The sequence below is a fragment of the Pelecanus crispus genome, chromosome 2, assembly GCF_030463565.1.
Source record: "Pelecanus crispus isolate bPelCri1 chromosome 2, bPelCri1.pri, whole genome shotgun sequence".
NCBI lineage: Eukaryota > Metazoa > Chordata > Aves > Pelecaniformes > Pelecanidae > Pelecanus > Pelecanus crispus.
Window position 1 is genome coordinate 62,917,335 of NC_134644.1, and position 144,179 is coordinate 63,061,513.

Here is a 144,179-nt window from a genome sequence, read left to right on the forward strand (position 1 = left end):
GGCTGAGTCCCCCTGAAATGCATTTCTGCAACTAGTAATCTCTGTGCAGCCTGTGGTGTTTAAGTTCATAAATATTTGCTTTGCATCAGCATTTAAACATAGAGGTAGTGAACAGATCCTGCTGCTATTTTCAGTATTAAAAGGCCTGTGATTTTAAATACCAGTTCCCCGCCTGTCTCTGTCCAGCTGGGAGCGTGCTACAGTTCAGGCGAGGAGACAATTGTGTGTTACTTCAACAGGTACTATTCTCTGCACTGCCTCCATATACCAGTACATCACTTGTTAATGAACGTAATACCTTTCTCCTCTGACTCACTGTATTTTTCTAAATGCTTTCAGTACTGAAGGTTTCCCTATTTTTTTTTTTTTTCCCAGAGCAAATCCTGTAGAGCTACTAAGGAAATGAGCAAGGAGGGAATCAGCGTGTGCAGGCTTTTGAAAAAGAATTTATCTATTTCCAATTGCAAATGGAAATTTTGGTAGTATTTTTAACAGCACGTCTGTATCTAACTTCTGTTTAAAGCAAGAGGGGCTATGAACCTCTGTGCTTTGGGAAATCTCCCTGTGTACTTGTCTTCATCTGTAATTATGAAAAATAGGATACTTAGACTTTCAGAGCCTCTTGCAGTTTCACTTACAAAAATAGTACATCCCTACAACATGGATGCACTGTGAAGAGAATTGCACAATATTATCATTGAAATGTTCTTAGATTCTCTCTTGTGAGGGTCTTATAAAATAAACCAAAATGTTAACATGCCTAGTTAGTTGTAACTGGTGTGGTGTTCGTGCTGTTGGTCTGTTTTGGTACGTTAGTAGCTTTGATCTGACCAGCTGATTGCTTTCTGTTAGACAACATTTTTGTAAAGACTTTTAATATTTTATACTTCACAGAAATCCAGACCACACCTGCCCCAGGCATTATGCGTTTGACTCCTTCATTGATCAATTTTTCGCTGGCACACGCCCCTAAGAGAAGTCAAGTCTTTTCAATCCATCATGAGCTGCTGTAAAAATGTGCTTCATAGAAGTCTGCACTTTCCACTAGCGACACTCAGAGCTGAAGAGAAAAGGCAACAGCTGTAAGGAGCACAATGCAGCCAAAGACTACACTTGTCATGAAGTCACGGAAGAATAATCTTACAAAGCTTCTGTGCTTTTTTTAAAAGGATCACATTTTCAAACTTGGAGCCATAAATATTAGGCACTTCAATAAAGCACCTTCAGTGCTGAATACCTACAGCATGCATGGAAACTCGTATTTTCTCAGCACCTCTAAAATTCAGTCTACCCATAATTTGGCTGCACAAATACGGAACAATACACCTAACCCAGCTCTGAAAAGTTGTTCTGTGCTATAGAATACATTTCCAGGTTAAAAGCAGGGCATTTCAAACCCTCCAGCTATACTGAAATAGAAGCTATGCTTGTTAAGATCCCATTACTGAAAGATTCCTTTCCTCTTCCTCACCCTCAACCAATCCATTGTCTTTGGAAGCACAGACGCAATCCGTTCTGGGCACCACTGACTACCAATGGAGCAACGTTGTTGCATTGATGACCACTTTGATGAAAATATCCTGAAAACCAGCTTATGGGAGCGATAGAGAGGGCAGGAGCCCCAGGTCTTCCCCATGCCCCCCCATGCACATGCATATCACTCACTGCTAATGGCACACGTGGGCTATGCTACCTGCTGCAGCCAGAGCTCAGCACCTACCCTCACATCCCAGCACTGCTGCATTCACAGCACAGCTTTCATTTAGCAAGAATTTAATGAGACTCATCACTGGTGCCCGGAATTTTGGAGGGCAGAAATGTCAAGGACAGCAAACAAAAAACAACAGCCACCACATGTCCTTGAAGAAGATCACACAAGCCTTCTGACCAGCCTCCCCAATGTGAAGCATGTGGGGCACTAGCTTCTCCAATTCAGTTCATTTGTAATGATTTGAAAAAACGGCTGTCCAAACTTAATAGGGGAAAATCTGCAGGGGTCTTTAACTCCTACTTCTAATTAAATTCTCAAAGTCTTAACAAAAAGGAATGAGGCTAAGAAGGGACAGTTACAGTAATAACAATTAGTTTCACAGAGCTCCTTAAATCCATAAAGATTGAAAGGTCATTACAGAATGGGAATCACTTGACTTTACATCACCTTTCTAAGGGAGGTGAGTATTGCTTTGAAAAAAAATTTAAAAACTGATATATGAATCACTCTGTTAGAGGCTAGGATATTTTTAGTGTTTATTTAATCAGAAGTAAACTGAAAACAGATCACAGATCTGAACCAATGCAGGCTTTAATGATGGTGATTGAGTCACTTAACAAATGAAAATTTCTGGCTTGTTAGAGATCAGTTTAACAAATATTAACTTCTAGTTCCTCCTCACAGTGTTAGTTTCTGACTAAAAATGGCTTCATTTTGAAACTCAGAGCCATACATAACTATATGTCAGAAAAAGAATATGTGAGAACATAGGTTCACAACCTAAAAATACCTCTATATGTACTTTCTTCATTTGGACAACAATAGCTTTTCTGGAAATTTGTGGAGTAGGGTCTACTCTACAGGTAAGCAAAGAATGGTAGTCTTCTGCTACTAAAAATAAATCTCTGTTGCATTTCCAATAGTAACTAATGGTACTCAGGATGTTTTAAATCAAATGGGAAGTTTTTCACATTTATGCCAAAAAGCAGCAGTATTTAGCATCCTGAGCACCAGCTGACCAGCTTGTGTACGTAGAACTTCTTTTGTGGTGGAGCTTGGCTACAGTGATGCATCAGTTGTTGTCAGACATTAACCAACAAGGTTGATGATAATTATGAGGCAAAACCAAGACTGTCCATGTGGAAAACTAAGTTGCACCCAGCATTTTATTCACTTACATGTTCTAAAGTGTGGTAAATCTTCCAGTTTAGACAATCCACTGGACATGGGCTTTCATCTGCTTTATTTCAAGTGCTTTCTTGAACATGGAAAGGTCAAAAAAAAAAGCCTGAGCAGTAAGTCCAGCACACATTTTCCAGGCCATCTTGGTAATCATTAGTCCCAGTTTTATCATGTCATCTTACACAGCACGGAAACAAAAGGAACAAACAACATCATATTTAGTGGTAAGAACAGATGAAAACTAAGATGTCTCCAGTCTAGCACCTGGTGTGTGTTCAGCCTACAACTTTACAGGTTGTGAATTAACCATTCACAGTGTGTACTGTGAGGGTGTACAGTGCATCTGTTTGATTTACTGACCTTAATGTCATTAGAATCCTTTTCAAATGTTTTCATATGTTGTTCCTTAGGGATTAGTTGCCTTGGGAATCACTTGTATTATTTAACATTATTTTCCCTACTGGCATAGCATGATCTTGACAGATAGCCTTAAATGGTGCAGAGGTAGGGGTAGTGTGCTTTTTGACCATCAGTCTGATACTCTGATTTAACAAAATTGCCATGATATTAAACATAAGTAATCCTTCCCAAGCATACAGCCAAGCCTGTGTCAAAGGATCAAAGTTTATGTTATTTTGTCTCTGCAGCAATAAAAATAAAGCTAGCAGGAACTAAAAACTGATCTGCATGGTGCCAAGGGGCGAGCAGAGTAGCATAGCATTTAATCTGGATGTGGCATCTGGGCCTGAACATTCCATGTAGCTCTTGACAAATCAATTAGTTTTGTTGTCTTACCATATTGTGTAACTGGAGTCCATATGGTTCATACAGATAGGTGTACTACTACTAATAATAATAGTTAAGTGGGAATACCTTGTTTCCAGAAATCAATATATGAAAACAGAGAAAAATGAACACATTTTCAGCTTTTGGGGGGTATTTTTGTGTGTTTATTTCTAAAGGGGGCAGATGTGGTTGGTAATGTCTTTAAGTAGATAGCATTCTAAACTGTCCCAGATTTTAATCAAGTTTAGTGCTATCACAATTTCTACGACAAATTTCAAGGACAGGAGGCATTGTTGCCTGTAATTATTGTTCAAGTACACTTATAATGGCTTTTTGGAGCACTAGGTTTTTCACATACTGATATTATAATTATTCATTTTATGCAGTCTTTTGTTTAGTGAAGAGATAAAAGTATTTGTTATCCAGTAAAGCAGGCTAATTTGCAATAATATGTGGGAGACCCACTGTAAATTGCTGAACAAAAAAAGCAAACCATAATAACAAATAACTAAAAGCATCAGTCACAAATAACTAAAAGCATCAGTCACAAATAACACAATGTACTTGGTTTATTTTAGCAACAGCAATTTTAATTCCTTCATAATTGACTTGTAAATTAGCTTCCTTTTTAAGAAAAAAATGTCCATCATCTGTTACTGTCTGGGTTTTGTACTTTGCTATGAAAAAACACCAAAGAATTAAGGTAAAACTGATTACTTGCTCTACTGAGCGTAAGTCTACCACTTTTTCCTTGCAATGGTGTGAAGGTAGTTGGTATTAGCCAACAGAATAGGTCTCCTAGCTATAAAAATTCATTAGGTTTTCTCAGACTTCTGGGATAGGAACATTAAGGCATTCTGGCAGCGCTCTCATTATGCAAATTACTAAAACCTATCTGATCTAGACAGAAATCACACAAACTATATTTTTTGACATTTTCTGACTATTCTTTACGCTACCTCAAAATAGCAAATTAACTCAAGGCTTTGGCTGTACTAGACCTTAAGAATCTAGAGACCAACTATCATAATTTAAAGTATAGTTCCAGCTATAACACTTTTCAACACTGAGTTTAACATCCTGGTTTCTGCTGATACCAACGCACTCTTGCTACCATATTGCTCATATACAGTTCAGACCATCACTGAAGTACTGCTTTGCCTGTCTCCACAATAGTCAAGAAACTAAGCAACGGCACAGAGAAGCTGTGAGTCGCTTCCCCTAGAAATGTCTGCCCCATGCCTGTCAGTGTTTAAGAAGCATTTGGACACTGTCCTTAATAATATGCCTTAACTTTTGGTCAGCCCTGAAGTGGTCAGGCAGTTGGACTCGATGATCATTGTAGGTCTCTTCCAACTCAACTCTTCTATCCTATCCTATCCTATCCTATCCTATCCTATCCTATCCTATCCTATCCTACCCTACCCTACCCTACCCTACCCTACCCTACCCTATCCTATCTTTCCCTGCACTCACTATGAGTCAAATAACAATGAGACTTATTTGCCTGAAACATGGGAGATTTTCAGCTCCAAAAACACTTTCAAGGACAAAAACCAAGAGGTTACAAGTGGAAACAGGATGTAATTTTATGTTATTTTTCCAAATCTGTTTCAGAGCCAATGCTCAGAAGCATTAACACAATGCGCATGTGTAGCCACGAGCAGGCTGATGCGGTCTTCAGTTTAGCTTGAAAAAAGATCCCTTGCAGTCTGGCAAAGGAAAGCCACAGAGCTGCAGAAAGCAGCGGCAGGAATACAGGCCAAGCTATGCCTGTTTTCTGAACAGTAAGAACTTCAAGAATGAGCATCGGTATTGACCACACACAAAAGTAGTAGAAGAAGAAGTGGTGTGTGGTACCATGTGGTATTTTCAAAAGTATGACACATGTCGATGACAAGCACACTTTTTGCCTTCCAAAAGTTGCTCCATCGCTGTGCTTCTTGGCCAGTGATGCATGAAAAGCGCTCTCTGCCTGCCCTGCGCTTGTATTGCATGCAGGGAGAGCTGAAAATTGGCAGCTGCGGGTGGTGCAGCAAGCCTGGAGCCCTTGCAAGGCCAGGCTGCTTTGCACAAGCAAGAACCCCTGGGGAAATGGAGCCAAGGGAAGAGCAGAGCTTGCTCCCGCTCCAAACTTGCAATGGGCAAGAGAGCCAGAGCGAGCCAGGGCACGAGTGGTGCCTTGGTGGTGCAAGAGCAGCAGGCAGGAACGGAGCCCAAAGGGCCCAGAGGAGTCCTGACAAGGGGCTGTGCTCAATGCTACAGAGGACAAGAAGCAACCCGGGGGGCCACCTTGGGGGCCCACCTGGGGAGTCTAGAAAGCTTCCTCCCCCCGGATGCGGGGCACGAGGGCCACCTTCGTGGAGCACGAGCAGCAGGCACCTAGCCAAAGTGGCCCAAAGGAGCCCTGGCAAGGGGCCGTGCGTGCTCAGTGCTGCAGAGGCAGGCAAAAACCCCCGGGGACGCTTGCTAGCCCACCGTGGGGGGAAAAAAGCCTTCCTCCCCCCAGCTGCAGGGCACGAGAGGCCATCTTCGTGGTGCATGAGCAGCAGGCAGTAACCTAGCCAAAAGGGACGAGAGGAGCCCTGGCAAGTGGTCATGCTCAATGCTGCAGAGGAAGGCAAAAAACCCCCGGGGACCAGGGCCAATCTGCCCCGGGGGAAAATTCCTTCCTGACCCCAGCGCTGGCGATCGGCTATTCCCTGAGCATGTGAGCAAGACCTGCCTCCTCGTCCCACAGGCTGGTCACGCCTCCCGGGAGATGCCCAAGCCCTACTCTCCCTCCACCTAGAGCCATCTCAGGGGCTTCCGAGAGTGGCAAAAGGCCCCCGACAAGGGCCTGATGGTCCTTGGGGGCCGGAATCCTTCCCACGCCTGGCAGGGCACCGGTGGGTGCTCCAAAGCACTGGGACCCCTGACAGCATCTGTGCTTCCCATTTCTTACGTCTGCTGCCCCTGGCTCTGCAGGGGATGAGGGTGGCAAGCTCTGCAGCACTCCTCAAGAAGGCATTCCCTTGCTCTGACCACTGCTATCCAGCTGGAAAGGATTTCTGTCCCTCAGATGAGCTTTGGAGGTGGTTCTGCCAGGAGCTGGCCTTGCAGCAGAGAACCTCCAGCAGCCTCGTCCAGCTTCCGGTCTTCCTCCCGCAGGCCCCTCCATGTAATTCCACTGGCTCCTCAAGGACTTGCTCTTGGATGTCTTCAGGCCTGTCCCCGGGCCATCTCTGGCAGCGGGGCACGGGAGACGCTGCCTTTTATCCTGCCCCGGGGCATTGTGACTGCTGCGTTGCCGGGTGGTGGCACTGTGACATGGGGGTGACGGGGCCCCCATGCGCAGCCCCGCCCACCGCCCCTCCGCCCAGCATCCTTTGGAGGAAGGCCTTTGGGGTGCTGGCCCCGAGGCAGTCCCCGTGCCCAGGAGGCCCAGGGGTCCGTCCCTGCCCTTGGTGGCCATGCACTGGGCACAGCTGCTGGGCGTCCCTGTAAAGTCATCTGTACGTTCAGACTATGTAAAGAAGGGCATTTATACCATACACATTCATTTGTTTGTGGTGATGCCAGAGGTGAAATAAAGGGGTTTGCTTCCCTCTGCATGAACTTTGGAGAGACATAGAGTGCGTGCAGGATTTCCTCACCATTCCTTACCAATTCACCAAGGGACATTTGCTACTATCATGCTTATGGACTTGGAAAGAAGTCCCGAGGTGTTTTGTGTTCTTGACTGTCTTTTTCCTTGCACTTCAGTAGCTCTTTTCCTCCTTTGGCCTTCACCCTTGATATCTTTCTTGAAAGTGATGGCAGCCCTCTCAGTCTTTGTCTTGCTCATGCTAGTCATCTTCTTCTGTAGGCTCCATGCCCCTAAGCAACTGCTCAGTCTTTGTTTTCCTTCACCCCAGATGCAATTTATCTTTCCTGAACTTGAGGAATGACACATGTCCCTAGTGATACAGGCGAGTTCTCATCAGGGCTTTGCACAATGCTTGCCTTTCCTATGGAAAGGCTTATAGCACTTCCGAAATCTCTTTTGCATTTGTTACAGAGGGTGTTTAGAAATTTGCTGGTGTTTAGTACTGTGTCTAGTTTTGGGGTTTACCTGTTGTATTATGACTTTTGATCTTGAATGCAACACTTCACTGATTGCTGCTTAATTTCATATTGTTGACAGATCAATAAAGCTCTTGGATCCCAATTTGCTTTAAGCTGCGTGGACTGAGCAGGTTTTCCCTGCAACGCTCAGGAAAAACAAGTAACTGACTCAGTTGTGTAGATCAGTTTAAAAAAACCTCAGCTAAATATCACTGAAGGAAAGGGTACTGTATAGAGGGTAGAGTGAGAGATTTGACAACAAATCACCCCAGCAAGTTTGTTCACATCCTTAAAATGCATAAGGACTGTTGGTCTCTCTCCCATAAGGCTTATTTCTTGAGTCCGTCTATCAGGGGAAAAGGGAAAGCCACCAAGTGTGTTATTGGAGATGTTGCTGTAGGCTGCAGAAGACAGGCCCAGCTGGGTTCCTATCTGAAATGAGGAAATGTTTGTGCCTGTCTGAACAAACTGTTCTTTTAGGCAAAACACCATTATTCACATTGAAAACAACAGCAGAAAATGCTACTGCCTCTGCCCACTCCTGGTACAAAACGAGCATAATCACCTCTTAGGAACAGCCAGAAAAAAATAATACACACACACACAGACACATCTATAGCTATATCTATGTCTATATCTACACCTATCTCCTGGATTAGTGCAAACAGACCCTCACATCACAGCAGTACTGGTAAGTCCAATGGAGGGCATGTGCTGAGGACACCAGCTAGAAACTGCAGAGCTGCAGTCAGGGCAAAGGCAGACAAGCTGGAGGGAACTGCAACAGCAATGCTCTTGCAAGAGCTGTTCATAAGCAAAGGCAGGAAAGAGGAGAAGCTGTGAAGGGATGGCTTGGTGCCAATTCACACGATGTCCTGAGTTGGTACTGAAGCGGAAGGGTGGGCTCTAAAAGTAAAGGATCAAGAAATAGTGACCCTAGCTGAGAGAAGAGCTGGGGCTGTGGGGGAAAGGAGGTGATGGATTGAAATCTCTTCTGTTAGAGAAACACATTATGTGCTCGGTAAAGGGCACTACTGACGAGTTTTCCTCTGCCAGGTGAAGGACTGGTGTCCTTTGGCACTGGCTGGCATGTCCATTCATGGGCCCCAATGTCAGCCCCGTACCAATGGTCTCTTTACAGAAAGAGCAGTCTTCACAGCCTGTAACACCCCAGGAGCTGCTAGAACTCCTGTCACTGTCATAGTTACTCACGGACTTAGACCACAAATACCAAAAGCAGAGAGTTGTAGAGGTTTCTGCATCATAGGTTACATATCAGAGTGTTTTTCAGGTATCATTTGTTTTCCTGCCCATGCAAACCACCTCTCTTCTTACATTCCTTCCAAGCTCTGTGTTATATTGATGCCATGCACTGATATATGCAGATAACACATTAAATTACTACAAATCATCCCCTTTTTTATTGTTATAATTCATTCTTTTCACCTGTCAAGCTGGTGAGATGCTGGGAAACAAGTATTTCCTCTGCCTATATTCTTCCACCAAAAAACTCTACAGCAAGACCTAAACCATAAGCTTTAAGCATATAAACTATGAAGTATCATGGCACTGGAAGGAAAATCACAAGCTTGTCAGCATTTAAATGTATTATTACCAATCTCTTGTGATGCTCACTAGAGACCTTTCCTGCTTGGAGGAATTCTGTGTACAGTGGCTAAACCAAATAATGATCAGAGAGAAACTGAAAATTCCCCTACAAGAGAATATGTCCTGTGAAGCATCTAAAAGGGATCAAAAAAAAGGAAAGTGAGCCTTGGAATGTCTGAAGTTTCAGCTTGAGTAAGCATCCAGAAAGGATAAACTCTTGTTTTGAATCTGCTGAATGTGAAAAGCTCAGCTGTGACTTGCAGAAGTGCGTTCCTGTGAGACTTCTCTTCCTTGTTCTCCTCCGTTCAGGTGGAAATATTGTGAGAAAAGATTTCACATGTTAAGCCTAAAAAGCCGTGTTCCAGTATGAAAAATGCTCATGCAGAACACGAATTTGCTTCAATATATGTCATGTCTGTGAACAGCTGCCTCTATATACACCATCACAAAATATCAAACCACTGCAGAAAACAACAACAAAAAAGGAATACATCTTTTACTAAGCATCAATGAAGCTTATAGTTCTGCTTCCTTAGAAGCAGGTTAGCTGATACTCAAAATAAAAATAAAAATAATGAGAAGCATAACCAAGGTTGTCTTTCAGTCTGTAAAAACTCCTACAAAGAAAGAGCTCTAACAAGTTAAACCAAGTTAAACCAATTCTGAGTCTTGGATCTCAACCTCAAGAAAAACCTTCAGCCTAATGAAGAAGATGATGGAAAAAGAAAAGGCAGTGGCTCAGTGCATGATTTGCCACAGTACACAGCAGAGGCATTAGCAGAAAGAGACCATTTCTGATTGAAAGCATTTAATCTAGAAATGATTGAGGAGGGAAAAAAAAAAAATTACCACCATCTTCTTTTCATTATGAATTCCCAGACCAGACATGTGCCTTCAGAGGTGCAAAGAAATATTCTCAGTTCTGGAATTTAAAATACCTTGAAGTTGGGAACAAGGTGGAGATTTGCTCATCTTCCATCCAAAGAGAAATAATTTGTCTTTGCTCTGGATGGGCAATGGTGCTCCACTTACAATCTGGTGATACTATGTCGCATAAAGTCTCCACATCCTGTCTTGAGATTAGAACTATTAGAAGTGGCCAGGCAGTTGGACTAGATGATCATTGTAGGTCCCTTCTAACTCTTCTCTTCTAATGCTGGAATTCCCTCTGCTGCAAACCTCTGAAGCAATCAGTCGTTCAGGTGACAGACACCTGGCAGAGAAGAGTGAAATCAACAGTTTTGAGGAGAGCTACTGTCCTCTGCCATTCTTGGTGATACAGCCAGCAAGAGTGCTTGACAGGACTAACATTGGCCTGTGGCTATAAAAGGAGCAGCAGGTTAACCAAAGGTTACTGTATTTGTGCAGCATTCTTAGACTGCCTGTTTATTCAATATATGGATCTGGCACTGCCTGTCTTCCACATGCAGAGGCTGGTCTTCTTTGTGAAGAACAATGTGATCTCTGCGGAATGTTTTTACCTTCTGGCAAACGTTCACAGCACAAGAAGCAGTAGACCACTGGAGTATCACCCACCACTGATAGATTCTTTCAGGCACCTTTGAATTTGGAAGCGTAGGTGATCTCTCTTCTCAGTTAGTTTATACTAACGTTCATGACAGACAGTGAGCCCGAGACTGATATACTAGCAATGATGGACAATCCCGAAACGCAAATTTTCCACTCAACGGAAAAGCTCTAGAAATTGGTAGCCTCTTTGCAGCATGTTCAAATACTGTACACAACCATATATCCCTTTCCCAAGCACTTTGTTTTATATTTCCTGTATCTTAGCTTGCAACTCCCCCACAAAGGAATGGTAAGGGCAAAACCATGCCTTCTGCCTCTCGCTAGTTCAAACAACAGAGGTTCTCAGAGCTAGGGAGCAAACTGTGCTCAGCTCAAAAGGAGGAACAAAGCCTTAAAATGGGGAACCATCACTTATGAGCTTAGCCAAACATTCTTGACCAAAACACTGAGGAAAATGGGTCTGCCAGAAAAAGCAAGAGATGTTGGGTGGTGAAACCCTGGAAATGGTTGCCCCAAGCAGTGGTAGATGCCCCATCCCTGGAAGCATTCAAGGTCAGGTTGGACAGGGCTCTGAGCAACCTGATCTAGTTGAAGATGTCCCTGCCCATGGCAGGGGGGTTGGACTAGATGACTTTTAAAGGTCCCTTCCAACCCAAACTATTCTATGATTCTATGTTCAATACAGCCATGCAACCTTTACCAAATACAAGTATTAATATTGCAATACAGTATCATACAGGCATTACTAGCAGTGGATTGTATTGCTTCCTTAAGTCTATGCTGTCAGTGACCAATAACTGGCAGATTTGATGCTACTCATTAAGACCAACAAACCAGCACAGAAGTAGCTGATACCACTCAAGCACTTAATCTCAGTTTTGCTTTGTTTTGAGACTCTCCATCTGACATTACGCATGGAAATTGAAAGACACAAGAGGAGGATATTTTGTGGCTCTGGAGAGGTAATGCATATGAATAAAAAGATTAGAGCCAGTGTGTATTCCTTATGTATTCATAACACTGCTTTCTCTTAGCACTCATGACAATCCTTGCTGGTTTTGGCAAATGTATTAGCTGAAAAAAAAAAGACAGCTGTAGCTTAGTAATCTCAAACTATTAACAAATTTGAGTGTATGGACAGGAGGTCCCATCTCCCAGCTGAACGGCATAATAGGCTCCCCACTCTTTTTCACTTCTGCAAAGCACAGTAAGGCTCATGCTAGTACACCAAAGCCTAGTACTACATGGGAAGAGCATTCTCCTGCTAAGTCAGGCCAATTTATAGATCCCTTTAAAGAAATAAAGAAATGATGACAATGCTCTCCCTCTGATAGAAAAGAAAACATAACTCAGTTTCTAGTACTCATAGACAAACTTTCAGGTCAAATGAAATGCTTTGTGTCACACAAACTTAAGATTTAGGAGGGGAAGGGGGACAGAAAAGGGAAGGAAAGGAGGACAGAGAGAGTTCTTTCAGCTGGAAAATAAACTGTGAAAATTTGCATCTGCCATGATCTGTAACAATTTCTGAAAACAATTATCCACACAGACCTTCTCCCGGAAAAGAAAATGACTAGTAAGAATTTCATCAAAAAGAGGTAATTCAAAGCATTCTGCTTTGAATTGGTTAATGCCAGATTCAAATACAAAACCCTTGGAGGGCCTAGAGAGAATAAGACTTCTGAGAAAGCAGTTTGGTTAGGTAATGGGCAAAACTTTGTCCTGTTTCACAGGGAAAAGAGAACAGTTTTCATTGGCTTCTAGTGGTAAGTTTGATGACACCAGATACAAAAGAAAGCTTAGAAATACCTTTTTAAGGACAAAACCAGTAGGAAAATGTTGTAAGCTGCTTCCTGAAGGTAGAAGAATATCACTGTGATAATCCAGTTTACAAGAATGTATGAGATGCACAGAAAATCTCTTCTGGTACATGCTCTTGATACACAAAAAGAGTGAAATTTGGCCTCTGAATCTCACAGATATTTGGAAACAGTATCTGCCATTGAGACTTGATGATGTAGGACTGAGTACCCAATACTCTGGCTATGAAGGAAGATGAAAAAACCCCATGTGTTAAGACATCCTTATCCACTGTGTGAATGCAGAGTATCCAGAAAACTCTGTGCCTCTTTACCAGGTTGCAAGATAAATTTAAAACATGTTGTTCTGACTTGCAGAAGGAAAAATCTTTACTCAAGCATGCACCTAACATACATCACACAACCTCCCTAGAAGTTTGACTGATGACCCTTTGCTGAACCTCATTATTTTCACTCAGGCATTCTCACTTACGCTTTGGGATAGATTTTTATGTGTGTGAGAGGCGCACAACATATATATGGTCACTTCAGTTCAAATCTATTGTATTCATGTACAGCTTGCTTCCCAATACAAAAAATTCCAGAGCTGAGGGCACCTCTTAGCTATAGCCATACCTTGTAAAAATATTACCTGTGAAATATTGGCTTTCAGGCTCCAAAAAATTGATTTGAGAGTAAGTCTAATAGCATTTGGCTCTATTAAATTTCTGAGGAGCCCTCATCAGTTCTCAAGGAAGAAGGACAGTGAAGAAAGTATGCTGTGCTCAGCACGACTGGTTGGAAACAAGTGCAAAACAGGCTTCCATACATCCACCCTTCCTCATGGCAGATTCAGGTGAGTGAGTCAGAGTTGTTGGTGCTGCCTGAGAACTAAAATTGCTTTTGGACTATGGGACTTCTTTACCTAGGGGTCTGAGTGTTTCAGTTACACCACTGACAGGGTCTCCCAGTCAGGCATGTGATAATCTCCACACTGGTGCAGTTCCTTTCCACCAAGAAGGAAAACATCGTAACACGCTGGCATCAAATCTGGTGAAAACCCATAGGCTTAAAAGCAGATGCTAGCAGGCCCACCTTCACATCATCACATCCCTAACTCTATCAGGCTATATCTATCCAACACGTTGTTGCGGAAAAACAGAACAAAACAAACCCACTAACTGAGTCTAGGAAACACGACTCAAACATTTTTGCATGTTTACTGGGAGATTTATCAGGCTAGGGAGGAAAGTTGCAGTCCCCTACCCACTAGCACTGCCAAGTGCAATGGGAATTCTCTGGTCACGCATCTCCAATTCACATGCACAGCAAAGTCTGTGCCATCAGCTTAGCGCTAAGTCTGTTCTCGAGTGACTTTTTCAGACTGGTAGCTTGCTAAATCTCCTTCCTCCCTTCTCCACCTAGCTTGTATATCCTGATAATCTCTTTCAAATTTAGCAGATCCCATTTAACAAATTCATTTTAGTTTCACAGGCCTTCCCTTCAGAGTACCATTTTCCCAGATCTTTCAAGGCGCAAGATTATTAAAGTTGTACATACATGGTGATTTTCTGTATCTAGATGTCTTTTGAAGGCCAGATTTTTGCAGCTTTATTATATTATTGCCCCAAGCAAATAATTTTAACATTTTCTTTGTCCCCACAGCATCTGAAGAATTTTCCTGGCAGTAAGTAAATAGCGGTCTCCCTTCATTACTTTCTCTGACTGGTTGCATACTTATAAGTAAGAAGCATTGGACGAAGTAACCTAGATGAAAATAATACTAGTTAATGTTCTCACACCTTTAAGAAAAGTCAGATCCGCAAATCAAAGTCTACTTCGTATATAAATTCATCAAACACATTGAGGACTGAAAACATTTGGTAGTTACATTTAATTACATTTTGCAATGTAACTTTAAAACTCTGCTATAATTCATCAAATAAATGTATTGGTTAGTAAAAAGCACATTGATCAGTGTAAGTGTAACTCCTGTACTTTAACAGAAGTTGTATTGAAAAATTTTGTTATCTAGAATAGTTTTGGAAGAGGTCTTTGAGTGAGACTTTCAGAAGTCACTCTCATTTTGTGAGCCCACTGAGCATAACTGAAGGAGTTCAAAATACTAAGTGCATTACCACTGATTAAAAAGCATGAATACACTTGGGAATCTCTTTGGCACAGTCTTTACACTAACTTTTAGGACAAATTCAAGTCTAGCAGTGACCTCTCTGCTGTTATCTGTCCTCTTATCATATATTCTTTATGAACAGTGGTAACAATCTTGGCATCTTGGAGAACTTTCCATCCAGGATAGCTACTGTCATACAGGAATTTTCTTTATCTAGTTCTTCAAAACTGTTATTTACAAGCTGGAGTCTAATACAGTGGTGGTTTTTTTTTTTTCTTTTGTGTCAGAATCATAATCAAAGAAATATTTGTTTATATTCAAGCTGGCTGTAGTTTATATAACACATCATCATGTGGTGTGTTTACTGCATTCACTACTGTTGCATATCTTACAGGGTCAGTAAATTCCAAAAAGCAGATTTGTCATGTTGTTTGGTTAAACACTTTTGCAATATTGCTTCTCTCTCCCTCTTTTTTTGTTTCACCAGCCTGAGTCACTGGTGCACTGGCAGCAAAGTGGAACTCATATTTGCTAAGAATGTGGCAAAAAATCTGGTTATCATCTACCCTTGGCCTCTCCTCCTGGCCATATTGAGGGGATGATACAATTACGGTTTTCAGACAATCACTGTAGATATAAGTAGCAGGGAAAGTATCCCTCCCCATCTGTCCAGCCTCCTGACAGTAGTAATAAACTAGCAGCCACTGCACCTTCGTGTCTTTGAATGACTCAGGCTTTTCCTCTTTGCCAATGGAGCTTCCTACTCGCATCAACAGCAAACATTGTCATGATAATTTTCTTGCTTGATGTGTGCTGATTCATTGCTGATGCAACAAGTGCGAAACCTGCAACTTACGTTCAAAACGGGCCCCTCTCAGCAGCACTGCAAACTCACTTCAGTAAAACCAGAGTGCATTTCTCTCATGAAGTCTGTCCTTGAAATTTTGGCTGCCTCAATCTCTGGGGGAAGCTTCTCTCCTTTCACGCGAAGTACATCAATTCCATTGGACAATTTAAAATGCATTAGCCATCCTGCTATGAGTAATTTGGTAATATTTATTTTGTCATTCAATTCCCTTTTCTCTCTGTGACCACTTATCCTGATACTGGAATTCTTTCAATGGATGTATGAATGAGCAGTGTTACGCATCATGTCTAAACCATCTAGTGAGGATTTTTTTCATGGCCTACCTTTTCAGAGTGCCAACTGAGCTACCACCATCATGAATAAAATCAGAGAACTGTACCTTGCCTTTTTTAAAGTGTATGCAAATCATAATTCAACCCTGGGGAAAAAAAAAAGAAACAAACCTTCAACATTCCAAACTGTCAGATCTCAAGCTTGTACTGCAGTTAATCGCAAAACAAAAAAATACCCAGTCTAGTGCAGGATGGTGCTAATTCAGACCTTCCTTCTCCCCATATTTTCTTCCCTTCCTGTCATTTCTCTTCCACTTTTCTTGCTTATCGATGGCTCTATTGTCCCCTTGTTTTAGGATTTTAAAATGATGGCTTTACCTCTGTGTAAATAAAACTGCTGTAAAATACAGCATTAAAACTTACTTTCCAAGACTGAAAAATCAGTCCTTATTTTTTAAGATCAGCCCACCCTCCTTTGGATTTGGTTCCTGTCTCCCACAGACTATTTTGTTTGCCCTCACTCTCCCCAGTCTTTAACACACCATGCAGAACTGGCCATGCTGATGCAGCATCCAGCATGACTAACACAAACTCTCCTCTAGTACAACTCACTTATGTTAGCAAGCCAGAAATTTAGTCATGCCTAGGAATGGTATGTGCAAAGTATGTCTACACAGGCAAAATTAATATAAGCGTTGTGATGCCACCCAGCTGACTGAGTCCCTGCTCCACATTAAACCAGTTCCTCAGACAGTGCTTCTCAGGTGCTTAGCCAGCACTGTTGCGTCAGTAACTTTGCTTGTGTCCACTTCAGTAGGCTGTGCTGTAGTAAGGCATTATTATACAGGGAAATAATTTTTCAAGTGCTTATGTGACTAAGGACCATTAGCTTTGAGAAGGCCAATTTTCAAAAATGGTGTACAGCTGGTGGAGCCAGGATGCAAGCAAAGCATTTTGCAGAGCAAAGAAATCTTCTATTTCTTTCTATTGCTTCCCCGTTTCTTCTTTCCTATGAAGCTACTACATTTTCTGGGTTGAACTCCTTATACTAATGTAAAGGATAAGAACTTTTTATGACTTCATTTGAGTCACTTTAAGTGTCTCCTGGTATAATTCAGACCAGAATCTGATCCACAGGGAAAATCCACATGGTTTGTGAGAGCACAGTGCAGAGAACCTTGGCACAGCAGAACACCAAGGATATGCAAACCCCATTCTTTCTCTTTGCGGCACAGCTCCAGCAATATAATTCCACAGTCCTCAGGAATAGATACAACAGGACTGACTCCAAAACATCACTTTTCTGAAACCTGTCTAAATTTCACTATGATTTCGCATCACCCATTTCATACTGTTAAAAATTAACTGCCCCACTTGCAATCCACATAAAGGTGGTGCAAATATGCTAGGAATTTTATACTTTATCATCATAAATTAAAGTTACCTACACTAGGTATTTTTGCTCAAATTTTTTCATAGATTGCAAACAGGTTCATGTAGCTAATTATCCCTAAATCAGTCAGACCAAATACCTTCACACATTCCAACCAGCTCACAGCTGAACAATAAAACTTCTTTTCTTTCAATTTCTACCCTGTTCTCTTTGCAGTGTTGTTTTCCAAGTTGTTTTCTTATTAATCTGAAATCCACAATTACAGAAAGATTTCTAACTACGTTGTTACGACAGCTGCACTTTAACCACCAGCAAAATTTTCAATGCAACGTTCACCTCGAGGTAATGACTCTTCACGTGAAGAATTCAGAGGAGAGCCTCGCAGGTTGGTTTAACACTTGCTCGATAAGGACAAGCTGTTTATGCACAGCTGTACTACCCACTCGGCTCCGAGACTGGGCACGGTGCAGCTCGGTCTGTCCAGGACACGCTAGGAACCCGCGTTTCTCATAAATACAATAAGCGGCTGCCAAGTTATGGATGGAGGAAAGTCTTATCGCGTCTAATGGTGTCATCCTGAAACACATCCGACAGCTCTTCTGGCACTGGACTAAGTTGGGGGGGGGGGGGGGGTCGCAGCGATGACCCCCCGGGCAGGGCAGGGCAGGGCAGGGGCCTGGCAGCCGAGGAGATGGCGGTCTGCCGGCCACCGCCCCGCCTGGCTCGCCCCGGCGGGCAGGCTCCGCCACGGGGCCGAACCCCCCAGCCTCCCCGGTAGCCCCAGCGCGGCTGCGCCGGGCCTCGACCTGCCCCAGCTCTTTTGGGGGGAGGAGGGAGGGAAGCCACGCCGAGCTCTGCCGAAGGTGCGGGCGGGGAGAGGCCCCACGACGCTGCCGCCCCGGCCCCTTCCCTCCGCAGGGCCCCTCGCCCGCCCCCAGGGGAGGGGAGGGAGCGGGCGGCGCCGGGCTGGGACCCCCCGGCCTCCCCGCGGGCCGCAGGGTCTCCCCGCGCCGTGGGCCGGGGCGGGGCGGGCGGCGAGGGGCGGCGCCTCCGCGCTCTCCGGGCCGCGCTGGGGGGAGGTGGCGGCGGCGGCAGATCCGGGCCTGGCGGAGGCGGAAGGGGCGGGCGGACGCGGCCTGACTCTGCGGGACGCGCGATGCTGGTGAGTGCGGGGAGGCCGCGGCGTTGTGTCGCAGCGAGGCCGGGCCCGGCCCGGGAGGAGGCGGCCCCGTCGGGCCGAGGCGGCGCGGGCCTGGCGGAGCCCGGCACTGAGTCACGCCGCGGGGTGCGGGAGCGGGGGAAGGGGAAGGGGAAGGGGAGGCCGGGCCCGGCCCGGCCCGCCCGCCCGCCTGCCTGCCTGCCTGCCTGCCTTTCTTCTGCTGGGCGCGCACCTGGCTCCGGAGCGAGGGAGGCGGCGGGAGCTGTTGTCCGGCCCGCTCGCAGGGCCGGCCCCAGCAGCCGCGGGCCGGGTCGGAGCGGGGAGGCCGCTAACTGCGCACTCGAAATGCATCGCCCCCGTTGGGGCGCGGGAGCCCGCCCCGCCGGCTGCCCGGCTGCCCCGGCCCCGCCGGCCGGCCTGCCCGCTCCCTCCTTCCGTGCCGGCCCGGCTCGGCCCTCCCTTCCGCCTCCCTGCCCTCCCCCGTGACCGCGGCCTCCGCATGGCCGGGGCCGCCTCGGTGGCTGCCCCTGCTTCTGCCTCCCGCTCCGCGGGCTCTTAGACCCCGGCCCCTTGGGCCCGTCCTCCGGCGCCCCCGCTCTGCCCCCCGGCCCCGGGACTGCCCACCCCAGCTATTCCAGGCCCTGCTCGTCCCAGGCCCCTGCTCTCTTGTCCCCATGAGCTTTTGTCCGTAACCTCCCTGGGCAGTGTTTTTGGGTGTTCACGTGCCTTCTCCCTGTCCTTCTCTGTGCTGCTTTCTTTCACCCTCTTGTATCCTCGCCATCCCCAGAGCCTTAGTGACACTCGGGTCTGTCTAGGAGCTGTTTGTTTGTACCTAGAGAAATTCCCTTGTGTCCCCAGTACCGTCGTGGCTGCTGGGGGATGTTTCCCACAGCTCCTCCTTGTCACCTTCTCCAGGTTTCTCTCACTGTCAAGGACTGTGCACCAGGCTTCCCCTTGTTGCCCCCTACTGTTGTGGCCTTACCAGAGAAGGTGCCCCCTGTAACCTTTTATCTGTCTGTTTGTGCATTTATTGTCTTCATCCAGATGACTAGTCCTGCAGTTTTTGGTCGTTGCAAATAATCACCTCACTTGTTTCCTAGTGACTTTGCCACTGAAAGCTAACTGTGGCCTTACTGGGATCCTTTTCCCATCCTTCTTATTTCCTCTTCAAGTTATCTTCCATCACCATCATTATCCCCCTATTACCTTTCCCCTTTCGGTTTTCTTCCTCTCAGTAACTATTTCCTTCACCGGGGTTTTTTTGCCCTTCTGATCTTATTTTCCTGTCATTAAAACCTTCCTTGTGATCTCACCTAATACTCTTTCCTTTCTACATACTTCTTTCCTTTGTAGACTCACATGCTGTCTCCCCCACTTTGTATTTAAATCCTCCAGCTCTGCCTTTGAGGAGACAGGAATTTAACCCTAGGTTATCTGTATACTTGTCAGTCAGCACTAAGAGGACACAGATTACTTACTTGTTTTACCTTATTTTGTTTTCATTTGTTTTGTTACTGACTTCCTCAACAACCTTTCTCCCAGTATATGTGTTCATATATAATCATATACCTAATACGCATACCCTGGGGAAAAACAGTCTGTCTTGGAAATCCTTTTGGCAGGACTAGGAGGAATGGTCCGTGGGGGCCAGAAATACCTAGTGGCCATGTTGCTTAAATTAGACCAAATATTGTCGGTAATACCATATTGTGAATTGGTACTTAATTGATATGGAGTGTGTTTGGGATGTGTCCTCTTTGGAGAAGTAGTAAGATACTTCATCAGTACCATGGTACATAGTTTTTACTCCAAAGATGCTCACAGTGAACTGCTGCTATGTTTGTGTTGCATTGACACTTTGTGTCTCCACTGGTGACTCTGCCAGAAAAAAGTCTTTTCCCCCTGCTTTGTGACTTCTCTTGTTTCTCAGTATTTGCTGTCCAACTTCTTACTTTACATCTTTCTTAGTTGCTTTGGTTCTTAAGATGGGTTGCATTTCATAATCATATCGTCACCATTTGAGGTGCAATTGAAACACTGGACGTAGTTGTCCCATGGAGGTGTGGGGAACACATTCGATCTCAGGAATAATTTATCCACCTAACTCTAGAATCCAGGTTGAATGGTTAGCATTAACAGCTTCTTATTTTCTCAGCTGAGTACACGCAGATACTAGTAACTCAACAACAGCTCAGAGCAACTGAACTAGGCTTCTGATCTGAATTACCCGTCTGGAGGAAACTTCTTCCATTGCCTATCCAGGGATCACGTAGAGAACAGTTTCTTAGTTTAGGCACCTAAATTACACATACGCACCCTGCTCCTCGGCTGACAAAACAGTTGTACTGGTTTAACTAAATGATTTTTCTTCCACCTTAGTCCTTTTTACACTGGTTTGAACTTGCCTTGTAACTTGGGCCTGTTCCTGTTGGCATGAGAAAATTGCATTGCTTTAATTTAAATAATTTAAATTAATTTAAGCTAAATTGATGCACACCCTTATTTGGATACTGATTTGGGGGTGGCTTTTTTGAATTTAGCTTATTCTTAGTGTTGGCGTAAGGTCTTACGTTCTGGCTGTATTGTTATGAAAACAATGCTGAGTCCTTGGAGAAAGTTATCTCATAGCTTAAAAAGTGTTTTCTTACAATTTATATGTTAACATCTCTGAGTACTGCTTTTCATCTGTTGTCTCTCAAGTAGTGCCTAGTTTTGTGTAGTCACAATTATTTCAGTAGGGCCCAGCTTAATGATGAGTCACATCCTGGGTGTCAGTGGTTGCATGAATTGGGTATACCTGGAGTCTTCTCTCTTGGCATTGAAATGCGTTTTTTTAAAAAAACTCCTAGTGGATGAAACAGCTTTAAAGATGTTCCACTTGCACCACTCTCAACATGAAAAATTTGTATCATGAATATGAAGTGAGGGGGTTGTCCTAGTAAGAGGTTGTCAGTGTGTTACAGGTGGATACCAATGTCATATGTACTACACTTTTCAACCAGAATTTTCTAACTTGCCAAGGGCAGAATCAGATTAAAGTGTAAGGTGGCTGGATCAGTGCTCCTGTTCAACAGCATGGCCATGCCTTTGTACTTCCCATGCTGTCCAACAGGGTCTGTCTGCGCACATCAGGAGGAAAACGGGGTAGGTGTCCCACTTGGATGGGCAGGTCAGGAGGATGTGCAGAGGTGGTCCTAGCAGCCTGCAGGGTGGTACAGTCTTCCTGCTGCACAGAGCTTGGAGGAAAGAAGAGTGTAAAGCCTGGTCTTGGAAGTTCTGCATATGCTTTAGGAATGCATGACCTTGCTTTAAACGGACTGCTTAGGTGCCAGCATTGGTTTTTGGCAAGAGTAAACTCATATAAACTTTGTAATTACTGTATTTTTCAAGATTCTCTTCATGTAAAGAAATGGTTGTTGGAACCAACATTTAGAGGCCTAGGTAAAAATTGTAACCTATATAGGGTGCAAACTTAACCTACTGGTGTTTTTAATTTGTTACGGAGACCATTAAGTTTCCCTTACTTGTTAAAGGAGAATTTTGAGTAAGGAAAAGGCAAGAAAATGTAATTGTTACAAAATTACAGAAAGCTGTTGAGCTTGTCTATGTAAGTAACTTGCTATTTTATTATAAGAGTTGTAGGCTTATCAGTGGAAGAACAACTACAGATTGACTATTGATGGTTCTACAGCAATGCAGTTCAGACCTGTTACTGACATGACTAAGTGACTTGGTAATAAAATTGTCCTGAGCTGATGTGCCCTGCTGTGGTGCTGTAACTTGTAGCCTTTAACATAACTACAGAGATAGATATTTAATGTAACGTTTTTTCAAATTCTTCTTCATCTGTGAACCTTGAAAAGATGAATGAAGGCTGCTGTGAAAATAGGAAAATATTCATTCTGTTTTGGACTTCAGGAAACTGGTAGAGTCATATGTAAATTTTTGCCAGAGTTGGGATCTCTTGTACTTTATCCTCAAGATTGACGTACCTTCTTTGCCAATTGTATCCTGGACTTGTGAAACGAAGCATGACCAGCAGGTTGAGGGAGGTGATTCTCACCCTCTATTCTACTCATAAGGCCCCACCTGGAGCAGTGCATCCAGCTCTGGGGTCCCCAGCACAAGACAGGCATGGACCTGTTAGACTGGGTCCAGAAAGTGGTCAGAGGGCTGAAACACCTCTCCTGTGAAGAAAAGCTGAGGGAGTTGGGGTTGTTCAGCCTGCAGACGAGAAGGCTTCAGGGAGACCTTACTGAGGCCTTTCAATATATGAAGGGGGCTTATAAGAAAGATGGAGAGAGACTTTTTACCAAGGCCTGTAGTGACAGGACAAAGGGCAACGGTTTTAAACTGAAAGAAGGTAGATTTAGGCTGGACATAAGGAAGAAATTTTTTATGATAAAGGTGGTGAGGCACTGGACCAGGTTGCCAAGAGAAGCTGTGGAGGCCCCATTCCTGGAAGTGTTCAAGGTCAGGCTGGACAGGGCTTTGAGCAGCCTGCTCTAGTGAAAGGTGTCCCTGCCCATGGTAGAGGGGGCAGACTGGATGATCTTTAAAGGTCCCTTCCAACCCAGACCATTCTGTGGTTCTGTGATTCTTGAATAAACAGTATAACTTTGATGTGATGTTCTTCCGAAAACTCAGGAAAAATTAATGTCATCTCCTTTCCTTCCCCTTTTGATTATTCTGGTTTTGAAGTCGGAAGGTTTCACTGCTCTAGCTTGGTCTAGCAGGTATGAAGCATTGCTTGACAACTACTAAGAATAAAGGATCAAATACATTTTCTTTGAGGTCTTTGTAGTTATGCACTGGATTCGAATATCAGTTCAATACCATTGACTTCTGTGGTGATATAAAATGCTCCTTGTCTTTGGGTTTCTTTAGATTTGCTCTAGTTAATGTTGCTGTATGTCTCAAACTCGGTGTTACTGTGAAGGAGAAATGGAAACTTTTTATTCACACATAGGGTGGTGAGGATCATGGTGACTGAAGGGTTTTGCAGTGTGGACAGCTTCTCACTCTGCTCTGGTAATGTACTGATCTTTTGAAGGCATGGACATGGTTCTCATCTCCCATTTTCATGGAGATACTGGTGGTTTTGCTTCTGGGACCCAGGTGTATTTGATTCCTTAATATACAAGGTAGACAAATTTTTAAATTTAAAGCAGGGAGCTACAAGAATTTGGGTTATTAGGAATGCAATTTCAGCCATAGCTGAACTCAGAAACTTCTTGTTTGTATTTTTAATTTGCATCTGATGTAACTTGGGTTTTTGTTGCTTTGTGTGTTTAAGGTTGGACAATAGCTTAATGTGGATTAGAGTTCAGAAGTAAGGCTGCTGGTGTGACCTTAGTTCACCCTGTTTTGCTCTGTAATTTAAACTTAATTTCGTATGTAAATTTGCAAGCTCTTCTAGTCTCAGAGCAGTGGAGACTGTCGTCTGGAAGTTTTATCTAAAGTTTGGAGGACTGAATTGAGGGGAGAAAGGAATGTTATGGGAAATAGTTCTTGTTTTGGTAGCTGCTAGTATTTCCATCTTGCTTTTCATGGTAATAATGTCATGGTCAAACATTTTTCTTGCTTCTGGGTAGCCAAAGGAGAAACTTTTCATTGTACAATTGAAAACATTTTTTAAAAAATTCTGCATTTTCTTAAGAAAACAGACTGTTTTTTTACTGTGCTTTTTTCAGAGATAACTTTGGAAAAGTTTTGTTATCTCTGAAAGTGTGCCTTTGCTAGAGTGCCATCACTGACAGCAGTAGTATAAAATCAAAATGTATATGCTTAAGTAAATTAATTAAATGGATTTTGTTATGTTGTAATGCAGGCTTAGCTTTAAAACTTAACGGTGCAGGCTAAATCAACAGGAAGCGGGATTTAACTGTGGCTGTTAGGGATGTGCATCAATTTTAACTTTTACAAAATTAAGTTAAACTGTTTCACTTCTGTACCAGGTGTGCATGTTGCAGTCATTAGAGGTCAAAACTGATTAAAAAATTTCTGAAAATGACACTGAATTCATGCGGAACTAACTCTTTGTGAGGTATAAATTCTTCAGCTGTGAGTTAGGGTTGTTACAGTTCAGATTTCATAGCTGAACCAAAAAAATCATGTATGAATCCCTTTCTAGGCTTTAATGAGAAAGTTCTCATTCTTTTCTTGCTGGCTGTCGAAGTAAGTGTGCCTTGTCAATATTTAGGCATCTGGAATGAAATATGTAGGAGCTGTACTGTTTGTTGCTAACAGTGTTTGCAGCACTATACCATAGTAGAAACCTAGATCACTAGCAGATATATCTGTGCACTTAAATGTAGACCTGATTTTTTTTTTTTTTTTAAGATACAGGGAGCAGCTTTCACAGGGTAGTGATTTTGTCACACGTGGGAAATGAATGCGAGTAACTGCAAGAGTCCTTGATATGTAGACTGTTTTTATATGATATATGATAGTTGCAATCCTTGTTGCTTCTGAATGAAACATTAGCATGAAGGTGAATATAGGAGGAAGCTCTTCAGTATTTAAGCTGTGCTCTTGTGGTATATTTGAACATCTAAAAATGTCAGACTGTTTGCAAGACAAGTTGCTGTGACCATAATCTTTATTGAAGTGGCAAACTTGGTCAGTTGAGCTCTTGCAAAAATAACAAGATGGAAGATGCTGTAAAATTAGCAAGCTGTTGGGAAGAGATTCCAGCCAGAATTGTTGTATGCACGTTAACGTTAGTACTTCTTAAAGTTACTTATAGGAATCACCACCTTCCAAGAGCATGGGAAAACTTTGTATGGAAACACAGGTGAAAATTCCTGTTTGTGTCTAACAGGCCGGTGTGAGAGTGTATGTTGTGGTGCACTATGTGCTGTTACAGTGGAGGGGGATTTGTGTCAGGGTTCAGAGGCTTGCCCTGCGGCTTCTGGTGGAGATCATGCTGTGTCTGGAGTGGATGGTAAGACCATACCAAGATTTTCCTGGTGGAGATCAGTAGGATCACAGTGTTCTAGGTTATTAAGTTGGTTTTAGTGAAAGTTTTGATGGCTGGTAAGAGCTTTCAGGAAAGTAGTTATGTGTAAGAATTGTCCTCGCAGGATCATTAGGGTCTCTAAACTCACCCAAGATATTTCAGTTTCCAGAGTCTTCTGTGTTTGTTCTTGCTAAATTGCATTTGATGTGACTCCCCATTGCTGCCTTTTTTTTCTTTTCTTTCTAAGAAGAACAAGGTGTATTGTTCTGTCTTCTGCTTGGCATGTTGGGTATCTAGCATCATGTTTTCATAGCTTGTCCTCCCTCATTTTCCTTTTCTGCATCCTCCTGGCTGATTCAAGAAAGCGGTGCTATTTGTCATTTGTGAGCCTTTCTTCCTCCTCTTTAGTGTGCTCGTATCTTGACTTGATTTTCTCTTCATACAGCGTTGCTCTTTTCCTAGTCTGCAGTCTTCCTTTTTCCAAGATGTAAAGGCTGAGCATAATTAGTGTTTTAAGAAGCTATGAAGCTTATCACTGCGGGCTCAGTTAAAAAACACTGTAGGGTCTGCATCCTGCTTGTAGCACAGGAAAACCTGAGCCCTCAGGTTAGAAAGAACATGTTCAGTTTAGGAGTCTAAAAACTTCGTACACAAGGATAACTTGAACAGCAAAAGAGTGAACTCTCTTAAAGATGACTGAACAAAACCTGAAAAGTTTTACCCATATAGTAGTGTTAAGGATGTAGTCCTTTACGTTATTTGCAAAGCTGATGCAGTGTTTTCTTGTTGGCAGGATTGTTAATATTGACTGAAGTTTATTTCAGCAGAAGGGAGAGTTTGCTTGTATAGATACATCAGCAAACCCTGTCTACTCCAGACCTAGCTTCTGTTTATTAGGCAGAATGTATATGTGGGGTTGTTTTTCTGTTTTGTTTTGTATAAGCTATTGCATTACTGTAGCGAGGTCTCTGAAAAGTTGCAGGAACTGTTTGGTCAAGAAAGACAAGGATAAAGCTGAAATCAAGAAGTAAAGGAAGAATGTTAAAGAGCTAATAAAAGAATAGGCAAAGAGCAAGTGAAAAAGTGTCACACTCAAACTTGCTTGGTGCTCTTCTGAGAAATAGTTATTTATGTTTTGGAAAAATCATTGTAATCAGGCATCCAAATTAAAAGCATATCAGTTAAGGCTTTTAGTGAACATGATCATGCATAATTTAAGTAAAGAAGAAAGGTGAAAATTGCAATTCCAAGTTACTTCCATATATTCTGTTTAAATTTGAAAAGAAAGGTGAATTCAAGTGTCTTTCTAGCTCTGAAGGCTTCATCCAGGCTTTTGTTTTATTTTTTCAGCTGGCAACTGTATCGCTGGTGCATGAAGTAATGTAGGGGTGTGTTCCTCCTTATAGTGCTTTAGGTATCATTGATCAGAGCTGTAACACATAGAGGAGTGGGGTTTGGGAAGAACAAGGGAAAAGCAATGGATGTCATCTATTTGGATTTCTGTAAAGCTTTCGACACAGTCCCCCACAACATCCTTCTCTCTAAATTGGAGAGATATGGGTTTGATGGGTGGACTGTTCGATGGATAAGGAATTGGCTGGACGGTCGCATCCAGAGGGTCGTGGTCAGTGGCTTGGTGTCCACATGGAGACCGGTGACAAGTGGGGTCCCTCAGGGGTCCGTACTGGGACCGGTGCTATTTAACATCTTCATCAATGACATAGACAGTGGGATCGAGTGCACCCTCAGCAAGTTTGCAGATGACACCAAGCTGAGTGGTGCCGTTGACACACCAGGAGGACGAGATGTCATCCAGAGGGATCTGGACAAGCTGGAGAGGTGGGCCTCTGTGAACCTCATGAGGTTCAACAAGGCCAAGTGTGAGGTCCTGCACCTAGGACGAGGCAGCCCCTGGTATCAGTACAGGCTGGGAGATGAAGAGATTGAGAGCAGCCCTGCGGAGAAGGACTTGGGGATACTGGTGGATGAAAAGCTGGACATGAGCCGGCAATGTGCGCTTGCAGCCCAGAAATCCAACCGAATCCTGGGCTGCATCAAAAGAAGCGTGGCCAGCAGGTCGAGGGAGGTGATTCTGCCCCTCTACTCTGCTCTGGTGAGACCCCTCAGCACAAGAAGGACATGGACCTGCTGGAGCGGGTCCAGAAGAGGGCCACCAAACTGGAGGGCTGGAGCACCTCTCCTATGAGGCCAGCCTGAGAGAGTTGGGGTTGTTCAGCCTGGAGAAGAGAAGGCTGCGAGGAGACCTTATTGCGACCTTCCAGTACTTAAAGGGGGCCTACAGGAAAGATGGGGAGAATCTTTTTAGTAAGGCCTGTTGTGACAGGACAAGGAATAATGGATTTAAACTAAAGAAGAATAGATTTAGACTAGACATTAGAAAGAAGTTTTTTACAATGAGGGTGGTCAAGCACTGGAACAGGTTGCCCAGAGAGGTGGTGGAGGCCCCATCCCAGGCAACATTCAAGGTCGGGTTGGACGGGGCTCTGAGCAACCTGATCTAGTGAAAGCTGTCCCTGCTCACTGCATGGGGGTTGGGCTAGGTGACCTCTAAAGGTCCCTTCCAACCCAAAGCATTCTATGATTCTGTGAACACCAAAGCCCTGAACAAAAGCATTGTCAGGGAGGTGAAATAGCAACTACTCAAACTTTACACGAAATTTACACAACTTGGTATTAAACTACTGGCAAATTGAGCCTACTTGCTTCTTTGCTTCTGCTCTAAACTTCTTTTTTTTTTAAATGCTGCACAGAATGCTTTTACTACCCAAAGACAACTTCTGGAAGGAACGGGTGTATGCATGTATACATCTGCCTTTTTCTCATAATGAGATGAACTGAATTTAACTCTCTTGAAAATAAGATGAGCTAAAGCTTTTCACACTGCATATAACTCAATATTTTGTAATAATACAGAGGAACTGAACATTGTAATTTGCATAATTTGTCTCTTAAATATCTTTGATATTGAAAAGGGAGAAAAGATTCTAGTATTTCTCTTCTGGTACTGATATGACTTCTAGAATAACCATTTTTTACAGTAGTTGTGGTTTCATTTTGCTGGGGCACAGTGGAAATGTCTGCTATAGACAGATTTTCCAGGTTTTGATTAATTAAACATTGGTAGCATGTGAAGTGCTAAGGACATTGCACTTTCTCCTATGCTTGCTTTAAGGATCGGGTCACTTTACATGCATAAACTGTCTGCCTAGTTTATAGTCTGTATATTTAGTGATGTAAAATACTACTGGACAGAAATGTGAGTGCTATAAAATGTTGCATGCAGGCCCATGGCTCAACTACATTATGTTACGTTATAGTTTTGAGTTCATAATGGTAACCTCAACTGAAGTCAAGTAAACACAAAATAATTAATTTGCAGGTACATATGTGTCTTTGAAATCACAAAAAGTGTCTTTGAAATCATAAATTGTGAGTGCAAGTGATTATAGGGACAAGAGAATTATTTCTCTTTTCTCTTTCCATTCCATCAAACATAAATGTGTGCTAGAATGGAGGCTGTGTCCTTTAGGATTCAACAGACATTTTTTTAACCTGGCAAAAAAAATTCCAAGAAATAGCTTATACATGAAATGGGAAAGAAGTAAAAGATGAAAGCAAAGAGAATTTTTAAGAGTCTCCCCACCCCACCCCGGTGTTCGTATCTTACAGGCTAACTAGCAGTGGAGGGAGGTATATTGTTCTCAGCTCTGTCCTTTGCATTTACATGCCTTTTCAAAAGGTGTGTTCGCATGACTTCAAGAGGAATCTTAAGCCTTGTTTGCAGGACAGGTGTGTGAAACTGTCCATGTTTGGTAAGAGAGGATATATGAATAATAAGTTGACTTCTTTGGTTACAAGAGGGGTTTGGTTTATTTTTTGGTATGTTTTGTATCAAGCCTAATACTGAAAACAATAGATGTGCCTTTGGATGCTTATTGTAAGCCAAAAACTTGCCAAATATTTTGATATGGTAATACTTTAGGGTCACCTCAGCTATAGCAATTTTGAAATTTATGTGAGCTAGAGTATAAACCAGCATTCAATATCTTGTTTTTAAAATAGTGTAAGAACAAGCAAACAACTTGTGTTAGAACAAAGGTAGTATTTAATGTGCTTCTGGTTTAGTTTTTTGAAAATACTTTTTGTGTGCTTGTATTGTATGGCATTGGTTCAACCAGTATTGCATATCTTGGGTAAATAACCTTAACAGTTGCCTTGGCTCACTGTGGAGGTAGCAGAGACTTTGAGGGAGGAAAACTGTTTGGGAACCTTTTTGAGTGTTGCTGTTTGCTGAATAAAAGACCTCTGGATCAGACCTGCTGAAATACAGCAACAGGAGAGCAGGATAAAGTAAGTTAGAGGAGTCAAGCTGGAAAAATGGGAAGGAAAAAGTTTGGTAAGAGGAATTTTATTTTGCATTTTTAAGTGTGTGGCTGTATTAAACTTACTGCTTTTTCTTGTCTTTTGAAGCCAAAGATTAAATGTTTGTTTCCTTTCAGCACAGAGGGCTGATATTTTGTTTGTAGTGGACATTTAAGTGAACATGGTCACTGCACCAATTTTTACAAAAGGTGTTGAACTGCAGCTAATGTCCAAATGAACTTGTACTGTATTTTTGTTACTGGGAAACCTGCATTCAGGTTTAGCAAATGGATTTGAGGCAGTGTACAGCGGTGAAACTGACTTCTAATACACACTTGTAAACTTCGGAAACCTCGTAACACTAAAGGTCTTTGAACTTATTTTTAATGGCATTCATTCCACGGTAGCTTATTAGTGAAACTTGCTTCTCTTCCCTAATGTGTTTTGTTTTTAGTATGATTAAATCTGGTCACCTTAGCTCATGCTATTAGGCGTGACAAGAATGTTCTCATGTTTGAAATTAGACAAGGGATAAAATACTTGGAAATGACTAAGTCTAGGTCCTGTGCCTCTAGTGTGTCCTTCAAAAAAATGCTATCTGGGCCCTTGGGTCAGCTGGAAGACCTTGCTCTGAACCTGTAAGTTCTGGGCCAAGAAGCTGATAACTTCAATAATTGCAGATAGAATTTGAAGTTAAGCTATCTTGAAATCTGTAGTTTAGAAATAAGCAGTTGTGGGAGAGCAAAAGGTGATGCATAGGCCTTGGAGCTGTGAAGCTGAAAGTTACGTTATTTTAGGACATAAAAATGAGGTAGTTGCTCCAGCAGATAGCTTGAGATGCTGTAAATCTTGTGGGTTTTATTATGTTTTTTAGATAAAAGTAGACTTAACTTTCAGATTTTTTTTATAGGCCTTATTTGGCATACACATCATTTTCGTCAGATGGGATATCTAAAAGATATCTCTCTGTCTGTTTATTAGACGATCAGTAAAACCAAAACCACTGTTTTCTGATGCGATGTGTTTCCTTGCCTATGAGGTGTGTCATGTCATGTCCCCCCAGTAATGAAAAGGAGGCAATAGCATTTCCCTCTGTCCTTCAAGGCTGTTCTAAAGTTTTGGCAGAAATACTGCCTCCTTTTGACAGTTGTCATGGGCAGAAATGACCGTTTTGTTTGACAGTGTTTTAATTGCAGTGCTTGAATACAGGTTGAAAGGATGGCATTGAACACTGTCATACTGCTGCATCATGTTGTGTATATATTAGCTGGAAACTGCAGGGGTAATTTTTTTTTCATGTAAATATAGCTGGTCCTGAAGATATAATGAAGTCTGGGTTCTCTGGTCCAGAGCTACAGAGCGGATGTTATAACTCGGGCAGGTGGTCCTGTCCATGAAGCAGCTCACCAGTAAGTTTGATCTGCTTGGGTGAGAAACCGCAGTGATGGTCAGTTCAAGGCTGACTTGTGCATGGTCTTGCCGACGGCACTCTGGAAGGTGAGAGATCTCACTGATGTAAAGGTTGTGACTTAATGTTGAGGTTTTAATTCACCTGTAGCAATTCATGGTTCTTGGGAGGGCACCTTGCTCTTGGCAGTTGCGCACAGCCTGGACACTGAGAAATGACAGAGTTCTAAACTCTCTTTTCTCCCTCTGTATAAGTTTAGCAATTGGGACATTGGGTAAAGAGTTGCCATGTAACTACTGTGGACCAGATTTGACCTTCCAGAATTGTTTGCCTAGGAGAGGTTTTCTGTGCGTGAATCACAAAAATAATTTTGAAAACTATGCTTACACTTTTCACAAGAAATAGAACTTTGTATTTTCACTGGGTGTTCGTGTATAACAACAACAGTGCCAAGTAACAAAGCCTTGTTTTACCCCTCCTCTCTGTATACATGTAACAGCATAGCTTAGTTTAACCACTAAGTACAAATGGTTGCTTTCATAAATATGCTTTTGTAGTTAAAAGTATTCTCATGTAGTGAAACTTTAATACTGTTAAGGTAATACATTAATAGTTACCTTTCTGTTTTCCTGCACATGAATAAATCTGCAAAAAAATTAGTAGTAGTGTATAGCATTATTCACCTATTGCTTTATTTCCCAGCTGTGTTAAGTAGTAACTAACTGGAAGAAGTAAATTATTTGAGTCTAGGAGGTTAGTGACATGATGCTATCATTCTGTATTCATGTCTTTAATTGTGAAATTCAAGTTGAAAGCCAGCCAAGGAATAGTGAGGTAATGCTGTCAAATGCAGTGGAATTCATTGCTTACAAAGAAAAGATATTTCTATGTAGTGGACTGCATGAGAAAATAAAAATTAAGTTCTTTCTCATGGCATTGTTTTTAATGGCTACGTCCTGACTTAAATACAGAGGGTTAGTTTAGGGGGAGGGGAGGGAAAATTAGTACAGTGTGAATGGGGAACATCTTGAGTTTAACAGATTGTGGGAAAAGGTAGTATTTGTAGATGCACCACGGTACATAAAAACTAGGAGATGCTTAGAGAAGAAAGTTAAATATTTCCATCGTCATAGAGGGGGAAACTCCACATCTTCTGGGCAGCCGGTGACCCCAGGCTTGCACTGGAAGGGTGGCTGCTTCTTCATGGCACCTGGAGAGATGTCCGAGTAAGAGCTCCAGTTGTTGCCGTTCTCCGTGGGCTGCCTGGGAATGGACCCTGGCCCAGTTGTGAACTATTGCACCTGTTATTATGCTTTCTGCTAGCTAGCAAGGGGTTGGCCTTTTGTTATGAACTTTCATATAGCAGTGAAGTATTTTGTATTAGTTATGCAAAAATATTTATACTAAGATGCACTCTAATTCTAGGCTGCTTGCTTTTTGCAGATTAATGAGAGGGTAATGGTCAGTTACTTGTTATACATACTGCAGTCAGAGTTGTAGATTGTTTGCTGTAACTACAGAAACAGAATGGCAAGGTTAAATTTTAAGTGTATATTTTATAAGATATATATTGATTGAATTCTTGGTTTTCCACCTAATCTTCTAAGTAATTGTTGCTCATGTAAAAAGAAAAATTAGCTACAGAAGCAGTTTATGTTCTGATTGAAATGAGACAGTACTTGTTGCTTAGATTGACATAATGAAAATACTTCTCAGTGTTTTCTACTCACAGATTGAGATTTAAATGCTTATGGGTGATAGATAATAAAGGACTATGAGGACTGGTAACTTCTGTGTTACTGCAGTAAGACAGAGTCAATGACTAAAAAAAACTGAAGAAACGTCTCGATCTTAACTGGCCTTTTTAGGGTCAAGGAGAAAAGGCAGAAGAGAAGTCCACAGATAATTGGGCAGGGGTCAGGGACTGTGTAACAGAATACTTAATCTTTAAAACAGTGTGAATCCTGGAGTGGAACATGCAGTAGCCTAGAAGTGGCTGTGACAAAGCACCTATGACACACTGTAAATCCTGAAGGAATATCTTTGTTCTTTGCTGCTCAAACATCAAAAACAAATAATAGGATTTATTAGGTCTTGGCCTATAGTATCCTTGAAATTATGGAAGGGTTCATATGAGCCTTGGCTGGCAGGCTCCTTTACAGGACAGGTTTATCATAAAGCTGTATTCTTGTCTATAGAAGCATGGCAAAAAGTTGTCATGTGTTTCACTGTGTTTTGAGTATTTCAGTGCATGGGCTCTAGGGTACAGAATCACAGAATGGTTTGAGCTGAAAGGGACACTTAAGGATCACCTAGTCAACCTTCCTGCCTTGGGTAGGGACATCTTTCACTAGATCAGGTTGCTCAAAGCCCCATCCAACCTGACCTTGAACACTTCTAAGGATGAGGCATCCACAACTTCTCTGGGCAACCTGTTCCAGTGCCTCGCCACTCTTATTGTAAAAAATTTTGTCTTATATCCAGCCTAAATCTACCCTCTTTTAGTTTAAAACCATTGCCCCTTGTCCTGTCACTACAGACCTTGGTAAAAAGTCTCTCTCCATCTTTCTTATAAGCCCCCTTTTTATATTGAAAGGCCTCAGTAAGAGTAGGTTGGTCCTGACTTACAACAACTCTGTTATCTGCAGGTTAATTTTTTAAATTGTGTTACCTCCTTTGTCATTGTCAGGTATCCTTAATTTTGTTGCTGTGGTGGACAAGGCATGTTAAAATTGCAAACTATTTTTAAGGACGTGTAGAAATGGATCTTCTCTGCTTGATATTCTCAGTAGTCTTTTCCAGGTGACTTGTTTTCCTACTCTGTCATTTCACGAGGCTGATTAATTGATAAGCATCTTTTCACTACCTCCCAAACTTTGTGCGCTTAAGCACTCATGGGAGTAGTGCATTTTCTTAGTTTCTTATTCTTCCATTTGCAATTCACGCAGTCTTTATTTTGTGCACTCCATTAGTTGTTCTTTCTTCCCGCCATTATTGGCTGCATATTCTCTTGCTGGTAGGATGACATTGAAGGAAGTGGTGTTCATTTACTTAGCAAAGAAATTAGTGCAAGCATGCATTTACCAGATAAAAAAAATTCTCTGCTCCCAAAATATCTTGGACTTCCAATTTCATAGAATCATAGAATTGTTTAGGTTGGAAAAGATCTTTAGGAACATCCAGTCCAACCTAACATTACCAAGTCCACCAGTAAACCAATTAAGGGTAGAGTAGCAATTTAATGTTTCCTGGCTTGGTGGCTGGATTATTTCTAATGAAAGTAAAAACTAGGAATCACTAAGATTGGAAAGGACCTCTAAGATCATCAGTCCAACCATCAACCTGTAATAGAATCTCAAGTCTGGGAGAGTTACTGATAACTGAAGAAAAATAGTTATCTTTAGTATCTTCTGGTTAATCTTGGATATCCCCATCAGTATTCTTGTTAAACAATGAGTTACCACAGAACTCTTGAGTTGTTTGGAAATACTGGAGTTTTAGTGTTGTATAGGGAGGAAACAGTTCTTAGTAGCATAGTTTCTGCTGCTTGGAAATATTTTTACTGTTATGTTTTCTTATTAGCATTAGGGTTTTGTTGTCAGCAGCTCTAAGTACTACAAGCCTTGGACAGATCTGGGCACTAACAGTCACATTGTGTAGTGGATTGCCGAATTGCAAAATTATGTTCCTTGGTTCTGGTGGTTCAGGTCTCTTCATGGATTTCTCATCTGTGTAAATGAAAATGTTTCAATGAAATAATTAATTTTGTATCTTTTTCTGTAGTGTGACTGAATTTGGACTGTCATATAACATGTATTTTTTCTTTTCCTTTTGTAGATTATCTTCCTGGGAAACGTCGCTCTTTGTATATAAAGAATATCTCACCGAGTTGCTGCAACTGAGTTTAGAATGTTACTTGACTTGTGATTCTGATGGAGGAATAACCAGATCTCAGGCTGCTGCACTGGAAGACTTTACAGGAAATACAAAATGTCATCTAATAGGAGTCAGAACCCGCATGGACTTAAACAGATCGGTCTTGACCAGATATGGGATGACCTAAGAGCTGGAATTCAACAGGTTTACACCAGACAAAGTATGGCAAAGTCTAGATACATGGAACTCTACACGTATCCTAACGCCTAAGCCAGTTAGTACTTTCACTGTTAGTAGATGAGAGATAGCTTTTTACTTTTCTAAGCTCAAAATTGCTTCATAATGATTTAACTTAGTGGCTTTTAAGAATGTATTTTTATCTTGAAGATTAGCCTTTTCTGTTTAATCTTACTGGTAAATAAGCAGGAACATTCTGTTGTCTGGAAAGCTGTCTTCGTAATTATGGCTACCTCTGAATTTCAGGTTTGATTACTATTATCTTTGACAGAGCAGATGTTTAAAGTGATTTTTTTAATAGGCCTAATTTTGAGTCCACAGTACACCAAAAGAAAACAGAAATTATTTTTCCTTTATATACTAGTCTCTGGCATTATGCTGCAGGTCTTATTGGTAATAATGCCTGGTTACCTGGAAAATTTTTCTGTTGTCAGCCTCAGAGTAGTACTTTACTCTTGAGTTGGTTTTATAATTTTCCAGCTGGAGTGAGAATGCACCAAGTGGATTTCTCTTGAATTTCTACCTTGCATCAGAGCGCTATTGAAATTTTCCAGCATCTCTCCATTCTGTGAGTTGTTGTAAGATGCTAAAAGAGGGTTGTGTTCATCCTTGTACGGGTGTGCTGCAGTACTATTTTGGAAGATTGTAGCAAACTTATTCCTGTCAGGTAGTGCGTAAGGATTTTTTATAACTAATTTGAAGGAGAGATGTGCCTCTTGCTGTATTATAGCTTCAGAGTTTGATGTCAGGACTTTGTTTGGAAAGTGAGAAATCCTTCTTTTATGTTCCACCTATGAAGTGGCATGTACATGGATTTGATGAGGAACCACCTCTGCTTTACATCTGTTGTTCTGTGTTCACTCATGTAACCTCGTGTTGCTCAGTAGAGTAAGCACTGCTTAAGAAGATGGTACAGCAAAGTGTGTAGATGTATGAGAGAAGAAATGATGACTGAATACATTTCCTATCTTACTTTAAGTAGTTCTGCTATTTTTCTTTATCAATTTTTAGAGGTTTTTTTTTTAATAAAGGTTATTATTCTGATATATAAATTAGCATCTAAAGCTGTTGTTGGCACTGATTTGGAATTGCATATGAAATTTTAGTCTTAATTTTTTTGAAAGGACAGAGCTTTTATAGAAGAAAGAGGAGCTTGAAGGCTATAAAGCGATTAATTCTGTAGTTCTCTGGACTTTCTGAGGAGACAGAAAAGTTTGTTTTCTGTACATGTAATCTCAGAGTCGATGTGTAATTTTACCTGTGCCTGCAGAATCCATGCTCCCAGGGGGTGTGGGGAAAATGCTGAGCAGTCTGCTGAGTGTTTCTAGGATACTTCTTTAGTAGTGATGCGAAGATGAAATAACATTTGGTTTAGGGTCAGAACTTTTCCTAAGACTTAAAATGACTGATTTCTTGCAGTGCTAGGTTCAATATTGTTCTTGACTGAACGAAACAAGTCTTCTAAAGTTGAATGTCTGATAGAAATCTGACATGTAGTAGAACCTCTGAGAGTTTTTTCTTCTGAGTGCCTTTAATATATTCCTGTTTGTGAGTTCTGTCAAGCAGGGCAGCTGATGACTAAATACTTCTTATAATGGTAATGTTAAAACACTTGGTTTTTTCCCCCTCCTTCTGATGTTCTCAAATATTCTTGGGATGAAGCCATAAAAGGGGTATGTTGTCTATTAACTACTCATTTCCTTCTTGTTGCTTCAAGGAGTTGTTGGGTCCAAAACTAAGGATGGCTTTTGTTACTTTCATAAGTGAACTCATTTAGTGGATAATTTTAGTTGTTGACTTTCATTTGTGGATTAATCTAATAGTCTGATAACTCAGAATATTTGACACTGGTTAGGCTAAGAGTTTTTAATCTACTATGAAGATAACAATGCACTTTGCATCCTATACGAAGTGTACGTGTTCAAAAGTTGCGCTTAAAAGACTACTCCCCTGTCAGATGCACATTTGCTCAGTCTTTGCATACAGCAAGTCTAGTAGATTGACAGACTTCTATTTCGGGAGGCTCAGCCTATCAAACAGCTTGGTTTGGAAAGCAAAACAGATGCAGATGAGTTTCAGCTGCAGCTGTAATTGGTCTGAAGGTCAGCCCTACTTACGAGGCTGTTGGATGTGACAACAGTTTGGAAATCTTGTGCAGTGAACAGTTTAGTCATTTCCTCATCCTCTTTTGTGTGGCCCCCCACCCTTTTTTTTTTTTGGTCAGGGTATTGCTCCTGAAGTGGCTTCCATTTCATCTCTCTAATTTATAAAAGGAGGAGGAGAACCATGCATACAAGCAAAACTGCCTTTTCTGTATCTGGTATTGAATTTTCAGTCAGAATTGATTTGAGATGTGGAAGTTTTTGTTGGGCCTTGTTCAAGTTAATCTGGGAAAGAATTGGAAGAGTTACACAGTTCAGACAGTTTGGACCTCCATCCTACTTCCACTCACTTTCTTTGTTCAGAGCGTCTCTTTGAGAGACATTAGATTCAGTCTCTGAATACAGGCCAGAGCTTGTACTTCAGGTGGTTTGGTGTCCCCCCCGCTTCATTCTGAGAATACTGAAGAGATGAACCGAGAAGTCTTGTTTCTGAATGATGGTTCTCAAGATCCTCATCCCTACTTTTTCTAATTTGGATTCATTTGTGCTTCTGATTGCAGGGTGTATTGTTTGTCAGATCAGATGATCACCGAATGTTTTTCAGTACTGCATATATTTTTGTGATTCATTTTGCCCTGCCAGCTATGCCAAAGTACCTAACCAGAAGAGCAGTCCTTTATAGAAGTTGTGATATTTTTATTTACCACTCCTTACGTGATTATGAAGATCAATGTACTAATGTCCTTTAATTGCTTTCTGAAGTATGTTCTTTGTGTTTCCTACTGACAATTTACAACTTCCATATAGAAACAGAATTCCTTTAGAATGGTGCTTGCTGTGGAAGAAAAGACTGGGGTTTTTTTGTTGTGTGGTTTGGTTTTTTGTTCTTTTTTTTTTTTACCCCATGTGTGAGATTCTTGAAAATGAAATCCTTTATCTGGATGTTTTTCTGTTCCTTACCCATATATAATTAAGTTCTGTCTGGTGCTGAAGAACCTAGTAGCTCCTGCAATAGTAACTAGCACCTTGTGACAGGCTGTATTGCAAGCTTAGTGTAGAATTACATGCCAAGCATTGACTTCATGCAGAAAATAGTAAGATTAACTAGATTTCTAGGAGTGGTAGACCTAACAGCACTACTACTGTTTTGAGGGAAGGGCCTTAGTACCCTATTTTTCCTTTAGTGGCTATTAGTTCAGAGGCTGTTAGCAACAGGACTAGGCTGTAAAAGTCAATGTTAGAGCAGTGATCAAGTCACTCAAGGGTCACTGCTGGAACTCAGGAGGACAACAAGATGTTTTGGTACGCTGCACCCGAGAGGGTGGTTTACTCAGAAGTAATTCTCTCTACTTTATGCAAAAGGGAAAAAGTTCAAGCTGCTGTTCTGCAAAAATAAAAAAGGAACCCCATTTGCTGCAATTAGTCAAGGAGTAATGAAATTGCAGTGTCAACGTGTAGGGAATATCTCTCTGTGGCATTTAGCCTGTTTGGAGGAAACTGCCAGTTAGTCTGTCTGAGAGAGAACTGTGCTTGGGTGTAGCAAGTTGCAAGCTTCTGTTTTGAGTTGTTGGTGGAAGACCTATTAACTTTGTTTTCTAGAATTACTCTTACTCAATTTGCTTATATTTCCATTGCTATAAGTCACTTGTCTTTATGGTCACCTCTTCTTAAACTCCATTTGGCAATGATAAAATATTCATACATGTTTTGGTAGGGTTTTTTTGGCAGAAGGTGATGCCTGTTTTTTGAACTAATCATATGGTGAGTCTGCAATTTATTTTTCTCAGGCCTCATGGTGTGAGAGGATGAATTGGGATTTACATACATTTGGATTTAAACTCTGCAGTGGAGAGAACGAGAATTACTCTTCTTGTTTTATGTATCTTAAACAGATTCTCAGGCCAGGTATTAGACTATCAAGAAAACTTTCCTGCACTATATTAAACTACCATAATTTTTCATAGTGTCTTACACAAAAAGCTGAATAACTTTCTGGCATTCTTATTTTCTTCCTCCAAGCACACATCAACTTCTTAATTTCCAGATATGATTCATGAATGGAAAGCTTAGTGGTGGGCTTTTGTTTCATATGTGTGTACTTTTTATTTGAAATGTCAAAATGACTTTTTTTGGCATAAACTCATGCTTTCACTGTCTTGATTTACAAAACATAATCTGAGAAGCATCTTTAACTACACTGTCTAAAAAAAATTCCTTAATTTATGCCTATAAAGAATAGAGGAACCTTTTTGTCCAGTTTTAATATTTAAAGAAAATTCAACTGGGAAAAATAAGACTGTTTAAAGATTCCAAGTACCATTGATTTATAACAGTAAGGTTTTTATCTACATTAAGATATCTTAAAATCTTTTTATTGGTACGAAGAAGAGTATACAGTACGATGGAAGGCGTGGTTGTTTTTCTAAAAAGTGCATCTGCAATGTCCATATTGGCTTTCAAAGTCTTTCTAATGTTGTGTACATAAAAATCATACTGTTGATTTCAGCAGTTCCTGTAATACATTTGAGTAATTGTGTTTGGCATAAGTATCATTTAGCTCTTATGTGAAACTTTGAAGTAAAATGGCAGAATTTACTTTGACTTAAAATTTGCTCAACTCTTACACCTGTAAATTAGATTTTACAAATGTGTTTCTTATATTATTGTTCCATTATTACCCACAGTAATTCTTTTGAAAAGTAATTGCTTTAAATATTTTAAAGTAAGGTTAGGTAAAGGTTAGGTTGTTCTGTCACATTTCATTATTTTATGAAAAATCTTTTCCTTGTTTCTGAATTTGCCTATTGTGATTCAATTTTGCTATCTTAACAAAGTGGTAGTTACTGATAATCCATTTGACCAAATGTAAGTAATTGTACATCACAAAAGGTTACTGTAATCTGTTTGGTAAGATGGGATTTATTTTTTCTCAGATATTAGCAAGTGGTACAGGAGAAGATTGTGTTAAACATTAATTATTTAAGTGTACCATGCTTACATTTTAAAAATACCAGATGACTCAGGATAATATGTCTGTTCATAAAATAGAATGTATAAATACATGTAACATTTTTTTTGCCTGTGGATAGATTCAGCACCAATAGTATATGTTGTCCAAACAAAGCCATGAAGCCCTTCTCTTGGCATCCATTTGCCAGGGTCTTTTGTAGATGCTTCTGTTGCAATCCTTGTCCTAGTGGCTTTCACTGGAATTCCTGTATTTTAGTAGGATTTTAGATCAGCAGATGTAATTAAAACTGTAAGGATCTTTTATTTTCTGATCACATTAATCTGTTGTTACCATGCAGCATGGTATGTTAGTTTTTTCCCTCAACAGATTACTATGCTTTTTCTATACAGAAAAGATACTGGGCTGTTAGGACGCGTACTTTTTAAACCTCAGAAACTGTTCAACTTTATCTTGAGATTCTCTCACTCTAAGCTACCCTTTCACTTAAATATCAAATTGTTTAAGGTCGCTCTGGGTACATCAAAGCAGCCTCTGCTGTCTGCTGGAATTAATCCTGCTTGTATTCAATATGATATTTCGTAGTGTTTCTCATGTACCAGTATTCCACTAGCTTGAGTGGAATGTGAAGGTAGAAGTAAATGTATTTGTGTGTTCGAAGGGTACATAATACACTTTTTCTTGTGTGGAAAGGTAGGTATGATTGTATAGTTTTGCATATATTTATAGAAATTGCTGCTTCGGTTTGAAAGAAGTGCGGAATATGTTTATATTAGTGCGATCAGTTCCTTTTTTTTAATGTTGTTCTCCACAATGATCGCTTGCTGTTCTACTTGCTTTTTATAGTAACCAAGAATATTCTGCACAAAACCAACTTCTGTCAATGCAAAGAACTTTAAACTTAAAAGCAACCTCAGTTTTGGTGGTTCTTACACTTCCTGGCATAAAGACTGTACTCTTTGTATATGCATTTGGCTTTGAAAATTTGTGTTTTCCTTGTAACTCAGTGCTTCTCTGTGATTCTTTTGAGTTTATGCCATGAAGAGGGAAACAAGAAGTTATCTATTAGTCTTCAGATGGCTTTTGCTAGAAGTTTCTCAGATCTCAGACTTGCAGAAACTTGTCTGAGCTTGGTTATGCTTGGATTTTCATAGCAGCTGTGTGGCTGATGCTGTAATAGCTCCATCAGTCTCTGCCTCAGTCCTTCCCTGACTAAAATGGGGATGGTTTAACAGTGCAATGGTATCTGATCTAAAGACTGAAATGTGTAATTGATCTTAGGATAACGTGTATTGAAGCATGTGTGGAGAATGTGTGGGGTTGGGGACAGGGTTTTCTTTTTTTTTTTTTTTTGGTTTCTTTGAACTGCTTTGTGGAGTGTATGTAACCCTTCCTTATGGGATGACAAACTGAACATACTTGAAATAGGCTCTTGCTGATACCTCCCTGAAAAGAATGAAGGTTTCTGGTTTTTTTAATTTTACTGCTGCTGCTCCTCACAAAGCTGAAGTGGGTGTTTAAAGCACTTGTTCTGAAAAGTGATTGATTTTTGGCAAGGTCATCTTTCCAAAAACTTGTGTAAAATTCCTTCATCTGTTTGACTTATGAAGTGTTAAGGTCACATAGGCATGTCCACGTCTCTTAGCATGGTTTTGTGAGGTTCGCACAGTCTAATCTTCTGGACACACAGGAGTTGAAATTACTTTAATTTTGAAGAAAATATGTAAAGTTGTTCTCTAGTAAGTAGAGTAAGTTGTATTGCTTGTACTAGAAGCAGTTTTACAAGAATACAAATCTTCCATAATCTTTCCTACCAATTTTCCTATCGGTATTTTCAGTAACTTTCTGTATGTTGTTCCTGTATGTCTTTGGTGTAATCTAGGAAAATACAAATCTTTTGACAGATGTGGAATTAATCTCAACTTGTTCCTGTAGGCCAGTTGTTGAGGTGACAGCACTCAGCATAGAGTTAATTACCGCTTTAGACCTGTGAAATAGCAAATTTATGCCTAAGATTGATCTTTATAATCAAGAGACTAGAAGTAATGAGAAAGGAATACTGGTTAGTTATTCAGCTTTTGTTGCTGTTGTTGCATGCTTCCTCCTTTTCAAAAGCTTTGTTGTTGTTTCTCTCTGCCCGATAGTTTTGTGCTACATTGTATTAATTCTGCTTCCCTTTCAGTTCCTTTTAGTTTTATGTATCTGTTCCTCAAACAGACTTATTCCAGTCATGTTAATTTCTCATAGCAAAATGGAAAAACTGTGGGGACCCAGCTGTGCTGCTGAAAGGGGAATCAGTTATTGCCTCAGCAGAACTGTTTTCTTTATAAAAAATTTAAAATTAGGGACTCATGCAAAACTGAGTAATTTGCACCCATCAGTGTAAAATATTAGTGTTTTCCTGTTGTGTGTTGAATTACAAAACTGATACTTGTCTCTCATAATTTCTATGTGCACTTATTCCTGGAGGAAAAAAAAAATGCTGTATGGAGTATTTTGGTACTTTTCTGGAGCACAGGGTAGATTAGAGGTGACTGGCACACTCAACCTTGTGTTTTGATGGCATACCTGCTCAGAAAGTATGTGCACTGAAAGTATGTACTACTGAAAGAGTCTGTTTCACTTCCCCTGTGCAGACACACAAGTTCAGATTTGCTCAGCAGAGGATCTGGGAACAGGGACAACAGTTAGTTGTAGCGGCAGTCACTTTCCCGGTCCAAATCACTGGTTGCCTGCATGAACCCCCATTCTACTGGAAAAGCAAGTGGCAAGTAAGCCCTCCAGGTGGGTTGTGCGTCAGGATCATTGCCTTCAGTGGAAATGATCTCCTGCAAGGCCATAAATTCATCATGGTGTGGCAGCATGGGAATTTTTTTTTCCCTTTGCACTGCCCAGCTTTAGAAACTGAGTCAAGGTTGTCAAAAGCAGTGTAAATTATATTGAAGACAAAGGTGGTAAAACTAATTTGTCTTTGGCAGCTGCTTGTATCCCATTTTGAAGAGTTTCAGAGAAGAATAAAGTTCTGGAAAAGGTTTTCCGTCTTAAACAGCACACTGCTGAATCAATTTTTAAACTTCCTTGCAGTCTTCTACCTCGAATTTTAATTTAGATAAGTAAATGTAATTTGTCCTTCACCGTAAGGAAGGTGTAGAAGTTAGGGGTGATTGATCTTGATCTGTTCTTCCTGTAGATGGTTTGTCTGTTTGCTGGGCCAAATCTGAAGTTCAGCAGCCAGAAGCTGGGGGAGCAGTGCAGCTTCACTGTAGTGCAAAGTAATACATTGATGAATTAACTTCTCTGCTTGTTATAGTATGCGATTTGTCATGCAGAATTGTGCAAACACCCACAGAAATGTTTCCTAATAGCTGTTTGGATATGTATATGGCTTCCAGCATACGAAACAGTTGAGGGGATTAGTTTGCTTTCTGCAACCAAGAATTCTTTTCATAGCGTTCCCCTTGTTATTCTCAGATGGACTGTCATGTACTTTGTTGTAAGCAGTGCAAGTCTGATTTTGTTTTGAATATGTCAATCTTTCTGTCAGTGGTTGGCTTTAGCAGATGGGGACACAGATTGTAAACAAAGTGTGAGAGAGCACTCTTTCATGTATAATATGTCAAAGAGTTATTTACACTTAAAAACTGCCTTCTGCACAGGCAAACTAACTTCAGTTCGACTTGAATAGAACAACTAAACTAGGGCATTTCAAAAATGCTGTCTTGGACACGTTGGCTAGCAAGACTAAAGCCAGAATAACAAGTAAAGGTGGGCATTACTGGTGTATTTTTACTCCAGCTCTGAGCTGACTACTGTCAGGCATGGACAAAAGGTCTTAGTCTTTCTCAATGTCTACTTTACAAGGAATCCTGGTTTTAATAGTAAAATGTCTGGGGTTAGAAAAAGGCTTATGTCTTCTAGCCTTGGTCCTTTATTTTTCTGAAGGCTGTTGTGATTTATTCTTGGAGAAGAACAGAAAGAATATGTTCATCAGGCAGTATTCACAAAAACTGCAAGAATTACCCATCGTCTGGACAATCCTCATATTTCTAGGCTTGCTCAAAGCCACTTGGGATAGGAGAGTTAGGGGAAGGAGGCAAGACTGCCAACTGGGTGTTTATGAATCAGCCCTGAATTCCATGTATTGTGATGTAGAGACTTTCCATACACAATTCAGAGGACCTTATGTTAACTATTTTAAAGTTAAACTGTGAGGTAAGCCCTGCTTTTCTTGTTTGTGAAAAGGAAGTAAGTTTTGTGTCTAGAGAAAAATTGTTATGCTGTATGGCATTCCTCACTTGAACAGGGAATTCTGAAATTGAAGTGTGGATGGTAAAAGTAGTAACAGCACCAGGAAAATTGAATGAACAAATGACTAGGAGCTGGAAGAAATCATTAATGTCCAGGAAATAAGTGGCTAATAGAGATAAGAAGCTGATAAAAGTTCAGTTGCTAAGCACAAATGGAAGTTTTATGTTACTGGTTGATACCATGGGAAACCTAATTATATGGCACATGGATAAGGTAACAGGTAAGAAATAAATGTATGCTGTATGTTTTAAAAAAGGGTTAATCTTAGGCAAAGAGCCTAAGAGCCTTACTCTTCTGGACAGAACATGATGACTTTCTGAACAGGTACCTGAGGTGTAGACTGTGAACAGGATTTCCTTTCAGTTTGACACAAAGACTGTGAGCATTGCTCCTGGTGGCATGCAGGATACTCTGATCCTTAAACCCAGTTTAAGGATATGATTTGTCTGTGAAGCTTTTTTTTAAAGTAATTGCAAGGGAATTAACTGGATATTTTAAGAGATTTTTTCCTCTTGGGCTTTACTGTTTAAATACTAGAAGCAAGTCTGTTAATAATGACTGTAATGCATCATATATTTGGGGTTTATAATTCCCTTGGTATTTAATTGTGCTTATGTCTTCCATTATATTGTGCTGGTCTTTCTGAAGGGAAAGAAAAAAGGCAAATCTCAGCAACATATTAATTTCCTAATACGTGGCATATTGTGGGGGAAGCCTGTCTACTGGTTAAAGCTTGGCCCATTAGTTAAAACACAAGTTAAACCAAATTAGACCTTCTGGATTGCTTAATATGATGTTGTCTAACAAGGGATGTGACTCAAAAGCCTGCCCTCGGACTGTCAGTAGAAGCGTGAGTCTCAGTAGCTTTGTTCCTGTTGGCTAATTGTTTGCTGGGTGAGTCATTAGGGTAATTTTTGTTGTCAGATCTGAGTCCTCATCAAACTGAATTTGAGTGCTACCAAGCTAGTTTATTTTTCTTGTTTGTGGAGTGCAGTTTCTTTCAGGATGCTTTCTTATTTGAAGTGTTTCGAGCAATGTGACTTCCACTTACTACTTTGGAAGAATTCTGAATATTTGAATGCTTTATATCAGAAAACAGAATGTTTTCTTGAAATGTTATGTTAACGGACACAGCAAGTCTTCTGGGCTGTATTAGTATGAGAGGAAAAATTACTGCTACCACATACTTAAGTGTTGGGATTATTCTTGTAGCCTAAAATTGAGTTTCAGTGAATCTCATCATAAAGTTCTCTTATGGTGTGCATTTGAGTGTGTGTGTCTTGCCATTACTGCTTTCTAGGTTTGTCCCCTGTCTGCCAGTGTTAAATGGCCAAATCTTTTATAAAGGATTGTGTTTGAAAGAATTTAAAAATACTATCCTCTGTGTTTTCAACTACTGAATGTTGCTTGAGACTAGTGTTGACATTTCTTCCTGTTCAAATGAAAGCTTATGTATTTGTAGAAGGCCAATATAATGCATCAAATAAATTCCATTTAAATATTGAAAATAAGATTATCAGCAAATTCCACTGCTTTGTTTTCTTGGTGGTCTTGCTAATTAAGTGTTAGGTCAGTTTAACGTTGGCATCAATATTTGCAGTGCACTCGGCAGTCTGACATTTCTATTGCAGATAATTCTGCTGAAAATTACTTCGTTTTCTTAGCTTTGGTTTGATTTTATGTGGGCTAGTGCATCTTGTAATGTATTATGGTTAAGTAATTTATGGTCATATAAAAATAGCTTATTGAAATTAACATACTGTTTTTCATTGTATTTTTAATGTCTCATGCTGGCACATACGTAGTCCTTAACTTTCCTGTCAGTCATGTTTATAACTACTGTACTAGCGTACACCAGTCTAATCAAGCACGGGGAGCTGGAGTACCTCCTTCTAAATCAAAAAAGGGCCAGACACCTGGAGGTGCTCAGTTTGTCGGCTTGGAATTGTACAAACGGCTAAAAGAATTTCTGAAGAACTACTTGACAAATCTCCTTAAGGTAAGATGGGACATTAGATCAATCTGCCTTTGTAGTAGTAGTATGGGCTGGGTTGAGAAAAGCTTGTGTCAACAAACCTAGAGGTGTATGCAGCCACTGGAAGTAAATTGAATGATTTTGAAATTTGCTTTTGTTTCCATCAGCCATTAGAAAGTTGTATAGGCTTTACCTTGGGCATAGATCAGTTGCTAAGTGTACCTGTGTGCTGCTTTTCCTCTTCGAGCCAAAGTGGTGTTCTGTGTTTTATAGAAGTAATGATATATGCCATCTTAAGCTGTCCTGTATCTTGAACAAGAATAGCTAGACTTTCTAACCAATTAACCAGCATATTAGTAATGCTGAAAAAAATGGTTGCCTGTAATGTTGAAAATGCCTGATGGTAGCCATTAATTTAATTTAACAAATAAACTACTAATAGAGCAGGATGTTGGACTGCTTTGTAAGAGAATGATTCCTAGTTATTTTTGGAAAGGAACCATGCTTTTAACTTTGGGGATTTTAGTTTTGAGCAATAATAAAAGAATTCTTTGTGTCCTATCAGGACTGCTGTGTAATTAATTTATGAAGCTGCATAAAGGTGTCTTGAGGCTTTACTCAGTATGCTCTCCTGGTTTTATTCCCTTGTCCATTCAAGCTGTAGTGGTCCAGTTTGGAAAGACACTTGAACTTAGATGTTACAATTTCATCTTCTTTTTTTCTGTAACAAGAACAAATATGATGCCATACCCATTTGCAAGAATACGGGGTTCCATTTACTACCTGACAGGTTCCTAGAGAAGACCCCATGCTCACTCATGTTAGCTGCCCATGGAGCAGCAGTGGGAGTGGGTGGTGTATTTTATGGACACGGTCATGTTGAATGCATTACCATTGCACTGGCATGTTTTACCTAGTGCAACTCATCAGCATTGCTGTTTGTTTCTAATGTGGTGACCTCTTGCTCTCACATAAGGGATGGGAGTGTCTTCTGGAGCTTTGTCTGTGGTGTGCATTTTTTTACCAGTGTTCTAATTTCTAAATCTCATACTGGCCTTGTGCTTTATTAATGTGGAAGTAAATGTATTAGCACTATGTTTCCTGTAAACACATTGCATGGTGTAGATTTATTACACAGTCAATTTGTACACCCTTATATATCTTGGTTGTACCTTAAAGTTGCCCAACAGTACTGGCAAACCTTTGTTATTTCAGGATGGTGAAGATTTGATGGATGAGAGTGTGCTGAAATTCTACACTCAGCAGTGGGAAGATTATAGGTTTTCAAGCAAAGTATTGAATGGGATATGTGCCTACCTCAATCGACATTGGGTTCGTCGTGAGTGCGATGAAGGTCGTAAAGGAATATACGAAATTTATTCAGTAAGTAGCTTTCTGGAGTGAGTGATTTATCTGTCATGTTTGCATTATTATCCTGCAGATCACTCCTTGAAACTTGTATGAAGTTCATAGAAGTTTTGAAGAAGTAGGCAAAGTGGGAGTCTCCTGCCTTTCTATACTCCCACCCCAGTATATTTGTAAAAATTCCATAGGTCTAAACCTGTGAGGTGTTCAGTCTGCCTTGTACGTATTGGGACTACCAGTATTAGACTGTCAAGGGTTCTCTGTTTCTGAGTATTTGCTGCTTATACTGCTATCTGCGTGCGTCAGTGTGGCCTTGTCATTCCACTTAGAATTCAGTCAAGTGTTTCAAATACAGAATGGAGAAGTAAATTGCATTTTGTTTCTGTTGACTTCAATACATCTCTACAAATTTTTTAGCATCAAAGCTGCTAAGAATCAGTCAACATTTGGTTTGTAATATAAGTTATTTTGGTATAGTTCTGAAAGATTGATACGTGATCTTGATAATTTTTTTGTAATGTAAAGTGATACAAAAAGGGAAGAACATAGCAGAAGTTCTGGATCTCGGATAACTAAGAGTCCTTTTTTTGTTTTAAAAAAAAGGGGGGGGGTAATTATTGTCCTTGCTCGTGAAGCATTAGGAAAGTGATGTGCTATTTTACCACTTCACTAAAATAACTTTGCATATGGTAGAAAAACAGTTGGTATCCTTACTTCCCTCCCTCTTAACTTCACTAGCCTAATGCTAAGGGACTGTGTCAGCCTGAAAATCGACAACAAAAAAAGCTGTATGTTGCCAAAGTAACTTGCAGGGTTTGTTAGTTTTCAGAGTTGGCAGTGGATCACTGACAGAAAAGGGGACATCTTAGGTAGAGTTAGTAATAAAGGAAATGGTAATTTTATCATGAAACAGTCTTGTTGCATGAGAAATGTGTGTGCCAAAATCTAATCATTAGAAAATGTCTGATTATTTAGCATACTATATCAGCTTTCCTTAAGGAGTTATCCTGCATGTATATGTGTGTATATATAAATATTTTCTTTTTTCCATCTTTGAGCTCTCTTCCTTTGCTTCTAGCTTGCCTTGGTGACCTGGAGAGACTGCTTATTCAGGCCATTAAATAAGCAGGTATATGTACATTATAACTATAGTGTTATTTTATAGTGTTAATTTTATATATTGTTAGTAACTGTTCCAAGGAGAATTTGAGGGCGGGGGGGGGGGGTGGGGGGGGTGGGGTGGGGACCAGACTGGACCTGGAAAATAAAAGGGAGCCTTCTGCTTCTCCTTTGTGATGTTAAAAAGATAAATATTTGGGGGGAATGGGCCTTTCTTTGTGTGTGTGTGATTGAACCTTGATGCCAAGACTGTTCTGTTATCTCTTTGCTGAGAGGATCCTTGGCTTTTTTTTTTAAAAAAAAAACTAAGCGGGGGCTCATCTTAAATAAAGTAAAAACTTCAGCTGTTTCCAAGCCAGGCAGGAGTACAGGCTGACAGTCATGACTTAAGGTTTGAGAGTCAAGATTGTGTGAGAACAGATAGTGACAGGCCTGGGATTTTGGTGTCTTCTAATGTTACTGTGCATCTTTAAATTTACACTGATGCCTGGGAGATTCAGGTCAATCAAATATTTTTAATTAGTGAATGGCACGATATGAAACAAGACATTCCATCACAACAAAATACTATATTTATGTATGTTGATTTCACTCTTATTTACCAGTACTTCATGATGAAAAGACTGTATTATGTTATGAAAATATTAGCTAGATTTCAGTTTAGAGGAACAGTAGTTGCAACACATTATTTATCAACATAAGCCAGTAGCTTTCTTCGCGTAAAATACAGGTGGTTAGTTCAACTCTTACTGCAAAGTTTTCATGTATTTCAGGTATAAAACAAACAGAAGTTTGGTTTAGAAGGTGCTTTTTGAAATAAAAAAAAAAAAGACTAAGCACTTTCATACGATTTTGTAGCTCACCACTAATTGGACTGTAATTACATTGCAGAACTGAAAGGTGTAGCACACTCTGTGATGTCTGTAGGAATTTTATATGTTCAGGTGTCCTTAAATTTTGTTCTCAAAGGCCTTGACTTGTCTTGAATATAGGAATACACTCCTGATTAAATACTGTGCTTGACCTACCAGCTACTTTCTCTGTGCTTGATTCTTTTAATCCTCTGTTTTCTAAGGTAACAAATGCTGTGTTGAAATTGATTGAAAAGGAAAGAAATGGTGAAACTATCAATACAAGGCTGATCAGTGGAGTTGTACAATCTTACGGTAAATGAGATTTCTTTAAGATTTTATTACTCTCTTAAAAATAAATAAATACATATCCCCTATCAGAGCCCAGAAGTAGCATCCCACCTTCTTGGATGTCCAGTAAAGATTTTTACAGTAAAATAAATGCAGTTATATATTGTTTCACTTCCTGTTTGTAGAGACACTTGACAAGATTACAGTTGATTATACAATATTTGTAAAGCTTGAAAGCACAACTAGTGGACAGGAGTGTTCGTTGTTTATGAATCAGTTATTTAGGAGCTAAATCTGGAAGGGGGGAAGCATAGCAGTTTACAAAGTGGAGTGGCATTGGTTTTTCCCATTTGCATGAAAATGAGAGTGCCATGCAGATTAATGACCAGTTTCATTAATAAAAAAACATATATGCATATAATCTGGAACTCCTAGAGGAAAAAATGGAAGGGGAATTTGAACTAGCTTTTGAGATAGTGAAGTTTTTCCAAATCCTTTCATCCATTTTGTAATGTATTAAAAAGTGCAGTTTACATAAGTAATATGTTGTGCTGCTTATTTTTAAATGCAAAATAAATGTATACTTTTAAAAGTTTTTAAAAGTAGTGCTGACACTGTCCCAATCGATTACCTTCATGTAAGTTTGATGGAGGGTACCTGTTTATTTGCAAGAGACCACTTCAAAAAAAGACAATTTTGTCATTACTTGTTCTTTGGTTTTTTTTTTTTCTTTTTGTAGTGGAGCTGGGGCTGAATGAAGATGATGCATTTGCAAAAGGACCTACACTAACTGTCTATAAAGAATCCTTTGAATCTCAGTTTCTTGCTGACACAGAGAGATTTTATACACGAGAAAGTACTGAATTCTTGCAACAGAATCCAGTCACAGAGTACATGAAGAAGGTAAGTTATTTAATAAGCTTTGTGATTATTTTCTGGATACAGATGGGTTTTTTTAGAGGTAATGTAAATTCTTGGCTCTTATTATCAGATTCTTAAAATGCTGATTATTTTACAGAAACACTTAGCTGTTTTTCCCTGTGGTGATTTGCTTCTATGTTTATCTGGTCTGAAGTTTGTCTCCTTAGTGTATTTCAGTAAGTACAATGAAAGCTTGAAACTTTCTTAATGGGCAAAACAGAAGACAATGTTAAAATAAATTCAGATTTTGTTAGATTTCAAGACACCAAAATAGTCATTCTTCTTTAGACCTGCAAGTTTACTGTTCCTATACAAGGAACTGTGTGTTGGCAAATTTATTGAAATCTCTTCCTGAGCAGGCTGGCCAAGGAAGTAGATCATTAATTACCTTTAATTCTCTCAGAATATTTTAATGTAATGAACTCTACACAATGCTTCTGATCAACAAAGGCCAGATTTAAATTCTTGGATAGCCTCTGGTTTGAGGGATCTCAGAAAGGGCAATTAAGAGCAAGCTGGATAAACATTGACTATTTCCAGCCTGGTTATTGGGTCAGTCTTACTGAATGCGAAAGAGAGAGGTCATCTGCCATCTTGGACAAGTGCTGCTTTATGTATTTTTTTTCAGCATGTTTCCTCACTTTCTGAATTGCTGTTTGGTTTTTCCCTTTCAGTTTAATTAAAAAAAGACTTTTTTTATACATTTTATACATTTTTGATTATGTAATACGAAGATGCACATCCCTCTCTGCAGTATCTTTATGTTTCTTTTGTGTAACTCTTTTTGCTACAGAATACTCCTCTCTGAGTCTTGGCATTAAAGTCAATGATTTACCCCCCCAAAAAGGGGGAGGGGGGCAAGTCCTAGAAATAACACAGTAAAATGAATCCTGCTTTTAGTGCATTGGGTTAGATGCCCAGTAGTTCCCAGACCTACCTATGTTTACTTTTCTGTTGTTGTTGAATTCATGTTTTTTGCTACTTCCCTTCCAATTTCTTGTCTTTACTTTCATCCTAAAATATATATAAAAACAGAGTAAAGGAATTTCAGTCATTCATAATCTGAATGACCAGCTCATCCAGGCTTCCTTGGTACAGGACAGTAAAATCTGTCTGAAGGTCATTGCTATTTCAAGAACTAGAGATTAGTGGCAAGTGGAAAGAACTTATTAGTACCCCAAACAATCTTCAAGACTTAAAAAATCCACAGAAGAGTAACTCACTTTGCTTGAAGCTGATATTGAAGCTGAAAACACATATAAAACTAGCAGAAGGCAGGGGAAATCTTCATCAAGAAAGTGTGTAGCCTTAAGTCTCTGCTCAAATTAATATACTAGAGTTGGGGTGTCTTGGCATCTCCATACAGGTAATGTGCATACATTGAAATCAAACTGAACAAGAAACGATTTTCATTACTCGTTTCCTGGGATTTAACTGATGAAACTGAAAAAGATGTGTATTAGACTCCACAGTAAATATGATAAGAGATGGCAAAATGATACAAACTAAGGGACGTGACCTAATGGAAAGGGGAAACTTAGAAATTGAAGCTAGGAGCTAGTTCACTGGAACAAATTGTCTGATCTCTCTAGCCTGCATGCTCTGCTGGAGAGATCAAGAGAGGTCATGCAAATTTTCAGAACTATTAATTTAAAATTCAGATAGGTTTGTCCTTCAGTTTTATCTTACTTCATTATGTATAAGGCATTCTTAACATTTTTTTACTTAAACAGGACAGGCAGTTTTGTAAACCTAATTTTTTTTGGTTTGGGTATTGTAATCTTGCATGCCACTTAAATGCGTGGAACAGAGTAGTACTCCCCATAATTATTACTTGGGTATTGCTAGAGTTAGGGTTCTTTTCTGTTATGAAACACCTTAGAGAAGACTGATGTGAAAAGCTGAAAGTTGTTCAGTAGTCACGTGGCCTACTAGCAGTAAGAAGGTTTTAAAAATCATCTGTTGGAAGTATGAACTGCGAACGAAGTAATCTGCTATTAGTATGCTTACTTGACTTTCTCACTGAAGCACTGTGCATTGAGTTCTAACTGAGGATAAATAGCATTGCAGAATAAAACCAAAAAGAAACCTGCTGGAGTACCTTAGTGCACACCAGCATAACATCAGTGGTAACACGCTATAGTAGAATTCTGGTTGTTTCTTGTAGAATACTCAATGAAATCTTAATTAAAATTAGAATATGTGTATGTAGTTACACAGGCAGACACTGAGTTTAGAAGGATTGTGAATTTTTCTTCTCAGGCCAGAACTCATGACTAAAGCTGGCATGGCCTGTTGTGCTGTAGGGAAAAAGGTCAGTATTTCTTAAGACTGTCCCTTGAAATAAAGTCGCAAACTGGACTTTTGATCTTTATAGTTAAAACAAGCCAAAGATACTGTTGTGTAAACTAATTATTTTTCCCTTGTTTCTGAAATACGAATTTAAAAGGAAAATGGAATTATAAGAACAGAAAAAGTGAGAGAGTATAAGCAAATTTGAAGTCAGAGTGAACGTTCATTTTCATAAAGGAGCTCAAAGTGAGAGTTGATTGCTAACATTAAAAGTGAAGATCTAAGGATATTTTAAGAAGCAGCGTTAGAAGTGGCAGAATTTCCTGAACTGCAAAAATACAGAATTGGTTAAATGTAAGATAAGTAGTCCTACTAGTCTGATTCTGGTTTCCAGTGTTCATCAGAAAGATTTGCTGCCATTTGCTGTCATTAAGGAAGTCAATTGTTATTCCTTACTGGTAAGAAACTGGCAAGTACTCTGAAGCATGAGCTTATATCCCTTCCCAAACCGTTGATTTTGTTTCCCATATTTTGACCTGTACTGGTTTAACTCTAGGAGACAGTAATCCAGGACCATTTCACAAGAGCTAAGTGCAAAATTATTACAGAAATGAGTGAGGCTAACAGTGGCAGGGATTATTTAAAGCTGTCTGTATGATGCAGTGTACTTGCAGTGAAATTGTTCTCTTTTTTTGTTGTTGTTGTCCATAATACGATCTTTCATGCTTAGTCGATATTCTGAAATACTAGGAAAATGCATTAATTTAATTTCCTTCTCTTGGTTACATTATTCATTTAAATAATTTTGACTGATAAGGGGTCATATGCACTTAATCCCTAATAATGGGCTGCAATTACAGATGGCTTGTGAAGCGAATCTTTAACATTCTTGTAAACAAAATAGAGGTAATTGTTATATAAACAACTTCAGTTTTACATTTTGGCATAAGTACTCTTCCTCGAGTGTCATTTAGAATTTTGATTTGCCGGGAAGATACGCATGTGTAGCATTTCATATGCCAAATTAAATGCTAGTATAATCTAAACGATTGTAGGTTATTGGGAAGCTTTTCTGTGTAAGAATGTAGGTGAGAACATTCAAATAAATTTGTCATGGGCATACTGTTAAATTGTAGTTTTCTGCCTTTTAGTTTTGTGGAGGCATGAAATATATTCATGTTTGTCTTAAACAAAACTACCTCTGTAGCTAGAGAGCTTGCTGATGCTAAAACTGCCAGCATCTCATATCAGCAGCTTTCTTTTTTTCTGACAGTAGATTTCCATCTGTAAACTTCTTATTCAGAAACAAGGGGAAAACAATATTGCTGTGATTTCCCCCCCCACCCCCGTTTAAACAGTATATAATATTATCATCAACATAAACATCGGTTCCATGTGTATATTATGATTCCCAGAAAAATAACTGCTTAAGTAGGTGGACCATAACACTGCATTAGTGAAAGGTTTGATTTCTGTCCTTGTTTGCTAGATGAATTTACTAAATAGTCATCTGTTTTCTGCTGTTGCATTTCTGTTCTGCCTTCTGTAAAGGTTTCATGTTTATCTCTGTTCTGTAGGCTGAAGCTCGCCTTCTTGAGGAACAGCGTAGAGTTCAGGTATATCTCCATGAGAGCACACAAGATGAGTTAGCACGAAAATGTGAGCAAGTACTTATTGAAAAACACCTGGAGATATTTCATACAGAGTTTCAGAATTTGCTGGATGCTGATAAAAATGAAGGTAAGGAGATTCAAACATCGGTTTTAGGCTTAGAGCTCCTCCCTGATGATTTGTGAATAATGTGAATTCTGGTGATAGCTAAATGTGATTTGTTCAGGAATTAGATTAAGAGAGAAGACAGACAATAAATTGATTGACAAGCAGCTTTTTATTAAATTGGGATGGCTGAGGATATGGCCTCAAGAAGCCTATTCCGATCCCAAATATTAAGACAAAACAGCACTAATTTTGATTTCTCTTAACATGGCTGGAAGAGCTTCAAGAGCGCTTGAGCCATCCTTCAAGCACGAGCTGCAGCTTGCATGAGAGAGATGTGAGACGAAAAACAGACCAGTAGTCTTACCAGCTGTTTCAGTTCAAGCCATGGATCTTTCTGAGTCAGCAGTGAGAATTTTAAAATCCAAGTTGCCTAGAAGTATGTACAAGAAATGTTAAAAGAGAAATAGAAGCAAATAAGGAGCTTCTAAAATATAGTAGATAAAATATATAAAACTGCATATGGAGCACAAGGAAAGGGTGGAAATTATTAATTGATGAGATAATTTTAGCTGTGAAAATGAGTCATAAGTGCCACTAATGGATCAAGATTATACCTTTGTAGAGAACATATAGAATAAAAACTTCTTCAGCGGTTCCTCTAAAATAAGTAAAGATTATCAAAGGGTTTAGGTATCTTTAAGGAATTGTCAATTGTATTTTTTTTATGAGCTTCTTCGGGAGTTAATGCTTGGCACAAAACAACAGTCAAAACTAGGGCCAGATAATTCCTGTGCATCGTGCAGGTGATAAGGATGAATGGTGTTTCTGATTTTTCCAGTTGGGGAATTAATTAAATCTATATAGGAGGTCAAGGTAAGGCTCTATAGCTGAAATACTGCTTTTAAGAAAGTGACAGAATTTGAGAGATACTATGATTAAGTTACTATTGATAATACTGTTAGTTTGAGAGTTGAGAATTGCAGCTATGACTCTGTCTCTTTATATATCAACCTTGAAAAAGCAACTATGAATAATTACTGTAATCATCATGTTGATAACTAAGAGATCGTTCAAATTAGAAAAGGGCAATTCAGCATAATTAGCAGGTCAGACATTACCCGTTTTGAACGTAAATAGAAGATTGTTATTCTGTACTAGTATTTAAGAGTCAAATGTTGTTTATTTTTGTAAATAAATGTATTTACTTTGTAATTGGAAGAGATTTTGATACAGGTGGGTGTTGACTAGTAAAATTACTTTATAAATGTCTCCTAACAATAGAAATTGTAATAGCACAAACATGGAATTTTTTCTGGACTCAGGAGGCCTTCACAGGCTTTTCTTTTTTCCCCTTACTTTATCAAGCTCATGGGTTATGTGAGCCTTTAATACAGTCACTTACTGTGATAAGTGATGTATCACATAGTGATGCAATTCCATAAGTTTGTCAGGGTCAAAAAGGAAAAGGACCTTGTGTCTCGGGCACCATCTTGTTATATGTCTTTGGTTTTACTTTCATTTGGGTTATTTCTAAGATTAATTAGGTATTTTAAAATACCTGATTGTTTCCTTCTTTTTTTGAAATATTTTCTTTTCTCTTATTGGGCTTCACTTGTGCAAATTGCAGTAGTTCCCTGGCCCTTTTTAAGTTTCATGAAGTCTGAAGATTAGAAACATTTCTTTTGAAAGATTCTTTGAGAATTCATTCTTTAATCGCTATAATCAGTTCGCTCTCAAATTTGTAATACACTAAAATAGCCTATTGTAGACTGTCCTTATAGAAACTTATAATAAGATCTTGCTCTCGATTAAAATCTTTTTTGCTTTGCTCTTGAAAGTACACTGGTTTTGAGGTCCTCCCATGTGAAGCGTGTTAAGCATATTGTATTACAGGCCACTCCTGTTGGTGTTCTGTAACTTTTTAATTGCATTGTGCAACTAGTTATAAAGGTTGTGGGGCACGTTTGTCATGAGTTACCTATTCACATCAGTAGGAAATAATTATGTTTATTGGGAGCAGGCTGTAATGATTTAGGTGGAGTTACTGCGTAAATCTTCCTCGAGGCTTTGTAGCATCTCTTCCATATTTCACCAAATACAGACATCCTGATAGACCACCCTGTGAACCCTTATTTGTGGGTAGGTCTAGCAGCAGCTTATTATATCTACGCATGGCATTATCTTCCTATTTTTTCTCTAAAATTCTGTAGGTGAAAAAACAGCATTCTTACATTGTTATAAAAGTTTAACATCAGGTTGCAAATGTGGTTTTCAGAGAGGAAAAAATGTTTGCTTTTCAAATCCAGAAGTTTAAGCTTGATGAAGTTCTAAGGAATGGAAAGCATTATATGGAACAAGTCTGAATAGAGGCATCAGTGCTTTGGTATTAAACGCATCAAGTTCTGTGTGTTGTATTTCAGAGTTAAGTAGCGATACAGCTGCTTGATTGCTCTGTTTTATTTAATCTGATAATCCTCAGGTGGTAATAAATTGCTCATAAGCCCTTCAGAGAAGTCCTTACACTTTAGAAGTGCTAGATGCAGCTGACATCCTTAAGATGGATTCAAGCAAGTGAAATATCCTCATTAGTTTACAGTAACTAATTTGGTTGTTTACTGTTTCACTTGAGTGCCTGTGAGAGCAAGATTACAAGAGTTAACTAGTAGATTTGTGTACCTGGTTTATGACCATATTAGAATTAGTTTGTTTTTTTTAAAAAAAAAAAGTTCTGTACAAAGCATCTGCCCTGTTGAAAATTAATAATAAAACCAAAACCCTCTTCAATATTAGACTTTCCAAAATTACTAATTGATTTTGGAAAGTCTTGGCTGAAAACTGGTGAGATTTTAGCATGAAGCTTTAATATATGTGAAATGATGTCCAATTTATTTTTACCTGCGTTAGTTTTGTTCTGTGGTAATGCTTTTCAGAACCTTTTCTTTCCTAGAGATGTAATTATTTCTACTGGTAATCAGTCACTTAGATGTTTTTTTAGGAGATAGCTTTATTGACAGTGCTTTATTGGAGGAAATTTTGGTTTATAATGTTTTGGTTTATCTAAGGTCATATCAATAGGCAACATTTTGGATTGAATTTCCAACTGTTACCACTGGTGCTGCCCCAAGTAGAAGTGTTAATATACAAAAGGCTACAGGTGGTGTTAGATCTCCGAGACCTGTCCTGTTCAGAGTAAGATTTAAAGGATGGTGGTGAGCTGGAGCATGTTGTACTCTTAGCACGGCCAGCAGTAACACTAATGACAGTCCTAATTCATGGTAACACTTCAAAACTTCATGTAAATAAGAGGGTTTTAACTCAATTTTTAAATCATTGCATGTCTTTAAATTTATGAAAACTAGAAATCATAAATAAATATATTTCTGTAAGTTTGGTGGGTTTTTTTCTTGAGATTTATGTAGCATTGTGAAGGTAAAACAGATCTTAGTATTTAACAAGTTGTTTTCTCCTTAACTAGTCTTAGCTTTCCACGTTAGTGCAAAGATTTGCTATACTGTATAATTTTTTGCTATAGTTTTTTCTGACTTTTTGCAGGAGTAATTGCATGTATGTTTTTGTTGATGATGGATGTTTAACTCCTATTGGCAACTTCCAAATGAGAAATTGGAGTAATAGCTAGTACAAATGGGAGGTGTTGGCTTTCCTTTTTTTTTTTTTTTTTTTTTTTTTCCAGACTTGGGACGCATGTATAACCTTGTATCTCGAATCCAGGATGGCCTTGGAGAGCTGAAAAAACTTTTGGAAACCCACATTCATAATCAGGGTCTAGCTGCAATTGAGAAATGTGGAGAAGCTGCTCTAAATGCAAGTATCCCATCAAAATAAGTCTGTGTGTGGTTGCTGCCAGTTTTACCTTAGAGGAGGGTAAATGCTTCCTGATATAATTTCCAGTTTGCTTATGTTTTCCCTCTCACTGATTTGATTTCTGAGGACTAGGCAATTCTCAAATGTGGATAATAGGCTTAAAACAGAAGTCACATCACAGTGTTACTACTCTTTGAGCTTTGGGGTTTTTTGTTTTGTTTGGGTTTTTTTTTCCTTCTGAGTTTTTGTTCTCTGTCAGGATGTCACGCTGCTTGGAAAGCTGGCTGTGCAAGTACAACATCCTACACTTAAAAATACTCCTGAAAGTCCACTGTTTCTAGAAGCATTATCCTCCAGTGGACTGTACTTTATTCCATCATCCTATAGGCTTCTGACTTGGATGGGACTGTGTGGAGAATGTTTCTGTTGGTTTTAGTTTTTTGGTGAATGGCTTTATTCTATTTGGAAAGGCAAGAGAAATGTAAGAGAAAGAGAGAACTGAAACAGTTGAAGAGGTCACAATATAAGGAGCAAGTCAGGTCTTCTGCAACACTGTGGCTGTTTAGCCATATAATTGGCTTTCTTGATTTTATCCCATAACTGTAATTTCAGACTTAATTTTGTATTGATTAGGGTTGAACCTCAGCAACATGAAGTTATTTAAACCCTTTGCTCTAGACAATATGACACTTTCTAGTAAAAAAAAAAAAAAGAGCGAAACATTGCACAAAGCAAAATTAGGATATAATATAGATTCTGGTAAATTTTATTTAAAATGGGGTTTAACTTTGATTTTTGACAGAGTTCATTTTAACCTGCTGTTGGCCTCATATATTCTTGAAATAGCTCCATAGTAATCATTAAAGCAGTAATCTGTAATGACTGCATGGAGAACAGTAAAAACTTTATTTTTTAGCTAGATTAAAATGCTTTACCTGTGTGTAGCATCTGTTGTTCACTTCTATAGTTTTAAGTGCGTGGCTTTTTAGCAGTGTTGATCTTTTATGAATCATTAAATTCAGGAATCATCAGCTTCATTTGTAGACGTCCCCTTAAATTTTGAAATCAGATGTGTTCCATGGTTGACACATCCCCCTAGTGGTCATCACTCTTGAGTTTCTTTGCACTTAGGCCTTGAAGAATTTCCCAGAAAAATGAAAGCTCTTTCTGTAGGAATTAGTTCATCTTTGAGGGAGGGAGGGGAAGCCTGAGATTTATATGTATCCATTCTTTTGACTCCAGCTGTTTACAAAACTCTTCCTGATCATGACACTTTTTATTGTTTCTTCTTTTTTTTTTTTTCTTTTTCCTGTCTTGTTCCTTTTTCCACACGTTTGTTCTTCATTTTCATAACGGTATCTCTGGCTGTCTTTCTTGGGAACCATCTTGCCTCTTCTTCCAATATCCTTCACACCACTGTATTACTATTCATCATTGCCTTAGGTAGGATTGATTCTGCCTAACTTCATTTATCTGTACTGTGTCTAAATACATAATCAGCTAACCAAATGCTTCTCAGTTTCTCTGTAGTCAGTGGAGAGAAATAGTCATACCAGCTTGACTCATCTGACCTGTTTTAGATTTTTTACTGCAGGATGAGTTGTGCTCTAGACTCCATTAACTATATTAACGAGACTGCTCTTCAGTCACAAGATTACTGCTTTTTGTACCTTTGGCTATTTTTTTGGGGAGTCCTTGTAATCAGTAGATGCTTTTCTGAATGTCCTTCAAGTCCACTTGAATGTATTGTCTGTGAGGTTCTCAATAATCTCAGTTCTTTATCTCAAGCACGGCATTAGATCAGCGGTCCATGTAGTCTATGTCTGTCTTCAGTGGCAACAGGAAAAGTTTTTCAGGATCCTGATATGACCCTGCCCATCTTTTGCCATTTGTTGCCCACATCCAGAACTCTTACGATAGGAATGTTACAGGAGTACCTCCATGCCCAGTCCTTTTAATTTTTATTTATGGACCTGTTGTCCATGAGTTTGTCTAATACGTTCTTGAACCTGCTGATATTATCTGCTTCCAACAGCCTCCTGTGGCAGCTAGTTCCAGAAGTCCACTACCTTATATGTAAAGATGTTCTTTATCTCTCTTAAACTTGTTTCCTATCACTTCCATCAAGTGCCCTATAGTTATAAAATGTGGCTTTTAGTGATCATTCATCTTTTCAGTCATCCTCCTGATTTTGTAAACCTTGGTCATATGCCCTTTCAAAAACTTCTGATCTCCAAATTGAAGGCTTCTAGCCTTTTTAGTCTGTTGTATAGCAGGTGCCCTGTCTGCCTGGTGTTTTAGTTGCCCTTCACTGTTCCTGCTCTGGCTCCACTCCACCTTTATTGAGATGCAGAGATCAGTAATTGCACATAGGACTCAGTCTGTGAGTGCCATAAACTTGATGTTTATTGGCATTTGGCTGCCACTGGGTGTTGAGCGGATAATTTTTAGGAACTGTCAACAATGACTGAGGTCTCTGTACCAAGTTGTACCTATTGGGGGATACACCTGTTACGTTCTTACTACAGAGATTTATTTTGAAGGTTTCTTCAACGGCAACTGCCATTTTACGATTGTCCAGCTTTCTCGGGTCTGATTCGAATTAAGCTTATGTCTTTGAAAATGTCCTTAGAAATGTTTGCAATGGTTAAGTGGTTTTATCTTCGTTTGTACTATATAATGTAGTACACTCTGCCCTCTGGTTGCTGTAAATGAAAGCTTGTGCTAATGTAAGTCAGTCCTGGACATAGGACCTAAACTAGTCTGGATACTATTTTACCTTTAAAGTATTTCTAATACTTTGTAGACTTTCCCCATAAAAATTTGCTTAGGCCAGTGAGTAGCTCCATTTGGAGGAATTAGAAAGCAGAAAGTCAATGGGTTGCAAAAAACAATCTCTCTTTATTGCAGGATCCAAAAATGTATGTACAGACAGTGTTGGATGTCCATAAGAAATATAATGCTTTAGTCATGTCTGCATTCAACAATGATGCTGGTTTTGTGGCTGCACTAGACAAAGTAAGTATATGTAGTGGCATACAGTGAACTCCCCCCCCCCACCCCCCCCCCCAATCAGTGTTTTGTCTCCCAAAATTTCACTGTCTTTTGTGATTTATAGGCTTGTGGTCGATTTATAAATAATAATGCAGTGACAAAAATGGCTCAATCATCCAGTAAATCCCCAGAGCTACTGGCACGATACTGTGACTCTTTACTAAAGAAAAGGTACGTCTTCAAAGACAAATTATTACTTCAGGTTGGCTTTCGTTTTAAAAGGTTTTAGCATATGAAGTTTTACATTGTGTCTTCAGAAATAGAACTTAATATTTCAAGAAAAATTAATTGTGCCAAATTCTGAATATAAAAATTTCAATAGGACCATTCCTAAAGATTATATGGAGTTTACTTTTCTTTTTTAAAGAAGGGGGGAAATAATAAAATATCTAAGACCTTTCTTTCCTTATAGGAACTAAGTTCTGGTTTTTTAATAAAACAGAAGAGGTTTTTTAGGGTTTTGGGGTTTTTTTCCCCTAAAATTTGAGTGGTGTTATATGTTGTAAAGAAGAGACACACATTCCCTTTTTTGCATTAAAACTCTTGCTTTCCTCCTGTTTTCTCTATATCTTCTTCCATCTAGGCAGAAATTGAGGAGGACAAAAACGGCTTTCTAACCTCTCGTGGTTCATAATTTAATTAAAGTATTCGGCTGCAAATGATTCAGCAGCTCATACATTGAGTTCAGTTCAGTTCATACTGGATTGGTGTCAGTTTTGTCACTGGCAACTTTTCTAGCTGTTTTAGGGGAAGAAAAAAAACAGCACCAAATGACCCAAAACCAGAAAAAACTTGCTCTTTTTTCCTTTCCCTATCCCCTCCTTCCTTCAGCAAAGGATTTATTTTCCCCTTTATAAATACCAGCTTTCTGCAGGTTAGATTTGGGGTATGCCTGATGGACAAGCATGATATGGAGGAAAACAGTGTGATGACACCTGAGCTCTCACCCAGTCAAGACCCAGCTCTCTGAGCTGTTTTCTTTTCACTGTACTAAGATAAGAAATGAAGATAGCATTTAGCAGCAGAAAAAAGGCAGGAAGAGAGAGAGATCCATGTTTAAGTCCATAAATCCTGAGAAATATCTGGCTATCAGGAAGTCCCGAGCAATTCATGGTCCAGGACTTCAACCTATTGTTTAAAAATAGCGTACTTCAGAATTGCTTACATGTGGAGTAGTGAAGTGTTCATTTCACTACGCTGTTTCCTTTCTAATGGTTGGACTGGATGATCTTAAAGGTCTGTTCCAACCTAAACGATTCTATGATTCTGTGACTTGATCCCAGAACTACTCAATCTGTGTTCCTTTATTTATGAAATTTCCATATACATCCATATGTTGTTTTAATTCAGCAGTTTTGGGACTCATTAAAAATGCACTTCTTTAATTGCAGCTCAAAGAATCCAGAAGAAGCAGAATTGGAAGATACACTCAATCAAGTGGTAAGATGTCTATAAATACAGTTCTGTTCTGTGTAAGCTTTGGCAAGCTAGTAATATTTGATTATCACACAAGTCAGATGAGTGAAAACCTTTTATTGTGTATGTTTGACTTCATTACTTAATATTTCAGCTTTTCAGTAATAATCTCTGTGTGTCTTGTTGGTTGTATTTTTTTTAATTAAAAAAAGGCACCTCACACCAGATTTAAAGTGGCTAAATGGAATTTATGCTTCTACTTCATTTTTGTATACACATATAATATATATAATTTCTACAATATATTTTTGTATAATTACATATACACACATTTATTGATGTATAAGGCTGTACACGTGGAATATACAGGTAATGTGTTTAAGATAGTATCTACATTTAAAACAAACACACAACACCACCACTGTCCGTCTGTCCCACCCCTGTCCCCCCCCCCTTCCAAAAAAAAAAAAAAAAACCAAAACCCCAACCCCCTGCCCTTAAAAAGTGTAAGTGCAGATGAGGTAGCTACTGCTACAGCTTTTTCAAGACATGCTTAAATAGTTTTTTTTTTTTCTTACAAATTATCTTGGCTTTTCCAGATGGTTGTCTTCAAGTACATTGAGGATAAAGATGTCTTTCAGAAATTCTATGCTAAAATGCTGGCAAAAAGACTGGTACATCAGAACAGTGCTAGTGATGATGCTGAGGCAAGCATGATCTCTAAACTAAAAGTGAGTATTCCATGACTGTCCCATGATAAACTGTATTGCCTGTCTTTGGGCTGCCTTGGAAAGCATTGATGTATTTCATTTCATTTCATTATTTTATATACAACAGAAAAATACACAACCTAGGAGGTATTTTCCTTTTTTTTAAAAAAACAAAACAAAACATAAAACAAACCAACCTCCTAGGAGCTTGTAGTGCATGTCTGTCTGGAGTACAGTTTAATTATTCTTATCCAAATGAATGACATAGATATAATTATCCAAGGGAATGACTGCTGAAAAGTTGCTTAATTTCATTAACCTTTTTTCATTCAGGGTTGAGCAAAATATGATCTAATACTCTTTTAGTAGTCTGTTTCATTGTCTGTTTTGCTTCATTTTTAAACAAAATTTTCTTCAGTTTTTGATGACAGTTAAAGAGCATGTCCAGATGGGATCAGTACTTTGAGTAAGGGAAATACTGAACTTTATACATCTTCTTTTAAGAAAATAGGCTCCGATACTTTGTTCTTCTCATTCTCCAATGTCAAAAATGTGTCTTGCTGACATGTCTGTGCTTTTAAAATACAGCAAGCTTGTGGTTTTGAGTATACCTCCAAGCTGCAGCGGATGTTCCAAGATATTGGTGTAAGCAAGGACTTGAATGAGCAATTTAAAAAGCACCTGACCAATTCAGAACCATTAGATTGTAAGTAATACATTTACCTAAGTTACTGTTGAGTAGTTTAGCTTCCTCTTATCTCTATGGAGCTAACTATATGAGGGAAATATTTGATTTAGACATCACACCCCCAGAAGTTAGTTAGTATTATTTTGACTGAGATAGCTAGGATTTTTAAATTAGTCTTTTAGGTTTGTACTTTGTCTTCTAATAGCACTTTATATCTTCTGTTATGGGTAGCCTCCTCCTGATTTTGCAGCTCATGTTTAGGTATGTAATTAAATTAAGTTCAATCCTGTCCTTTCCTTTTTTTTTTTTTTTTTTTTTAATTGGAAAGGTGTTTTTCTTTTGAGCAAAACATGGCTTAAGTTCATACTTGTGTAAAAGGAAAAAAGTATATATTGTGTTTTAGGCTGTTAGACCTATCACTTTCTTATAAAGAATTTTTTTTTTTTTCATTGAAGCACACTGAAACAAATTCTTTAAAGAATAGATAATTATTTGTTGGATTACATTTAGAGTTGTGTATTGTCAGGCTTAAATTTTACTTAGTTTTTGTATTATTCTTACTGACTTGCCCAAAATGCCTCACAAGAATAAATGTGAAATGTTTATTCTTGGAGTTGTGTACTGTGGAGTGACGAGTTTTAGTTACACATAAAAATGAACACTTAGACTTTTTACACTTGCATGTTAAAAGAGAAATCCATTGTAGGTATAGAAACAGGGTAATAATTTCTACAAATGAGAGAAAATTGAGCGACTGTCAGAGGAAATCTAAAGCTCTCCAACTGCAGCGACATCTTACATGAATTCCTTTGTTTTATGGTCTGAATTAAAATATATATATATGTATATATTGCTTAATGATTTTTCACCATGTTAGTTTGAAGAAAAGGCAGAACCATTTCTTGTGTGTGTTAGAACTGGGACTGTGTGTTTGAAGAGGGGGTGGGAGCAAGGGGGATAACTCAGCTCAGCTTCTTCACCTTTCTTCCAGTGGATTTCAGCATCCAGGTGCTGAGTTCTGGATCGTGGCCGTTCCAGCAGTCCTGCACCTTTGCTCTGCCATCTGAGGTGAGGCGCTGGCACGTGGTTCATCCGAACAGGGAATGATCACGTGAGAAATTTGTTTTACAAGGCTGGTGTCTCCTCCTGTTTTGTTGTGTGTCAGAGAGGACTGGAAGTGTCTCTCGTGTTTGCCTGTTTGGCTGCAGGGTATTTGGAACAAGATAAGTGAGTAAGGTAGTAGGAGGGAACTGTGTGAAATAGATAACTGTTTTCTTCTGTGGAAAGACCCTGGCTAATGAATCTTTCTTCAAAACATTCAACAGAAACTGAAGCAAATCTTTGTTAGTGTATTTTTCTGTGTATACTTTTATTTAAGAAACTTCTTCGGCTCTGTCCAGTAAAATCTTTAGATATTATAATAATTAGTTTTCTGTTGAGCACTTATCCAGAATAGACAAGACCTGAATACGTAACATGAGAAATAGTTTAACTGCTGTTACCTGGAGGATGAGGGTGGTTAAAAGAAATCTCCTTTCTAGCCTTGCTTAATGTATCATAAAAGGAAGGATGAAACTTAAATGCTTGTTTAGGTTTGTATGTTTAATGACACTTTAAAGGGAATGCTCATAACAAAGGGAAATTTTCATCCAGTCTGAAGAATTTGAATAGTTTGGATTTCTGTTTGTCTTATTCAGACAACATGGCAGTCGAGGGTGATCAGATTTGATTCTCCTTTGTTGGTTCCAGAGTATGTTCTAGTAATGGTAACTGAAGGTAAATAATACTCTTTCTTTATTTATTGTTGTTGTTTTTATACAGCTAGAACGGAGCTATCAGAGATTTACTGCATTTTATGCCAGTCGTCATAGTGGAAGAAAATTAACATGGTTATATCAGCTGTCCAAAGGGGAATTGGTTACCAACTGTTTCAAAAACAGATACACGTTACAGGTAAGGATAACGTCATGCCAATAACACCACTTGGTGATGATTGCATTCAGAGGACTGGATGTAGCTGATCATTTAAAAGACATGTGTTCACACTCTGCTCCACTGCTCTTATGTTATCTGGATGAGCTGTTCAGCCTTTTTACTCCTCATTTGGAGATAATTGCTTTTCCTTACTTCAGAGGACCATTGTGCAGATAAATGTGTTGGAAATGGTGAAGTGTGTAGATGTTGAAGTAGTGGAGTTCGTGTGAATACCTGTGCCTGCATGCAAACTGGTTTTAATAGATAATACAGTGAATTTAGCTGTATTTTATTTGTATGTCAAAATATTCATTAACAGTATGTAATGATGTATCACAATTAAGTATTTTAAATAATTCAGTTCCTTAATTGGGGGGTGTACATTCATATGTATACACACGCATACATGTTTAGCTACCATTTACAATGCTTATATGCATTCATTAGCTTTATTCCTGTGAATGATGCTGCTGTCTTTAAATAAAGCAAAGCACAGATGCAAGACCTGATGGCTGCAGATCTGTGTATTACTGAAGCGAACATAAATGTTAGCCCTCCCCAGATGGTTGTTGATGTTATGATTAATAGAACCTTTATTATATGTTTGTATTTACTGTACTGATACTTGAGATCTATGTTTAAAAGAAAATTGACATAGAAAAGGGAATACATTACTTGCGGTTTAAACAGGTATTGAACTGCATTGTGTGAGGCAACTGCAACCTCTTTGCCTAAGATCTCATGCTTCTTATACTTTCCTGTCTGCTTTCTCTCGAAAAGTAGACAGAGGAGGGGAGTTCACAACAGTGAGAAGAAACAAGATAATCTCAGACTTTGAACTTGTGATGAACATATGTTAACCCTGTGGTGATAGACGTGAATAAGCCACTGATAGCGGCCTTGTTTATAAATTTGGTTTCATTATTGTGCTGGAGTGGGGAGAGTTGTGGGGATGCATTTAGCAGTCTTTGTAGGTTTTAATGAAGATTAAATGGGTAAGAGTCAGGGAGTGACAGAGGAAAACAATTTAAAATTATATTAGCAAGTAGAGAGATAAGGCTTGGACACCATAACAGAAGATTTGATGAAGTGCCTGCAGCTAGTTAAATGATCATTATCTTAGGGTTTATGTTTAGATAATGCTGGAAGGTAGAATTCTGGTTGTATAAGTAACATGAGATTTTTCTGTATTATATAATGATTAGCACTAGTTGGCTTTTCACTGTTGCCAAATATTCCAGTATATGTGTTTAACTGGTGAATTTCAGGCTGTTCAAATTCAGAAAGTATGTTTGTTCATTCTCATTTTCTGATTTCCCCCCTCCCCCCCCCCCTTTTTTTTTTTTTGATCTGTTAGGCATCCACATTCCAGATGGCGATTTTACTGCAGTACAACACGGAAGATGCCTATACCGTGCAGCAGCTGACAGACAGTACTCAAATAAAAATGGTAGTGACTTTGCATGTTTTACCACACTCTTCTGAACAAGTCTTTTGGTCTTCAGGGCTCTTCCTGCTATTGTAAGAAATTGGGATTAGGCATGCTTAAAGCCAGAGTCGGTTTCTGTCCTAAAGGAGACAGATGTGCTCTATTCTTGGTCAACTTAGTTTCCTGGTTTACTCTCCTGTAATCATAACTGCCTAGTCTTCTGATGAATCTTAGTGTGTATGTACTCCTGTTCATGACTAGAGTGAATTGTCTAGCTTCCTGCTGAGCTCTGGCAGTAAGTTTTCAGTGTTTCAGTATGTACATTTTAATAGTAAAAGACAACATCCTAGGAAAAACAGCATTTTCCCTAAATGATTGATCTGCGCATCCATTCTTCTTACATCTCAAGGCTTACGTACATGAACATAGTAAAATCTGCAGTCTCATTGGCTCACTCTCTCTTGTGGAAAAGGTTCCTTCCTTTTCTCACCAAGTAGACTTTACGGCCCACAGTTTATTTGGCATCTGTGTCCTTTACTAGTAGGTTTGAATCAAGTCTGCTGGTACTTCTAGTCAGTGAGATCTTTACTTTTAGAAACGTGTATCTAGAAAGTTACTGCTGCTGATGGTTTACAGCAGTCCCAGAAGTTGTATGGGGTTGTGATTTATTATAGATGCTTGTTTGCAGATATGGAGAGAGATATATATGTAAAACAAATATTTGGCCCAAATTGTGGTTGGACCGGAATAAAGCTCTTTAGACAGCTGAAAACAAACTGCATGAAACCCAGAATTTTTCCACTGTGGTAAAACAGCAGTTTTGCAAGCCTGCACAGACATTGACAGTAGTGTAGCCATCTGGGTGACCGTCCAGGGACAGTAACCAGAACAGATCCCTGGTGTAAGCGAGAAAAAGATGTTAATCAGAAAGCAGAGGGTGCTTGCTTTCTGAGGTTTAAGCTTGCCCTGGTATATATATTTGCATGGTTTGGGAAAAATTATTTCTTCACTTATAAATCTGCTTGCAAAATAGCTGCTAAAACAGCAACTGGAAAGATCTGTTGTTGGGAATTTGTCTTTCTAAAGAATTTGATGTTATTTGACTGTCCGCAAGGCCAAAAGGGCCTTATTACATTTTATTTCTGCGGACTACGTTTTTACTGCTTTTTTCTTTTTGCTCATTTTGCAGTGTTCTGCACTCACTAGTTTTTATTCTAAATATGTGTATTCTTGTTGAAGTGTTTTAAGTTAGAGAAAGGTGCTGTCTGTATGCATTGATAATGTTTTCTGTAATTTTGTAGGATATCTTGGCCCAAGTTCTACAGATACTGTTGAAATCAAAATTGCTTGTAAGTACTCTTGCTTTTTTATGACCTGCTTAACATTCAGCAAAATGTAGTAATGAATATTTATTTGTTTGTTTGTTTGTTTATTTCTTGCAGGTTTTGGAAGATGAAAATGCAAATGTTGATGAGGTGGAGTTAAAACCAGATACCTTAATAAAACTGTATCTCGGTTATAAAAAGTAAGGAAAAACTTCAGCAGCATACATCACTTGTGTATAATGGATAGCATCCTCCTTCTCTGCTTCCAAAATTTGGGTAAAACCGAATATACCTGGGATGAAAGCTCCAGGGTTCAAGTGCCAATTCAAATACAGATCCAATGTGTACCACCTTTAAAGGAGGGTTGGCTAGTAGGGGAGATGGGTGAGATTTCAGCTGTCTGACTTTGACTTTGTCATAAAGTCTGTCAAGGCCTGGACGTATTTTCTTTCATATGTCCTCTGTTCCTTGATTCTTGTCTAATTCTTGTATAATTTATTTCTGGTAAGAAATTGTGCCAGTTTTTAGCAAGGTGCATGACTTGCATGTACTCAGCAAAATACGTTCTATTTTATAAGGTTACAGTAGTGTACAGTGACCAGCAAAGGTCAAAGTCTTCAATGTTCATCCACTAGAGATAATGTGAGAAGATCAGCAGGCTCATTTTAGAACTTCAGAGTGTACAGTGATTTGAAAACTTAATAAACACAATTTTCAGTAGTTTTTATTACCTACTTTAACCAGTGTTGCTTTCAGCGTTTGTATATTTTAAGCTGTTCACAGTACTGTGGTGACTTCTTACCACGCTTATCAGAGCATAGACATAAACACACATAAATTCAGTGAGGAGTTCAGTACTTCCTGAAGATAAGATTTCAAGTGTAAGAAACATCTTAAAACCTTTCCTTGTACCTCACTCTTTATCTGTTTTCTTCCCTCCTTGACCAATAATTAAAGGTTTGAGAATTCATGGTCAGTTATGTTAATGCAGTGATGGAAACAGCTCAGCGTTGCTGCACGGGGCGGCTCGGTGATTCCCAATTTGACGTGCAAGACTACACTAAATAAATAAGAGATCCCCTCTCTGCAGCAGCATTCCCCCGTGCAGCCACCAGGCTGAGCGCTGCCCCACGCTCCCTGGTGCCCTGGTGCTGAGGTTCTGTCCCCAGTTGTGACGCAGCACCTTGGGTAGTGGGCTCGCCCTAGCATAACCGTGGGCACTGAGGAGCATGTCAAAGGCAGAATTCAGTTTTACAGAACAAATGGGTTTCTGCACATTATGGTGAGAATCCAAGATGTAAATCAGAATGGTGATTCTGTTTCCACTGACTTTGTCCTATTTGCTGATGGGAAGCTTCTTACTAAACAGAGAAATCTTTCAAATATACTGTAATATATTGCGCTAATTTGACCTCACAGGTCACTAGGTTGGATTCAGTCAGTCATGAAATACACAAATAACCACCAAAAAGGTATTTTGGTTTTTTGGTTGGTTGCAGTTTTGTCTTTATTTACTTTTTTAAACTTGAATAAGATTGTTTAAAGTTTTCACAAGTGCCAAAGTCCCCTTTTGTTGTAAAGTAATCATGGTGGTGTGGCTTTTATTTTGGAGTTGGGTTTTGTTTGGGGGTTTTTTGTTTGATTGTTTTTTAAACAGGCTAATTGTTTTACTAACTTCTGTTTTTCTTTACAGCAAAAAATTAAGGGTAAACATTAATGTGCCAATGAAGACTGAACAGAAGCAGGAGCAAGAAACTACACACAAAAATATAGAGGAAGATAGGAAACTACTGATTCAGGTGACTTGTACTGCAGAATGCTGCCATGCTATGAACTCAGAATTACAGCTCTGTAATCCTTTAATGAAGCTTACTGTGGGGTTTATTTTTATTAAAAGACAATGTGCGTTGCAGTGCACTGTGTTGGAACTAAAAATGAATTTACAGTACTCTTGAAGGCAATATGAGCCTGTAATAGAAAATGTAGAAAGGCATGATAGGACACTGTTCTTCACATTTGTTCTGATGTCGTGCTGATGAGTGTTTGGGTTCCACGGATGCATGCACTCACCAGATCTCTGTCCTGGGTGAAAACTGGTAATACCTAGGTAGTGTGAACTTAAGAGTGGTTTTGTATCAGTTCATTTGGAATCCACTTGAGAAGCAAAGAGGCAGGGGAAAGTAATACAAATGTATTACTCAGCGTCACAGTAAGGTTAAAGATATAAAGAAGGCTTTATGTTATATAAGTAGTTTCATGTTGCTCTTGGTACCGGTTGGTACTGTTGTTATGACTGACCGTAAGCAGAGTAGTTCTTAAAATTCATGTGTCAAAACCACTTCTGATGACTGTATGCTATTTAGAATCTGAGTTCTTAAAGTCTGCGTGAGTAGTTGACATTTGTAGGCATGCTTCTCCCCATCTGGTACTCAAGTTTGCTGTGATGATGCTTCTGTGCTAGCAGACATGATCTGCTAGGGAAGTAAAATGGCTTTATCCAGAAGGACAAGTAGTTTGCTCCTAAGCGCACCTTTCCAACTTTGCTGTGCAGGCTGCTATTGTGAGAATCATGAAAATGAGGAAGGTTCTAAAACACCAGCAACTGCTTGGAGAAGTGCTAACACAGCTGTCCTCAAGGTTCAAGCCACGAGTTCCAGTAATTAAGGTATGTGAGAACTGCATCTCTGAACCTGTGTTTTAGGAGGTGAGGAGGATATATAGGCAGAATACATGCTTCTGAATTAAAAAGGGAAGCTAAGGGGATGGGATGGGTAAGGACAGATTTTTGGAGTTGTAAATAAATAGGAAATAATTGTGTTTCTCTTAATGGCGATACGCATGTTTTGTATTGTTGGCAGTAGCAATATAGTAGCTTGATTGCATCTTTTCACACCAGTGCCAGCTTGCGGCAGCCTCTGCTCCAGGCTTACCTCTTGCTCCTGCTCTCCTGGTTGTGGGAGTACCACTGCTTATGGGCCAGCTCAACAAAACAGTTTCCTGATCTCTTCTAGAATAAAAATGTTGGGGAGGGGGGCGTTGTATTTGATGTCATCAGTTTGTTTAGTGATCCTGCCAGTCGTTTTTACATCCACTTTGAAGGGGATGTAAAAAAACCAACCAACCAAACAAACAAAAAACAAACAGGCAGTGGAAAGCAGTTGCATAAACTGGCACCAGTCCTGAAAGAGATGCAGCTGGTCAAGTCATGAAGCAGGCAGCTAGTTACTGCCACTGCTGTCTTTGGTGACCTTACAGTAAGCACTCTGCGTCTTGGTTTACCTCTTTATTTGCTGTCTTACTATTAAGTTGCTCAGTGTACTGGTAATCAGTTGATCTCCCAGTCCCTACCCTGGAATGGCACCAAGTAAGTGTAATTCAGTTTAGTGGATTAGTGAAGTCCTCTGCTTGGGTGTGGTCAGAAATGGGAGAGCAAATTGCCATGGATTTATGGCCTTTGCCTACTCCTGTCCTCTACTTGGCGTGAAATTCAGTGGCCAAAATTGTTCACAGTTTGTAGCAACAGAGGGCTTTTCTGCCAGTGTCCCACCGCTTCCGTTTGTTTCTCCCACAGAAATGCATCGACATTCTGATTGAGAAGGAGTACTTGGAACGTGTAGATGGTGAGAAGGACACCTACAGTTACTTGGCTTAACATTTTTATTAGCAATTACTTGACTGTGTGACACTCGGCAAATAGGTATGTGATGGAAAGAATGAAAGCAACGGAACTTCATAGCAGCCACCCTGCTGCCATTTGGACCTCCCTTTTTAATAACAGAGACCAGGACTCCCATCAGCCAGTCTCAGATTTACATCAGAACTGCTCAGGATTGATACATTTCAAGTATGTAAATATGGACACCAATGCCATTTAACCTAATTTAAGAACAGAAAGGAATCAAACCCTTCTCCTTTAAGGGTTGCATGCTACTGCATTTAAATCAATACATTGGCTATATGATAAACAGCTGCCGTCACAGGCAGCACTTAAATGTTGGCAGCACTTTGAGAGCGAGTCTGAATGGACCCATGTGTAATCTGCTATGAAAACCCATTTGTATAGTGTGTTTCATTTTTTAATGTGTGATAAATAAAAAAAAATTAAAAGATTTCTGTACAAGTTGCATTTGGTTTTATTGTTTTAAGTTTCATGACTTATCTTTCTAAATGTAAATAAAAGGTATAATGGTTATGAAAGCTATAGAAATTCGTTTTGCTTTTCCTCCTTTTACCTGTTTTCTGGTGATTTAAGCACATTTTGTTCTCTGAAGAAACTAATTGTCATCTATCATCAAGTGTGAATGTTATTTAAGAGGAAATGTCTGTGCTTTGAAGAGACAAGAAAGTTGTGGTGATTTCACAAGATATGCAGGGTAGAAAATACTTAGAATGTATGTGGCAATACTTGGCCATTGAAATTGGAGCTGGTTTTAATATTGTTCAGTATGCTGTAAAATGCATCACACTTGCCTAAATATTGCCCTGAATAAATAAGGTCTAGGCTGCCCATTTCTTTGACTAAACCAGAAAATTGAGTGTATTCCTAAAGATGAATTCCCACTAAATGCAACCCGTGATGGGAATTAAAATATTTTTGAGTGTTACTACAAGTATATTGATTGACCAGGCTTCATTCCACTCTTCTCACAATGTTTTGTGTTCATTATGTACATGTAAAGTGAGTATTAGCTTTCCACTTGTTACAAGCAAAATGCTACCTATCCTCGCAGGTCTCAGTTTTGGTAACTTATATTTTCTGTTCTTGATGGTGAAAAGAACCTAACTTCTGCAGCCAAACCCTTGTTTCCCCTTAGAATTTGTGTTTTGTTCAGTGTTCTGGCATGAAGAAAAGGGAGCCAGGTTTTGTGTTGATACTGTTTCTCTCCAAGGGAAACTAATTTTTCATGGCTACAATTGGGCTTTGACCTACAAAAAATGTCTGTTTGTTTAAAAAAAAAGAAAAAAAGACTCCCAGCTTGAATTATGGAGCAGTATTAGATGTGATCCACACTGGTTTGGAAAATGGGGGAGAAATCTCACCCCCACCTGAGATTTTGCATGCTTGCTATTCCTAGTCTGAAAGAACCTTAATTGCACTAAAGGCTGCCAGAATGGGTAATAGGAGCACCTTGCTGTTCAGTTTTCAAATTGCTTTTTGAAATCTAGAAGAATGGAGCTTGTGATGCTTTCTGGGCTGACTTGTGCATGTGGGTGTGGTGTTTTGTTTTTTGCAAAACCTTCTTGCAGAAAGTTTGGTGCTAGTAGCAGGATGTAAGAGTGGTACAGTGACAGAGAAGCAGGCTGAATGATGATCGCATGTGGAAGGCCAGAAATAACCTGCTCTGAGCTGCCTCTCAAAGCCTAGCCTTAACCCATCGCTGGTTAAAGCAGCACTACTTTGTATGTTGTCTCTATTTTTAAAACCCATCTGCTGTCGATCCAGCTTCAGCCAAGAGCCATGCTTTACCCAAGCAGGGAGGATTTTTTTTTTTTTCCTGATGAGTAAGATGAGGGGTATGAATTCTGAGTTCTGCTCACTCCAGCACAGAGCAAGATGGCATCTGGCAGCTGACTGCTGTACTTGAGAGCCTGGTGGCCAGCAGCGCTGCTTTGGCTCCTCTGAACAGGGCCAGGGAGCTGGAGCCTCCTCAGTGGAGAAGGGACACAGCACAGTCAGTGAGAGGATTTCTTGAAATGCGTTTTGCAACAGTGTGTCCCCTGCCTGCCCTCCCACCCCAGCTGGCATCCTGTTCTGTCTAGCAGGAGGCTGCAGAGTTCACACACAGCTGGCCTATCAGAAATAAACATGTGGTAGCCCTAGCTGCAATCTAAGCAATTTTGGATAAAAACATTAAAAAATTGTAGGACAAGACAGTGACTGTGCCAATAAGCAAAATAGCGGTTGCTTACAGATAAAAAAGAGATGCAGCATAAATGGAAGAGAAATGTATGTGTAATTACTGTTGCAGTTGCCATTCAGTTTGCTGCTTCAGAGAAGCTGCAGTTAAGGGAAACCAATAAACGGAACCCTCATCAAATGATGCAAATGTGTCCTCATCAGTGTTATTTCCACACTGAGTGAACAGAGTGAAGAGATTCATGGCACCTGCTTGGGCAGCTGGGTTGCCATTAAGCCAATAGGTAGATACAAGGTTTGCTTCTACTGTCTTGAAAGTAGGGTTTGTCCCAGAAATTACAGCTGTTCTGGTTTTTTGGGGGGCAGGGCAACACCACTGTTCCACTCCCATTAAATGCATCTACTGCTAATGGACAGACCCTTTGTTAGGACTAAGGACTGATGAGACTTAGCAAAAAAAACTTTAACAAAAAACTAAGTGCAGTTGATACTGTGACAAGGTGAGCTGTAGCAGCAACTGTAGGAGGTTCTAAACTGCAACCATCACTTTAGAGATGGTGACTGTAGCTTCAAAGCCAAGGGTGCGTGAAAACTGCAAGACCACAACTATTTTACTTAGGTGCTAGATGCTGAAGTTCCCACAATCAGCCTGCCTGATGTCCCCTACACTGTTCACATCTTCACGTTAATCTTAAATTTGACCTAAAGTAACAGCTACAGAAGTAGATAAGTATGGAGTTGCCCTTGCTCAGAAGTTGAAAGTAAGTATTCACATTGCTTCCTCAGCTGGCTGACACAAAATTCCAACTCAGGTCCAGTAAAAATGAAGAAGTTCAAGTATCCTTTATTCAAGGTTGAAAAAATGTACCACACCACATTATTGCAAAAGTTCATAGGTACAAAACACTTTGCAGCTGGTGAGAAGGCAATAAAAAGTTGTTTTAAATTTGTTACTATAAATTACTGTTACAGTACTTTGCAAATACAGAATTTCAAATTGCATCATTTTTATTTTTCTAAAATTGCCCACAGTACTAGAAATTCCTGAAGATAAGGCAGCTGTTTGTTTAAAAGAAGAGGTAGCTGGTGTCAAGGGATTTCCATTTCTCTTTCAATGCCCACATACTTAAGGGCATCAGCTTGGCTATATCTGAAATTAAAAAAATAAAAAAAAAACAGTAACACTGAACATTTCAGTTTTGCTGTTCTGCACCACAGCCTGGAATACTCTTCACACTTGGATTTCCCACAGTTTTCTCACCAGCTGGGGCCTTCATTTCTTGTGTGAATTTGCAGATGCAGAACAATGCTGAACACTCAAGAAACTGCCTTTAGAGGAGTTTGACCAAGAGGACACAAAACACTAAAATTCCACACTTTTTTCACCTTGAATGTCACAGTACTTAGTTTTAGCTAGTGGAAAGCAGCTGCATTTCTCAAGGTTGACTTACACAGTATCATCACTGGAGAGCTTAAGTTTTCTTCAAGGGGGATGATTTTAGAAGAAAGTATGAACACAACCTTAGCAAGCACTTCTCTGTAATAACGCAGAATACTTCTTGCCTGTTTCTGAATGATGGGAGAGACAACCCATACTGCTACCTAGGGAACACTACCAGATAAAGTTTAATATGCAGGTCTGCCTGCAGAAGTTGTGCAGGTCTGTCCATCTTTGTCACTAAACTTTTCTCTATACAAGCTGGTGTTCCAAGTTTGCAAGGTTCTTAACCAGCTGCTTCGCTCAGGTTAGTCTTACTATAGTCTCTGGCTTTAACAAAACAAAAAAAAAAAAAAAATAAAAAAAAAAATGCAAGGGGACTGCTTCTCAGCTGCTGAGACCTGAGGTTGTAAGGACACAGGCACACTAATTAATAATGAGCTAGGCAGAAATACTGACAGCTAATCCAGTCTATGATGGGAAGAAATTATAAAATCCATCTACCAACCTGTAGTCAAAGAACAGTTCTTCACCAGTCTGAATGGCTCTTTTAGCAAATATTCCTATTCTGTGATCACCATTAACCATCATAACTGTTTAAAAGAAATTTAAATTTATGTTAACACAAATACTGATGTGTATTCTAAATAAATATCCCACAACATTTCATACATTGCTAAAAGCAAGTAAATTTAAAACTTACCTTTTGCATAGCAGTTGGGATTAACTGAATGGTTTGCAAATCTAATTTTGTTGCCCTTACGTGTTGCATCAACCACAAAATCTGGGGGAGGGGAAAGAAACAAAACCCACAGATGATGGATAGGTCACCTACAAACAAATTTTTGTGTTTAATACCTAGTGTGCTTGGATTTTAGAAGCTGGAAAAGCTAACTGCTCAGATTCCCATATGGAAGAGCTGGCACATTGTCCTACAATAGCTTTATTGTTCTGCAAGACTCAAAATATTGCTGCTGCCCCACACTGTGCATTCCACTTGTCTCTGCCACAGTGGCACTACCTTAGTTTCTCACTGGAATTCCACAAGGACAAGATCCATAAATATGCTAAGTCAACTCTGACATAAAGCAGCTTTTTTTTTTTCCCCCTTTCAAATATTTTCTAGTATTTCACACTTGACACAGTGCCATCTGTATTTTTCTCTTCAAGTGGCAGTAGCCACATGTCTGTGGCTCCCCCCCCAACACAAAATTACCATCATAACTTACTGCTAATTTGTCACAGCAAAATTATTTCAGACAGTACTTAGCAAGCCTTTTAAATTCTTTAGGCTACTTTACTAATGCTTACACATAATTTTACTCCATGAAATTCTACTTAACTCATCTTGTATATTTGGCCTGCGTAATAGGCTCCATCACTACAATCTAATTGACTAGCATTTGGGGGGAGGGGGGGAAGCACTAGCTATCAATATTAGGAATCTACACATTGCTAGGAAAAGATGCAGAAGAAAACATTTCACAATGTTACCTGCTGCCAGCAGAAGAACAGGGCTGAACAAAGTGGTGAGCATACATATTTTATTTATGCTGCAAGGGTTGTGACTAGTACAATACATACCATTGTTCAAGTTAAAGAGAAAGCTGCACATGTATTTGTCGTATACTTTTCCTCTTCTGTCTGCCTCATCCTGTGAAATAATCTGAAAGAAATAGTAATTGTAAAAGAGACCACCTCTCCTCTTTTGTAACAGTAGCAGCTTAAGGTCAAAAACCCCAGACATTCTGAAAAGAAAGGTGTGTTTTTTATTCTCTGGGACTGAAAACATTCCCAAACACGAAGTACTGTTTTCAGCAAGCATTCTGCACTTATCAAACAACCGTGGTTTGCTCTTAGCATAAATAAGTTCTTTCAGAGCAGAAGGAAAGCAAGAATTGCTTCTCACAAAATCAAGACTGCATACCTGATTCAGGGTTTTCTTATTACGATAGAACATAATTTAGTGAAAGCACCTACTGAATTTTAGTACAGTGATTTTCCACAAAATTCCAGGCACATCTGAATTGAAATTACATCTAAGATAAAAATGACATTCCAGCCTCTCATTCCTACAAGAACCTATGTAAAATTTTTTGTGACATTCCAACCATCTAGCTCCTGGGTTTGGAGCATCTGACAGCAGTAGCTGTATACATAATCAATCGTGTCTCTCTGTCTAAACATGATACCAAGTTAGAGACAATCTCTTGGTCCCTAGCCAACACACGACTTCACCAATTAAGCTCATATATAACCAGTGTTCTCCATCCTTACCTCACCACAGTATTCAGAGATGAATTCATTCTTCTGTACAGGATCTTTGATGAAAATTCCCCAGCCTGCCACATCTGAAGGTGCCAATAGCAAGTGCTGTGGGAGAGAAAAAACCAAAAAGTTTAGACATGCCTGGCTTGGACTTGGTTTTTGTTTTGGCTTTTGGTTGGGGGTTTTTTTGTTGGGTTTTTTTTTGTTGTTTGGTGGTGGGGGTTTTGGGGTTTTTTTTTTTTGTTTTTTTTAAATTGTATCACTTAATGAAACATATGCTGGGGCTCCAGGAGAGAGGACAAACGCAGATTCTTCTAATTATCAAATGCACACTGAAATGACAGCTTGTGGATCAGAAGTTGTATGCGAAAGAAAAAACACATTAAGTACTTGAAAACCAGTAAAAATTTTAGTTTAACCTTAAAATGAGGGTGTTACATAAAAACATATACGCTAAGGACTTCAAACTAGAAAGGTCTGCAGAGAGGAGCCCACTACTGATTAGCTCAGTATTCGACTGAATTAGTTTGTGAGAACATGTTCCAGAGCAGAAATAAACCTTGGCTTGTTTGTTTGTTTATTTGACACAGCTGAACAGGTTTTTGAGATATCTTCAGCAGACTGTATACAATTTGTGTGTTAGAATCAACAGCTGAAGAAAGAAATAGCCAATATCTATGTCTGAGCCAAACATCCTTATGCTGATCTAGGGAAAGACTGACAAGCTATCACTTTAAAACAGCAGCCTTTGCAAATTACAAGCAAAGCCTGAATGAGGAAAAGGAGATATTCTACTTCAGTGTTACACAGAAAACACTAACTAATTGGTACATGACAAAATGTACACCAGAGCTTAACAGCAGCATGTAAGCAAGCTAACATAAGTGACAGCTACCTCCCTTTTTGTTTTTCTTTTCCTGTTTGACAGCAGGAAGGCAAAGAAATTCCATTCTCTGGTATGAAAATATAAAAACACCTCAAAACCAAAGCAATAGGCATGTAGTTGTATAACTATCTACATACTTTTTTGGATCCTCTCTGAATGCTGCAGTTCTTGCAAGAAACATTTTTGCTGTCCCAGTGGTCGGCTGCTCCACATGTTAAACAGAGGTCAGGATCACATTCGCGTACAGCTAGGTAACATGGACACTGCTTAGTGTTGCATTGTGCTTTACAACGACATCCAGGAAACCTGTTTTGGCCTACAAACGAATATATGGAAAACAAAAAGGGCAAGTATGAAAAAAGTACATTGTAAAATTAAGACAGATTATAGCATATCAGAATATTAAAAAAAAAAAAAACCAAACCATAGCCATTGATATCTGTATAGGACATTCGGGATTCCTGTAAATTCTTTCCTTCTCTCATTTTACTCCAGTCTTCCTCAATTTTAAGTCTGAAGACTGTTTCTGGCTTCATTCAATGGCAAATTAAGAGGGCCAAATTAAACTGAACACGTGCTCCCTTCTCACACTATTTGACAGAATTTGCTGCTTCTGCAAACACTGTCTGCAGTACAGACTGCCTGCTAGTACAGTTAGATGTTGGGACAGTGAATGAAATTTATAGATAGCTTTTAAATGTTTTACTTACATTCTGAGCTGCACTGACAAAACTTCTCACAGAAGTTTTGAGCAATTACACATGGGCATGAGCTATCACAAGGCTGACGTGGATGATCACATGGCTGATAGTTGTAAACATGATTCGATGACCCATCTGAATAAAAATAGCAACATTTTGTAAAGTTGAAAGGTGCCAACAAACAATATGCAGTTCCCTTCACTCTTTAAAACAGAAATTCCCTTTTAGTCATTTAACTAACAAAACCCAAAAAATGGACAAAAAAAATCCCACACCTACAATCAGTGGGGTTAAAAAAACCCAAGACACCAAACCAGAATTGTAACATTAGTTAGGTGTTTGTCACCATTCGTTGCCTGCTTCCTAGTGCACTTCATTCTTCCCATTACTCAGCTGCTTTGAGTATTCAGAGCTGAAAACTGTTTACTGTGGAAAACTGACAAACGAAACTACAATGGTATAATTTTCTGTGTGAACATGTTCTAGAGTAACACTGATATTATTCAGCAAAGTAGATTTGCTCAAATACCCAAAGTAATTTTTACTCTGGAGCAACAGTCAACTTTCAAACAGATACACTAGCAAAATAATACCTGGTCATTATACCACTGTGCTTTCCCAAGTCAATTTTCCAATTCAGACAACACTAACATCTTATAAGCAAGGAGGGGCTAGTCCAGAGTTTTATCTATAGAGCAGCTAGAACAATTCGGTGCTATATAAATTATATTTGCTGTTAATACTCCTGAGCTTGTGTTGGGTTTGCATGTATTCATAAAAATGCTCAAGTTAGCAATCAGCAACCAAAAAGGAGAGACACACAAACTGATCAATTATTTATGTTGCTAGAAGTCCCAACCACTCGCAACAGATTTTCAGATAACTATTTCTAAAATAATGTTTAAAAAAAAAAAAAAACACAAATGCTGCTTTTTAGTGTAGCTCCTATTATTAATACAATTTTTATCTGTGCTTCAATGAGGCCATACTGAAAAGAATGTAAATTCAGCCTCTTTCCCTTTTTATTAAATTATACAGAGCTCTTCCAGTTACATAAACCAAACAGTACCTTATGTCCCTACAATATCTGTAATGAGAGCTTACTTTTTTTTCTTTTTATGCCCCCTATAACCTCTAGCTCCCCGTGGAATGTATATAGTGGCCTAACATTAAAAAAATCCCAAAACCCCCAAAAACAAAACCAAAAAAGCAATAGTAGGATCTTAAAAGTTCAGGACATAAATTGAATGGAAAGATGCTAACCCTTTTTCAGCTGTATCTTTCTGCAATGAGCAGCCCACAACCTGCAAAAACACAAAACAAACACAAGAAGGTTGACAGGAACTCCTCCTGCAGTGGGCTGGGAAAGGTAGCTGCATCTTGCACCCACAAGACTTAAAATGGGAAAGTTTCTGGTAATGTGAACATCTGATAACTGCGCACAAGTCAGAAGTGGTTGCAGCAGAATCACCCTGTCCCAGGCTCTTGGAGCTGACAAGATCAACGCTCTGCGAGCTGCTCCCTCCCCCTCCCCGCACCATTCCTCTAGTCCCAGGATTGTACCGATGAGCAGCCCCCACCCAGCCCAGGCTAGAGAGATGCTTAAATTCAGATGGCCTTTAAGGAAAACCTGTAAAGAGGAGGCTGCTGGAGCTGCTTCTAGCAGGCAGAAGCAGCAGCAGAAGGAAGGATACAGAATTGCAGATACGCAGGGAAATGTCTAAATAGGGGAGTGAAGGTCTGTCAGCGGTTTGCTTCACAGCACTTGACCCCAGCACCACACCGGTAGTCTCTTACAGATCACAGCCAGGTATGACCCTTCATCTGCTGGGCTCCAAGAGTATGACAACAGATCACATCTGTCTGGCACAGCCACACTGATGCGACCTCGGTATTTCTTCTGGTTGGACAGCCTTTTCCCCAGTTTGTTCTGACTAGTGGTACTGCAGTAGGCCTTTTCACCTTCTACTTCAAGGTCTATATGCCTTTCTCTTATGTCCTTACAGTTTTCCTTCAGTGTCCTCTTTCTCCATTAGCTTAGCTAAGCACTCCCTTTGCAAGAAGTGTTTTTGTTGTGTAGTCTTTTTTTTTAAAAAAAATTTAGATTAAGGATTTTCAAAGTTTATACTCTTGGAGTTTCTTGGTATGTCATATAGCAACTTCAAGAGAATATGGGAGAAGCCTCATTTCCTGGCCAAATAATACACTGCTAGCTGCACCTAGCAACCTCACTTTCTGTGCAGATTTACTTGGCAGTCCAAAATACTCGTGAACACATGTACTCAAAATTCCCCAGCACACAACACTTAAAAAGCTATTCAACCTTTCAGTGAACGCAACACTCAGAAGTTTGCACTCTGAAAAAATATCTCCTGCTGTAACTACTTAAATAGGACTTTTTAGCTGCTACTTCTTTCATAAAAGCATGATATCAATTTCTACTTTAATGGAGTGGTGTGCTTGCCCCCCCACCACACACAGCAGCTTTAGGTAAACAAGATTCTCTATGCAATTGCCCTTTCAAAGCTTCACTTTGATGTTAAGTCATTAAGACTTAACATTAAGTGCTCAACAGCCAACTTTCTTACAAGCATTTGAAGGAACCCATACAAATTAGAAACCCACAGAGGCAGACTTGTCCAAGTATCTGAGGTTGAGGGGAGGGAACAAAACCCAAAGACTATCAGCATTACAGAGCACTGTGATAAGTGACGTTCCTGTTAAGAGTGACTCACTCTAGAAAAAAAGGTTACCAACATATATTTATGAATTATGAGTCATTGACTCTTTGTAATAAGACAGTTCCCATATAATTGAAAGAAGAGGTGCAATTCTGACTTAAATTACTCTAATGCACATCAAAATACTTTTCTTTTTTGTCTGGCTGATATTTGGCAAATGTAACATATACTGTATTTTTGAACAATTCTTTCACAGAAGCTTGTCTCTCAGCCCAAAACAATAAGGACCTACTAGCATACCAAACCCTTAAAAGCTTTCTGCAGACAGACTTCTTAAAACACCATTTCATTAGCAATTAGTATGAACTTTTTTTTTTTTTTAATCTTTTTATTTTTTGGTAAGCACTATCCTAATACTTTAAAAGTAAAATGCCACTTGCTGACTAGTCGCCACCTGAGACATTTTCGTTTCTATGGGAAAGTACAGACTGTATGGACAAGGTCACCTGAATATAACAGAGATTGCCACCATCAACAAAGCATTAATGCTAACAACGCAAAAAGGGTAGAAAATTAAATATGGCAGTCACAGTGACAAAGGCATCAGCTTAGCTACTCTTGTAACAGAGACTGGTGTCACAGGAGGAAGAGACCCTAGTAAGAAAGGAGCTGGCGACATACAGTGTGAGCATGAATTGTGGGGAATGACAGAAGACAACATGAAGTAAGCTGCCAATGCTGACCAATATGATAGGAGGTTTGATTAGGCCAATCAAATAGTACCTTCATTGGCTTGTAACTTTCAAAAACTGCCAGGAAGCACCGCAAGTTCCCCTGATTAGCGCTCAAAGCTGAAGCCTGAATGAGTACCGTACTAAAGGTGGACTAATTTATCTATCTGCCCTATAATCTGCTATCTCAACCAGAAACAAAAGGCAAGATCTGGTCCCATGCACCAGGAAGCAAAGGCAAGGAAAAGACAGACAGTCAAGAAAGCAGACGCAGCTCAGCTTCATAAAAAAAAGCAAATTGGAAACTCAGTGGCAGATTTCCAAGCAAGCAGGTGGATTTGTACATCTGGTTACTGACATCTGCAGGATAGCCAGCTTAGAAAACAAGTGTTTCCAGAAGCATTATGACAGAAGCAGTCAAAAATATTGTACTTCTCTATTAATGACCTACTAGATTTTGTCAGTGTTTTTAGGAGGCACTGGTATCAGCTAATCGGGCAGCAGAAACGCATTCTTTGGAAGAAGCTATACTAGCATTTCTTTCTCTGCACGGGGATACTCTGCTACCTGAAATAGCACTGAAAATTCAAAACATGTGCCAATTATGTCAATATATGTAGGTAAGTCTTTGCAGTGTTTGATTTTCTGGCATCACTCAGACTTCTTTTCAGTCTCCTAAATTTTATCTTATCCACAGCCTCCCTGCCACTCCAGGACTCAGCCTTCCAACCAGGTGGCAGATAACAATATCTGTGACAAACACCTCAGCTGCATCTTTTGCCTGATAACAGTCAGGTTTTAAATCCCTATAAAAAAGCACCCCGAACTCTAGGCAGAACCACGTAAACTATTCAAACATATGCAGTGAGCAGTAGTCCAGCAGAAGGTAGGGACAGGAGGAGGAAAATGAGAAAATGGGGGGGAAAAAAAAAAGAAAACTTTCAAATAAAGTTTACTAAGTAAACCCACATCCAAATAGCCAACAAGGGAGAGGAGGAAAGCAAAAATAATCAAGCAGCAGCATTACATGGCCATACAGTCAATAATGGATCCTTAACCAGTCCAGAGGAAGGAGTGTTGATTAGTTAAAGGAAATGCAATTCAGCTCCCAGCAACGGAAGAAAACATACACGTAAGAGAATGAGCAGTGTTGAAGTACTCTCCTTCCAGCATATGCTCATACTTTTCTGAATTCTTTCTTGGTTCAGATTTTTCTATTGGCTTCTATGCAAAGTACTTACTCCTCCAGCAAAGTCGAGTTTTCACAAACTGCCAGGTTAGTCTCTGATACATAGGACAGGCTCTGACACTTACTGGCTCTCCAAAAAACAACTCTATAAAAAGTCTTCTCCTCTCATTAATCAGCCTTATTATGGCTATCTAATAAAAATGACATTGGAAGGAAGGAGAGAATATCTTTTACTATCCAAGAGGAGCGTACTCTTGCCAGCTAGTTGCTCAGTATGCCTATATGGGCACCAAGATCGCATGGGATATAGGCAAAGTCTTGTAAGAAAATCTGCAATCAAATCAGTTACAAGAGACCATTAAAAGCAGCCTTCTGCTGCTGCTTTTCTCTTTGGTGAATGCTACTTTTGCTTGAAGACTGTCTACCACACGTACGTGTGGAAAACCTGCAGACCAGTAAGTCCCTTGCAATGGAAAAGTCCAAACAGGACAGAAGGGCCTTCCTGGCTCTAGGACTGGATTTACTCTAGGAGTGAGTAAACTCAAGTCAAAGAAATGTAAGAAACAAAGACAGACTTCCAGATGGTTTTCCCAATTGCTCGTTGTGCGACATCTTTAGAGAGTGCTCAGATTACAGTATATGTAGGCAGGCTAAAAGTCTTTTCTTTTTTTAAAAAAGACTACTGCACATAGAAGGATGGAGACAGCTTGATTGCCACTCATTCTGTGAAATCAAATAAAAAAAAATTATCTCCTTTCAATGAGAGTTAAAAAAATTAAAAGGCATTTCAAAACTAAATCATTAGCATGGAAGTTTTTATACTGGCAACTAATAAGAAGAAAATAACATCAAGAAACCCCACATAATGGTATGTGCTTTTACTTAATTGGGAAAAAAACACCCAAGCAAAAAAACAGTCTCGAAACTCCTCCAAAACAATGTCAGCCTGGTAACCATATCATTTCAGCTTCATCATAACCAATCCATTTCAGCTTCAAAATACATTTGAGCCTTTTAGTTGCTCTTTTCAAATAGATGTAGCGGCATCATTTTTATAGCAATTTGCGTAAATCTGAAAGCAAGCTAATTCCCAACTGCGTGTTCCAAACTTGCACTATGGCTAGTAACTCCAGATTTAAACAGCCAATGCCACCAAATGCCCAAAAACTTGAAAACTGTGCCAAAAGCATTAAATCAATAGTTTTTGCTGAGAACAGAATCTCTTCCAGATGCTCACTGAATCTCTTCCTAGCTCACATCAGCTGCCTCTATGTTACAAAGCAGAAACATTCTATTCCATGTCAACAGTATCTTTGAGCCAGTATCAGGAATTTCACTAAGCCTGGAAATAATAAATATACTTAGACAAGCTAAGACAGAAGCAAGAAGAATTGATGGGAGAAGAACTGGAAGAACAAACTTGGGGGAAAATAAGGAAAGTTAAAGGGAAAAATAGAAAACTTTATGGAAAAAAGTGTACTTATTGCTTGCAGAAAGAAATGTTCCTGCTAATTTTCAGTCAGCTTTTTATCTCCTATGTTCTTATCCCTGGGAATAAAAATACTCAACGCAGAGTTGCATTTTTCAAACCTCAGGATTCTCAAAGAAAAATGCATTTCACTGACAGACAGTAGCCACCAAGTTTACAATTTAACAGAAATTGTTTCAGATGGTCTTTGTGGCTCCACCAAAAAGCTTGATTTTATTCTTCATTGCAGCTTCGCTTCAAATAATAACTTGTTAACCTGGTTCTTTAGTTGAAGTTCTAGTTGATGATGAAACTAGGATGCTACGAAGGAATAATCTCTCAAAGAAAAACTTGATTGCTGCAATCAAAATCATACTGCAATATCTTGAATGTTATGTGTAGAACATTTCTAATCTAAACTTAGTTTGACTAGTTGCACCTACAAGAATCTGCTAACAAGAATCTGGCTGTTAAAAAAAGTTAAAAAGAAGGGAGAGGGGAGAGAAGTGGAAGGTTATACTTGCTGATGCGGTTAAGACTTTTGTCTGAAACCAAAACACCATTTTGTTATATCGCTGCAACTTTTGGTTTTGGAAGCAAAAGGAGAAGAGTTGCATGACTTTTCCTCCAAAATACTTTCTGTTCTGATCCCCTATATCTCCAATTTATTGTTATGCTAAGGTTATTTAGTAACAGATTTACCTGTGTTTCCTTTTCTTCTTTCTGGGAGGAGTATCAACATCTTCAGCAGGGACTGGAGCAATAATACTAGATTCCTTTACTCTAAACTCATACACCTAACAAGAGATACCATAATACATCCACGATAAATCTCTCACTAGTAGAAAGTTGCTCATTTTCTAAGTTAGTATGATTTCCTCCAACCAACAACTTACACATTATACCCAGTCATAGTCTCTTTTAAATACATTTTAAGTTGATTATTTTTGTCATTTAAGAACAGATAGTCTAATTTAAACCTGCTGTAAATTTAATTTAAAAACAGTTTTAAACTAACTTTTTATATATTTGTGGCACAACTTCTAGATCATAGCATTCTTGGGGAAACCAAGAAAATTAATTAATTTTCTCTTTTAGTAACCAACACTAGTATTTCTATACTTCAGTTTTAAAAGTGAAACACTATCATCCTTAGTAAGTAGCTTCCCTTCTTACCTGCCTGCATGTTTTGGTCCCAATCAGTCTGGCAATTGCACAGAAGTTGTCATAGTAGGTGCCAATAAGAACTCTAAACATTGAGGCTTCTGCACCACTCCATTCCACATTCTCTGGCGGCTCAATATTTGGCTTCATCTTTATTGGTGTTTGACACCTAGAATTTGCTTCTGTAATATATAATTGGGAGTATGGGTCAATGTAAGGCTATGTTTCAAAAATTTTACACAGCCCTTAAAAATGTCAATTTATTAAGTGTAGTTAAAAATACCCCAGGTTTTTGTTGTTATTGTTTCCTAAGCTAAGTACCACAACAAAGCAGCACTTTTCACATACCTCTTGAAGAAGTTAAAAATTAGGTTAACAGTAGCTATTGAAATTACACAATCTCACCTCTACATATAAATCGAGACAATATGGAAATTTTCTTACAGGGTTCTATTTGATTAAACTCATATTATTCCTCTGTCTTTTCACTCAGTTCCATACATTCCAAATATATGGTTTCTAGGATCACGTGGCTCAACTTGGGGTTTTTTGTTTTGTTTTGTTTGTTGGGTTTTTTTTAATCCTCTCAAGCACTGCCGCTAATTGAATAAAGAAGCATTGACTAGCCTTACCAGAGGAACTGGATGTTTCATCTTTCTTTTCTTCTTCTTCTTTATCATTGTTTTCTCCTCCAGTTTCAGTTCCAGCTTCTCTATCACTGTCTGTGTCTTTTGATTCCAATACATTTATTGTCGGCGTGCTGGGTCTGCTGGTGTTGTTTGGAAGTCTTCCCCTTCGGCGGCCACCTGGGCGCTTTGGTGGTGTCTTTATACGCTCAGCAGTCAAGGCAGCTGCAAACTCCTTTGCACCTTCCTAAACACAAAACATTACAACTTTTAGTGAAAGAATTAAAAAGTGTTTTCACCTGTGGTCAGGGATTGGGGGAGAACATGTCCTATGCCTACTGTATAACTTTGCATTATTCTACAAATTAATCATGTACACACAAATTCCAGTTAAATGTACTCTAGCCATTTACAAAGTACTTATGTCAGTATTTCAGTTCCACTTTCATTTTGGCTGCCAAGTGAAAAAAATAATTCAGCAGTAAATTTATATTTTCCTAGATGACAGAAAAAATGAGAATTTCCCCGCAGAGCGAATTCAAAAATACAAGACCCTTCAAAATACAAGAACTCTTCTTGCACATGGCACTTAAACAATATGCGTTCTGCATTTTTTAAAACGCAATCACTGGTAATTTGTTTTCTAGTGGAAAGGGGTATGACAATGCTTAGCAAGTTTGTAGATTGGAAAATTACACGGTTTCTCATACTAAATATTTAGGGGGAGTATGAGAGAGATTTGAAATTATATTACTGAGGATTTCCCCTTATTAATTTCCATCCTGTTCTTTCTTAAGAGCACAAATGCTGGATGGAATCCACCTTCAGAAAACTAAAAAACCTTTATAATTTTTAGTTGTGATATAACTTACAAGAGAGCTTAGTCTGTAAGACACAATGGCAACAACACATTATTAGGAGGTAATAATCCTTTGCTACTATCTGAGGCTACTCCTAATAGAGCTAAAAATTATTCCTACTTAGACTTTCATTTGATGATTGGAAGTTAATTATTTTCTTTTGCACAAACTGAAGATAACATACTTGAGTGCAAGTGGCCCACAAGTATATGCACTATCATAGATCCAGCATGTCCTTACATGAAGTGTAGCTTGCTATACTGCAGCTAGCACTAGCACTTAGTGAATTCTAACATAGGAAATTATCTTACCAGATGTTGATAACAGTGCGGTCCACAAGGCTTATTATCTAATGCTGTTTCTGTATTCTTTCGTTTATAAGTATTAGGAGTTGCATGGAATGCTGTTGAATCAAAACATCACATTTGTAAGTTTTAATATAAAAAATACATTTGATAGCCAATGTCAAACAGTACCCAAAACACAAGGTTTACCAAGACACTACTAAAACCAGAATAAAAATTATAACAAATGGAAAAAACCACAAAATAAACCCCATCTAGTGACATTTGACTTACCACTTAAAAATACAGAGACAGCACATGGGTAAGTTTCACATATGCCCTTTTACATCAGTGAAGAAAATCATCACATTTCTTTCATGTATCAAGGAAGACATGCTATATCTCCCTTTCCAACAAACAGAACAGACTTCTGTTACCATGTTGAGCAGAATTATTCAGGGCTTCTCCTATTAATGCATGATCATCTCTCAATCCATAAGATTCAGGTGTTCAGTTTCTATCTTGTCAAAAAATCCAGCCCCACACACTTTGGAAAGGTAACGAACGACTTTCCATTTTTGTTAGTGAGAAGGACACATAAGCATTTTTACTCTATTAGTTTATCAGCACTCCAACTAAGCTGACAGGTGATAAGAGTTCAGTTCCTATATCCCAGCTGCAGGGTAAAAATAAGTTAGCATCGCACAGTCACTATGGATCAGAACAACCACAGCTGTCTGCAACTTGCAGAGCAGTGTCTGCTCGTCTATCTGACAGACTCCATATAACTCTGTGTAAGTTGCAGAACGATGACTCAGAATGGAGCAGAACTGGGTATGTTACAGATGCAACACGAGCACCTGTATAACAGGATGGCAGAGTTTCCTACACGTTCCCTTTGCCAGGACTCGTCTCTACCAGCTCCCCCTTGCACAATCCCTGCCTCCCAGCAGGAGGTTTTCAGAGAGACTGACTTTCCTGGTTTTGCTGGAAGTCTTGGGAACTCTTCCATATCCCTTACTTAACTGAAGCCTGGAAAACTTGCAGCTATACTGTCACCAGAGCTCATATACTCATGTTCCCAAATTACATTAGGAGCTTTTTGAAATACCATCCTCAGTTTTCTGCAATTCTCTTTTTTAAAAAAATCCCTCCATGCTCAAGGAACAATTCTTTTTTTTTTTTTTAATATACACACACACACACATATAGATAGATATCAATACTTTTTCCCCCTAAATGTGCTAACAGTGGCATACACAACTGCATGGGGCGGGGGGGGGGGGGGGGGCTGGGGGGGGAGGAAGAAAAAAAAAAAAGATAATGCACTCAAGTTTAAAAAGACAAAACAAAACAAAAAACCCTACTACTCAGTGCTAGCTGTTTCCTAACCCTCCATGAAGGCCTACAAAAGACACCCATCTGAAAATACATGATTCCCAAGCACTGTAAAAGCACTTATGCTGCAGTTTTACTACAGTTGCAGTTAGGCAACTGTGACTTACAGTTAAGTTTTTCAACACTCAGTGAATAAAAAGTGCTAATGTTCAAACTGAAAGAAATCCCTCCCCTCTTACCCATATTAATCCATAAGGAGGGCCATTCCGTATCAACACCACACACATCCTTCTCCTTCAATAAGCCACCACCATAGGCTTTCCTACTCATCTTATTTCTAGATTGTACATGAGGCTTCTCTTTATGATAGTCCACTGTGCTTTCAAGACTGAACTTTTTAAATGCAGTTCCTCCCTTTTAAAGAATGTGGTCAGAGCTCACATATGTCTTCACAGACAAAGTTTTTAAAAGCAAATCTCATTTCAGTGATCTGGTTTGCAGCGTAGCTCCACAAGCACTTGTTTTGGCACCAGCGGGGAAGGTGACCAGTGGTGGTGAGCACTTCTTAAGGGAGCTTCTCTGATGAAACCACTCCGTCTTGGAACCATCACTTCATGCTCCCCTCCCATAAGGGAAGGTGTGCTGGAAATCAAATCGTAAGTTCTATAATGTTATGCCTGTATTAATGACAGCAGCACATGGGAACCTCCAGGGAGCAATGTATTCTTCCAAGGCTTTCTTAAAAAGGTATAAACAATATAGAAGTATCACTAATTAAATATTGCATCACTTTTTCCAGAGAAATACATTACATTTTATAAATCTGGAAACACAAAAAAGCTTCAATTTTCCACATATGAACATATAGATATGTAAATACAAGCAAGTATAGGAATGTAATTTATGCATATTGTTGCTATCAGCACTCTTTCTCCCCCCACATTCCAGTTAAAAGCTTTTATGTGGTATGTCACTTCTCATATGTTTCACATATCCTCGAAGTGTTCATGCATTCTGTAGGTAAAATACATTAAATAACAAAGAAGCCTTGCAATTTAACGCCAAGTTACTCCACCTTTTTCCAGCCATGAAACCATGAGATGATGGGAGCCCCCCACCCAAAAGTGGAGGAGAAAAAAAACCCACAGTTTTTTCAACACTGCATCTTTAAATTTGAAAAAATATACCATTTCATTAATTCAGAGTTTGGTCTGGGGTTTTTTTCTCCCCCTCCACATAACTGTTTTACCCTCTCTTTATAACACCGGGAAAATAATTTTGCAACAATGCAAAAGAACAGTAAAACATTTGCAAGACATGATCTGTATCAGACTGCTGCAATGTGCAGAAATCAAAACTATTCTTTTTACGTGTTACTTGCAGATGCAAACATTTCTCCCATAAGTTCATTTGTGCCAGGTCCTAAAATGAGTGTTTTTAAAAAAATATTTTTCCTTTAGACAATGAAGAAATGTTTAGTTTGTAATGCAGGGAAACAAATCTATACTTGACTTTTTAAACCAGCAAGGCCTCAAAAATACGCTATATCTGATACTTAATATTAGAATCATATCTTGTATTTCACTATTTCAAAAACACCCAACACAGTATAGTACTGACAACTATAGTCAGAATCTACCGCCACTTGTTGTGAGGTAATTTTTTGGGAGGCTTGTTACAAAGAAAGGACCCAGGACAAGAATAAAACTTTCTATAGCTGTATTATGAATCTTACAAATACCAGTAGTAATTTTTTTTCAAAATCAAAGATGACTTTGCAGAATTTCCTGAATAACTAAACTCCGTATTTCTTCAATAATTTCCTTAAGAAAATAATTCTAAAACTGCTTCACTGAGCATGTTTGCTGTCTTAGAGATTTATTACCTGTCTCATCCCAAATGGGCTCAATTCTCATATTTTTCATAATGTGAAAGTACACAGGCAACTGTTTAGCCTGAAATGTACATTTGCTTCACAGTCAAGCTATTTGGGAAATTCTCCCTACCTGATATTTTTCCTTCTTCTAAATTCTTTCTTAGTCCAGACATTTAGGCATAATTCCTTGCTGTCAGCAAATGAAGTCGGTACACAAGTTTTTTCAGTAATGTCATCACCTGCACATAAAGGGATTGCCAGGTTGTCAAGGGGACTTGACACGTTAAAAATCTAATGATAACTTTTCCAATATTTAACTCAAATGTTCTAGAATAAAGATCTGAAACTACATAAAATAAGGCTAATCTTAACAAAAATGGAATCTAAGAGGGGGAATTAAAAAATCAAAACCGGATCTAATAGAATTCCTGTATTTTTTTAATTCTCTATGCCGTCTCCAGAGATTTGTGCCTTTCAAAGTACAAATCTGATCACTGTAGCCCACCACATTACCAAAGTAATTAATCAAAAAATGTTGTCTGCAGAAGCCAGGACATCATCCTGTAGTGCTTGGCAATTGCATGAAGTAGAACATAAGGGAACTGAGTAGGGTGCTAGTAGAAATGTTACCAACTTTTTAAAAAAGTTAAAGTGTTGCAGAGACACTGAAAATTGCTAGTGTAGCCTTCCAATAACCAGAGTAGTCTTTTTTTGATGAGTTACTCATTCCCAGCAATGAATCTGATGGATCTTGACCAACAGTCTTAAAACTTCACAAAAAGTGAAGAGGTCATACAAGCGACTCTCTCAGTTTTTAACAGATGAATTCCTAGCTCTAGACAGAGACACAGACAGACACACAGAGAGACAGAAAACAATCCTCTTTCTTTGATGTTACTACAGGCAAAAGGAGAAAGAAGCAATGCATCCAAAGCAGTGACAAGTCATTGTAGAGGTGGGATTTGGCTATGTCCTTCAAGGAATCGTGACTGAAGCATCAGTTTACTACATTCAGTGTCCAGCCTGAAGGCTACATAGTGAATGTGTAAATCGAGCTTCAAGAGATCTCTTTGCAACAATCAAGTATCAAATATATTTTTATCAGTGATAATGCATGTGTCATGAAGAACATTATCATAATGGTGGTAATTTCACACTATCTTGACACAAAGGTAAATCCTGAATGCCTCCACAGTGGAAGTGTTTGTTGTTCTTCCTTCTTTCTGCTATAGCCTTGGAAACCCGAAGAGATGACTTAAAGTTTGGGCCTTTTTAAGTACGAGGCATGGTTTAAAATGAAGCCTTGGACATAACACCACTTCAGAAAGAATACTGACTTGTTTAAGGGACTTATCAAAAATCACCAGCGACAAGAACTTAGGCAATCTTTTAGTATAAACACTTTGTCTTCCATCTGAAGGTTATGAACAGAGAAAGGGGGCACAACACTTTCAGCTTAAAGGATGCTGCTAGTGTGAGAACTGAGGTGCTGATCAGTGGACTGGACTTTGTCATTGGCTGAATCTGGCACTTAAGAACATGTCAAAATGCATAACACACTACGAACCCATCCATCACAGCACTAAAAGAAAAGAAGTGTCACAGAGTTGGTGCCTCAAAACTGCGGACTGGTAATATCAGGCTCCCCAGAGTAGTAGGTACCAAAATGTGGTCTGTGGATCCTTTCAGTTCTAACGATCTGCAAAAGTGACTTCGAAAGGCAAATCTATATAAGCTATGTAAGTAATCAAATATATGTGTATTTTAAAAGGAGCCCATATCTTCACTGGAAAACACCTACAAGTTTATAAAATTAGTGAGAAAAATGGCCTAAAAACCTCTGTTGCAGAAGTACCTAAAATATTCTGGGGTGCTCCTAGAAAAAGTTTGTTCTCACTATGTCTGGACAACACTTTCTTGTTGACTTAAAAGTAAAAATAGACTGGCACTCAGTCTCCCTGCTAGACTATTGAGAGTGTCAAGAACTCTTAAAACCACTGCCAGACAAATGGATTTGCCAAAAGGTAGCATACAGCTTCACTTCCCTGTCCTACAGACTAAGACTGCACACAGCACTTCTTGGAATGAGTCATCCAGGCAACTAAGATACTTCTAAACAAAACCTACAGCTTCACAGAACACGGGGTGTTGAAGCTGGCTGGACAAGGCAGCAGCTATACCTCCAGAAACTTATTGTTCTTAAACATTATTCAGAAGCAAGAGATTCTTTCTTTGTATTTTCAAGCAAGGCCTGCCAACAGAATGCAAGGAGAAAATGAAACTAACAGACCTAACTCCAAAAACCACAAACACTAAAGAAACTAGGAAAAAGAAAAGCTTCCCACCCCCCCACCATCTGAGAACAACTCCAGGTCCTCCTCAAACTGCAAGGCAACTAAGGGATACTAAAAAGCAGCACCACTGTGTAAAGCCTTCACTGTGAAGTACAAATACAGGCAGATTGCACATGTGCTGTATGAGGAGCTGCTGACAAAGCACAAAGATTTCCAAATGAACATGCATGCACACTCACAGTGGAACATGCAAATGAACAGTTAAGTCAAAAGAGAAAATTAGTTTGAAATAGAGGGCATCATAGTATTCAACTACAAGTCAAAACCACTTCATATTTGATTGTTAGGTTCCCCTTTACATTTGACACTGTTCTCAGAGAAAGAATTGTCTCAAGTAGCACTTCAGAATCTCTTATTGCAAATGGAAACGAACATCATTGCTAATGCTCTTCTTAAATCCTTCCCCCAAAAGAATGGGACAACATGAAAGCAATTCAGTGGAAAGGATACCACAATTTCTAAAACTCAACTGTCTGAAACAATTCTTCAAATCACCAGGTACAAGTAAAGTAGCTAGAAAGTAACCTGAAAGAATAAAAGATAAAACTGTCCATGGATATTCATTCTCCCTGCTGGAAAATGAAGCAAGTCTGATGAATAACCAGGCATTTTTATGGAGAAATATATTCCATTCTCCATGCACAAACTGAGAAAGCGTAACACAGAAAACAGCAGTAGAAAACAATGTAGTTTTCTTGAACACTATAAAAAGAGAAGTAACATTACAGGTTGGTCCAAGCCAGGAATTCTGTATGAACTCCTAAATGCAAAAAGGATAACAAACTACCCCGAACAGGTGCATTCAGTTTTTTGAGGTATAGTTTTCACTGCAAAATGATGTCAACATGGACAAGTTGTTTTCATAAACTTTAGCAATATTACTGCTTTTATTTCTCTTTCCTTCCTTCTGTATTGCATCTTATGGTAGTCTTAAGTTTCCTGCCTTGCAAAAAATAAGATATACACAAGCACACTATAATTGTACTTACGATGTAAGAAGCAATCATATTTAAAACAGCGCCTACAGAAGAGTGTGTGAAAAGAGTGCAGGCTTTGCTCCCTCTGAACAGATTTAGCATTTGGTCCATCTATGTTTGGTGTGCATTCAGGAGGAAGAGCTCCGGGAAGCTGCTGCTCAGTGAGTTCTTTGTATCTTAAAAGAAATAGAAGTTATTTATTCAGTATAATAAAAAAGTAATTTTTGATTGCAGTACCACTCTGCATTGTCAGTGACAAATTAAAAGAAAATCTAAGAAATATGTGCCAGCTAGAAAGGTCAATCTATCAGCAACGTGACAAATTATTAACTCCATACTCATTAATACAAATATATATACACAAATATAAAATTAGCTAGGAAAGAATGCATTTATTTTCTGGACCGCCATCTCCTCATATATATTACTCACTAACTCCAAAAAGGAGATTTTTTTTTTTTTTCTTTTCAGAAGCTTTTATTTTACCACCTCAAAAAAAAATAACCTAGATTATTAAACACATGCAAGCACTCACTTTTCAATAGTTTGAAAGGAAGGCTAATAAACACTTCTGTATTGTTTGACTCAGTGGGAACAGCCAATTCCCTTCAAGTATCACTTGCAGAAGTTACACAACTGCCATAGAACTTAGCTGCAAGGGGGACCATTCCTAATTAACAAATATTTAACAAAGTCAAGGAATCTTTGTTTCATAATTCAGCACAGCAATATATCCTAAAAAATACTTTCTTACTTCTCTTTCAATTCTTCTGCTGTACCCTTGTCTGGAAACATTGAGGAAATGGCTTCAAATATCTTGTCAGAAGGAAATCTCCGAGGTGGGTGGCTTGCTTTCTCTGTCAAAGAAGCAAAAAATTTGAAAAACAAAAAAAATATATGTTTCTGGTCCTTTGCCTGTTCAAGGAGGTGTTCAGAGAAATGGGGACTTCTCCAAAATCCTAATAAAAAAAAAAGTAAAGGTTTTTATTTCTAAATTACAGACAACTTAAACTCCATTAAGTGATCTTTCCTGCTGAGAGAACTCTACTAGTAAAATTTGGGGAAACCATTATTTCACCAGCAGATGGAGATGGCAATTCAGAACTGCCTACTTTAGAATAATGTTTCATTTTCTGAGGAGTACCAAAGCATTTATTAGACAGATATCCAACTGATTTTTGGTGCATTTGACTGTCTCAATATGCAGATAAACAAAACTTGGCAAAAGCACCTTTTGTAGTATTCTCTGTATAACTCTTGAACTAAATGACAAAGGAAATTATGAAGAAAATGATGCTACTTTACACCTGAAAACTATCAAGTAGAAGGGTTTGAACAAATTTATTGGGTGATTAAAGAAAAAGGGGTTTGGTTTTAATTTTTAAAGTCTGCAGACAGACATACCCATCCTGTTACCTTCCCGATCTTTTTGCTTGTCATCTCTTTCATCAGGATTGTCATCTCCATCATCATCATCTTCATCATCACTATATTGACCAAGTGCATTGACCAGCTCAACAAATATTTCATCATTGATAAATCCACATTCTGAAATTCAGCAAAATTGGGAGTGAACAGAAAAGCGCAAGGTGTATGTGAAGTATTTTTAATCCTCCCTACATTTGAATTAAATTATGGCAAATGCTGTAATTTATGAAAAAACAAGTTGGTATTTTTCCCTCTTAGTTTCAATGTATGAACTGAGAAAAGTTAAAAATACTCAGTATTTATTTCTTAGACTGACAACTGGGAAGAGGAGAAGGAAACTTGTTGAAATTTTTCTTTTCCCAACTCCCTGTGCTTCATACCAGCAGACATAAAAAAAAAATCTCTTCCTTGGAAGATAAAAAAATTACTTATTAGCTAGACTATTTTAAGGGATTTTATGCCAGAATCCCAGTTCCAACATGGTTGGCTTAAGCCAGCCTGGCAACGCATGCAAACAGTCTATGAAGCTATCCTTGGACAGCTAGGGAATCTCCAGAGGGATTTTTGGTTTGTGGTTCCATAGCATCCACTTCCCCAGTACAGACCCCACTGGCAATGTGATAAAAAAAAGAATATAGTTATATTTAAAAAACAAACAAACAAACAAATCAAGAGAAACTGAAGGCATATGCTGCATATATCTGCTCATTAGCTTATATTCTGCTGTGAAATTCAAAGGGCAGCAATAGACAATAAGACATTTCTGCAGAAAGGAAAGTTGTAGTTAGTGTTGACAGAGACCGCTGTTATTTTTAAAAAAATAACCACGAACTCTGTGGGAACTGCAGTGCTTATCACCATCCTTTTGAACCTAGACTGGGTTTGGATGTCAAACTACAACTTGAAGGAAGCTAATAGTTTTATTGCAACGTAGACAATAAAAATAGGCAGGTACTTCGCTTGGATGTTTTAAACAGAAGTCTTAATATACACACACAGGTTAGTATGAATTTCTCTCTCAAAAATGCAACTACAGAGCTAGTTTACAATTCTGACTCCTACATGGGAATGCTTCTAGATTACAGATTCCCACAGCATTTACATTTAATTACAGTCACACAAGAATACTAGTTATTGGGAGACTAAAAAAACATCTTTCTACTTCTGATATATAGTTTTGAAGGACCCATAATAACAGTAATTGCCATCATAAACTTGGGACTCGAGACAGTGAAACAAGATTAATTTTAAAGCTAGACTCACTTAATAATAAATTAAATCAATAATAGAAGACATTTACTAGTAATGTCACCATTTTGACATAACCAGTTCTCTGACAAGGATGTCAGCAATCAGTAAATCTGTAAAAATATCCAAAGGCAAAACCCCATGAAACATGTCATGTTCCTCATGAAATATAAAGGTACCAGCTCTTCTGAGGACATTAACAAGACTGGTGTAGGACTGAGTAGCATTTATTATTGAATCGCAGGCTTAACCTTCATAAGTGACACACAATGTACTCAAAAATGTAGTTCCCTTTCTCAGTCACTCCAGCATTAACAGGAATATAATAAATTTTAAGAAATGATTCCCCATTTGGGTGGAGGAGGGGGTGGGTAATGTTTCTGTGAAGGGGAAAGCAGAGTAGTCAGAGAAACCTTTACAACTGTAAAGTTCAGGCTTGTATAAGCCAGTTCTGAGTGGGCACACAGAGGAAGTGAAAGGACGCTACTTCACTGAGACTTCAGCAAACTAGGAGACAGATGACATCACATATAGTCCAGCTCCCATACAAAATAAGGGGTAAACTACACCTAAGAATACATATATATAGTGTACCAACAGAAGGATACAAATTTGCTCTATAAGCTGACTTATAGAAAGGAGGTTTTTAAATAGCTAATAATTTCCTTAAAGGAAAAAAAAAAAAAGCCAACAAAACCCACAAGAGGTTATTCCGTCAAATTGCATTCGCAAGTGTTGTCATCAGAGTTTTGCATACTTTTCCTGCCACTTTCTCCTAGGCTGGACACATGTAGGGACATTACACTATTATATTCCAAAGCTCTGAGCATAAAACTGAAGACCAAGGACTTCTCCACATTGCACCTACACATTATGATGAAACACTGTATGTTCTAGGGAAAAAGTTAATGTGTTTAATTTCTCTGTACTACTACTTCAACACTTTGCAGCCCTATGAAAATGCAAAGCAATATATTTAAATAAGGAAGTCTGTTATACCCAATGTTTACACAGTATAGGGATTCTAGAAATAGTACTGTAACAATCAAGCATCAGACAACACTGACAACAGTTATTTATGTAGGAAGAAGTGATTAGTATACCTGAGTGTTTGGGCTCACCTCTGTCTCCATGCACTTTCCCATCATAGTTCTTGATCAATTCTTCAATAAAGGTACCATCCTGGTCAAGCACTTCATCTCCCATATATGGAATGTTATGTAAAACAGTTTCATCCTCTACCTAGTAACAACAGTTATAATCAAACAATTTTAAACTGTGTTTTCAATTGACCATTTCTGCATTGCTATTTTTACAATATACAAGAGTCTAGCTATCACAGTTTACTAACTGGCTTCACTGCTTTAGCATATCTACCATTAACTACATAAATAAAACAAAACCCTCATCTGTGTTCAACAATTTTTTGCACTAGGGCTGACTGGCTCAAGATATTGACACTAGCTCCTAACATTAAGGTTAGCAGGATGTTTCCACAAAACTTCTACTATTGAAACACAGTAAGCTACCTAATTTTGGGAAGCTTGCATTTAATGAGTTCATTCTCCCTTCCTTGGTTCTCTTTCGCAGCAATGTGCAATACAAACCACCCCTTCATTGCTTTGCCAGAGATAAGAAATTGTGATGCAAAAAGACTCTAAATTCAAGTTGTCTAAACAGCAAGCACAGAAACATGTCTCACAATTTAATCTGAATGCCACCGTAAGTTTTTTTTGTCTGCATACAGACTAAATGCATTGGTACTCCCATGTTTTATCAGTAGAATTTACAGACCTTGATACGCCACTGTATCTTCCAATACTACAGAAGAACCTTCTATTGTTAAGAAAATGAATGTAAACTTTCATGCTGATCATGATTCTGCAGCAGCGCAAAATATCCAAACATTGATGAATGGAAAGCAAGTAGAAAAATGTGTGGAAGAACTCTGTACCTATACTGATAAAGCCAGTTATTTAAATAACTTTGCTACGATTATTATCATAATAACCAGTCCACAAAGGTGATCATATACAAAATGATTTGGCAAAGATTTGTAATAAGCTAAGCTTTTCAAATAAGTCAAATACCTACACCAGAAATCTAATGTTATGGCTTCTGCATACAGTGGAGCTAATCAGAAGAAAAGGCATATACTCAGTTGCTATGTAAGAATGACCTTTATGTGGGGAGATTATTTCAGGATTAAGTTCTCTTTATTCCATAAGAATTACTGTTCTGCTACAGGTATGTTGGTCAATCGTCTTACACAAAGACATTCACATACCTCAGAAAACAATTCTCATTACACTACTTATATGCTTTCAAATAAATCTGTATTTGTTAAATGCCAGACAAGACAATTGGTTGACAATTGGAATTAAATAAACTTAGGGTCTCTTTACAGCAAGGTTTTAGAGATACTTATGTTCACTGAGGACAGAGGTTTAGTTTGCAAAGTTACTTTTTTTTTTTTATTTCTTTCTTTTATTTGGGTGACCCTATTTCTGATTATTACTGCCTTATTACCAATACCAAAAAGATAGGGAGGGTAACTGGGAGGGTAACTGGCAACAGATTTTTGCTGTTTATTTCTAAAAAAGGGTTAACCTCTCTTTTCTCCATACATTTCTCCTCCCAGCACTTTTTTTAAACTTACCATAAAATTCTGTTGAAGGGGAGACCAAGAATACATTATAGGCACAGAAGCAACAGCATTGAGAGTCTTCAGTGGGATTACTTGTTTTGGAAAATCTATGTCACTGGTAACAGAGCACTGAAATAAGAGGTTGAAGTTACACTTATATAGCAACATCAGAAGCAAAAAGGGGGGGGGAATAATCACAGAACAACACTCTATAATGTACAAAATTCAAAGTATTTGTCAAAATTAGCTGTATCAGCCTCTGAAAAATGCATCAAATTTTTAGGGCATAACAGTAAGAATAGGTTTAGCAGGAAAAAAGACACGAGAATTATTTCTATGTCAACACCTTTGCTAATAGATCATGATGGTTTTTTCCACTTAATAATAAGTGGCTGTGATAGTATTTTCTCAGACTTTTCAACCTACAATACAAATTATGTTTGGTATCTCAAAACAGATTTAGTACCTGTTGCTGCCACACTGATGTTAGAGCATTTACTCAAGCCATCAGAGAGGCAACTGGATTCCCCTGGCTTCAGATCAATACACTGCAGAAATCATGTATTATTTATGTTAAATATATATATATTTTACTTTAATGCCAGCAAGACATCTTATGGAAATAAATCCTCCATGTGTCTTGTTAATTCCTGCCCTGTTTCCCCATTTTTGTCAGCTTATCTTTATCCTATCCTCAAACATTTGATTATGCTCACTGCTTACAATAGAAAAATGAAAACTGACTCTTAATATGCAACTCTGGACACGTCAATAAGTCTTTCAGCTACAGGACTTCTTTTGGAGATACAGAGGTTTATGTAGCCTCCAAAAGATAAACATGCCATAGAAATACAGACAACTTCTGGGTTATTCTTGCATCTATTCAACAGTTAACAGACACAGATCAACTTTTCTCAAATACTTGGACAGCAGTATGAAGAACTCTGGAAAAAAGTTATAAACAAAAGCAGACAGGAACATACAAAGCTAGGGAAAGTACAACAAAGAGGATTTGGAGGTAGGTAAAACAAAGTTTAGAACAGCTATCATAGCTACCTGAAAGGAAAAAAGGAAGTGGAGACAAAAGATCTTTCTCCTTTCCAGAAGGGAAAGATGAACAGAGCTTCACATTTCTAAAGAAATACACAAAGTAATGTAACAAACAGTATACAGAGACAGTACCCCGGCAGAATGACACAAGCCAGATTTATTTATTTTCTTTTTAATCTGCAGCAAATGAAATTAAGATTTCTGCTGTGTATATCAATACTCAAGACATTGTCCTATGCTAGTGCTTTATTCCCATTTCACGTTAATGTTTAATTTTGTAGCTAGCAGCCATCTAGTATATTTTTCATGTATTTTTAAAGAAAAATACAGAAGTAAAAAAAGAATTACTTTTATCTTTGGAACTAGAAGTCTTAGGCTGACAAATGAGCTATGTCAAAATGACTCAAAGTGTTTGGTACCAAGTCTCAGTTATGCTACCCCATTCTTTTGGTATGGAACTCAGCTTAATATTTATTAGGCTAGCACAGGACATATTACGCTCGCTGACTGGACTACTCATTGGAGAAAATCTGTGTCACCAGTGATGCCCTGCAGTCTTCACCAAACACATAAAGGCTCTCACAAAACCTTTCCATCAGGTCATTAAACTTCTAGCCAGTGTCCTATGCAACTGGGAAGAAATTCAGCATATTAAGAAAAAAAGATTTTCAAGTAATTATTTAAAACCCCCAGCATTTCTTTGTCTCACTTCTCTCATTATAAATTATGGCAATCTTAAATCAAGCATTAGAGTTCTGATTCATGAGACAGAGACTGGATTTGAATGCAGTAATTAGTGTGCTCTATCAATTCAGGCAGGAAATCAATTCAGGCAGGAAATTAACATAAAAGAATAGTGAATCAAGATACGAAAAATAAAAAAGAAGAAAAAAGAAAGGAATGGTGAGGAATGATCTTTTACCACCAAAAAAGTGAAAATTAGATGCCTACCTGTGTCAATTATTATCAGAAATTCTGACCCTACAGTGCCATATAAAAGGTATAGAGCTGTACATGAGTAATTGCATATTCAAACATGTTTAAAAGAAAACACTCAGGCAAAGGTCCTTGCCTGTTTGCATTTGAACATGCATGCACACAAATGCACCTCTGTGACACACATGCCCCCAAGTCTCCCACTAAAATCTTAGGAAGAGGAAAATCTGACAAACTTCCTTGAAGAGAAAGTGGTTTGTTTTGGGTTTTTTAATCTGTTCACAGTGAGGTCTTTTCATTCTCATACTACTGAAAAGAGTTAGCTTTTCAGACTATTATACGTGAAACATCCTCAAACTGCCTTAGTCTGGAGAAGTGCCTAAAGAGCAACTGAGAAATAAGAAAAATTAACCTGGGCTGAAAAGAGAAAGTTGGAGTAGGCTTAAACCACTGTTTGAGCACCAACATGAAAGCCAGTTTCGGTGCTCAAATTGCATCACAATCATGGAAGTGTTTTTCACAAATTTAGCATCCAGTCTGCTTGTGCAACAGCAGGGTGCATCAATTCAAACTCCTTTTAGAACTCTGTGGTTAAATTACTTCAATTTATATAAAGAAGACTTTGTCAAATGGGCATGTTCACAGCTTTCATGTGCTTTTACTCAGTAAGAATGGAAGTAACTACTTGTGTATCACTGGGCGTCAGCTCCAATAGGCGCAAGATTAAACTCCCAATACCAGTGAGACAAAACAATTTGATTAAAGGATGCTGAGGTATGATCCAAGGATTATCAGAAATAAAGAAGTTTCACTTTTACGTGTCGTTCAAAGCTAGGTAGCCTGCTATGTGCTTTCCAGAAGTCGTATGAGCGAAGTAAATAATAAATAAATAAATTCTTTGAGAGACTCATATGAAAAATACGTAGCTGCCAAGTCATGTCATGCTGGAAAAAAAAATAAAGAATAGCCAACTTTCCAGTAATAAAACAAAGACGTGCTAACAACCTTGTAAGTGGAATTACCACAACACATGTTAACCAACCTCCCTGGTCCCGCGCAATGAGCTCACAGAAGTCATGATGTGAACAGGCTGTATCCTACGTTGTTTCCATTCTTGATTTAAGATTTCAGTTCTTTCCAGTATCTTCTGACGATTAGAATTAAACATACTCTAAAAATTAACCACAATTGTAAACATTAAAAAAAAAAAAAAAAAATCAGAGACTCTAAATTCACCTGCTAGCATCTTAAGGCATTATAACATTTACTAAAAAAATAAACAAAACCAGACAGGATAAAAAAAAAAAAGCGCTCAAAACTCAACTGTCCAAATTTTGTTTAAGTGTCAGTGAGGCTCAATACAGTTCATCATCCCTTTCTTTGACTCAAACCATGTTCTGACATTTAGAGACTTAGAGGTTTAGCATGAAATTAAGTTCTAAACGGAATTAGAAAGAGTATGTGGCTAAAGAAGTTGCCATACTTGCTCTCCACAGTCTCTTCTGATACTTAGCATGCAGGCATTCAATCACATATAAATGTATCATACCTGTTTATAAGATCACAGAGTTAAGACAAGTTTTCAGTATGTTAACAAAGTATTTAATGAAATTGTTATTGCAGGTGTTAACTGCAGGACAGCTCATATTTCAGAAGAAAATAATTTTTTGTATCATTTTTTAAGTAATAGAACCAAAAGATGACATACCTTTACTTCATCCGCACGTCGGAACCTCTTGAGCTGCCTCAGTCTCATGTATTCTGATTTCACACGTTTTCGCCAACAAATTGGTCCCTTCTCAGATTTTTTTCCGGTTTGACCCATGATTATCCTACAAGAGACAATGTCACATTAATATTACCAAATCTGATGCCGCTGCTTACAGAGGAGGTTAGAGTGGTTAGGTAGGATAGAGACATTCCTTTAATACCTTACATATCTAATTCCTCTAATTCCTTTCAGTCAGACCTTGCAATACCATCCCAATCCAACAACAACAAAAAAACCCACCAAAACATACATAAGTGACAGACACTGGAAAACAGTAATTTTAATTACAAATCAGTGGGATGATTCACATTTCCTTTAAGCACTTCTATTGCCTCTATACAGAAAGGTACCTAATGTATTTAAAGGGGTGAAACAGAACAAATCAAGATTCCCACTGCAAAGATACACACTGGAATCCTTGCAGTCTTGTAAATTAACTTCTGAACAGCTATATTCATGGCAGACAAACCTTTCCCTCCTCACAGGAGTGGTCTTCTTCAATAAGATACCAACTCCTAGAATAGGCTTCTGGAATTGATTTCAAGTACAGAGAGGTACCCCAAGTACAGTCCTCCTACCCAGCCACTCAAGTGTCAAGAAGTTCTAGAAATTCAGTCATAAAGTGTTTTGAAACAGGCAGAAGAAGAGACCTTGCTCTTTTCTCAAGTATTCTACAAAAACCCAAACTGTCCAGCTGATTGCAAACAGAACACTGATTCCACTTTTACTGATGACCCTCCTAGTACCAAGTGCTTCGTTTTTATGTTACAGGGCTGTTGGCAATGAAGTTGTATTTTCATATTATAATCCAAATGCATTGCTAGAATATGCCAATCTGCTCAGCGTTTTTCAGAATCAAGGACTGTATGCTGTGACTATGCTGGCAACGACTATTTTGACAGCATCCTGAAACAAAACCACTACACTGAAGATTGGCTTCCTCTCAAGAGTTGCGCTGTAATAACCTACAGTATTTCACTGAATAGCTCAAAATAACATTCACAATAGCCATTGGGGACTGAAAGGCTGAAATGTCCAGTTGCCCAAGAGTAATACATTCTCAAACAAGCATAATCAAATTGAGCAGAAACTATTCTAGCCCTTCTAATTATCAAAGTAGGTAAACATGAACAGAGGTGTCTTCTTCAGGCTGGATTTGAATGCCAAGTGCTACCTCCCCTACCCTGCACACAGCTCCCGTGATGGTCATGAGTACAGCTTTATCCAAGTTACCGAAAGCTCTTTGCTGCTGTAGGCAGAGCTCTATTTTCAGCAGTTTGGTATGGGTTGGATTCAAGTGCTATCAGACTTTATGATGATTGGAGAGGAAATAAATACAGAACTTGTTTATTCTCAATACCACACCTTCATTTACACTGAACACATTTACATTGAACAAAAGGTAATAGTCCATGAGAGCCTGACACCCATTTTTATGAAAGACATTAAATCATGTTCTGTATTAAGAATTGTTGGATTTTTAGATTTAGAATGAAAAAATGAATTAACAAACAAATGACATAATTGCTGACGCAAACAATGAGAAGTATCCTTTGAAGAAAAAAGGTAAAGCATATAAATAAGTTTCACATAATGCCTGAAGCATCTGACTAGATAGAGGGGGAAGACAGAGAACCAGCGGGGGAGCATGGCGTGGAGGGGTGGTAAATCCAGAGCAAAGTCTCACACACAGTTGCTCTGCTCCCATGCCTCAAGGCAGCAAGTAGAATCCACCTGTATCTCATTTACCATAACACCAGTGGTTACAAAAGAAAGACATCAGAAAAAAAAAAAAAATCCCAGACCATTCATGTTAGACCATGGTAAAGAGAATCAGTGATTCAAAGTGCACTACAACATTGATTAGAGGACAGCGTAAAAGCATTATGAAGTACAGAAATGCATTGTATTATATGGTAAACTATGCAAAGCAAAAATATGGAAAAACATCCCATTAACTGGAAATAAATTAGTCATAGAATAAGTATCATTGAATAACAAAGACAGAATCTCAATTTGTAAGTAATACAGAACATCAAAATCACCTCAGCTAAGGTTTAGCCGAAAGACATGGAAAAAGTACTAACAAATTCAAAAGGTAAATGAAAGCTCAGCTGACAATACTGAAGTAGCATATCCCATAAAAACAAAACACAGATTATGTTTACTTACTCTAATACTGGACCAACTACAGCCCTTCTTGTTCTAGTTTCCTGGAGAATAACAAATGACTCAGGCTTAAAAAAAGCTTTCTTAACTAAAACCAAATTGCCAGATAAGCCCTGCTCATCAAAAGCAGCTCTATATGGAAATCATATATAACTAGATTAAAAACATCAACAAAGCAAACAAACAAAACCCAACAGAAATCCCATCTTGCTTTCATACAACTGAAATACAGTCCCCCCGAAGACCCCACAAACAAGGATTTATGACCAGAGAGAAATATATCCCCATCAAATAAACAAATCTTATCTATTCAATTTTTCAGTAATGAACATCATTGTTACCTGTTGTATTAAAATGGTAAGAAAAATAACACTTCACAAGAAGATAAATACTTCCTTTTAAAACAGCATAAGTTATGCACAGTTGGGTCATTCATCTGAAAACAAATGGGACTTACAAGAACTCTCCTCTTGCACTAGTTTCAAGCTGCTATCTGGGACACAGCATAGACAACAATTTAATGTTCAAGGTACCAAATAACAAATCACAGAAAATTAAGAAATGCACTGTTGCTTATGTCAAGTCATAGCACAAAAAAGTTCTTCCAGATAAAGTAATAATGTTAATGTGCAACAGTCAGTAGGATACACATAGTGCATTAAGTCAAATATGTATAAACAAATTATAAATGGCCTCTTAAATGGCAAGTCCACATTAAGAGAAAAAACACTAAGTGGAAAGAAAGCATATACATCTATAGGTTATAGAAAAATTATGGCTAAGAAAAAAGCAAAGTGTCCTGGACTCATGTCTGTAAAATACTCATTTTGAAAATCTCTGAAAATTTATTAATGAATTCCAATTTTCAGCAGCAGTTTTTCAAACCAAGTGAACCATATTTGTATGTTTCTGGGCAGCTGAACATCACCAAAGTAGAATTACAGTGTTGTTAACACATGTGCTGTGGTAAGAGGTAACTGCTTTTCTGTCCCTATTCTCAGAAGAGGCGGGGGGGGGGGGGAGGGGGGAAACAAGGCCGGGGCAGGGACCAAAGAGCATATTCATAGCAAATCGCTAATTCTTACAGTGCAATTGATCCACCATCTTCACATTAGGACTATAGCCAAATGCCACTGAAATTTCTAACGTCAATTCAAGGGTTGCCCCAAAACCTATACATTTAAGAAACTAAACCTGAGAAACTGGGATAAGAAGTTTCACAGACAAGGACAGCCCCTGCTGGGTCACGGCTGGGGGAGCAAAAGATGAGACAGGAAGATGAACCCTTACAGAAGGGTGCTGGCAATACCTCCAATCCCTGAAAGGAAAACTAATTCGGAAAATGAAAAGACTTCAGGGAAACATCAACATAAATTCAATCTCCTGGGCAAATTCAGGATTGTAGATGCTGTCTCAAGCCTACTATTGGTCCACTTGCACTAGTACCTATGTGTAAGAAAAACCTTTCCCAAATCACTTTCTTCCACCATTTCTGCTGTTCACATTCATAAGTACTCTGAGCTATAACAAACTACACAGTTTTCACTTTGCTAAACAAGAAAAAAGCCTACACATTTCCATTAAATTATGTGGTATAGGGTTTGCAGGTAGGATTGCAGAGGAGAAAAGCTAGGGAATTTTAAGACCAATTTGTCAGAACTAGTCAACTTTTCATATAAAGTTTCAGAATATTCCCTACAGTAGCACAAGTGGCACAAGCTAAATCCCGTCTGTCTAAGAATAGTTAAGCCTGTCTTAAGACAACAGCATAATGTTAAACAGTTTCTACTTAATAAATAAAAACATGATACTGGATTGTCTTAGTGCAACGGTCTGATTCCAACAGCCCCCAGGCCACGTCTCTCTTCTCTGTCCCCATTTCGCCTTCTGAAACCTGCTAGCTGTTTCTGTTGTTTTAAAACATTTCCCATTTTTTCCATCCTCTTCATATGAAGGGCTTACAGAAACCACCTAACTGCTACAGATCCCAGTCCTAAGAACTTTTACCCAAAAGAAACTATGTAGCAGTCAACTCAGTTATTTATGGGCAGATTATCTCATCTCCAACATAGATATAAAAAAGCAAGCATAACTCTAAAGCAGTTATACTGTTTCTATGCAGAACCTGAGCTAACCTTGCCAGGTCTTCCCTGGCATCACACTAAGGAGGGAAGCCTTGCCATAACTCCTTGCACCCTCTTTGCAGAAGAGGCAACACTGGGAAACGCAGTGAGACATCCCAAGCGATTCTAGTGTCAACCTGGTACAGCCACAGACAGGCAGACCGTCTCATTCCAGACTGGGCAATCACCCTGATGCCACAGCAAGCAAGGAGATGCATGTGCCACACTTAAATGCAGAGGCTTCATACCTTGGGTCCAGTGCTGCACTTAACCCAGCCAGCCCTCCTGGAGCACAGCACTGCAGAACTGAAGTGACCCCACGCTGCCTATTCCATACATACAGCTGAGCGTTGCTACACTCTGCTCACCAGCTCTCATACCACCCCTATTTTTCCATTATTTGTAATATTACAGCTACCTAATTCCCTGAACTATAGAGTACACCCGTGCACAGTATACCTAAGTGGGTGTGAGTAGAACTGGACATTAGATAATTATACTAATGAGAGGACCAACGTAATTCTAAACAGACCACAACAAAACTAACACCTCTTTTTGACCAATAAGGAGTTTCAACTATGCTATTAGGAATGAGACATACTGAACCCACCTAAACACTGATTTTAAATAAACCCTACAAGAACACAAAAACACCTAGCTATTCTTTTCAGTTTCTACTCATTCTTGCATAGCTGGAAATGAAAAGCAACAAAAAATGGCAGCGTCCTAAAGCACATACGTTTGCATTTTAAATAAACTCTGCTGAGCATTTCATAATTAAGTTATGTACAAGATCTGCATTCTTCACAATAAGTTTTGAAGAAACTTCATGCTTATAAGCTTAGATCAGCCAATACCTACTTTCAGCAGCCAAAGCGTGTACAATACATCTAGAATTCACGAGAGACAAAGTGTAGAAAAATTTCAGCTCAGATTGCTCCTGTTTTGCCTACAGAACATAGAAATAGCCTTATTTAAAGACAACGTCCTATTTTTCTTCGATCATTTTGGCAATATCCATCAGTGACAGACAAGCACACAGATAATTCTCTAAATTAGGCAGTCTATTCAAGCAGTCATACTGCTGTCAAAGACTATATTTAAGCTCCTCTGGCTATCCTGCCAAATTTCAGGGGAAAAAAAAAAAATTAATGAAAATTTTCAAACTGGAAAGCATGGGAGAACAAATGGGAGGGGTGTCTTCCCTTTTAAAAGGATGCTATTAGTTTGTAATTGTGCTTAATAGTACACAGTATTTTAAACTGTAACAATATTATGTTATCTTCCCCCTACTCAGGATTTCTGTTTGGAGATATTTATGAATTAAAACATACTGTGCACAGTATAACTTCTCAGGTTTTTTGTGTGAATTAATCTACACTCAAAAGGTTATCCATATACTTTAAAATGTACACATATGCCGATACAATACTGCACTTAAAAGCACTCTTAACCAACAGTTTCAAGGGTCGGGGGGGAATGGCAGGGAGGGTGAGGATGGGGGAGAATACAAAACCCAACAGAGAAACTGCGTATGCAACCTGATGCAAACTGAACAATGAAATAAGTCATCATATTTTTTGTTGCCTAGAGTAATGAAAGAGTAACGAAGGAACAAAATAATTCAGATGAGGCAGAGGCAGGTGAGGGGGGAAGTACTACTTCTACCTCCCATAAAGCCAAATGTGAATGCTTTCATGTCTGCTTCTCAGGACCTCAAGCTCTAAAGGAATGTATTAAACTGCACAGCCCTGTTCCAGGAACTACACCACACTGCTTCTCCACCTCTTCTACCTCACTGTTAGCACGCCCACAGCCCTGTGAACAGTGACATACTTCCACTAAGTTCTCTGGACTGGATGCACTGGTAAGCTCAAAGCATGCATCTGAGCTGGCTTCACGAGCTGTTACCTCAGATACCATAAACTTACTAATTTAGATTCAATACTACATGATGAAGGTACTCAACCAAGTAATTTATTCAGCAGCAATGGTATCTTACAATCATCCCACCCTTCACAACTCTTTATTCTCATCCCAATACTGCCCACTGAGCTGCAGCCACTCTTCTCAAAGGGATGCATGGTAAACTGGATTAAACTGACCAACAATAAATAAAAGCTCACTTTTGTGATTGTTTGTTTTCTGAAACACGGATCACTGATGATTCCATCCATGTGGCTTCCTGTGCACAGCTATAAAGCAGGAAGGAATTTTTAGGAACTCAGGCCAACACTGAGGAAAAACTAGTGCAGGTAATTATACCGAAAACAGGCGCTGGTTTTATACATCAGTTTGCTCTGGAGTGGCAGGCATGCTCTTTAACTGCAAGCTGTTATCAGATCCAGACAGCGTACAGGTTTCTCAGCCTGAGCATACACAATATTACTAATGGAGAAATGATTATATATTAAACCCTACTGAAGTCATCACTGAACTTCTTCAAGCATCTACAAAACTTGGGGTTCAGTTGAAAAAAAAACTAAAAACAAAACCCAAAAATACAGCCACACCCCACCACACCCTTCTATGCTTTTACTCAAACTAAAAACATGTTTGCTCGGGCTGCGAAGTTTAGGACAACTCTCATGTTCAACTCAAAAAGCAGAATTTTAGCAACAGAAGGGATTAACAAGACTTTTCCATAAGCCTGCAAAAAATTCAATACTTGCTAGAAAACAAAAAGAAGGTAATACATGTCAAGTATCAAAAATTAATGCATTAAGCTTAGACCTAAAGTTAACTTTCCAAAACCACCTCATAAAAAAACTCAAATGATCTTTTACATTACAGGATTTTACACAGCACAATACAACAAAATGATTGTTCAACTGCAGCTAAGTATTTTTCAGCTATGTTAAACTAAACTTTATTACTTAGAAACTCTTGGAAATTTACTTTTAGTATTTTACTTCATGCACCCTAAATACAAAATCTCTATGAACCTATCCTAAACCTTTCCAGCGTAAGCAGTTTCCAGTACACTCTTATTACAATTATCAAACATCTGAAAATAAATTATCAATAAGACACATACATATTGCCAGACTTCAAAAAAACTGACTTTAAAAAGTTAATTATAAATTAACACTGTAATCTGCCAGATCTGTTGCCTTCAGTTATACCAAACTTTTGTTAACAGCACAGAGAGATTCATGAAAAAACTACGGTCAAGAAACAATATTACTCTCTTGGGCTAAGTAACAAAAATTGTTCAACTGCTGTGTTTTCAGAGCTGCTAACTATTTCCACATTAAGTTATGCAAGCTGCAGGGGTGGGGGGGGTTGCGAGGAAGGGGGGAAGAATGACACTCCCAGCACCTCAAAGGGCTTTCTACCTGTGCTATCAGCAGACACACAAAAAAAAATATGCCTAGAAGTTTTGTTGTTGCTTGCTACTCTACTTTCTGGATTTTCTAAAGCAAAACAAAACATGGTTTTCTTTCAAACTTATCTATGTAAAATAGCACATTCTCATTTCCATGGGAAGAAAAATATTCCCAAGGCCACTGTCAGCTTGGGTATTTCAGATACCAAACCAGACCGACTAACAAAAATCTCTAGCTCTGAAATACAACAACATAGGAAAGCTTAACACAGCTTATTAATAATATTTCACTATAAAAACAACCACAGCACATTTACTCTTTTACAGGTTTATTCACAGAAAAAGTAAACTGTAGTGATTTTTACTATTCTATATTGTAGAAATGTGGTATTTAAGTTTACAGTGCAGTTCAACCTATTTTTAATCAAGAAATGACTAAAAATACTTATCTTTGCTTTAAAATTTACATCATGTTGTTATTCCATATGCTAAGTTCTGTATCATTAAAGGATGTTTAAATTTAGAGAGAGAACTTACATCAAATGCTACCATCAGTTCAACTACCTTCCTCAAATGCTATTTGGTGTCAGTTTTACCTGGAAAAGACATCATCTATCTGCTGTATCAGTGGCCCCTGGTCACTTATTTCCACCTCTACTCAGCCGTCTCTACTGTGAGAGCTTAAGTGCTTATGATTCTGTTAATCAAACTAGGTCAGGGGAAAGAAAAAAAAAAAAAAAAATCTGTCTGAACAGCCCAGAAAATAAACACACTTAAATACAATTTTTCAACAAAATCAGCTCCACGAGCTGGTTTGTTCAGCAGCCACATGAATTCTTGAATCAACACAAGTGAAGAGGGGAGCAACACCGGGGCAGGAACAAGAGGCAAAGAACTGAAATTGGAGAGGGCAGTAGTTTAGGTTTCAACAGAAGTGTTTGTCAAGCCATGTCATCTCTGCCACTCAGTTCTACCAGTACAGAAAAATTATTCTTAACAACCAGAAACAGGAAACATTTACTAAGCCATCCATGCCAGCTGTGCCACTCTTTGGCCAGATAAATACCAATAGGCTTGTACTGGCCTACAAAGGCTTAACTTCTGTTGGGCTCTGTTGGCAGTATCTCAAAGAAATTGATCAGTTCATGAATTGATCTAAGCAGGTAACTCCAAACAGCTCATCTGTCCTTCCTCACTCTGACAGGCTTCAGAGGTTGTGCATGATGTAGTTTAATAAAATACTCAGGATCAACTCTAATGAGATTCCATGTTCTGCAAGAATGTTCTTGATTACTCAAGAGATGGAAACCATTATACAGGCTACTGTCAAAGAAAAAACTAATAATTTTAACAGATGTGATGTAAGGAGGAGAACCATCAACAGCCTCAGACGTACCAATGCCATAACCCCAAACCGAGGAGTAATGTCTGTGTGTGAAAGCAAATGTCCAAATCTCAGAATACTTCCTCTTCCTCCCTCTCAAGTTAGCAGAAAAACCCTGGCTTGCAAGTAGAATTAAAACCCTGTGTTTCAATTGCAATGTGGGTAACAACCACATCCAAGACATTTTACCGTCAGCCCTAACACCAATACAGACTGATGACGGCTGTAGGCTTTCCAGGTAATATGGCAGTGCCAAAAGCAGGTCTGCTGCTATAAATAGGCATGCTTTTATTATGAGCAGTCTCATCACAATTAAGATCCTATTATTCTGAAACAGTTAGTTACTTGCAATTACTATTTGCAACACTAAAATATATTTAAGTTAGTGGAATCCCTTCAAAAGTAGCAGTCTGCCAGTCACTACAATATTGTGGGGCTTTTTATGTACCAACAACTTAAAAGTTTTGTCTCCACTGGAACAGAGCTGTCAAATTCAAGGCCAGTGCACTCTCTCCTCCCCGACACAATCAATGGTTACTAGCGTATTAACAGTTACCTAACAGAATTTATCTTTGAAGAACAACATTTCAACTTAACCAAAACTAAGCAGCACATTCACTTACCTATTTGCTTTTTAGAAGCTGATGACAAATACATCCTAATGTACTTCTCACCTAGGACTGGGAAAGGAAGCAGGATCTTAAAATGGCATACGTTTCCTCTCTTCATTGTCTGTCTACGCTACTTCAGCATCTCAGATAGAATTTACATGGCAAATACGATAAATTTGATTGAGGTGGTCAGTGACATCAAATCAGATCTCTTCTGCACTCAAAAGAAGCAGAATTTCCTAACTGGATCAAAATTGCTCATGCTGGCCTGATAAGCACCCAGACTGGCAGGAAAGAAGAGGAACCATGCAACCAGGGTCAAGGGAAAGGAGCAAAGCCTCTCCCTGTCAACGTCAGCAAACCATTAGAGCATATCATCCACTTGTCTTAGACTAGAACACTTACCTTCCATACCATGTAAAGCCGTGTAATTTCTTTTTCTTTACAAGACTTTGCACAATCAAAGCAGTTAATGTGGCAAACTACTTCGGCGCGAGTAGCCTTCAAGAAGCATGTTTCCTGCTATCTCTAGATCAACTAAAGATTGCTCTGAAAATATGTAGAGTGGCAAAACAACAGCACCAACCATTTGTAACTTGTCTATATTAGTTGCCAGTGCAAGACAAATACCGAAGGTGTCTCTAACAAACAAAAAGCTAGTATAGGTTTGTTCAATCAGTTCTGCCTCATACATCCCACTACAGCCACTCTCAACAACTGCATATATTCATATCAATGGTTAACAATGGTTATTTTCCGTTTCCTATTATTAGTACAAGTCTAAGGCTTCAAGGTACATTCTGTTTATTCTTAACAAAATTATTTAAGAATACTACATGTAGGCTCCCAAACTCCTCAACAGACTCTTTAAAACATGTGTCATGTTTTTGCCTGTTTCTGGGCCTTGTCAAAATTGGACAAGTCACTTCAAGAATTTCAACCAATACATAAAAGAATTAATTCCCTGAACAGCGTGCTTTCTTATACAAATAAAGCTAAACCTGGATGATCACAGAAGTTGAGCACTATTCTAGCCCTTCTTCTGAGACATGCTAATCTATGCTAAATCAAAGTACAAGAGGCAACAGACAAGACTCAGTAAGGGACTTCATTTCAACATATGGAGAAAATTCTTCACAGTGAGTGTTGTCCAGCATAGGAATGTATTATGCAGAAAGATGCTACAATCTCCATTCCTGAAAACATTTTAAAAGTGGTCTGGAAAAGACAGTTTCAGTGTTGGCCCTGCCTGAGTGGGACACTGGATCAGATGACCTCTAGATGTACCTGCCAACCTAAACTATTCTGCAAGTCAATACAACTCTGAACTGGGCCTGCCACCTCAAAACCAAGGACCATGTTATTTTTAAAGCTGATGCTATGGAGTTTGCTTGCCTTTTAAATTCCAGTTTAATATTTCAGAAGATGAAAGCAACCACCACTGCATTCTAAAATTCTTGGTATTTCAATCAGCTACAGGTACAATTGGGAAAACAACACTATTATTAAGGGAACAATAATTTGTGAATTAAAGTGCTTAAGAGCTTAATCAGACTGAACTCTTTAGTTTGGTGTGTAATCACCGATTGTTCTAATCCGTAGAAACATTTGTTATGTTACAGTCCTCTTCAACAACTCCATCAGGCAGTTAGTCCACATACTCCTTCCCACTGCTACCCAGTGTGTTTGTTCATTTGAAAGAGGCCTTCTCTGCTTAACAGTACAATTGGAGCCTTCAGTTCTACCTCTAAGAAATCATAATTAAAAAAAGACAGATCGGAAAGCTCTTCACTAATTCAGAATGTAGTCTAACTAGAGTGCTAGGTACCCTCCATAAACTTACCATAAAATTAAAAAAAAAAAAAAAACCCAGAAACATAAAAGGGGTGTTTTTTCAAATTAGTTGTCATCCTATCTTAATAGGGTACTGCTTCTCTTATAGCCCATCCTTTGTGCCTTTGAAGTATCACTCTTTTCAGACCTTTTACTTTCTGTCTTTTGATTGACTACAGCTTTACCTTGCACTTGGTGTACTTAAGATCAGGAGCCTGATCTCTACCCTGGAACATTAAACAGTTGGTTGGTTTTTGGGTTGGATTCCACCCCCCGCCCAACTTCAATGTCACTTGTTTTCACTTTTAAGTAAACTTAAATACATTCTAGAAGATATCAATAAGCAAGTCAAGCGGTACACATGTTCACAATAAGCAACTGCTCTATGACCTGTTTCCCCACAACTCAAAAGATGAGACTCATCAATTATTTCTTCCCAAGCACGATGTTTTTTGGGCCTTGTTACTATCCCAGCAGCTCCTTAAGTTAATGACTCCCCATTGATGCTTCAGATTCAAGATTACCGAAATGCTTTTCTGAATCTTTTGCATAAGAATTTCAGCTTAAAAAACACAACAAAACACAACACTGTTTTGTGGCAAATTCACCCTCGGTCATCACATGCTACCTTGATCAAGATGTCTATCATAAATAAAATAACCATACACACCCTTTTCTCTTACAGCTGTATGAACAGCTATCAGTGAACTAAGAGTACAGTTTCGTGACATACTTAATCCAATCAAACTACTTATTTGTTGTAGTAGTAGTACTACCAAACTAACTTATTAACTGTAACAACTATATTTTTATTTGCACTGTTACTCCCCAAACTAAAACTAGATGGAGTGGTTACTAAATTATTATAACATAGGCAATACCTTGTATCTGAGCTAATCAATGTAATCAGAATTTCCTCTAAATGGCTGATTTTTAGTTTTCCTATGATAACAAAGGCTGATGCATCCTTCTGCATGCATCCTCTACAGTAACTTCTGATGCAAATGGCAAACATAAATCAAGTGTGATATGGCTTACAGATAAGGAAGTTAGGTATGTTTTCTGCAACAGATTCATGAAGGACTGCAAGTGTCCTGGCATTATGAAAAGCTGCAGTGTGAACTCACATTTTATAAAAAATAAAAGAAATCAAGTCATGCAAAATAAAAACAATTACTAGGGAGAAACACCACTTAGGGCTGCAGACACTGATGTATCAACAGATAGCAGCAGATCCCTACCCAAGCAACACCATGGCAGCTAACCACAATCCAGGAGACTCACTGCCATACCTGCCCTCTGTTCCAGTACATAACATAACTATATACACTACTTTACAGTAGCTACAATCCTGCATTGTACCCCTACATGTTGCTAGGGAATGCTTCTATCTTAGATATTAGGAATTCTAACCTTCAGTCCAATTTCCAGATTTGGTAGGAGTCCCTATTTTCCCTCCCCATGCTTAATGCCTGACTTCTGCTTGCCTTGATCACAACATCTACCTTCCTTCATCAATTATTGTTTCTAGTCTGTTTTTAACAGTTAAATTAATCTCTTCAAAAACAGTTTCTCACTACTGCCCAAACATACCAGACAAAAACTGTATGGAGGACCAGGTGGCTTTGACTTTCAAGCATCACCCCTACTTCATGCTGGCATTGCTACAAAAAGGAGAACTTTTACCTGCCACTTGTTCCTGCACCTGTGCTATCATTTCCCTCCTGACAGCATGAGTATTTTTGCAGCCAGACACTGACAGAATCAAGGAAGTCCTCTGGCTGAAAATACCTTGCTACTTTTGACTGAAGAAAAGTGAGCATCCAGCCACTCTGTCCCCACCTAAAGACACCGTGAACTATGGCCTTAGACATTGAATTTTCAGCTCCTTGTAAGAGTACTAAATGCCTAAGACTGCAGATCAGTTTCTGGATGTACTCAATTCATACTGAAACCCATACCACTTATTATTTGAAATGCTCACCTCACATAGTCAATCAGAGCAGTTCAGTTACTGACACACAGGACAGGAGGGAAACAAGTCAACTCTAGGGCTCACAGAACTCGCATTTTCTTCAATCATGCTCCCCATCTGATTTAAAAAAAAAAAAACCAAACTTTATTTGCCTCCCACAGTATTTTATTTCTTGCTTTCTCCCCTAACAGTTCATTCACACAGACAGTTTAACACTATGTTGCTTGAATACTCTTTTCAGGCATTTCTACCACCATTATAAACCGACCAGGCAAACATTAGAAACTCCAACTCTTTACTAAGGACAAGGAAGAAAGAAAGGGAAGAATGAGGAGTCAAGCAGCTCTTGGATATTAAAAAGAAGGAAATGTTCCTCCACTCCCTTTTCCTTCCTGGAAAAACATGAGGAATCTTATTTTATCTTCTTGCTGGTTTTACATTAGAATTTTTTAATTTTTCTGGGTTAGAAAACTATCAAAGCCAAGCAACTACCAGGTATTCAACATCCCTTACCCTATCTGCCAGCATGTTAAAAACTTTGCAACTCAGTTTATAACTAACTCAGACCTTGCAGAGGTACTTCAGAAAATATAGCCAAAATTGTCTGTGGTTCTTAATATCTGAAATAATTTTAATCAATCTGCTTCAAAAATTTAAATAATAAAAAGAAGAAAAAAAGCAAGAACTCACGTTGTCTTGACAAAAATCCCCCAATCATTTAAAAAGTTTTTGGCACTATCTAAAGGCTGATTAAACACAAAGTACCCGAGTAAGATCCAACAACAGAACTGTTCTAGAAAACAAGCTTGTTTCAGATTTTCTACCAGCCATAAAGGAGGAAGACATCAGTTTGATGACTACTTTTTCCCCTAATAGTACACCGCCTTTGGATTTATTTTGACATTATCTCATTTTGTGAGAGCCCTTCATTAGAACATTTACTTGTCAAGAAACAATGTTATGGGTACTTCTCAAAGTTTTGTTCTCTTCAGTAGAAAAAATGAAAAAGTTATGTCTGTTAATAACAAAATAATATTTCAATACAAATAATTAGATTTCCAATACATTTCCTTAAACAAATATAAGAGTAGAACAAAAAAAGTACCATACTATAATTTGTTTTCAGACAGCCCTTAAAAGAAAAAGATAAATCCTTACTAGAGTGTTTAATCAGTCTGTATATGGAAGCCTGCAACCTTCAAAGGTATCCTTCCCTTCAAAAATTAAGTTCTTTCTCTGTATCCCTAGAGCTTCAGAATTTAGAGAAACAAAACCAGACATGAAATAATTACTGAATACCATGTAAGGAGTAAGAGTAACCATTTCAAAGAAAAATTTTCTATATTCCCTATATTATTGCTTTCTTCCAGAAGTTTTCAACGTTTAATACTTTTAGAAAAGTACTGTTTTGGAAACAAAAAATAACACATTCAAGTAACTCATGCACTTGGGTGGGGGAAGGGGGAAAGACAGATCATAACCAAGTATTTTATATTAAAGATCAAACCAAAATTGGCACTAACTGAAATCAACTGACATCTCACTTCAGTTTGGGTGACATCAGCAAAACACTGTGCAGCGGGTAATGCAACTATTTACTTTTTACTTGGATATCTGTATGTATAAATACTTTTAACTATATTTGCATGTGTGAGTAAAGACTATTTGGGTCAAAAACCAAATGAAACATTTTAGAACTCCAAACAGCTGAGCAGCAACAAAAAGTTTTGATCATGCTTTTTACAAGTCACCATGAAAGCCACCCCACATTTCTTACATAAGACTAAGCCTGGCTATTCATCAGGATAAAGTAAAGGTTTATGCATAAAACTTGAACATCACTTTTGAGTTGTTCAGATGTGTACCTCTGAATTTCTCCCTTCACACTCATTCACAGACACCCCGAGGAGTTAGATGACTCCCACACACATTCCAAATAACCTCTGTTGCCCAACACCTCCATCTCTTAAAATTTAGCTTTTTGATATCCTGGATAAATCTGGCAGAAAAAGTAACACTTGCTGGGAACACTTAAGGCATGTCTCCACAGGCAAAATAATTTAGGGTGTGAATTTAAAGTGCACTGACTATTCCACCCAAACTTGTTTTGTGGACACACCTTTTTTACTCTAAAAACTCTAAAATAGCCACAGGTTGTTCGGCTCAATCCACACACACAAAAGCAACCTACACTCCATACTGGAAAAACCCTGGCACACAACAATGAAGCATTTCAATAGCTATTCCATACTTCTTTCCCTGCATAGGCAAAAAGCCTGAACTTTGAAAGACATTACGCTTCCATGTATGCAGAATTTGTTGTAGAACAGTCCAGCAAATTTTGGAGCTGAACCGGTATTTGCCAATTGTCTGAAAAATTCCAAAATGAGATTCAAATGATGAAAGCAACCATAAGAGTTATTTACATGATTCTCATTTTAAAGCCCTCAAAATAACTGGGTCTAATGTATGGCACCCCTATTCTTTAAGGTATATGGGGATTAATCCATCAGCACATTAAATATTGCTTATAAAGGGGAAAAAAAACAGAGACACTACTTTTCCAGAAGCTTAATTTAATGGAGAAAATTAATGTGAAACGGTTTATCTTAAAAACAAAGTAAAAAAACAAGCCAAACAAAAAAAAAAAAGACAAGACAAACCCAAAAATCTCCACTACCCTCCAGTGAAAAGCTCAGCTCCCTTAGGCTGTGGAAGAGAATTACAAATAGTAAGGCTTTGGGACCAATTATGTCTCCCAGTTTCAAAGCAATGATGGATTGAACACCAGTAATGGTTAAACTATTTTAAGAATAAAACAACATATGTCAATCTCTTCTTCCAGTAGTTAAACAGTGGATTTTTACTTCACATTAAACACATTAGTAATAAATACCCACTAGAAATATGGCACAAACTAGTGGACATATAGCTGGAAGAAGTTATCACAAAGGACAGATTTTATGCTGTCCCTGGTTATAAATTGTATCATTAAAAAAGAGATGATAATAACCTAATGACTTTAATCCATTTGCCATGGTATAGTTTCGCAGGTAAAGCAAGCATCTGTAACATACATCTGCCTGATTTCTGACAGAAGCAGCAAACTCAATTCTGCCTCTAGAATTTTATCTTACTAGTAAAAAATGAAATCAGGCAACTACACACCAAAAATATAAAGCTTGCCAGATCCACTCACACTAAGAAAGATGGAAAGGAAATCAGCTCACATTAAAAAAAAAAAATTATATAGGAGCCGTAAGATTTGAGTTTCCTTCCTTTCAAATACTATGTTTCTTTAAATTACATCTGATGGCTTTGGGATTTAAACTGAACATGCAGGCTGTGAAAAAGAGAATGCATGGCAGGAAAAACTGAACCAACCACGTAAAAGGCAGAATGGGAAGAAGCCAGACACAACAAAAATCGACAAGGGAAACATGCCTGGTTCTAGATTAAAAAATAATTTAGAAGTATAAAGAAATCATACCCTCCTGTAAAGATTTATTTTCAGTTCACATCTTAGAAATCCCAGGATGTGGACTGCAATTCGTACTACTTTGCTTGCATAATTACACATACAACATAATTTAAGCAGGCACCATATGCATATACAAAAAAAGAAAACTAATAGCAAATTCTGAAGTTCTTCTGCAACTGCGTATCAAGGAAGTCTTTATTTGCACACAGTAAGGTGTCAGTTTTACTTCATTTGTTAATGAAATTGTATATATCCAAATTAGAAGCTTTGGAAGTACTACAACACATTTTCAAGCAAATGACAACACCGCACTGATCCACTCACATCATCATGTTTATCCACAGCATTCAGAACATGCACAGTATCTATTTAGATTTCCAAACGGCCTCCTCACCTTGAAAGTACTACTGATTTTACCATTAGAAAGGAAGAATAGCATGCATTATAAATTACAATGGTATTTTTCACAAATTGAGCAGAGGCACAATTACTGAAAAAATCCTATACGCAGACTTCAGCCAGGTAGCCAAAAGATTCCTGAAATAAGGCTCTGACCCACATTAATCTGGGGGGGATTTGGTTGTTTACAATTTTTTCTGGACACAGCAGGGACATTAACAAACATACTTTTCTCTCCCAGTATTTTTTTAAATGACAACCAATTCACAAGTCTGTGGTTAAATAATTAGTTGCATATTTAAGAATTCCTTTTTTTTTTTTTTTACTATTTTTAAAAGAAGCTTAATTTGTCAATATTATATGCAAATTATACTTTTCACTCTTCTTCTGAAGAGTTGCCTCTACCCAAGTTTACTAGTGTTACTTTACCTTTTAAATTCAGAATACATTTTCTGACTATAACATTGGAGGTAGTTTTCTCACTTTCACTGAGGATCTAGACCTCAAGTCCACAGTCAGACACATCTCACTGGAAATCTAGGTGTACAACTAGAAAAAGCCTGTAACAATCAAACTACCTACTATTATCAGTTACAGAAAGCAGCACTGTCAGTACTGTGTTTTAGAAATCTTCACTGTTTCTTGCTTGGAGCTCAACAGAACCTACTCCCTCTTCCAACAGATTTCACTCTTTAGTTTCACCTCATCCATAAATAGACATACACAGCATCATCCTGAAGTCTTTAACTGATCTCTGTGAATACCTATTTAATAATTCTGTAGATTGTTTTCGTTTTAATCTTTAGCTCAACAAAACTCTTGGACATATACTCAGAGCTAAAAAACAAACCCAAGCACTCTGATAACTTGTAACCAATGTTTTCCTCATTCACCTGTGAAACACCTCTCCCTGGTTTGCATCCATTTTATACAAGGTTTTTCTTTGTCTCACCTTTCTTCCTCCCAGACACAGAAGTTATCCCATAAACTATGTCAGTACTGGAGTAACTCAGCCATTTAAACGTTGACTTAGCCATTCTAGAACAGTTGTACAAGTCATATACGTAGATGCTAAAAGTAGAGATACATTTATATTTATTTATACCAACAGCATAGACGCTGTCTTCAATCAGACACCGTTTCAACAAGCCCAACACTGTTCTCCACGGACCTTGCTGACAGTATGAACAGAAGGTTGGTAGCAGCTTTAACATCCAAATAAACCTCCCATCCAAATAACATCCAAATAAACCTCCTACAGCTTTTGTTAGTAGGGGTCTTGTTTCCTAATTTAAGTATTATTCAAACACCTCATCAAATCACTAAGAAATATATTTACAGTACGCAGTCCATTTCCTTCACTTTTTTTTTTTTTAAATCTGGTAAACTGAATTTTGCTTGGATAGGTAATTCTGTAAAGATGACCTACTTGACTCAGTAAAATTCCTTGCTTAGCAAAGGCCAGGTCCTGTTCCTGAGATTTTCAGCAATCCTGCTGCGGAAAACTTTATTCCCCCTTAAGTTTCACAGATACTTCTCCTCAAGTCAGCTAAGATGCATCTACAAGTGCTAACTGTAGAATTACAGAACTTTCAGATTACAGATGACACTGAAGTTTCCTACAGCACTTTTGCTCAAATACAACGTAGAGCAAACATTTATTAAATATGCCTTCTGTCAGCACTGCAGCCATTTTTTAAAATAACTCTTCACTGTTCAATCTCATGAATATAGTACTGTCGTCTAAAATGGTTGTTCAATTTTAACATTATAGCTGTGAGCTTATTAAAATGTATACATGATACATAGAGCTAAAGAAGCAGAATCTTCTTGTGAACGGTGACAAGAACGGATTTTTTTGGACTAATTTCGAGAGGAATTTGAGAGTGCACCAACTTTTCTTGAAACATTGTTGGAGTACACCAGATGCAGCTTACTCTGATATTAGCCACTCTACAGAAAGCAGCAATTGGCTTGCACTCTCTCTATATATAATAGTTAGTGCATTTGATAATGCACCACAAAAATTCCCTTGTTGCTAAGCCAAAGTTTCTTTGCAGGTAAGCAGAAGTGCAGGAATATATTTACATTTCACCTATGAATGCTGCAATGTTACAGAACAAACAAAAATCCATTTCAATGCGTATCTTCAATGAAATCACCATATTTCAGCTTGTTGGCAATTCTAGCAAGAGAGGAAAAAAATACAGCAAGGAAAAAAGAAAAACTGAGCTTGAATTTCAAGTCTCCGGCCTAAGTTTACACATTACCACCTTAGCTCATTTTAAACTGAGCAAAGACATTTTATGACCTTTTGACGATGCGGATTTTCAGTGTTTGTCACTTTTCAGGGTGAAATTACGTATTAAAAAATCTCTGAAAAAAATTATTTTTTTTCCCAATTTTTGTCCTAAATTAGAATCTTGAATTCTTCCAAAGTTCCAGAAGAAAACAGCTATTGGCATCTCATGGGACATTTTACTGTCACAGATTTCTCCACAGGTTGTCTAATTGTTACTTTCATTCCTCACGTAGACAGGGGCGGGGAGTGGGAAGTATTTTTCCTCTCTTTTTTTTTTTTTGGTAAAGGAAACTCCACAACAAGAAATGTAACATTTCTGATGTAACAATCTTAAAGCCAGTACTCGATAAAGCACTAGCTCTCAAAGTTAAAAACACTCGACGTGTGGCACGAAACTTTTGAGTTGTATCTGCTAAAATACTGGAAGCATGCTGCTTTCTGAAAGACTCTGTAGATCTTAAATATTCACATTTTAGTAATCTAAAGTGAGAGCACTTATATATATACATATATATATACACACACACTACGTACAGGTAATACTCACCCTTCTGAAGATGCTTTATTGTTACCACAAAAAAACATTCCCTGGACTCTCAATTTGATATAGACACTGGGGACAAACAAAGAATGACCTTTTAATTTTGATAAATCACATAAAGAATCTGAACGTGCCAACCCCTAAAAAGATGAACCTATCTGTGAGGAAATCCCAATTTAGAAGTGAAGATTTCACTAAAAATGCGGGTAAAACTCTTCACTGAAATCTGCATTAGTAAGAACCAAACTCATAATAGCTGAAACCACAGTTGGTAGACTTAAACAAAGACGAACCTATCCTGCAACAATTAAACAACCTTGTTCAAACTGTTACAAGCTTTGCATTACAGAGACCAAGAATCTGAACTTCCAGCTCCATAGTTAAAAAAAACCAAAAAACTTTTCCCTAGCTCCAATAAAGTAAGGATAGCGCTTCGTAAGTTAGAAATAAGTATCTTGAGCAATGTACAACTTTATTATCCCATTCCTGCTGCATCTATGCACAGACTGCTTTTCTTTTGTCTGCTGATAACAATTTCCGAATCACCGTGAATACCTGTTAATGTCACATACATACACATGATGCCACCACACACCGATTTCTTCATCTTTATCCGATCGCACATTTGTTGCTCAGGGACAGCTCTGACCAGTACCCTCCTTCACGCCTCTCCAGATACCCTGGTTTTAGAGAGCGCTCTGTATACCCGTGCTCGGCGACATTAGATCCAAAAAACAGAACTGCCAGCTCCCTATGAACTTTCTCGCTGCACTCTGGAAGATCAGGATCGCACGGTGCCCTTCACGATTAGGAAGTTCGCCGGAGGCACCGCCAGACTGATTTGCCCCCTCACCCTCCTAAGGTCCCCCCCGGCAGCGGGAGCCCTGCAAGGCCGGCAGCGGGAGCCCGAAGGGCGGCGAGCCCCCACACCAGAGCTCCTTGGCACCCGGGTGCGGGCGAGCGGCCCGGGGCGCGCTCAGCCTCCCCGCCCGGCTCGCCCCGCCGAGCGCCAGCTTCCGGGAGGCTGCGAGCACCCGAGCCCGGAGCGGACCTGTCCGAGCCTCCCGGCAGCCCGCCTCGGCGGGGGAGAGCTTCGTGCCCGCCGCGGGTACACGGGCTTCTCCGCCGGCCGCTCCGAGACCCCAGCCGGCGTGCGCCAGGCGCACGCACACCTCCCCTCTGCCCCTTCAATCACACCGTGCCTGAAGCCGCCGCATGCAGTCGGCAGGAACGGGGAGGAGGGGAAGGAAATCGCCGGGTCTTCCCCGCTCCCCCTCTCCCCGCACGGCGCGGGCCCCCCGCCCGCCGCCCCCCCGCCCCCCGGAGCGGGGAACGACGAGGGCGCCCCGAGCCCGGGGCTGCGCCCCGCCGGGCGGGGGTCGGGAGGGGAACCGCCGGCCGGGCTGGACGGAGCCAACTTAGACAAAGGGCACTTCAGACTCCATGTCTCTCCCCTCCAGCTGTCACCGGCCGGGAGCGCGCGTGTCCGGCCGCCGGCGCCCGCCCGCCCGCCGCGCCCGCCAGAGGGGGGCGGGAGGCGGCTGCTTCCCGGGCGCCGTCGCCCCCCGCCCCCCCGCCCGCCCCCTCCTCCCGCGCCCTCCTCCCCTCCCCCATTACCAAAGAGCCGGTTACAAACAGCCGCTCCCGGCGCCAACGCCTCGAGCCCGCGAGGTGTCGCTCGCTCACTCACCCGCCCCCCCGCCCCGGCCTCGCGCCGCTGCCGCCCCGCCGCCGCCGCCGCCGCCAGCTCCGCGCCGCGCCGCTCGCCCGCTCTCCCTCCCCTCAGCCTCCGGCTGCCGGATTCACCCTCCCGGACCGAGCGCCAAACGCGGCGGCCCAATCGGCATCGCGCTCATTGGCGAGCGCCGAGCGCCGCCTCGATTGGATGGACGCGGACAGGGCCCCCCGCGCCAATCAGGCGCGGCGCGGGGCGGGGCGAGGGGCGGGAGCTCGCGCCCCACGTGCGGGGGGGGAGGGAGGGGTGGGAGAGCTCTTTGTTCTCGCGCTGCCCGCGGGGGCCGGGGGGTTCGCGCTTCCCCCTCCCGCCCCCGCCCCTGGCCCCGCGCCCCTCGCGCCCCGGCCGCCCCCTCACCCAGCGGGGCCGGGGCTGGGGCGCGCGGGGCCGGGGAGGCTTGAAACTCTCCGCCGCCTCACGTGGAGGGGGGAGAGGGAGGGGAAAGGAGGGAGGCGAGAGGATTGGCGGGCACCGGCAGGGAGCGCGGCGCGGCCTGGGGAGGGGCCGCGCTGCTCGTCGCTGCCGAGTTTGAATCAGTTCGAAAGTGGGAGCTGTAACGGTTTTAACAGTCCCGCCGCTGCGCGCGCGGGAGGGGGCAGCCCTGTGGGAGAGGCGCGGGGCTCGCCGGGCGGGAGGGAGGGAGGGAAGGAAGGTCTGGTGGCAGCGGCGCGGCCGGGCAGGAGCTCCCCTCGGCCGCCACCGCTCCTCGCCTGTTGCTTCCCCAGCGGGCAGGGCGGCTCTCCCGCCGCTTCGCCCTCCGCCCGCCTCGGCCTCCGCTGGGGTCTCACGGCGCCACATCGGAAGGGTCGCGGCCGGCTCCGGGCCGAGGCGAGGGCGGCCTGCGGCGGCCTGCCCCCCACCCCCACCCCCGCCGGGCGTCCTCGCCACTCCCCGGGGCCCCAGCCCCCGCGACCCGGCGGATGTCGGCTGGCTGAGTCACTTTCCAGAGTTGCATGATGCACCCTCGTGTCGTGTCGTTTGACCTTTGCTTACCCAAACTTTACCGGAATCTGCCCATCTTTTGTGCATCATGCTGTTCCCCTTGGCTTCCTCTGCCTCGCTGCTCCGCATCCAGAGTGGTTTCTCTGCTGTCGAAACCCTGCCCTACCCTGTCGTGGGAGTGGTAATAAATCACAGCAGCAGCAAGGTGTCCACTCCACATCAGGCTTGGATCGTGTTGCTTGTTACATGCTGTCTCCAGCCTCTAAGGTTGCTATCGTTTTCCCTCGTTTCTAATCTGTGAGCCATGCTCATCAATCTTGGTGCCAACGTTATGTTTAAACCTTGAGGATTCATGCTCCTTTAGTCCGCTGTCATCTCGCTCTTCAGTCGCTCCAACCTTTCTTCATCTTCAGCGGTGAAAAATAAAATTGTGAAGATAAGTTCCCTAATGCAGTACTTTGGCCTTGCCATGTAACCATACCCTTTGCCTGCGTGTCCCGCATTGAGCGCCACTTCTGAGGTGCGTGGAACATGAGCCGCATCCTCGCTTCCGCAGTCTATTCCCGTCATCCTTCCTCACCAAATATCAGCTCCCCTCTCCCTTGCGAATGCCTTGGTACATCTTCAGGGCTGAAGCTCTAAAAACAAGCAGTGGCCACCGTAATGAGGTCCTGAGTGATAAAAGTCTGTTGGGGGGGGGAAATAAAAAACAAGCGCAACCTCATTCCCAAATCGTGCAGTTGGCTTATATGTCAAATGAGGCTCGGTGTTCTTCTACTTAAAAGGTGCTGTGCTGGCGTGCTTTTATAGTCTCTGTCTTTCTTTGTGCAAGTATTTAAAATTTCCAAACTTCATGCCATATTAAGCTTGTAATGAGATCTTAAGAGTGGGCATTCCTACACTGTATGTTCTCAATTTACTCATGGCCTTGAAAAGGGGTTTCTAGTAGTAGCTTATTTTTATTTTTAAATCTCTGGGGTTTTGCGAGTTAAGAGCAAAAAATGTGCAGCAGAAATTATTTCCTCTTACGGTTACATGTCATAGCGTGGTAGATTGCCATACCCTTCCTCTAATTCTAGTGGAGTGGCTGACAATTTGAAAGATTATCTTAAAATTGTCGCATTTTCAAAATATTAGTAATTTCTGGAAATTCAGCTATTTGAATCTATTCTGCCCCAAGATGGCTGCCACCACCAAAATGGCTACCCAGTCCCTTCACAACTTAGAATTTGTCATTTATTTTGATTGTTAGAGTTGCACTTCAGGGGATCTGGTTTTAGTCAGCAAGTATAAATAATCATCACTGAGTAAGCATAGAGTAACTTAATATAAGTGATACGATCAGCCACAAGGTGGAAAAATCTGCTTTGTAGAACCTACACTGTGAACTAGACCTCAGCATAGATTGCTTTGTTTTTCTCTCTTCCACAATAGATATTCATCTGTTATACCTGAAACTAATGCTTACAAGAAAATTAAACACGTTTTAAATGGAGTTACCCTTTTTCCTTTGCACTGCAGCGAAACAACCTTTCCACAAAGGTTTTGTTCTAGGCTCCTAAAGCGATGAACTCCTTAGCGAGGAACTCCATTAGGTGACGATTTTCTGATCAGTCGTTCAGGCTGTCTCAAACAACCAGGAGAGTTTTAGCAGCTGTTTTTTTCTGCACACGGCAGTTTAATTTTGCAACGAGCTCCGTACAGACTTTCCATTTTCACAGAGTCAACCACCCAAAAGGTTTTCTGTTTCTGCTGTATTTTTGTGATTAAAGAACACCTATCTGAACAAGGATCTGCTTTATGCAGAGACATTCAGACCAGATCTTTAGGCAAAAATAGTACAAAAATTTTTGAAAGAATTATGAAATCTGGTATTTTGAGGAGTCATTCTGAAAGGAGCGAATTCTGGTGGCAGCACGTAATAGTGCTTTTGAGAAAAATAGCTAACAAAGAAATATATATGAGTTACATGACAATGAAAATCAGATTCAGGAAAAAAGTATCAGAATATGGTTTGGACCTTTTGGAATTGTTGCAAGCTTTTGCCTTTTTTCATAGTTAACACATTGTAGAAGAGCTTTTCCCATGTTCCCAACATGTGAATGAAACATATATGTTCATATCATATGTAGGACTAAAATACAGAATAAGGATTTGTCAGTGGTGGATCACTAACATCAGTTAGACATAAAAATAATTGTTTAACAGCATCACAGGATATTCCTAACTGATTGCTTACATTGGGGTATACTTATGTGCCTCTTTTCACGGTTTAAAAAAGTGGCATTTGAATACAGAAAAAAAGAGGTACAGCACTGCAAAGCAAAATTAATAGTTGAGTGGTTTCTTTTAAAGATTTTGATATCTCAAATAAGGTGGTATTTCCAAAGCATAGGTTATTCTTTATGCATTATTATCGTAACAATTTCCTTGCTGTCAGAATCATATGGTATTTCTTCCATCTGGCTGGGGGAACCAAGCAAGAGCAATTGGGGAACTGCCTTAGCCTGAAATAACCAGGCACGTTGGCCAGTTTTCCCCTCGTCCGCCCGGCTTCGTTAAGGAGAAGCACAGCTAGGCCGCCCCCGCCGTTAGCAGCCCGGAGCAGGCGTGCCGGTAGCTGCATCCCTAATTTTTGTAGATAAGCTTGTGACTTGCTGATCACAGCGTCGCTTTCCTTTGTGCTTCAAGATCTGCCTGTAACAAAGCTGTGTGCAGCTTTTGGGTGGGTCTCCTCTGTGGCGCGGTCTGGTGGACTTCACATATTAGTCACACAGCCTAGAAAGGTTCAGTCTGGTTGCTTTTAAGCTCAGTTGCTCGGTGGTGGGGAGAGAAGGAGGATGCACACCCTGTCCTTGCTATACCTACCCCTACAAGCAAAGCCGGTAGCACTGCAAATAATGTTTAATCCAGCAGGAACATGGTCTTTGTTTCTTCGTTTGTTAGGGTTTTATTTATTGTATTTATTTAAAAAATACATTCTGTGTCTGTTTTGGCGGATGTGCCTTCCATACGCTACTCATTCAATTCCTAACACTAATCTGTACTTTTCTTGATACCTTGGCTTGTTGTGTGGCTTAAATTCTGCATTTTAGTCCATGTGAATTTGGTAAGATTTTACAAAATGTTTACATACATGGAAATGTAGGTACAGCCTAAAACAATAAATCTGTAATAGCATTAAACTGTTATGCACTGCAATGATTACACAGAAGTCAGCACATACTGTTTTTAAAGAGTTGGTCTCTTGTTACATTATTATAAAAAAAGCGGTTCTTTTGTGTTAACTTTTTAAAAACAATTAATGACTGTGTTTTGTAACCAGCCATTTTGAGATCAACTATGTTTTTAAATGTTTTTCCATTAATATCTTAATGGTACTTATGGGCCAATTTCCCTGAAAGAAATGCAACCTTATGTCCTGTTTCGCAAACCCTTTCTGACCTCTTTTTTTCCATTTGCTACATGCTTCTCTGTAGAATTGAATTTAATAATCAGATAATCAGCCAGCGTAACTTTGGACACAGTGGCCATTAGGCTAGATTAAGAGAACAAGGAGCCCAGCCGCCGCAAGACATAACATACACGCGGTGTTTTTCAGACCTGCCAGGTCTCACGTGTTGTGCTCCAGAGTCCTGCTCTGCCCTCCCCTGCCTCTCTCGCGTTTGCAGTGCAGCGCTGTGGCCTTGGCTGGTCCGGCACCTCACATGCCGAAGGCGTAGGGCCTGAGGGCTGGGAAGAGACAGCAGCACAGACCCGCAGCTGAAGGCATCCCTCCAAAAAAGCACTGTGCTCAAAGGGGCCCTGCTAGCAGAAGTTACTCCTGCTGTAGACTTTTTCCCTGTCGTGCAACCAGATGCGTGGTTGCCTTGGGACTTGATGCACCTGTCACGAGACCCAGTACCTGGGGACTCACATAACCAAAAGAAGGTTGGGAGGTGCATGCAGTCAGGGTGCAAAACACGTGTGCAGTGGCAAGTGTAAGTGTAGTTATTGTCTCAAAGTACTAATACCAGAGCACCGTGAAAATTAAATAGACCGCATGCAGGGAAAAAAGGTATAGCAGTAAGTACATTGCTAAACATGACCAAGATTTCATGAAGTGCTGTTACAGGAAAATGCACAGATTTCTGTGCCGTTTAGGGGCTGTCTGCGTCTGATGCTGTGAATGGTAACACATGCAGCTGGTTCTTAGCCTTGCAGAAGCATTGGTTGTCCCCCTCCCCACAAGTGACAGAAAACTACCTGACCTTTCACTGGATGTTTGCCTCATGTGTCATGACAAAGGTATGTAATGTATTTTATGCTAAGTATAAGCACTTTCAGCATGCTGGGCCACCTCAGCTCTATCACACTGAATTCAAGGAGATTTTTTTGAGGGAAGGGGATACGAGACAAATAAAGGTGGAAGCAAGTGTGACACAATTAACTCAAACTATGGCTCTGTATCAAATACAGGATAGTATCTTTTTGGCTAAGGAGAAATGTTGCCAGAAGGAAAACTATAGTGTTCTTTTTATACAACACCGGAAGCAATGTAAGTGATTTTCTATTAACTTTTTTTAACACGCAGAGATAAAGCTTATTGCATGTGATCATCCATTTCAATTTGTGAAAGGGATTAATTGACTTCCTTTGGCTTCAATTAGAAATTAATGTTACTTTAAAAACTATCCGTAGGTAATGGTTTAGAATCATAGAATCCTAGAATGCTTTAGTTTCACTTTAAAGAATCTACTTTTGGTTATTTTGTGGTCACAGAAGCTGCCTAAGTTGTGTAAGAGAAATACTTACCCATCCTTGTCTGCTTCCTTTTCCCTTTTCTTTTTATTCTTTACCTGACCTGCATTTACTGTTATATGCAAAGCACTTGAAGGTCTAAATGGTCTCATGTAACAAAATTGCCATGAAAGCATATGCTTGAGAACTTAAATTGCAGAGCCCCATCTCCGTTTCCAGGTGTGTTTGGCACTGTAGCTGTATGATACTGCTGGGTGTGCCACTCGCAGGGGAGTACTTTGCCCAGACAGAAACAGCTGCAAATTTAAAGGTTCAAGTGGGCATTCAGTGAGCATTGATGGATGGTCTCCCATCGGGCCAAATCCAAGATTAAAAGCCTGATCTCTGTTTGAATATTCTGTTTCTGAGGTGTCAACATTCCTCAGTGGCAGTGGCTAAATCACCCTAGCAGATGGACAGAGTTCACTGACTAGAATCAAAACTTCTTGTTCGGCTGCAGAAGGTACTTCTTCAGACAGCAAAGCGCAATATACATGTAGTGATAAGTCAGCCTGTTTGCAAAAGTAAACAGTTGTGAAATCTCTTTCCTTCTGTTCATCATTTCACCTCTCAGAAGTATTACCTCCAAACGTAGCCGCCCTTCCATCTGTGTGTGAATTTGCCATGCATAGGCCTCCATTTTTAGCATCATTTACCCCTCCTCATTCTCTCTTTGATATTTATGGTATACCTACTTTCAGCTCTTCCTTTGTAAAGGTGCAGTCCTGTCCTCTCCTAGAATTACCTAATGCTGGCATCTAAAATAGTAGGAGGTATTTGCAGCTACCTACCTTTTTTAAAAAAAATAATAATACATATTACATTATGGGTATAATAATAATACATATTACATTATGTGTATATTCACATGATCTGACATACTCAAGGTTAGTAAATTCATAAAGGTAAAAATGAAAATATTGTTTAACACCATAAGCGTGATTAAACTGAAAAAAATTCCCGGTCTTCTCACCTCTACAGGAGAACACCGGGAATACCTACGCTTTGAAAGTGGATTTGATAATCTGTTAAATCTTGCCAGGACTAGTAAGATATATTGTCAGAAAAGTCAATTTGAGAAGATGTGTGGTAAAGACTACAATGAAAGTAAAAAGATAATGTTACTCATCCACCCATTAAATAAACTCTGTCTAATGCAAGTCATAAAAATAAGGTGTTCTTCACAAAGGTTTATGGAGATGTACAAAGTACAAAATATGTATCCTATTTGAATATGCTTCTGGATTGTGTTAGCGTTTCTCATGATTCAGCAGCCTTTTCAAATGATAGATTATTGCAAATTTCATCCCTTGGGTATGGGTTTCAAAAAGCTTCTGTCGAGTCCAGCACCATACCAAGTTGCTGCCCCATTCCTCTTGCTTGTTTGCATGTTTGTGAAGAGCCTGTAGTGAGTTGAGATGCTGGTCCCTACCAACAGAAGGCAAAGCCTTCCAGCACCCCTGGCTTTTTGTTTTCCCATCTTAGCCCTCGATGAAAACATTCACAAATAAATGCAGATTTTAAAAAAAGGATTACACAGACCCAGCACTGCTGTGCATTACACTGCTGTGCGTTACGCTGCTGTGATGTTGTGCCAATGAGTTTACTTCCTAGCCATAAGGATTTCTAGTTATTTGGCAATCTTTTTGCCAAATGTGCGGTTCTTTATCATATACATATCTATGAAGATCAAAATGGTAAAACCAAAAATCACTCTACCGCTGGTCTGAGAAAGCTATTAGTGGGAAAATAATGTTCTATTTCTAAAATCGGAGGATGATAAGAGTTTTTTGTGCTTTATGACAGAAAGGATCACCATTGCAGTGGTTTATGTGCATGTACAAATACAGACAGACCTGTACATTAAAGTCTGTCATGCAGTGATGGAAGACGTGGTCATGACGTGGGCAGACAACATTACATTTTAAGTGTCAACTGGTCAGATACGTAATGGAAAGAATCACCAATTTCAATTTGTATCAAGCTCATATCATAGAATAAAAAAGGTCATTGGTTTAACAATTTTAAAATGTTACATATCACTTTGCTCTCTGAAGCCCTCATGCTGGGTATGAAACATACAATTAAGAGAAATTAAGGGAACTGGATTTTAGCCAAGAAAATTGTGAAATAAATGAGTGTCTGTGCAGACTGACGCTGAGAAATGCTTTATGAAGGATAGATTGCTGACAACTACGTAAGTGTTAAAACCTTGTCTATAACTTACATGCAAAAGGACATATTTAGCTCTCAATAACCCTTACTTAAATAAATAATACCAAGGGCAGAATCACATCTTTTGCTTTCAAAGCAAGCAAGGTAAAAAGGAGAACAAGAGAATGCTAGGCAAGGCCTGTACTGCACTGAACTCCTACTTAAGACCTTAAAATACTTCCACGTCACATTGAGGGATTGTTTCATGAAGTTTAGTGTCTGTCAGACTGAGGGTGTAATTCGGATTTGCTCAATCTATGTTGGTTTTAAGTGAATTTTAATTGGCACTACTCACTGGGAAAGTGAGATGAGATTCTAAGGCTGTAAGTATGAAGGACTGAGTCAACCAAATGAGTGAAACAGTGACTAACTAATTAAGTGAATGAGTGAGCGCAGCATTGTTTGCTTTTGTGATCGTTTCTATGCGTGAGTGAATGGCAGGGCTATTACATGTGTGTGAATGAGTGGGGTCAGGGTTGCTGAACAATCCATACATTTGTGTGGTCTTTCCATCTTTTGATTAGAGTAATGAGCCAAGTGTTTGGAATATTAATACATGTAGACTAGAGCTAAACTTGTTATGTAGTTTGGAGACAAATTAAAAAATATGAACAATAACATGCCGAAGTCGGGTTTTGGTTGCATATGTGCAATTCTGGATTGGGTCATCAGCTGTTCCATGGCAGGTTGCTTTCAACCCATTGGCGTCAGAGAGCTGAAAGGTACCCTGTTACTTCTTCCTGGATTGGTGTTATAAGTGACAGTACCGAATCTGTTTGTAGTTTATTGCAAATCTAATTGTGTAATATAAACTGAAGAATTATCTGACAATGAAATGATTTTCTGTCTTATGACACTTTCATAAAGGAACAGATTTGGCTATCCTTATGTCAACTATTTTGCTTCCAAAGTAGTTAACAAGGCTAGCAATAATTTTGGCACCCTAAAAGCTTATTCCTTCAAATAGCACAAACAGAAGCACAATAAAACCTTGTTCTATTATGCCATATAAAAATAAGGATGCCATATAAAAATCAGGTTCTATTGTCACTTTTCATTTCATAGCTGCATGCAATTAAGAGAACAGGAGTCAACATTATACTGCTAAAATCCAATCAAGTCATAGGTGTGATGCATGGATATAAAGAAATAGTCTAGAATCTTGGAAAACTTAGAAGTTTTTCCTCCTTATGGATTTTTTATTTTAAGACCCACTGGCCTTCATTACCCTGCCCTTTTGCTCAAAAAAAAAAACCAACCCAACCAACCAAACCCTGAAACATTGTAACTTCTAGTAGTAGGTCAAAGAAAATATATCAAGTATTAGTAGTTACCAGCATTTCAACAACTCTGATGTCTTGACCTGAGTTGGAGAATGCTTTTAATTATTCTGAATTTGAAAATTGAGGTTATAGGAAACATATGTATATTATATAATTAATCCTACAGTTTTTCAGGCTTTTCTTGCATGATGGCTGATTGTTCCAGTAGAAGATATTTCCTGATCCTAAGCCAAAATCTGCCCTCTCATCTGCACGGCACTCTCTCAGAATGTTTCAGTAAATTGAGCAGCTGGCAGTATTTTTTCATATATCTTGTGATCTGACAACATGTTGCCGTTCTTTAAAAAGCAGGAATCCTTTGCTTTTTACATCCTCCAGGTTTGGGATGGCAGTCCTCCAGAGAAGAACATGATTTGGCAAACAAACTGTGATATAGCAAAATGCTGATGTTCTGCATATGCTGCCATCTTTCCAAGTGTATTTGATCTTGATTTGGATGCCTTAAACTGTGTGACTAGCTTTAAAGAGAGTAACAATTTGGGGATTTTTGTGGGTTTACCTAGCCAAAAGAGCTGTCTGACTTTACAAGCAGAATTAGTCACTGATGTATGTGCAAGCCCAATGACAAAGGTAAAAATTTGTGACTTCTGCTCTGATGGAATTGATAGATATGTTCTAGTTATCCATGCAGTGGTAGAACTAGGGTGGGATTCCATTCAGATCTCATGACAAAAATGATCAAACCAGGAGATAAACAAAGGCAAAAATTATTGAAAAATTTTTAAATAGCAAAATTATTTTATAGGAAACTGAGAATTATCAGTCTATGTTTTAAAAAATCTTCTAATTGATCTCTTCAATCAAAACACATGTGCTCTGACCTAAGGCTACAGTTAGCAGCCGTTTTATAACGGGCTGAAAATTGGCCGATGTTCTTCTGAGACACTGAGTCTCCAACTACCAATTCCAAACAGTGCTACTGAATAGAGAAGGCTGAACAACATTTCTATGAGATGGATTGTGTTTCAAAGAGGGCTTGGGGGTTATTTCAGTCTAGTTCTTTCATTTAGGATTAATTGCTGGGAACTTGAGGTGTGAGGAGTAGATGGTCCAGCATAAGGGAACAGATGTGATTTACTCTTTCTTTGATTTGCTTTGTGGTTTTTGACAACTGCACCTTCCATGTGCCTAATTCCCACATTTTCAAAATGAGGATAGGATTAATGAATGTTTATAAAATGCTTTTGACGCCTAGAGGAAAGGAGGCTTTAGCATCTCAGGATGTCATTATTAGAGTTGAAACTTACCATAGTAAGTCATGACTGATACCCATAATTGTCAAATTTTAAAATTATTTATTTTTAAATTATATAGTACATTCTGTATTCCAAGATGTAAATGCAATACTGAAATACAGTATCAGAAGATAAGGAGGAGTTAAATCATGTCATATTTGCTTTGGGTGGTCAAATACGCAGAGAGAGAAACCTTGCCCACAGCTGGATCAACTTTTCAGATAAGAAAGGGCAATGTGCCATGTTAGTTACACCATAGAGCAAGCAAATGCTTGTCTGCATGTAATTCTTGTAGATCTTCAAAAGGTCACAGTCTGGCTGTGGCTCGACTTCTACCACGGATCATGGAGCTTAGCTGAAGAGTATCTGCTGCATGCAGCTATCAGATTGCACTCGGTTTCTTAAACCAGACCAGTAGACAAAACTAAACCAAATTGTGAACGATTCATTTCGTATTTGATCTTCAGCCTTATAACAATGCCTGCACAAAAGCAGAACCTCATTAATACTTTTGTGCATGGGGTTGTTAAGGATAATGGACTACTCTCTGGAAGTGCTGCACTTCCCCACCTTCTTAACCCATACTTCATGTAACTGATTCAGAATTCTCCTCGTGCTTCCTCAGAGCATGGAAGTCAAATGTGTATGCTTTGCACATCACATGTTCTTTCAGAGTGCCTCTTTCACAAAGTGTCTCTCAGAGGTTGAGAAGTTCACATTAGTGTGAAGATCAAGAGGATCAATAATAAAGAACTGCTGCCATTTGAGAGCTGCTCATTGACACACATTGTAAGTATCCAAATTTATTTCACCAGTTTTTGCTGCCATTCTCTGTTTATAGACTCAAGGGACCAGAAAACTGCTAGAGAAGCTGCATCTTTAAAACCAGTTTGTACAGTGACGCAGGAATGTCCAGCGTGAACAGCTTCAGACTCATGCTTTGAGTAAATATTACACATTCTCAGAGCTGTAGCTCAATTATTTATAGTATGTACAGTGTTTTCCTGAGAAACTGTGTGAAGGCAGGTAAAGAGAAACTTTATTAATCCTGAGATTCAAGCTGTATCCAAAGGACAGTGGCAGTTCAGAGGGCTCTTCTAAACTGCACAGCCGAGAAACACTTATCCCTATGTACCTTATCCAGCATACAGAGAATACCACATCAAAATCACCAAATCATCTTCATTGGACTGCATAAACAGAAGGCTTTGTGTTTTTATTCACTCTCCCTCTTTTTTTTAAAAAACACCAAACTTAGGAAATTAAATGCAAAAATAAATAAGTGAAACCCTACATTCATACACACATACAGTTACCCTGTTAAAATGTAAAAAGTCAGGAAATGCAAAAGGTAATGTTCTTATGTCAGCTCTGCTGCACTGAATGGAGACAGTCTTTCTCGTCCTGTTTTCCTTGTTGCATTTATTCAGGTTTATGGCCCCTCTCTCAAGCTGCAGAAGCTTCACAATTTTTGAGAATAAGATCTTAACATCTGGAACAAACCAACTAAACTGCCCACACTTGTTTGGAAAAATATAATTAGACCCTTGCCTAATAATAAAATACAACCTAGCAATAAAATTGACTGAATACATTGATTGCTATACTTTTGCTGTTTAGTGTGTGCTGTAAAATGAACCAGATCTACATTGTGACCAAATTAATATTGCTATAGAAGCTTAATATTTGCATTTTGTGGTTTCTAACATCCTGCATTAATGAATTAGAGAACAATTCTATGCTGTGGGATTATTTTTTTAAATTATCTTCTACTTGTAGCCCAAAGTGAACAACACCCAAAAAGTTACTAACCAAGAGAGGATTCCCAGCACCTCTTTGCTGAATGAGCTTTGAAATATATACCCTTCTAAGGAGTGCTGAAAGATCTGTATTAATTAGCATGTTCTGCATTAAATAATATGTGATATTTGGCAATTTATTATCTGAATAAATTTCACACACGATAATACAGAAATAAAAGTTTGGAATCTGAGTTAAGTGGTTAGCAATCTTTCTAAAGAATTTTTATAATACAATTGATCACCAATATTGTACACTCTGCTGAATATATGAAGAATTTGACTTGAACTGGTTTTGTCCATTGTATATCCATAAAAAGATCTTTTGGGAGGGGTTTCTGGTTTTGTTTCTTTTTTTTTTTTTTTTTAAGGGAGGAAACATCTGAACCTTTACGATTTACTATTATTCTGAATTTAATACTGGATATTAAATTTGGCTGAAAAGACCAATAGAAATAGCATGTACAGAAAATCTCCAATTATATTAGAAGCATAAACACTGTGCTGCTGCCCCCAAAGCCTACTTACAGTCACGTCTTCTAGTTGAAGTCAAGTCTGCCAAGAAACACATAATTTTGATCTGTTTAGTAGAAACAGTCTTATATGTTAGAGCTGGATTTGCAGCCTAACTTGCAAATAAGTGTGCCTTGAATATGTGAATGTTTCAAATTAACAGCTGGTCCCAAACTTCTTATGTAAGTCTGCAGTGGGTTCTGGGTAAAGAAAGATGCAGCTTGCAGAAGCTTGTGGAGACCTTGAGTAGCTGTTATTTGGCCATTCAGTATTCCTTGTCCATAACCAATGGCAGTAAACACCTTTATGAACCCCAACCATTTCCCATGGGATTAGCAATTGAAGAATTGGTACCACAGCACTTTATTTGCCATTTATGCAACACATCATACTATAGTTTCTAAAGTTTTAGTCACCTATGTTTCAAAACATGATGTGTGTGTAAAGGAATCAATTCTTTTTATATAATGTCATGTAGACTATGGAATACACCAATTTACCAACTACCATAACATTTATTCTGTTTCATTTCAGAAATGTGACCCTTTTTAAATTTTGCCTTCTCTGAGAAAAAACATCTAGAATTCACATTTACTTAAAGAAAAGAAAAACAGAGCTTATGCACGTGCCATCCATAGAATAGGAGAAGAGGGGATCAGAAGAAGATTTAGTCCCATTTGTTGAATAGCCAAAATTTTGACAGTGATCTCATCATCAGTACAGGGTACTTTGGCACTAGGTTTCAAAAATGCTCAGACTTAGTCGCAGGACCACACAGAACGAATAATATATATACAACACTAAATATCAGCATAAAAGTGGATGGTTAGGTATAATAGAAAAATTATAGAGGGCCCTGTTTTGGCTGCTTTATGAATATCTGTCCTGCCACATTAGATGTGCCATATAAAGATACTGTAGGCCTGTAGAAGAAGTCTGCAGTTTTACAGGGGTTTTTTTCCATTTTTCTGTTACATTAAAATTCTGTTTGTCATAATGAGTGAAAGCTGGGGAGAACAGATAAGCATCTGTTGTGCAAAACTTTTCTCAAGACAAATTGTGTTTGGTTGGCCTTATTTTTTTTCCCCTCTACTCGTAAAATAAGTATATACATTTTTTTTTCCCCCTGGTGCTGCAATCTTTCAACAGGGGCTGCACAAAGACTTGCAAACACTTAAGATTGCAATCTTATCTTCAGAAAAGCAGCTGTTGAGCTGACTGTATTTTTTGTGAAGCTGTGGTTCCTCAGCCATCACTGTTGCATCGGGACACTGCGAGGTCCCCACAAACGCTCATTCAATCGAGATGAATGGGCCCGTGACCACGTTGCTGTTGACTTAGGGCATGTGCTTATTCGGACAGTTTGTTTTCTGTGCAGGCTTTGCATCAGCCACGCTAAACGGAGGGTCTGTAAGGCATCTCAAGGTCAGAGTAGCTCAAAGAGAGAGAGTATCTGCTCCGGCACTAAAGCCTGCCACTGCAAAGTTCTTCACCCGAGGCCGTAAACACATTTGAACCAGCTGGGAGTGTTTATATCGGGTCGGTGTTTCAAATTACGTGGCCATTGTGGTTTTTATCCAGCGCTGGTGTAAGTGTTAAATTCAAGTTTATGGTATCATGAAATCACAGTCTGACTTTAAACTCATTTAGCATTGCATGCGGCAGTGAGATGTGATCATACCTCATAAGCTGCCAGTGTCCTAATTTAGGAAATAATGTCTGCCAGAGATCTAAAATGGATTAGACCAAAATGTTAACGCTGCGAAGAACCAAAAATAATGCATGTTTTCTTTCCTTAATGTCAATGACATTTTCTGTAAGCATACATATCTTGTATTTTACTGTTAATGGAAATAATTTTCAGCAAGATATTAAAGGGGCAGCTTATTTCTAATTACAGAACTTTTTTTTTTTTTAAAAAAGAAAGCAGTACATTTTTAAGTCAAAGATACTGAGACAAACCCTGGAAAGGACGGTGCACCTGCCTTATTACTGAAAAGCAATAATAGAAGCAGCAGTTTAGTTCAGCACCTTTCAAAATTTAACACACTATTGGTATCTGCCTTGCTTCAATAAAATCTTAGTGTTGTGTAAATAGAACGATCCTAATCATTTTCTGGATTGTTTCCAAATGCCTCGTTTTTTGAAGGAGGTCCGGCAGCTGAAATGTCAAAATTTGGAAACTAATAAACGTACTATATCCATTGTAAAACCTTTGTCTTCCTTGATACTTCGCAGGAATTTTTATATTGTAAGAATATGACACTTCATTTCATCCAAGTGCTTCAGGGGTTTGTTGGCTAAGTGGTTTGTGCTAATACCTACACCTCTTTTATAAGTATAAACTCATTTAAGATTTTTGGATGGCACACAGTAATGTCTTCCAAGTTATGAAGAAAAGTATTTTTAGTAACATTTACCATTTGACAATTTTGCTTTATATACGAATAATTTCAAGTGCTTTTGGACTGTTAGACCCATTTCCTGACAGGCTTATCATACCTGCGCAAATCCCCCACACACTGTTTCGTACAAGGGGAAGAGCAGAGAAGAACAACATTTATCATTAAAAATTACAAATACCAGTCTGGACTAAAACTTTGAAAGCTATAATTTTGTCAGATTACATGATGCCCTCAAGGAGTACTTCATTCTACAATTTAATAAGGATGATAGACACCGTTTTAGAATTATTGATACTTTTCACGGAGTCCTTATTTTATTGGATTCCTTTCTAATAATTGATTTTCAGCTACTTCTCCCTGATTTTGTTTTCTGTTGTGTTTTACTTCAGCTTTTTACCCCTGCATAGATGAATCCACACATTATCCTTTCTGTCTTGCCTGAGCACAATCAGCTCTTGAGAACTGCAGTTCAGGCCTAACAAATAAATGAGATGCTTCAAGACTTACAATTATGTGATTACATTATGGTCTGAAACAGCCAACAAGGAACCAACACCTATTATCTTGTTACCACATATTGTATACACATTCAAAATACATGATGAAATGTATAATAGACTGGAAAGGGTTGAAGATGTTTGGAGTACAGCTGGTCAACCTTTCTGATATTTTACAAAGTATATATACTGTGAAGAAAAATTACAGTAACATTTGCTGTGCAGCTGATTAAAAACAATTATAGACTGTCAGATTTTGTTCAAAGATGAAAGAGGCTTTTACAATCTTGATTTGCTTTTTAAGTTATGGAATGAAGTTTGTTTGCCTTCACCTCTTTTATTGAAAGAGCCAGCCGGTAACTTACTCGCATGCCCAGACTTTGGGCTCCAGATTCTGAGACCTGCTGTAAATCTCTGCTAGTTCCAAATTTATCAGCAAAAGAGAGGAGAGGAGAGATGCATATTTGTAGGGCATCAGGGCACAATATCAGACCTTGGCTCTTAATGTTATAGAGAGGTTGTTTTTAGCAGAAGTTATGAATTTGTATACCTGTATATATCAGTGAAGGGATATGCAAAGCACAAATTATGATGTCTTAAAGTTATAGGTCTTACTCAGCAAAGTCTGTTAAGTGTAGGCTTAAGTGCTTTGCTGAATGGGTGCCACGTTTGCTACGGTGTTCAAGTTTCCTATAGATTGCAGCTGTCTGAAACAGCTCAACTGCTGAAGTGACACCTTTAAAAGGGATGTGCAGCACATATGCCTTAACCTGCAGGTAGGATTGTTCTACCCAAATGTAATTTTAAACCTTTTTCAGGTATTTCAGTTGGAAGTACCAACATTTTTCAATACAATATAGAAAATTATAAGGCTATTTCTAATGTTCTTTTCCTTCGCAGTTATGTGGATAGAAAAGGACATTTAATCTAAGCCCTTATGTGTGTGTTGTCAACATTAGCCTACTGAATGGCCCCAAACTTTGGCAAATTCAGTGTCAGGTAACTAGACAGCAAGCAAGGATTTCATGGAAAGGAAAACACATATAGGAAAGTTTACAGCTGGGAAATGTATTA

At 39.1% G+C, this 144,179-nt stretch overlaps 2 protein-coding genes across 8 annotated transcripts; one reads left to right on the top strand and one right to left on the bottom strand.

Annotated features, from left to right (window-relative positions):
• Positions 1 to 18,491: 18,491 nt before the first annotated feature.
• Positions 18,492 to 73,828, top strand: CUL1 (cullin 1). 3 transcript variants are annotated; one of them, XM_075728257.1, is made up of 22 exons: positions 18,492 to 18,528; positions 35,115 to 35,407; positions 46,593 to 46,767; positions 47,959 to 48,126; positions 49,187 to 49,237; positions 50,303 to 50,393; positions 51,109 to 51,272; positions 55,160 to 55,322; positions 58,993 to 59,123; positions 62,034 to 62,141; positions 62,242 to 62,348; positions 63,569 to 63,617; positions 64,193 to 64,324; positions 64,892 to 65,009; positions 65,983 to 66,059; positions 66,813 to 66,944; positions 68,323 to 68,415; positions 69,696 to 69,743; positions 69,837 to 69,919; positions 71,413 to 71,518; positions 72,271 to 72,384; positions 73,291 to 73,828. In XM_075728257.1, exons 2-22 carry the CDS (start codon positions 35,268 to 35,270, stop codon positions 73,369 to 73,371), a joined length of 2,331 nt encoding a protein of 776 aa, XP_075584372.1. In that variant the 5' UTR covers positions 18,492 to 18,528; positions 35,115 to 35,267; the 3' UTR covers positions 73,372 to 73,828. The 3 variants fall into 3 exon arrangements, with proteins under 3 accessions (XP_075584372.1, XP_075584373.1, XP_075584374.1); XM_075728258.1 differs by lacking the exon at positions 18,492 to 18,528 and adding an exon at positions 23,518 to 23,556; XM_075728259.1 differs by lacking the exon at positions 18,492 to 18,528 and adding an exon at positions 31,333 to 31,366.
• A 2,764-nt stretch (positions 73,829 to 76,592) lies between these two features.
• Positions 76,593 to 105,551, bottom strand: EZH2 (enhancer of zeste 2 polycomb repressive complex 2 subunit). 5 transcript variants are annotated; one of them, XM_075704614.1, is made up of 19 exons: positions 105,435 to 105,551; positions 104,796 to 104,897; positions 101,753 to 101,869; positions 100,215 to 100,335; positions 97,822 to 97,965; positions 97,172 to 97,274; positions 96,430 to 96,593; positions 89,900 to 89,991; positions 88,735 to 88,975; positions 88,115 to 88,284; positions 87,641 to 87,735; positions 82,133 to 82,173; positions 80,879 to 81,004; positions 80,306 to 80,484; positions 79,292 to 79,387; positions 78,599 to 78,680; positions 77,718 to 77,798; positions 77,523 to 77,607; positions 76,593 to 76,726 (listed from the first exon to the last, which is right to left on the bottom strand). In XM_075704614.1, exons 1-19 carry the CDS (start codon positions 105,549 to 105,551, stop codon positions 76,666 to 76,668), a joined length of 2,217 nt encoding a protein of 738 aa, XP_075560729.1. In that variant the 3' UTR covers positions 76,593 to 76,665. The 5 variants fall into 5 exon arrangements, with proteins under 5 accessions (XP_075560729.1, XP_075560728.1, XP_075560727.1 ...); XM_075704613.1 differs by having other exon boundaries at positions 104,769 to 104,897; XM_075704612.1 differs by having other exon boundaries at positions 96,415 to 96,593; positions 104,769 to 104,897.
• Positions 105,552 to 144,179: the final 38,628 nt, after the last annotated feature.

What these genes read in the sequence shown, in the direction of transcription:
- CUL1 (XM_075728257.1), top strand. Translation starts at nt 35,268, where the DNA reads ATGTCATCTAATAGGAGTCAGAACCCGCATGGACTTAAACAGATCGGT. An exon ending in AGATACATGGAACTCTACAC is followed by an intron (nt 35,408 to 46,592) that starts GTATCCTAACGC and finishes CTTTCCTGTCAG; the next exon opens with TCATGTTTATAACTACTGTA. An exon ending in TGTTGAAATCAAAATTGCTT is followed by an intron (nt 69,744 to 69,836) that starts GTAAGTACTCTT and finishes TATTTCTTGCAG; the next exon opens with GTTTTGGAAGATGAAAATGC.
- EZH2 (XM_075704612.1), bottom strand. Translation starts at nt 105,551, where the DNA reads ATGGGTCAAACCGGAAAAAAATCTGAGAAGGGACCAATTTGTTGGCGA. An exon ending in GAAAGTGCATGGAGACAGAG is followed by an intron (nt 97,966 to 100,214) that starts GTGAGCCCAAAC and finishes GCTGAATTTCAG; the next exon opens with AATGTGGATTTATCAATGAT. An exon ending in AAAGATACAGCTGAAAAAGG is followed by an intron (nt 81,005 to 82,132) that starts GTTAGCATCTTT and finishes ATTTTTATTCAG; the next exon opens with ATGGGTCATCGAATCATGTT.